The following is a 121,896-nucleotide window of genomic DNA, read 5'->3' as shown; positions in this document are numbered from 1 at the left end:
AGAATGATTATGATCATTCATGTCATAACTTGTCATGAACTCTTTCAAGATAATCCCATTATTTTAAGTTCACCACTGATTAGCTGAGCAGGGTTCATGATTGAACCAATTGAGATAAATACGTGAAGACATTTTTTTTAACTGTAAAGTGTTATACCACGTAATGATTATTTTAATTAATAACTCTAATTTCAGTAGTTTCACTTGCCTTCTCTGCCAGTCCTCTATATGGTTCCTTTTTAAAAGGTACGGTTTTACAAAATTGTTAGCGTGGAGTTAAGATTTCAGTACTTAATGTGGCTCGTTAACTGGTGGTGAAAAATTCTAAAAGAGCAAATCTTACAACGTTTGAGCCATGACAGTATTATTAAATGGAAACCCTGATCTGGATGGATACTAAATTCTGAGGTATTTGTTTTAAGTAAATAAGCTTCTCTAACTCAAATCATTTTCTTAGGTGAACAGCTTTGAGAAGCTAAATTTTATTTAGTGTAAAAATACACTTACGATTATGGTTAAAAAACAAACAATGAGATCACATGGAAAACAATGATTCGTCCGCACAATTGGTTCAACTGAGTTAGCGCCCTACAAGGCCACTTCAGCGGCAGGTGGCAGGTCTTGGGCTGGTTTCCGCTCCCACCCCACCCCCCAGAGGTATAGCATTTCTTAAATTACAATTGTGTAGTGTTGGCTATAACAGGATGGAAAAATTCGTCATGGGAGTTAACAAGCTTGTTGGCCTCAGTTATAAAGGGATAATGGGCTAATCAGACCAGAGAAAACGGAGTATTAGCGCAGAAAGGACGGCGCTCCCACACAGGTTACTCCTCCCCACCCTTTCTTTCCTAAATAACGGTCAGTGAAAAACGATCCCTGGGTTCACATAGAAGCAGAGGAACAACCACCATGAATCTCCACGAGGAATAGAGAGAGGAACGAGCTTGGGGTAAAAAGTCGGCTCCTAAGACTGCGCGTGCGCCCCAGGCAAGGCTGACAAAGGCGCCCTCGTTGACGCTCATTGCTTGCGTAATAAGCATGCGTCAGCGGGCAGGGCACGGAGCGCAGGCGCAGAGGGGCGGCACCCGACGGATTCGCGAAGGCGACAGGTTGTAGTTTTTTGTTTTGGCCGGAAAGGCTTACCTGAGGTTTCCTTTGCTGAGAGAAATTAAGAACGATTCACGGGGTGACTAAGATGAATTCCTCATTTTCATTATAGACTTGGAGGTGGAAAATCTTCTCAGCGTTGGGACCCCGAGGTTGGGGGATAGGAGGTTCGGAGCCAGTCCTGCCCCACTTTGTGCCCGCTGGTATTAGGGATGGTAGGGCTGCAAAGGTGAGCACCTCACTCGTCTAAGAGGTTCCTCCTTTCTTCTCTTTTCCCCCTGCCTACATCTCCTCACCCAGGTGACTTGTCCTTATGTGAATGGGAGCCAGAAAACCTTGAGAACTTCGAACCAAGCAGTGGTTTCTTCCTCGACGTGGACATGGCACAAGAGAAAATGGAACTAGACTTGGAGCTGCTGCCGAGTTCAGCTACCACAGATGACATGCTGAGAAGATCCAACAGCGCCCCTTTGATCAATGGGCTTGGGTGAGCAAGCAGGGGGTGGGTGGCAAGAGGTGGGGAAAGTGACTTCGATAGCATTCCCATGACTCTCTCCATCGAGGTTCTACAGGTATCTCCCTTGTTCCTGCTGTCCGGAGATCTCACCCTCAGCCTTGGGGGGAGTGGGATGGGCAGGCCGGAGGGAGAGCGCACACCTACCCTGAGGTTGACACACATGTGAACCTGGACGTCCTCTTCTGACAGTCCACCTCAGGACCCAAAAGCAGCAACCTATTGGTGTGGAGCATGACTTTTTTTTAACTTCACCCCACCTCTTACCCACTCCTTTGAAGAAACTGAGCATTCCCCACCCTCACCTCCAGATCTTCTGTGATGACTGTAATTTTCTGTCATTCTCTCAGCTGCTTTGTCACCTCTGGCCTTCACCTCTAGCAAATGGAAATGGTTGCCAAGCGAAAAAACTTGGGCCTTTTTTACACCTAGTTTTTATTTGAGCAAAAAGTTTGTTAGGTACCACAGAAACTTGATCTCCTAAATTTTGCATTCTCAATGGCCAGTACTGCCCCAAACTTGGTTCTTGGGGGTGTGTGAAAAAAATCTTGCTCTTTTTATGTATAAGCCACAGCTATAAATACAAAAATTTCGTGAGAATTTTCAAGAGGGAGTAATGGGGGGGGGGATGTCAAAAACAGCTCCTTAGAGGGCTGATAATGAAAAGCATAAGATTTAGAAACACTGTCCTAACTGATGGTTCACTATTTCCGGCACATATCCAAAAGTCTGGCATGACACATGCTTATAATTTCTTAAAATAGAATTTGAAAGTAAGATCTTGGATCTCACATCCCAGTATCATAAAGTTTTATCAATATTGTGAAAATGTTTGAAAAATGTATTCACTCCCTGTGTTAGTAATTTTGCTCCTCCCTTTTCCTAGCATCATTCTAATTGATAGTTGTAAATCACAACTGTTAGAAGTGAACTCAGAGACCAGATCTACCCTCCTTACTTAACATATGAGGAAACTGAGGCCCATAAGTCTCTAAAATGACATAGTAATAGAGCCAGTATGTCCTGGCTGTGTCTCCTGATTCCTAAGCTAGTGATTTGTCCCCTACTAATCAACTTCTAAGCTTTTTTTTTTTAAAGATTTGTTTATTTTCGTGAAAGTGCAAGTGTTGGGGGGAGGAGCAGAGGAAGAGAGAGAGAGAGAAACTCAAGCAGATTCCGTGCTGAGCATGGAGCCCGACTCGGAGCTTGATCCCACGACCTGAGCCGAAACCAAGAGTCAGACGCTTAGCCGACTGCCCAGCCAGTGCCCCTCAACTTCTAAGTTTATTAACTCTAACCAAATTCAGCTTTCTGGTCATTTGAGATAAGGAAGAATATAGTGTACAAAAGGAAAAGCTAACTAAGATTAACCAAAAGAAAAAATACGTGATCTTTTCTAATAGGCAGAGAAATAAAGGGGCAGCAGCTGTGCATGTTGGGCTGAAAACAAGAACATTCTATAAATTCAGGATTGACTCTAATCCTGTTGTATGAGAACATGAATTGTTATGAACCCACTCTGCTAGAAGAAAACACTTGGGGAGAATGTGGGTTTTATTGGAAGCCTTTATGAAATGAAAAAAAACAAGTTGCGAACAGTCTTAGAAGCAAGGAGAGTGATGGCAGTTATCCCTTCATGCTTTGTTTTGTTCTGCAGGACTTAAAATTTTTTATTTTTTATCATATTAGAGCATAGTTACAGTGTCAAATTCTGTAGCTTAAGCTCCTGATGGATGCAGTGAAATCGGTACAGAAAGGTAAGAGGCGACTGCATATTTACCTAATAGGAGTTAAAGATAAAGAAACTGCAAGGTGGACCAAGTCCAGGGACTCTTGTCTATCAAAGAAAGGTAGCATAAAGATGATACATGACATGCCTGAGGTCAGGGAACTTGGCCAAATGATCTCCTGAGGGCAGATTTTGTGCCATTGTGGCCAGTTTAGGATGTGGTCAGGGAAGCAAGAACAATTTAGAGTAGAATTACACAAGGCCTCTGTTGAATTCATGTTCACCTCCATTCTTTTCAGTTGCATGTGTACACTGCTCACTTCCCTCACTTTCACTTAACTGAGCCTCTAATACTTGTAGCCTTGCCTCTTTCACCGCTCACTAAGTAATTGTTGCACTTCTTTCAAGTAATTTTCCAGTTTTGCTTGATGCTTCCTGTATATAAACACAGTCTCTCTTGCACCAGCATTTGCAGAAATTTGTTCCTTAAATATAAGCTCTTTAATACAAGTATTACTGTTTTTAAAGAAGTTCCTGCACTGTTTTGTGTACATCTTGTATTAATAAAAATACCAGTGTCAAAAGTTTTGAACCTCTTGGTTCTTTATCCTCTTTAGCCCTCTACTTAACTGACTTCACTACTGGTGTCAATAACTTTGTTTAAAGGTAATAGGTTTGTTTTTTTTTTTCACTTCTCTAGCCCTAATGAGAATTAGAGAGTAAGTTCTGGGATTTCTGCCAGTGCCTTCCCCCTGTAAATACCTCTAGCCTGATCCTGCATTTAAACTGTTTAAAGTCAAACTACTGCCTGTAGGCCAAATCCAGCCTGCCGCTTGATTTTTGTAAATAAAGTTTTATTGGAAGATAGCCATGCCCATTTGCTTACTTATTGTCCACGGCCACTTTCCCACTATAGTAACCGAGCTGAGTAGTTGCCACAGAGATTGGATGTCCCACAAAGCCCAAAATACTTACTGTCTGACCCTTTGCAGAAGTTTGCCAACCATCTGTTTTATTAAATTCTTACAAACCTGGAAAGAGAATAGTGACCATAGAGAATGATTGCTTTGAGAATATAACTGGCATAAACATATTGCAGTTTAGATATTTAGACATAAATAAGCATATTTATGCTTATTGATCATTTGATGTGGAGCATTGAACATGTATCTAGTTATCACTTTTTCTAAGTTGTAGCACTTAGTTGTAGATATCACCTAGGATTTTTATGAATTCATGTTGAATGATTCCCACCAATTGAAATATATGCTTCCTCAATGATTTTTTTCAGTTATAGTCTTATTAAATTGACAGACAAAAATTTAGGGGAGAATATAATTGCCAGCCTTAAGAATTACCCCCCACATACAAAAAAGTGGAAATATGTAACTCATTAGTGACCCTCCAACTTTCTTATAAATGATTGCTAGAATCCATTCCTATTCTTATAGGGGAAAATTCCTGGAAAATGAAGTAAAACTTAGACCCATGTATACACCCATCCTCTCATAAAATATTGAATTACTGCCTGTTATATACAAATTACCATGCTGAAAAGATGTATCTCGACCCAATAAGCTTTTAATTTAGTAGGGCAAATATATAATCAAAGGACTTAAATATGTGATGGAGTAAGATCTATGCATAGGGAGGGAAAGAAAGTGCTAGGGAGATTCGAAGAATGGAGTGAGAAATGACAGCAGGATTGATGAGGGATAAGGAAAATGTTCTTGGAGAGGAGGCATATGAGATGGGTCCTGATGGATTGATGGGAAGCAGAGGGGAAGAGGGGACCCAGAGAGCTGGGACAGCATTCTAAGTATATGGAACAAGCTTGGAGACAGGAAAACATAGGTGTATTCCAGAGAGCTTGTCAACTCCGCCTGGATCACTGGCTCCCAGATACTCATCTGCTGACCAGTGCTGATCCTAGGTGACTTTTTCACTAACCCATGTTTTTAAAAAAAAGTTAAGTGCAGAGTACTTAAATACATTGTGTATAGTTGGCCAAATGTCCTTTCCTGGGCAGGACTGTACTTTATCCTGAGGTTGTTATAATTTTTTTTAATACCAAAATGTCCTTTTATAAATGAAATGATTGTGTTGGTAGATGGTGGGATTTTTTTACTTGGCAGAAGAAAGATGGTTCGCAACTGTATGTTTGTGCCAAGATTTTGTTTTGAAATTTTACTAGTCCATGAAATCCAAAAGGCTAGAGCTAAATGGTGGCGAGCTTTGAATGTCATTGTAAAGAATGTAACTGAATTCAGCTCACGATGAAGAGTTACTGAAAGTTGTGAGCAGGTAGACTGCCGTAGGGACGAAAGTGAGATGAAGGGACAAGTTAGACTATTGCAGAGTCCGTAAGAAAGTACAAAGGCTTTGAATTGGTTTTTGGCCAGGAGCCTGAAAAGAATAAGGCGGCTATAAGAGAGACCTAGCACCTGATTGGATGTGGCAAAAAAAAAAAAAGTAAGTGTTAACGTTGACTTCTTACGTCATCAGGGAAACCTAGGTGTAAGGTACATGGGAACCCTCTATATTTTTGCAATGTCTTGTGAGTCTTAAACTCCTTCAAAATAAAAAAGTTAAAAAGAAGACATGAAAAAAAAAGACTTGTTCAGGGTCCCAAGCTCAAATAGGGCCGAGGCACCTTGGAAGCTGAGGAAGACAAGCCCCTGCGTAAGCAGGGAACAGCTGCTTAGCTCCAGTCTCTTGTTGCCATGTGGGAATGTGGCCCAGTGTGGACCCAGCTTGCAGATTTTCAACAGAAGCTAGAAATCTGGAATCTGGATTATTTATGTGAAACCTCTCAGCATTTCAAGTGTGTGTGACTAACTTAAAAACGTTTTGATACCGAGTAGGTCAAACAAAACACATCTGTGAAAATCTCCGTTTTGTTAACTCCTGCTATTGATTATCCCTCTTGTTCATGTGAAAACTTCAGAGTTGAGAGGGAATTGGGACTGCACATGGTAGCTGCAATCATAAATTTAAATCAGTTACAGGTTTACACAGAAAATGATGCATTTCCAGGGTCACAATAAATTATACTTATTCTTGGTAGCATGATTAGCGGTAAAGTGGCATGCTTGAGAATTCCTTCCCTTACATGGAGATTTGTTTAGGCTCAGCCAACTAAGGCTTTGTGTGCGTGTGTGTGTGTGTGCATGCGCGTGTTCTAATTTCTCCATCTGCACAGCTGTCTCCACAAAGAACCTATTTACATTAATGGCATTGCTGTTTAAGTATTTGAGATCTTATTTCTTTAAAAAAATTTTTTGTAATGGATTTCAAATGTTTTCTTTTTCTTCATAGTGATAACTCACAGGTGTTCCAAGCTGACACGTTAACAACTCCAAGAAATAACACAACGTTTATGGCACAACATTGTCTGGTAAGAAAATGCTTGTAGCAGCCTCACTGGCCGAGACTTGTGCTATTGGTCTTAACTAGTGGTCCTCAAACTTGAGTGTGCACCTGGAAGGCTTGTTAAAACAGACTACTGGCCCTCAACCCCAGAGTTTCTGATTCTGGGGGTGTGGGGCAGGGCCTGAGAATTTGCATTTCCAACAAGTTCCCAATTTGAGAAACAGTGCTCTAAACATCACTGAAGGAAAAATAAATACGTTGACTACAGTTATGATTGCTTGGCTGCAGCTGCAGCAGAATTAACTTTTAAATCCCATCTGGATTTAACATTGAGATTTGTTTTTATGTATAAGACCATCTGGCTTCCAATTTTTAAAAGAACATTCTAATTTTGAGAGGAAAATTTGCAAGCTCTTCTAAGAGTAGTTTTTAGGCTTTTCTTCAACTTTTATCTCTCATTTATCTTGAATTGAAAATAAGGTTTGTTTTTCATGGTGTTCTAATGTAATCTCTAAATTATAACTCTTATCTACTAATTATCATGTAAACATAGGAAATATGCTTGTAGATCAGTAAACCAAAATGAACAAATGATTCACTATATGAATCTTTTTATTGATGTGAAATTCATATAAGATACAGTTAACTATTTTAAAGTATACAATTCAGGGGCATTTAGTGCATTTACAAGGTTGTTCAGCTACCACCTCTCTTTTCTTTCAGAAAGCATACATTCTGGGGTGCCTGGGTGGCTCAGTCTGTTGAGCATCCGATTCTTGATTTTGGCTCAGGTCATGATCTCAGGGTCATGAGATCCAGCCCCATGTCAGCTTCGTGCTGGGCGTGGAGCCTGCTTGAGATTCTCTCTCTGCCCCTCCCCCATCCTCCCCTCTCAAAAAAAAAAAAAGGCACACATCCTTGTCTTGTTCCCTAGGTGGAAAGCTTTCAGTCTTTCATCATTGAATATGATATTAGGTATAGGTTTTGGTAAATGCCCCTTATTGTGTTAGGGAAATTCCTTTCTGTTCCTACTTGCTGAGTATTTTTATCATGAAAACATGGTGAATTGTTTCAAATGCTTTCTGCATCTATTGAGATGATCATGTGTTTTTCCCCCTCTGTTCTGTTAATGCATTACATTGATTTTCTTATATTGAACCACCTTCGCGTTCCTGGGATAAATCCCACTTCGTTCTGTTATATAATCCTCTTAATGTACTGTTAGATTTGGCTTGCTATTATTTTGTTGAGAATTTTTCCATCTGTATTCATAAGGGATGTTTGTCTGTAGTTTTCTTATAGTATCTTTTCTGGCTTTGGTATCAGGGTAATGCTGATCTCATAGAATATGTTAGGAAATGTTCCTCTTCTTCTATTTTTGGAAGAGTTTGAGTAGGACTGGTATTAATTCTTCTTTAAATGTTTGGTAAAATTCACCAGTGAAGCCATATCTGGTCCTAGACTTCTTTGTTGGGAGGATTTTGAAACAGATTGTATCTCTGTACTTGTTTACAGATCTGTTTAGATTTTCTCTTTTCTCTTGAGTCGGTTTGGTAATTTGTGTGTTTTTTAGGAATTTGTCCATTTCTTCTAGATTATCTAATTTGTTGACATATAATTGTTCATAGATTTATCTTACATGATTTTTTAGTGAAATGTTACAGCTTGGAACCCATTTTAAAATATTGCCTCCTAATCTTGAAACTGGATATTTTCCAGGGTGCCTAGGTGGTGTAGTCAGTTAAGCATCCAACTCGGTTTCAGCTCACGTTGTGATCATATGCGTCGTGGGATCAAGCCCCACGCTAGGATCTGCGCTCAGCATGGAGTCTGCTTGAGGCTTTTTTTCCCTCTCCCTCTGCCCCTCCCCCGTATGCATGCACACTCTCTCTAAAAAAATCTTTTTAAAAATTATTTTAAAAAGAAACTGGATATTTTCTTCTTTGTAGAATGATATCCAGTATTATTTCCACAAATGCAATATTATACTGGGGAAAAAATAGAATTATTTATTAAACAAATCTTCCTTCTTCCGTTCACTCACTCATTTACTCATTCATTTAATGGTATTTATTGAGCACTTGCTTGTATGTCGAAGACCTCCATACCTAGTCGTTCTTCTTTACTCAGCCAAGTCTACAAATTTTTTTAGGAATCTCCTATGTATTAAGCCCTGATCTAGTTGCCAGAGAGATCTAACCTAGTATGAGGGGCTGAGGTAGGAAATGACCTCCTTCAGTTGAGCTCTTACTGATGTGTAGGAGTTAGCCAGCTTGGGATATGGATCATAGGGGCAGACAAGATTCGAGGTTAAAAAATGGCATGTGTGAAGGCCTGGAAACGAAAGGGAATGTAGTGCGTCAAGAATAGAGTGTGTAGAGAATTTGAAAGAAGTGCATTGTAGCCAGTGTGGATGTAAAGATGAAGTGGTGAGAAATGAGATCAAAGATGTGGATTAGTACAAAGATCTCATAGGGCCTTCCAAGTCATGTTAAAGATTTTTCACTTTGTCCTCCTGAGGTCAGTGTGAAGCCATTGAAGAATTCTAAGTCTATGATTGACAGACTTTTAAAGATTTGAATCTTTAAAAGATTACCCTGGCTGCAGAGTGGTAAGTAGATTGGAAGTGGGCAAAAGGAGATGCAGGATGATCACATAGGAGGCAAGTGCAGTGACCTTGGCTACTGTGATGGCTGTGGACGTGGAGAAGAGTGAGATTCATGAGATATTTGAAAGGTAGAATCAATTGCTGAGAGATTTGATGGAAGGTGGTCGATGCTTGTGGCAAAGATGACTACTAGGCCTCTCACTTGGGCAAGTGATGGGTCTAGTGGGGCCACAGAAGAGGGGAAACTTTGGCAAAAGCGTGGATTTAGAGGGGAAGATAAGTTTATTGTTGGACATGTTCCGTTTGAAGTTCTCTGGGATCTCCCAGTAGAGATGTTAGTTGTACTAGTTTGAAGCTCAGGATAGAGATCTGGGCTAGAGACACACATTTAGGCATCATCAGTAGATCCTATTTAAAGCTATGGGAATGAAGGATGTGACCTATGGAGAGAGTATAAAAGGAAAAAAGAGGCTATAGGAAACAGCTTTAAAGATCACTAGTAGTACCATGAAAATACAAGGAAAAGTATTAAGTCATATGCTATCAAGTGGTCAAACATGATAAAAACTGAAAGGTGTCCTTTGAGTTACCAAAATGGAGATTATTAATGAATTTCTTGTATTCGAAAGCAAGTTCCATGGAGAGAGGGGTGGGGTGTGATGAAGCCAGATTGGATTGGGTTGAAGAATGCCTGAGAAGTGAGGGCCTGTAAGTGGCATCATACAGACTAGCTTGGTTATTTGTGTGCACGTTACCCTTTCTGCGCCTTGATTTCCTCTTCCGCAAGATGGGAATGTGACAGTATCTGCCTCATAGGTTTGTTCAAGTGAGTACATTAATCAGTGTAAAATATCTCAGAAAAACTGGAAGAAAAAGAAAAAGAGAAAAACTTAGAGCACATAGCACAACAATGTGAATATACTTGACACTACTGCACTGCTACAATTAAACATGGTTAACATGATAAATTTTATGTTATGTGTATTTTACCACAGTCTAAAGAAAAAAAATGCAGGGTGCCTGGGTGGCTCAGTCAGTTAAGTGTCTGCCTTCGACTCAGGTCATGATCCTGGGGTCCTGGGATCGAGCCCCACATTGGGCTCCCTGCTCAGCAGGGAGTCTGCTTTTCCCTCTCCCTCTGCCCCTCCCCCCATTCATGCACGCTCTCTCTCTCTCTCAAAAAAAAATAAAAAACATGCTTATAGCATATAAAAAAATCAGCGTAAAGCACTCAGCACAGCACTGATACATACTAAGTGCTCAATAAGTACTAGATGTTTTATTAGCAGTAGTACATATAGAGAGCAAACATGTACCTGGCAGTTTTTTAAATGCATAATTTTCCTTAGGAATTCTAGGCTCTTAATTTGCGTAAGTTTCAATTTAATATAATACATGTTCCAAACAAACCATCTTACAGAACGGTTGTGTTTGGCAGAACTGACGTCATTCACACGGACTTGTTGATGGGAATTTCAAGACTTATTGGTTTGGCTTGCTCTAACAGCATAATGCATAGGCTTTTATTTTGCTCGAAGTATCACTTTGTTATTATTGTAAGACTTATGTAGGTTGATACTTGCTTTCAGGATAAATAGGCTGAATTGTCTGGGAGAATGACATGATAATTAGAATGCTTTCGGCAGAAGTAACAAAATCCTGATATACCACATTACAAGATAGAAACATCGTTTTTGAAAAAATACACGTATTGTTGAGTGATAACATAAATCCCAAGTGTAAGGGTCCTTTCCCATACTAGACTGTCCTTAAAATTGGTGCTGCAGGAACCTAGAGTTCACAGAGACAGAAAGTAGAATGGTGGTTGCCAGGGGCTGGGGTGGGGGTGGAATGAGAGGGGTTTAATGGGTATAGAGTTTTGGTTTTGCAAGATGAAAAGAGTTCTGGAGATTGGTTGCACAGCAACATGAATATACTTAACACTACTGAACTATACACTTAAAATGATTAAGATGGCAAATTTTATGTATATTTTATCACAGTTAAATTTTTTCAAAATCAGGACTACTTTTCATGTATTTCACTGTAGGTAAAAATGTTTTAGAAAAAATTGTAGTGGTACAGGGCACTGAGGAACCATGGGTGCCATGCAGATAAAGATGCACATTTCCAATCCTTGTAAAAATCTGTTCTCTCACAATTATTTTCTTAATTAAGCTCCAGTATTTTCCTCCGCACTCTCAGAAAATCACTCCATCCCACTTCTGATGAGCAGAAACCCGAGGCCCTCTTCTGACTGTGGGGACCGTGCCTTCTCCCTGATTATCCCTTCGCTGTATCTCCCAAAAACCCCAGGGTTGGCATGCCTGTTCCCCACTCTTCCACTGGGAATTCTCTTCCTGGCACCTCTGTTGAATTTGGGGCAGCCACATCTCTTCTCCATCTCCACCCCCTCCTACTCCAAGAAAAGCAGGAGAAATTTTTCATCTTCCTGTCAGAAATGATTGTGCTCTTCTTGAGCAGTTTGTCCCTTTTAATTTTATGGCTACTGATATTTATCTGATTAGGTTTTGCTTTTCATGTGGCAACTACAAACTAATTTAATTTATGGCCCACCCAGTAGTGAGTGTATAATACATTCCTGGCCCTGCTTTATTCTCTGTCTTGCTAGCCTACATTCAATTCATGTTCAGGATCAGTCATTGCAGGAACTAGGAAGAGGCATTGATAAACATAGCATACAGCTCCTGTTCAGGATTTTCCAAGTACTTTAGTAACTACAGAAGGAATGGGTTAAAAGTAGCAAACGTAGTAAAGTTAAAAATTCTTTTCAAAGAATTTAATGTCTTTACAATATTAGTTTTCTGTGGTTTCTCTTTTAAATGGACCTAAGCTTGATCTTTCCTATCTTAATTCCTTCACTGAAGATAATGCTTGGAAATCTGCTTCACCCAGCACGCTTCCTCAACTCCCCCTACTCCTCCCCACCCCCATGACCCCATTCCTTGGTGCTGGTACTCTTGCTTCCTCCCAAGGACTCCTCTCCCCTCCCAGAGTGTGAGAAACAGGCACAATGAGAAATTTACATAAAAGACACCAGTGAGGTTTATTGACATCTCAGAAAGTGCTTTGTTTCTATTTTAATACTTTGTTTCATGTAGAAAAATTATCTGGGGACGCCTGGGTGGCTCAGTCGGTTAAGCGTCTGCCTTCGTCTCAGGTCATGATCCCAGGGTCCTGGGATCAAGTCCCGCATCGGGGCTCCTTGCTCAGCCAGGAGCCTGCTTCTCCCTTGCCTGCTCTGCCTGCTGCTCCCCCTGCTTGTGCTCTCTCTTTAAAATCTTTAAAAAATTATCTAAGGTAATTCCCTTGCAAACACCACCTGTAGTGCTTAATTTGTGGGAGATTGCCTTCTAGAAGCCTATTCTCCAATTAATTTTCCGTGTTATTCCCAAAAAATCAGCCAAGTCCAATATTTAATCTACATTTTGTGGCTTATGATTCTATAGCTCAAGTTCAAATCCTACCTCCCCCAGACATTTCACACTACATTCCTGTTGATCTCATTAATTTTAGTCAGGTAGTCTTCTCAGGATTTCCTAGATAAAGTTTTCCAGTAGGAAATTCTAACCCTTTACCTGAAACTAACCAGTTCCTTCCCATCCCTTAGATTTCAATTAAAAATAATCTCTTCCAGGAAGTCTTTCATAGTTTGGGACAGTTTACCACACCATGCAATTCTCGTCTTTTGTTTTTTATAACATGATACCATAATACAGCTAAAGTACCACAATTTCTTTATATAGAGCATATGTATATATTTAAGTTTAGGTTAGCATGTCTTTCCAATTAGACTGTTTCACATTTTATATTGTGAACTTTCTGGGCATTTGAATGATAACAATATGAGCATCAGTTGCATGAATTAAATATATTAAAATTCTGTTTGTTCAAAAGATGTGTGTGGGTATTTGATGGGGCTTTTTTAAAGGAAAAACCTATATTCAGATTTGGTTCATGTCACTGTATAACAGTTTCTCAGTGAGCAATGCTAATAAAGGGAAGCATTGGGGGAGAATATCCCAAACTGGATAAATCACAATACTTTCTACTTGCTTTGGAAAGTAGATTATTTTTATAGCATGCTTTAAGAATGGCCATACAGTTTTTTAAAATTAGTAATAATATCTAATGTTGGAGAGATAGAAGAAAATCGATATTCTCATACACTGCTAGAAAGTAAATTTGTATAAGCTTTCTGGAGGACAATTTGGCAATGCGTATCAATAGCATTGTGACCCAGAAATTCCATCTCTATGAATTCTCCTAAAGAATTCTTTAAGGATATGTGCAAAGATTAGCTTAAAGGTTGTTATCACAGCATTATTTATGAGTGAGCAGAAAAAATGTGGCAAAAATATGAATGGTTAGGGAATAGGTTAAATGAATGAGCTTTCATTATCTGTGTTTGAATCCTAGTTCGAGCAATTACTAGCTGTATGAACTTGAACAAGTTGCCTAATTTCTCTGGCCCTCAGTTTTCTAATCTTTAAAATGGAGACAATAATAATGTCTACGTCATGGGGTTGTGAGAATTGAGTGAGATAAGACACGCCTGGCACATAATGAGTGTTTCTTATATTGGTACGTTCATATGATATAATATTCAGCCTTTAAAAATGCTCTTGCAGGTGGGGTGCCTGCCTGGCTCAGCTGGTAGAGCATGTGACTCTTAATCTCAGGGTCATGAGTTCAAGCCCCACAATGGGTGTAGAGCCTACTTAAAATAAAAATTAAAAAAAAAGAAACAAAAATAAAAATGGTGTTGCAGGTGAATTTTAACATGGAAAGATATGTGGAATGTATTAAGTTATTTTTGTTTTGTTTCTACAGTAAAATTTCAGTTTATCCATCTGTTTATACCACAATACACAAGAAGCAAAGTGTTTCACATCATAGATTTCACTTCCAACTCCTTGAACTGTTCATTTCTTTGGCTGAAAGGGGATACTAGTGGGGAATGCCAAACAATGCCTAGGCAACTAAAATAAAGTTGGGGTGGGGGGCAACGCTAATGTCATCCTCACAGGGATGGGCACAAGGGGCTGTTCGTCGCAAGCTGATTTTCTAGAACTGGTAGCTGGAAGCACAGGAGCACCACCTGGACATTTGCGCTTCATTCTGCTCCGCCCCACAGGCACAGCAACACCTTCTGGTAGTTGTCCTTACTGTCTTCCTGGATGTGGTAGTGCAGGGACATGCCATACTTTCTCTTGAATTCAGACCTAATTTTTAACATGTCCCCTTCCTTCACTGTGGGTGACCATGATTCTAATCAGGACCTTATCATGAGTTCCCATACCCTTCATGGAATCAGTCAAGTCATCAAAATAGGGGAGCTTGTTCTGAATACACTAGACCAGTTTCTGAAAAGCATTTTCTTTTTTTTTTAACATTTTTTATTTATTTATTTGACAGAGAGAGAGAGACAGCAAGAGAGGGAACACAAGCAGAAGGAGTGGGAGAGGGAGAAGCAGGCTTCCTTCCTGAGCAGGGATCCTGATGCGGGGCTTGATCCCAGGACCCTGGGATCATGACCTGAGCCGAAGGCAGACATTTAACGACTAAGCCAGCCAGGTGCCTCTGAAAAGCATTTTCCAACTCTCTTTTGACCTCCTCCTTGATCATAAGGGCTGTAGCTCTTGTACCTTTCAAATTCTTTCTGGATGTGATACACACTTGCTCGGTCATGATGCTGATCCCCTTGGGAACATCAGTTCCTTTCCTCTTCACTCCAGCATTAGAGATCATAGACATCTAGGGTCAAACAGTTCATAATCAATGACAGAGCCATCCTCTGCTCTTCTACCCTTTGCAAGGGCAACCATCAGCTTGCAGAAGTCACCAGATGTGTTGGAAACAATGTCCTTCTCCAGATCAGTCTTGTACATATCCTTGTAGACTGTTAATTTCCTCTAGCATCTAATTGGTCCTTGAGCAGATGATCTCAGTGAGGGAGTCCTCATCAGTCTTCAGCACCTTCATGGGAGAGGCTTTCAGCTTGGAAGCCTCATACTGAGCAGGTGTTTTCAGTAGGTCCCAGATCACCTCTGGGTGGCCAGGTGGCCAGGCAAGGCTGAGTTCAGTGCTGATGCAAATTCCTTTTTGGTCCTTGTCCGGTTGGTGAAGGCAATATCCTGTCTCTCCTCATTGCTGTCGTTGGTCAACAGCAACTGTTGATGACAGTGAGCTCATCCACACCTTTAGCCTTGATGCCATTTCAATGTTCAAAGCATTACACTTGACGTCAAAGTTGGTGTATGTTTTAACTGACCTGTATGCATTTGGGGGTGTAGAGTGGTCACCCTCCAAGTGGAGTTTGCACAGAATTCGTGAACAGTGGACATTTTGATAGATGCTGGCCCATAAGCTGAAAGCTGTGAGCATCCTCAGATGCAGAGCCAGAATGTTTTAAATTATAAAGAAAAAAAAATGGGGCACCCAGGTGGCTCAGTTGGTTGAGCATCCAACTCTTGGTTTCGGCTCAGGTCATGATCTCAAGGTCATGAGAGCAAGCTTTGTGTCAGGCTCTACGCTCAGCATGGAGTCTGCTTGAGAGATTCTCTCTCCCTTGCCCTCCCCCTCTGCTCTTCCCCACACTCATGCACTCTCTCTCAAAGAAATAAATCTCAAAAAAATTATAAAGAAAAAAATACCTAAACTGCAAAATAGTATTGTGCAGTAGGATCCAGGTCTGGAAAAAGAAACACTGAGATCTTTACTATGGTCATCTCTGGATGGTGGGTGCTGCTGTTTTTTTTTTCCCCATTAATTATGTTTTATACTGTGCATGTATTGCTTTATAATGAGAAAAAAGTAAGTCAGTTTCTATTTAAAAAAAAGATCAGGATGAATAGGTGGAGCACAGAGGGTTTTTTAGGGCAGTGGAACTACTCAGTATGATACTATAATGATGGATATGGGTCATTATACATATGTCCAAACCTGTAGGATGCATAACATGAAGAGTGAACTCCAATGTAAACTATGAACTTCGGGTAGTAATGACATGTCAATGTAGGTTCATCTATTATAACAATTTACCACTTTTGTTCGGCTTTTGATAGTGGGAGAGGCTCTGCTTATGTGAGAGCAGAGGAAATCTTTGTACCGTCCACTCAGTTTTGCTGTGAATGGAAAACTGATCTAAAAAATAAAGTCTAGGGGTGCCTGGGTGGCTCAGTCGTTAAGCGTCTGCCTTCAGCTCAGGTCATGATCCCAGGGTCCTGGGATCGAGCCCCGCATCGGGCTCCCTGCTCAGCGGGGAGTCTGCTTCTCCCTCTCCCACTCTCCCTGCTTGTGTTCCCTCTCTCTCTGTGTCTGTCTCTGTCAAATAAATAAATAAAATCTTTAAAAATAATAATAAGGTCTATTAAAAGTAAATTAAAAGATCAGATGGGAAAAAGAATAAAGAATGCTGGGTAGCAAGGAATAGATATCTAAGTCTTATAAAGCTACCATATATAATTCTAGTTGTTGTTTTTATGTCATTAAACATTGATTCTAGAAATATTTGATGATGGTGGTAGTGGTAGTAATAGTTACCCTTTACTGAGCACATACTATGTGCCAGGCACTATGTGAAGCATATTACATGCATTATCACCATTACCATATTTCATACAAATAGATGCTTGAAAGAGAAACTCTTGTTACATCTTTCATAGCACTATTCCATATAGCAACAAATCATATGTCCAATATATCCTTTTTATGCAAGTTTTATGGAGAAAAATGCTGACTTTTGTGAAAAGGGTCAGCTAATAGCCTTATTGATTTGAATTAGGAATTTTCTTTTTTTTAAACTATATATTATATATATATATATTTTTTTTTTTTGAGAGAGAGAGAGAGAGAGAGTGTGAGCGGGGAAAAGGGCAGAGGCAGAGGGAGAGAGAATCCCAAGCCGGCTCCCCACTCAGCACAGAGCCTGACATGAGGCCCAATCTCACAACCCTGAGATCGTGACCCGAGCCAAAGTCAAGAGTTTGATGCTTAACCAGCTGAACCACCCAGGTGCCCCGAATTAGGAATTTTCTTGAACTATCAACCCTGGAACATGATTAGTACAGGCTAGTCTGAATTTCTGGCCAGTCAGCAGTCATTAGCTGTCTAATACTCCTTCTTCATACCCATCCTGGATAGAGCTTGAACCAGGTTCAGGGCCGATGAATACGTGAGTGTGTCTCTTCCAAGGTTAAATAGACAGTGCTGTTAGGTATAATCTGCTCATCTGTGTATACCAAAGTAGATCATTTTGCCACAGTTCAATTTTTTTTTTTAGTGTGGCATTCAGGGCTTTCCAGCATCTTCACTCTCTTGGCCTCAGAATCTTCTATCCCTCCAGAGACAGCTTGCATTGCACTCACACAGGACTAACAACCTTTCCTAAAACATGTTTCCTAAAACATGCCTAGCGCTTTTCCTTTTCTCTTGCTTATGCTGTCAAACTCTTCGCCCTAGGAGGCCCAAATCATACCACCACCTTGTGCCTTAATTGTCTCCTATCTTCCATTCCCTGTGCCCATTCACTTAATCTTTGCTTTTCATCCCCACCCTACTTTGCCTCCATTTGACACTCATTTCCTTGTCTCTTATATAATAATTAGCTCTTGTGTCTGGACTGTAAGGTGTCTGTGGGTAATAACTATGGCTTATTTTTCTTTTAATCTCTCCTTCCCCTCTGTAAGAAAAACAGTTCCTTAAACATAATAAGGGCCCAGTAAATACTGAAATAAAGAGTTAGCCCTATTTTTCTGACAGTGACTTGTTATGATGAAGTAATTATGGCTCATTGTCCAGTATAATTTAGATGTAGAGAATTTTCAGTGATCCTCATATGAATTTTCTTTTTTTTTAAGGACTTTATTTAATTATTTGACAGAGAGAAACACAGCGAGAGAGGGAACACAAGCAGGGGGAGCGGGAGAGGGAAAAGCAGGGAGAAGCAGGCTTCCCGCCGAGCAGGGAGGCCGATGCGGGGCTTGATCCCAGGACCCTAGGATCATGACCTGAGCCGAAGGCAGACACTTAACGACTGAACCACCCAGGCACCCCCCTCATATGAATTTTCTATTGTTACTTCTATACCTTGGCTGTTTCCTCCACCCTCTAGCAAATGATTAGAAAAAACAAACTGGTTTTAACACTTTCTTTCTATTTATTTATTTGTTTATTTATTTATTTTAAATTTTATTTTATTATGTTAATCACCATACATTACATCATTAGTTTTTGATGTAGTGTTCCATGATTCATTGTTTGCGTATAACACCCAGTGCTCCATGCAATACGTGCCCTCTTTAACACCCATCACCGGGCTAACCCATCCCCCCACCCTCCTCCCCTCTAGAACCCTCAGTTTGTTTCTCAGAGTCCATAGTCTCTCATGTGGTTTTAACATTTTCTTAAGCAAAATATAACTAGTGAGAGAAAATGCTCCTTAAAGAGCCACATGATACATTTTAAAATCTAATAAAAATTCAGACTAGCTACTTCGTAAAAATACTTGTATATCCAACACACCTTTTTGAACAGTCATCTTCTCCCCACACACCAACTCATTCCTCTTACTGCCTTTCCTGGCTACCACCCACGCATGGGTTTCAGCTAGGAACTTCAGACCAATCTTGAGCTCTTTTCACTTTCTTTTTTTTTAAGATTTTATTTATTTTTTAATTTTTTATTGTTTTAGAGAGAGAGCATGTGTTGAGTGCTGGGCGGGAGGGCCAGAGGGAGAGGGTGAGAGAGAATCTTAAGTAGGCTCCATGCTCAGCTAGGAGCCCCACTCAGGGCTTAATCCCACGACCTGAGATCATGACCTGAGCCAAAATCAAGAGTTGAACGCTCAACTGACTGAGCCACCCAGGCACCCCTAAGGATTTTATTTTTAAATAATCTCTACTCCCAACATGGGGCTCAAACTCACAACCCTGAGATTAAGAGTCACGTGCTCTACTAACTGAGCCAGCCAGGCACCCCTCTTTTCACTTTCTCATCATTTCTCCAGTCTGCCTCCTTCTCTTCATCCCAGCCTTTTTCATTCAGACTCTCATTATCTTTTAATAAAATATTTTTTTAAGATTTTTTTATTTGCGAGAGAGAGAATGGGAGACAGAGAGCATGAAAGGGAGGAGGGTCAGAGGGAGAAGCAGACTCCCTGCCGAGCAGGGAGCCCAATGTGGGACTCATTCCCGGGACTCCAGGATCATGACCTGAGCCGAAGGCAGCCGCCCAACCAACTGAGCCACCCAGGCACCCATTATCTTTTACCTGGACTTTGATCCTGCTTCTAGTCCCTCTTCCCTCCACCCTCAGTTTGTTCTGTATATGCTGCTAGGGTTGCCTTTCTAAAACAGATACAATCTTGTTTAAAATGCTTTGAGTTTTTTTTAAAGATTTTATTTATTTATTTGACAGAGAGAGACAGTGAGAGAGGGAACACAAGCAGGGGGAGTGGGAGAGGGAGAAGCAGACTTCCTGCCGAAGCAGGGAGCCCAATGTGGGGCTCGATCCCAGGACCCTGGGATCATGACCCGAGCCAAAGGCAGACGCTTAATGACTGAGCCACCCAGGCACCCCTAAAATACTTTGAGTTTTAAGAACTCAGAAGGATCTATGCTTTAGGTTTCCTGTTGGGCTCAAAAGGCTAAAGTCCAAAATCCATAATCTGATTTCAGCCAAATTTCCCTAGATTTGCTTCCTTTCGTGCCCTATCATGTACCAAATTTCAGCCACCCTGAATCTCTCTGTTCCCCAAACATGCCTCTGCCTGAGCATCTCTTCTCACTCCCTGAAATACCCTGCTTCCTCTTACCTGTCTATTGAATTCCTACCCTCCTCTATGAAGCCTTCCCCAGGACCCCAGGCAGAAATATAGTCTCTGTGCTTTGACTTCCCACGAATCATAACTTGTTCTGGCACACTGACCTATGGCCTAATTTTTCCTACCTACACTTTGAATTTCTCAAGGACAGGAAAATGTTTTATTTCTCTTTGGATCCTCAGGGTCTAGCACAGTGGTTTACCTCATTAAATATTTCCGAATGCACAACTCAGTGTGCTCTTAAGATATAATGTAAAAGTAAGATATGGTAGATTCATTATCTGGCATTTCAGGAACTAACCAGGATACAGGTAGAATGGATAAATGAATTCTAAAGGTACTTTTCAAGGCCTCATTTTCACACTTAGCTTTAAATCCCTCCATTCTTTCATTCCCCCCTTGTGTGGGTTCTCATAAGCTTTGAGATAAGACAGAACAGGAGAAAGTAGTCTAAATGACAAGTATCTGAACAAGCAAGAGAAAATGTGCTGAGCTACTTGGAAGTGACTGCCTTAAGTCATTTCATATTATAAAAATGTGGTTTCTTCAGCTGGGTTCTGAGATACGTGATGGGGTTATTTTGTTTGTTTTTTGCAAGATAAAACTGGCAAGAAAAAGTGAGGTGATTTTAAGATCCAGTGCCTTGGGAAAGGGAAAGTAGAGATAAACAAAATGTTCTGTTGATGTTCTGCCCGGTATCTTTTATGTTAACTCAGTTATTTTGTTCTGTTCGGTTATATATATGTACTTTTGATTAGTATAATTTTCAGTCGAGTCAGTTGGATCTTTTATTATTTCTTTAATTTTAAGCTTAACTAATACTGTTGCTAACATGCATTAGGCACTCAGACATTTTAGGTAATTCAACACTGACTTAATTAACGTTTAGAAATAATTAATCAGAAACATTAAAGCCAGCTTGACTTCTGTTTATTTTTTTATTGAAGTATGATTAATATTCAATGTTATGTTAGTTTCAGGTATTTACTTTAGGTTGTAAATTTCAGTTTTTGCCACCCTCTCCCATCCCCATCCGTGCTTCCTCTAGTCACCTTCATCAAATCAAACAGGTAAGAAGACTTTCAAAACTGATAGCTGTTCAATAAAAAAAAAACTTTATTTTTCTTTAAAAAAAATACCTGTGGTTCAGTAATTCCAAATTAGGTCACATGTGATTCTGTTTCTAATTCTAGTCATGGTTCCTCTAAAACAAAAACAACTAAGGAGTCCTATATTTCTTTGAGTTATTACCTATTTTAATAAACTGATAGTTTCCAGAAAGACAGTATACTCTTCTGCCTTGAATCTGACCTCTTTCAGAGATCGCAAAGAAAAAAGAAAATTAATTTTTAGGTTCATAATGACCATAGTTATCATGATTTTTTTAAACTGTCAGGTGAGGAAATTTTTTTGACAGATGAAACGGCCTTTATGCTATCATTTTGTGTTCATTTCTTAGTGATCTGAGTTCAGGGACACACTGTACCTCACTGGCTTATGTTCTGTGCAGGCGCGTATGTGTGCATGCATGCGTGTGCGTGCGTGTGTGTGTGTGTGTGTGTGTGTGTGTTTAATAGCAAATGCCTAATACACAGTTAAACCTTTTAATTATCCAAAGATTAGCCACAGAACTCAAAAGATCAAATCACCACTCCGCCACAGGTGGTAGGATTTTTCTGACCCAACTACAAGCAGACTTTTGTTCAAGGGCGGCTTAACTGTTATGAAGCACTTATTACTTACTTAGCGCTAAAATAGGTACTTTACATCTGTGCTCTCATTTTATCTCACAACATAAGATCAGAAACTCATGACAGGAGAAATTTAGTAATTTACCCAGTGTTCAAAGTTAGTGAATGTCAGAGCCAGAACTAGCCCCAAATTACTGGATTCCTTTCCAGCTACCTTTTCCCAGCGTCAGTGGCACAGAAGCCATAGTATCTCATGAGTCTGGTGTTTAGGACTCTTAATTCCTGCTTCCTTTCCCTCTCTCCCTCTCACACCATGGCTTCCCTGAAGTCCAGCCTGTCATCCAGTAGCAAACAAGTATGGCAAAAAGATTCTTTTACTTTTTAGTAGATAAAACATTCTTTGTCTTTGCGAGTATGGAGCTCTTTTAGACGTTCTTAAGGAAAGAACCTAAAATCAGTAGGTAAGATGACCTCTGGTTTATCTGCGCCATTTGTTTTGTTGCTTCCCCTAAATGAGATCAATACTTTAAAATTGATTACATGTTGCTATTTGATTATGAAGCTTGAAATCAAGGTAAATTTTTGAAAATTGATTACATGTTGCTATTTGACTATGAAGCTTGAAATCAAGAAAAATTTAACTGGTCAGTAAATTGTAAAGCAGTCTATTTCCATAGTGACAGAATATGTGTTATAAACATTTAAAATGAAACACAAGTAGTCCTTTCTCTTCAACGAGGTGGCCGAGTGGTTTGGTGGCGGCGGCCTTGCGGATTCGCGCCAGCAGACGCAGAGATGCAGATCTTTGTGAAGACCCTGACGGGCAAGACCATCACCCTCGAGGTCGAGCCCAGTGACACTATTGAGAATGTCAAAGCCAAAATCTAAGACGAGGGCATCCTGCCTGACCAGCAGCATCTGATTTTTGCGGGCAAACAGCTGGAAGATGACCGTACTCTGTCAGACTATAATATCCAGAAAGAGTCCACCCTGCACTTGGTGCTTCACCTCCGGGATGGCATCATCGAGCCTTCCCTCCACCAGCTGGCCCAGAAATACAACTGCGACAAGATGATCTGCTGCAAGTGTTACGCTCACCTGCACCCCCGTGCTGTCAACTGCCGCAAGAAGTGCGGCCACACCAACAACCTGCGCCCCAAAAAGAAGGTCAAATAAGGCCCCTCCACTGGCTCTTCCTTTGCCCGCAGGGCAGCCTCCTGCCGAGCCCCAAGGGCCTGAGGCCTCAATAAAGTTTCCCTTTCATTGACTGGAGCAGTTAAAAAAAAAAAAAAAGAAACACAAGTAGAAAGTGAATTAAATGAGAAAATAGAAATAATATTAGCTTTCAATCTGGGTACTGATTGAATGGAAAATCAAGACATTTTCAGCAGCTTAATGGTCTGATAGATACCTTAAATTGCATATTTCTTTATATGCTTTTTTTTTTTAAGAAAGAGCACGTGAGCCGGGGAGGGGGTGAGGGGCAGAGGAAAGAGGGAGAGAAAGAGTCTAAGGCAGGCTCCATGCCCAGGGCAGAGCCCAACACAGGGCTCAATTTCATGACCCTGAGATCGTGACCTGAGCTGAAATCAAGAGTCAGACGCTTAACAGACTGAGCCACCCAGGCACCCCTCTTTATATGCATTCTTTGACCGTGATCTCTTTTTAGCTGTTGAACTTATTAACCTCTTGGGGAGGAGGATGCCTGAAAGTAAATCCCTGATCTCTTTTTACACACAAACACTCAGTATGAGTCTCTGAGAAGGACTTTTTTCTTACATAATCACAATGCCATCATTACATCTAGCAAAATTAAGTTATTCTTTAATGTCATCTAATAACCAGTCCATGTTAAAATTCTCACTGTTCTCAAAAATGTCTGTTTTACTGATTCAAACATGTTCCAACCATGATCTCTCAGATGTCTCTCTTTTTTTAAGATTTTATTTATTTATTAGAGAGAGAGCACGAGGCAGGGGAGGCTCAGAGGGAGAAGCCAACTCCCCACTGAGTAGGGAGCCCCATGTGGGGCTGGATCCCAGGACCCTGAGATCATGACCTGAGCTAAAGGTAGTCCCTTAACTGACTGAGCCACCCAGGCACCCCTCAGGTCTCTTTTACTTAAAACATTCCCTTTCCCTCCTGGTTTTTGTTCCATGCCACTTATTTATTGAAGAAACCAGGCCATTTGTCCTATAGACTGCCCCACATTCTGATTCTGCTTCCATGTGGTGTTTAATATGTTCTTTTGTTCCCTGCGTTTCCTATAAGCTGATTTGATTACATTTTCTTTTACTTTTAAATAAGCACACAGCCCAAGTCAATATTAGGTTCTGGGTCAGCATTTAAGTCAATGTATGATTTAAGTTACCCCTTTCCTAACAGGCAGTTAGTGCATAATTTTTTCTCAACTGGGGCTACTAGCTGTTTTCTAGGTATTAGGGAGCTTGAGAAAATGAAGCTGGAAGTTAATGTTCTGTTTTCCCCCCAGCTTTATTGATATGTAATTGACATATAACATTGTCTAAGTTTAAGGTGCACAACATGATGATTTATGTATATGTCGTGAGGTGATGACCATGGAAGTTAATTTTCTAAACACATAGTACTTCCTAAGTGTTCAGGAACTATTCTTTTTATGTAATTTTCCTTTCCTAGTAACAATCAAGTTTATGTTTCAAGAGGTTTGGAAGCACTCAGCTTTTAGTTCCCTATCCCAAAACCCTAAACATAATTAACCACCCTGCTGAAATAGTTTGTGTATTAGTTTGCTAGGGCTGCCACAACAAAGTACCACAAACAGGGGGACTCAAACAACAGAGATTCAGTTTCTCACAGCTCTGGAGGCTGGAAGTCCGAAATCAAGGTGTTGGCAGGATTGGTTTCTTCTGAGGGCTGTGAGAGAAGCGTCTGTTCCAGGCCTCTGTCCTTGGCTTGTAAATAGCCATCTTCATGTTCAGCTGGTGTTTTCCCTACACATATGTCTGTTTCCAAATTTCTCCTTTTTTATAAGGACATATTGGATTAGGGCCCACCCTCATCACCTTATCCTAATTTGATTACCTCTGCAAGTACCCTATCTCGAAGTAAAGTCATATTCTGAGGCGCTACGGGTTAGGACTTCAACATACTAGATTTTAGGGGGACACAATTCTACCCGTAACAGTTTGTTCACAGTATATGGTTCTATAACTTTACCTTTATTTCCTGCCTTGTTCAATAGGATATAAAAATCACTGAGACCCAGTAAGAACATGACTTTTTCCTGCAGTGCCTTAAGTAAAATCAGTCAAATTATCTACTTGCATGTCACCTCTGCATTTTTGGCATCTCTTCCTTTTATATCTTCCCAAATGTAAACTTTAGCAACACATATTACAGTCTTTGTTTTATCTTAACCTGGTTTGGATAAATCAAACTGGGTTTAGACACAAATGTAAGGGAACTTTATGAAATGAAGCTTTTGAAACAGATGGTGCCAGCTGGAGTGCAGGGTGTGATTCTGAAAGGGACCGTCTAGATACCACAGTTTAGTTTCCACAGTCTAGGAAAGCGGCAGCATTAGATTTTGTTGATACATTTTTCAGTCTTCCAGTCTTCCTTGAAACCTATGAAGTACCCAGTCTTTTTTATGAAGAGATGTTTAATTTGATCTTAGTGTACAAATCGTTTCATTCTTTCAGCAAGCATTTGTTAAGCACTGTGCCAGCACTGGGCAACTAAAATCTTTCAGGCATACTCACCTTCAGAGAGCACAAGTGGCTAACTTACTATTTCCATTTTTACCTTGGATCCTAAAAACCTGAAAGCTAATTTTAGTGCCCAAGTGCAGCAACTCCCCTTCACCTGGGTTTCTAGCATATAGTACTCTTTGCCCTTGACAGTTGCATGGCTCTTGACTTATTTTAACAATGGTATTTCATTATAAGCACCTCATAGCCGTTTTGGAAATAGGCAAGATATAAACCATTGAAGACTCAACCTGCTTTTACTAACAACCCTCAAAATGGCTGATGTTGGCTAATACTCTGACTTTCAGTGGGAGGAACCACAGGCAAAATCCTGTCCTACTTTGGGAAAAATTGCTCTTATTGGTTGAATAAATTACAAAATACGGTGAACTTCTCACTACAGGAAAATACCTACATAAAATATTAAATGGAAGGACTATACTAACCTTACATTGTGTTGAAAAGATTTACTGTTATTCCATTGTTTTAAAAGACTAACTTCTTAAACTTCCTTTCCCAATTTCCCTCATTTTGCATAATGACATCAAAATAACTCAAAGCTCTAGGTTCATCTTCAGTTCTTCCTTATTTTCTCCTGTATCTAAGTAGGCATCTAATCCTATTAATTCTTCCTTGACAACATCCTCTCTGTTCCCACTTCCTTCTGTCCCTTGGGTCCAGATTACCGTAATAATATTCTAAGAGATTTCCTATCTCTGCCAGTACAATCCAACTTCCACAACCAACACCAAGATAACTTCTCGAAGACATCATTTTCACCTTTTCCTCCCCTGTGCAAAAAGGTATAATGGCTTCCCATTACCTGCTGAAGAGGAGTAAGAATAAGAATAGCTAGGTTGTAGTGAGTGCTTACTTAACATAGGTTTCCAGGCACTGTGGAAAAGAGCTGTACACCCGCCTCATTATCCTCAGTTCTTATCATCATCTTCATGTGGATGAGGAGACTGAGGCTCAAGTTCGGTCACTTGCCTAGGGTTGCACAGGTAATAAGTTACAGAGCTGAGATTCAACCCAGTTCTATTTGGCTCCAAAGCCTGTGGTCCTAACAACTATGCTATTCTGCCCAAACTCTTTAAGCTCAAACCCTTCAGTTATTTAAGATCCTGGAAGTCTGGCCCTATTTTACCTCTCTAGTTTTATCTCTCATTACTTCATAGTACAAACTCTGTTTTAGTCAAGCTAGTCTCACTACCCTGAAGCCTGCTGTGTCTTTCCCTCTAAGCTTTTGTTCACATGGTTCCTTCTGCTTGGAATACCTTCCCCTTCACCCTGTGTTTGTCCAGACTTTAAACCACTTTCAAGGCCTAGGTCACATTTTATTTATTTTTTAAAATTTTATTTATTTGTCAGAGAAAGAATACAAGCAGGGGGAGTGTGGCAGGCAGAGGGAGAAGTAGGCTCCCCACTGAGCAAGGAGCCTGATACGGGACTCGATCCCAGGACCCTGGGATCATGACCTGAGCCGAAGGCAGACACTTAACCGACTAAGCCACCCAGGCACCCCTAGATCACATTTTAATTCACACAACTCAACCCACTTTTCTATTCCAGACTGCCCATAACGTGTATTGTTTATATTGACAATAATATTCAAACTCTTGATCATACACTGCATCAATACAAAATGTTTTAGCACATCCTTCCAATATATGTAAATAATGTATCCTTCCAATACATGATGGACATATACTACCAAGCTAGTATATAATATGAATCATTGAATATATGCAAAATACAAATACAAAAATGATGAGCTAAAGATGAAATGATGTTTTAAGAACATTTTAAATTGTATTTTATTAACTATAGGTCATTATTGAGAGTGAATATGAGTTCATATTTCCATTAGTCTTCATGATTTAAAATTATTTTAGCCAGCGCCTTGATAGAGATTAGCTCAGCATTGTGTTTTCACAAGAAGGTGGCAGATGATGTGTGCTTTGCTAGGTAGGAGCTTCACCTTTGTCATTTCCCTGTCATTCGCTTAGACTTGTATTACAAATCTTCTGTCCAACATTTCTTTATAGAAATCTTGTTAAGATACTTGTCTATTTTGTGGAACTTGGTTTAATTAAAACTAGATAATATATCCAAATGACCACCTAACTTGCCATTAGTTATAATTAGCTAAAGGCCAAAAACATGCTGGTGTTTTGCAAGATCTTTGGACCCTCTGGGCTGAGTGAGGGCACCTGTGTCAAGATGTATACGCAAACCTTCCTTTCTTACTATCTTAGATTTTAAAATATATAAATTGAATTTCTGTGTTTTTCTTTTTGCTTCCCAGTGGATCATCTTGTATACTTCCTGGGCTATGATCATGCTTACTTTGGAGAGCACCAACTTAATGTATATAAAACTTGTCTCTCAAATGTGATTCTAGGCCATTTTAGGGAAAGCTCATCTGCTTATTTCATGTTCCCCATAATTAGCACCATATTTGCCCAGCACTATCCTAGGTACTTTATTATGTGTGAAATATGTTTTTTAAAATACCAGAATGAGGGCGCCTGGGTGGCTCAGTTGGTTAAGCGACTGCCTTCGGCTCAGGTCATGATCCTGGAGTCCCGGGATCGAGTCCCTCATCGGGCTCCCTGCTCAGCAGGGAGTCTGCTTCTCCCTCTGACCCTCTTCCCTCTCGTGCTCTCTATCTCTCATTCTCTCCCTCTCAAATAAATAAATAAAATCTTTAAAAAATAAAATAAAATACCAGGGTGAATTTAGACTGTGCAACTTCTTAAAGCCATTTCAGCCATTTTTAAGAGTACAATTCAGTGTTATTAAGCACATTCACAATGTTGAGCAACCATCATCACTTTTCGTTTCCAGAAATTTTTCATCATGCCAAACAGAAACTCCATACCCATTCAGCAGCAACTTCCTATTTAACCTCAATCTCTTGTAACCTCTGTTCTACTTTTTGTTTCTATGAAGATTTGACTATTCTAGGTACCTCATAAAAGTGGCATCATATAATATTTGTTCTTTTGTGTTTGTTATTTCACTTAACATGTTTGCAATATTCATCCATGTTGTAGCATGTGTCAGAACTTCATTCCCTTTCATGGCTAAATGATAACTCCATTGTATGTTTGTATCACATTTTTTAATCCATTCATCTGGTGATGAACACTTGGGTTGTTTCCACCTTTTGGCTATTGTGAATAGTGCTACTAATGAACACTGGTGTACAAGTACCTGTTTGAGTCCCTTTTTTAATACTTTTGGGTATATACATAGGAAAAGGATTGGTGGATCATATGGTAATTAAACGTTGAACTTTTTGAGAAACCATCGAATTGTCTTCCACAGAGTCTGCACCATTTTACATTCCCACCAACAATGTGTAAGAGTTCCAGTTTCTCCACATTCTCGCCAACACTTGTTATTTTCTGCATTTTAAAATAATAGCTATCCTAGGGGCACCTGGGTGTCTTAGTTGGTTAAGCGTCTGCCTTTGGCTCAGGTCATGATCCCGGAGTCCTGGGATCGAGCCCCGCATTGGGCTCCCTGCTCAGCAGGGAGTCTGCTTCTCCCTCTCTGTCTGCCCTTCACCCTGCTTGTGCTCTCTCTCTCTCTCTCAAATAAATAAATAAAGCCTTTAAAATAAATAAATAAAAAATAATAGCTATCCTAATAAGTATGAAGTGTTGGCTCATTGTGGTTTTGAATTGCATTTCCCTAATGACAAATGTTAAACATCTTTTCACGTGCTTATTAACCATTTGTATATCTTCCTCGGAAAAATGTCCATTCAAGTCCTTTGCCCTTATTTTAATTAGGTTCTTTATCTTCTTGTTGTATTATAGGAGTTCTTTATATATTCTGGATATATAAAATATAAGATTTGCAAATATCTTCTCTAGTTCTTTTTTCAAAAGATTTTTTAAATTAATTTTATTTTTTTAAAAGATTTTATTTATTTAAAAGAGAGCGAGAGAGCATAAGCAGGGGGAGTGGCAGAGTAAGAGGGAGAAGCAAACTCCCCACTGAGTAGGGAGCCCAACACGGGGCTTGATCCCAGGACTCCAAGATCATGACCTGAGCCAAAGGCAGATGCTCAACCAATGAGCCACCCAGGCGCCCAATTAGTTTATTTATTTTAGAGAGAGAGAGCACCAGCATGGTGAGGAGGGGCAGAGGGAGAGAATCTTCAAGCGACTCCACACGGAGTGCCAAGCCAGACGTGGAGCTTGATCCCACAACCCTGAGATTGTGATGTGAGCCGAAATCAAGAGTCAGACGCTTTTAACTGACTGAGCCACCCAGGAGCCCCTATCTTCTCCAATTTTGTAATTGTCTTTTCACTCTCTTGATAGTGTCTTTTGATGCACAAAAATTTTAAATTTTATGAAGTCTAATTTATCTGTTTTTTTCTTATGTTACCTGTGCTTTTGTATTATATCCAAGAAATCATTACCAAATCCAATTCATGAGGTCTTTGCCCTATGTTTTTATAAGAGTTTTATAGTTTTAGGTCTTACATTTAGGTCTTTCATCCATTTCAAGTTAATTTTTATACATGGTGTAAGGAAAGGATTCAACTTCATTCTTTTGCATGTGGATGTTCAGTTTTTCCAGCACCATTTGTTGAAAAGACCATCCTTTCCCCATTGAATGGTTTGGCACCCTTATGGAAAATCAATTGACTGTATGTGTGGGTGTTCATTTCTGGGCTCTCTGTTCTATTCCATTGATCTATATGTCTGTCCTTATGCCAGTACTGCACTATTTTGATTACTGTTGCTTTATAGTAAGTTTTGAAAGCAGGAAGTGTGAGTCCTCCAAATTTATCCTTCTTTTTCAAGACTGTTTTGGTTATTCGGGGCTCCTTGAGATTCCATGTGAATTTTATTTTTTCTTCCATGTGAATTTCAGGGTGAGTTGTTCTATTTCTGCAAAAAATGCCACTGGGATTTTGATAAGCATTGCATTGCATCTGTTGATCACTTTGGGTAGTATTGCCATCTTAAAAATACTACGTTTTCCGGGCGCCTGGGTGGCTCAGTCGTTAAGCGTCTGCCTTCAGCTCAGGTCATGATCCCAGGACCCTGGGATCGAGTCCCACATCGGGCTCCCTGCTCAGCAGGAAGCCTGCTTCTCCCTCTCCCACTCCCCCTGCTTGTGTTCCTGTTCTCGCTGTCTCTCTCTGTCAAATAAATAAATAAAATCTTTAAAAAAAAATACTACATTTTCCAATTCATGAACACAGGATATCTTTCCATATGTGGGTTATTTTTTAAATAACTATTTATGTGCAAAATGATACTTGTGTTTATTAAAAAAATAAAGGCCAAACAATATGGTAAAGTACAAAGAAAGAAAGAACAAATTACCCTAAATCTCACTACTCATTGATAAGTACTGTGAACTTTTTGGTGAACATCCTTCGGAACATCTCTTGTTTATAATTTTACATAAATAGCCTCTGAGGTTTTTTTTTCCTACTTAATATGTAATACATGTTTTTCAATGTCAATTACTAGATTTAAATCATGTTTGCACATAGGGGTGCCTGGGTGGCTGAGTCGGTTAAGCGTCTGCCTTTAGCTCAGGTCATGATCCCAGGGTCCTGGGATTGAGCCCCGAGTCAGGTTCCCTGCTCAGCGGGGAGTCTGCTTGTCCCTCTCCCTCTGCCCCATCCCCTTCTCATATACGCTCTCTCTCTCTCAAATAAATAAATAAAATCTTTAAAAATAAATAAATCATGTTTGCACCCTCATTTAGTTAAACCAATACTGATAAACATTTAGTTTGCTTTGGACTGTGAGTAATATTTATTAATATCATAGTATTAATGGTAGGAAAAATAGTATAATAATGTTTGATGTTTGCTCTTTTGAATGAAGAAAGCTACAAAGTTTTTCATCTAAAAAGTTTCTACAATTTGATGTACTGTGATGCATTAGTAATAGATCTTTGGTGTAGTAGGTGCAACAATTAAAAGTAGAGAACTAGACACTTGTTTAGAGATTTGTTTATACTCTAGCTCTTCTATAGCCCAGTGAATAATAATAAAGGTACAACCAAATGAAATAAGTTTGTAAAACCATAAGATCTGGTATTCATTTATTCTCACGTTCTGCCTTTCAGGAAGAAGGCATGAATTTAGTAACTAGAGAAGCAATGCATGAATGGTGAGTAGTGTACTTTGAATTACTAGTCTGATCATCTCTATATTCAGTTACATCTTTTCTTTTAGTTAGGCCAACTCCAGTACTGATATCTCTTCTTTTGCAGGGAGGTACAAACCGCAATACGGAAAAGTCGGTCTTGGGAAGAAAGTTTGAACCTGGTATGGTATTAACACTTCAATTTTATACAAAATTTGAAATTTTTACCGATTTTCAGTATTGGCACTACCTAGTTTTGCTGTAATTTCTAGAAATCTAAGCTCTCATTTGAAATTGAAATTTATATGCTGCATAAATAATTTTTGATTGCTCCTAAGAAACAGTTGATGACTTACTCATAAAAATAACTGATATCATTTGAAAGTGGGGTTCAAAGTAAATAGTTGTCTGATACAAAACCATTATTGTTGTGGACCAGCTTCCTGTCTGTCCTAGTGAGTCTAAGAAAAGTTCAGTTCTGCTGGTCAAATTGCTTAGATGACAAAACAATAAATGATTTCACTCCTTCCTACATAATTTATTAACTAGGTATTAGAGTTTCAACCCACAGACAATGGGTTTCCTGGATAAATACTACATTTCTATGCCTGTAACACATATACTCCCACTAACATTTTAACATGCGACCTTTAGTTTGAACATATTTGGAATTTAGTTACACATTATGATTACTTGGTTGTGGAAGTTGAGCAATGTTTAGGGTTCTTTTCCATGGACATTTCAGATAATGATAGAGAATTGAGCTGAAAATTGGGTAGAATAGATTCTGGCTAGATGTCAGTGTCCAGATTTGGGAGTCACTAGATTAGGAAATGGGTCATCAACAGAAACAGTGACATCTTATTTTCCTTTGGCCCTGAGTGCCTTAGATGGACATCTGTTCCTGATTTAGGAGTAGGTCCTGAAGATTGAGTAGATAACCTCTGAAGCCTGCCCCTTTTCATGTTTGGTGCTAATACAATTTATAGATGCTGTTGAATTCCCTTAACTGACCCAGTTCTGGTTACTTCAGGGGTTGGCACGAGTGAGTGAATCTGTGAATGTGTTAGGAAGAAGAAGGGAACATGTAACATAACTGTACTGTGTCTTAGAAAAGAAAGCACATTTTAAAGTCCTGAATTATGCAGTACTGATTTTGTCCACATAAAATCTATAAACATTTTTTAATAACTGTCATTATTTTTGCTGTCCCATTTGTATCTGAGTTCTAACCAAATCCTTTTTTATTGTTTCCCGGACATAGCATTGTAGTTTTCAACAACAAACACAGGTCAGACACCAAGAGAAACAGTTTAATTTAGGGTTTGTGTATATACTAGTAAGTATTGCTCGGTATCAAGTGCTCACATTCTAGGCCTTTTGGGGACACTAGGGAAGCCCCTCAACTTGCCATGACCTCTCTTTCCCAAAAGGAAAGAGTGAAGTGAATCTTGGCTTCCCTGCTTGCTTTAGGATGATATGAGCTCCTCACCATGGTACAGCCACTGATTCAGTAAGGATTCCCTTGCCCATGTAGCAGCTGTCTCCCTAAGTATGTGCTAGGTAAGCAATTGGTGCTCCAATGGTACACTGCTTTCTGCTTACACAGAGTGACAATGATTTAGAGAAACCATCTTCAAAGCACATCGATTTAATTCCAGTATCCCCAGCAGCTCCTCCCACCAGGGGGATTGGGAAGGTAAGAAAGGAGAGCCTAAGAATCTGTGTCCCTTGAAATTTTTATAAAATATTAATGTTTCACCACCCACATTTTGGGGGGATATATTTTGCCATAGGACATCTGATTCTAAATGACATTTTTCCCTTCCTTTTCATCTCTTGAACTGTTATTAACATATAACAAAAGTCACCAACTTTTAAGCATATGATTTGATTTTCATAACTGTGTACAATCCTGTAACCATAACCATAATCAAGATATAGAACAGTTCCCACACTCTACACAATGTGCTCGTGATCTTTTGCACTTGATATCCTCTTCCCCCACCCCCCGCCCACCCTAGAAAACCACTGATCTGCTTTCTGAGAAGAGTGGTGGTTTTAAAACCTCTGTTCTAATTTGGTTTTAGCAGTGTTTTCCTCCATCGTTACAAACCCGTGTGAGTTGCACCACTTTGCCTCCAAGCCCTATTCCTAGTCCTACGCAACAATTTACAATGTAAGTTCATGTTGTATAAAAATATACCAAATTCCTCATAAAATAAGAATTTTAGAAACTTACAAGAAATAATAGCTCCAGGTTCTATGACAACCAAAGAAGTCGTGTGTTTTTAGCTAAATTAAAATGTCATTGTTTTGATTTATTATTTTGTATATTGAAAAGAATCGAGTGACTAAGAACATGTGAGAACATGCGAACACACGAAGAATCAGTAATTCATTAGCCCTGTTGAACGTAGGCTTCCTCTCCAAGCTTGATGATAAGGATCAGAGCTAATTCTTAAACTGTAAACAACTGTACCTGGTCATTTACCCATGACTTTCACCCTGATTCAAGGCAAGTCACAGCTAGAACTGTAGGTCTTTCCAGCTTTTCTCCCCACCCCCACCCCCGCAATTTCAGAGAATCCTGAATCCTTATAAATTACAAGACAGTTTGCTATCCTGAAGCATTCCTGTTTTTAACCCAGATTTAGAGAAGAGCAATAAAACAATGTGATACTACACAGTCCTTTTTTAGTGTATGTCCTTAGATCTATTATACTGAAATAGTCATAGCTGATTTTGTTCAAATTTTTTCTTGTAATGATTGTCATAATTTTATTTTAGAAGAAGTCAAAACCCCACCAACATTATTAGACCAAGTATCTGTGGACCATTTAAAAGAAAAGGTACTTTTATCTATCAGCAAAAATAAATATAACTTCAAATTATTTTCATAAAATATATAAAATCAAGTGTTACAAGAAATTAATTTTAAAGGATTTATTTTAAATATATTTGATAAGTTACTAGAGGCCTTTCGTTTTACCCAAACAAACGTATGTAAAGATAATTTTAAAAGCTGTAAAGTGCCATATAAATGTGAATTGAGAAATTTAATTCCAGTTTAGTCAACTACTATGATTTTCATTATATAATTCACCAAGCTAGCTGCCGTAAATACTTTCTGAAACAAGGTGGGGGATGAATGAATGAACAAACAGAATGAATCGGCCCTAGTAGTCCACTGAATTTCGACCCCTGCCCTGACTGCCGCTCTACCTCCTTGTTGACTTCATCTGAATAAGTCGACACAAATCAGATCCACTTATGACACTAAAAATAGATGCTATGTTTCATGCTATGCTAATTTGGGTTAAATATATGGAAAATGACCCACCCGGTAATAAAAAGGCACAAGAAAAAAACAGAAGTTGGTTGCTTTGTTGTTGTTTTTTGGGTTTTTTTTTTTAACTCCCACAGCCCTGGATCCCACTTCTCAACCCTGCCTCATAAGCTAGGTTGTTCTTCCTTTTTTGTTAATACCACTACTGAGTTTATAATAGGGAGGGAAAATGGATAAATAGGAAAGGAGGTTAAACTTTTAAAATGTGTACTTGTGAAAAATCCATTAAGATAGGGAAGAAGAAGGAGAAGAAAAAAAGAGGAGGAAAAGGGGGAAGAAAAGGAGAAGGGGAAGGAGGAGAGCAAAACTATAGGGAAAGAAATTGAAATTTAAATGTACTTCAGTCTTGCGTGTATTTTGGATTACTTAATGGCAGTTGTCCTAACAACACATCTAACTCAGCATGTACTTATTATATTCTAAGACTAAGACTAGATCAATTCCGGAAAACACTCCTTCAAACTAAGCACTTTGTTTTATGATGATGGATCAATGACCTAGCTTAGGGGTCTTTTGCCTGTGCTGTGAAGTTAGGGGCTGGTGTTGACAAGACATTTAAATATATTAAGTTTAAGAGCTGTTAGAAAGTTGGGGTCATTTGAGTATTTAAAATAAAATATGCTGGGGCGCCTGGGTGGCTCAGTCGTTAAGCGTCTGCCTTCGGCGCAGGTCATGGTCCCAGGGTCCTGGCATTGAGCCCCGCATCAGGCTCCCTGCTCCGCGGGAAGCCTGCTTCTCCCTCTCCCCCTCCCCTTGCTTGTGTTCCTGCTCTCGCTGTCTCTGTCTCTGTCAAATAAATAAATAAAATCTTCAAAAAAGAAAAGAAAAGAAATAAAATATGCTTAGGGGCACCTGGCCGGCTCAGTTAGTGGAGCGTGTGACTGATCTCAGGGTTGTGAGTTCAAGCCCCATGTTGGGTATAGAGATTACTTAAAAATAAAATCTTAAAAAAAAATAATAAAATAAAATATGCTTAAATTGAAGACAGCGTTTTACTAAATTAAAATAATTCTCCTTTTGGGGAGCCTGGGTGGCTCAGTCACTTGAGCGTCCAACTCTTGATTTTGGCTCAGGTCACAATCTCAGGGTCATGAGATCGAACACCTCGTTGGGCTCCACACTCAGCACAGAGTCTGCTTCTCTCTCTCTTTCCCTCTCCCCCTCCCCCCATTCACATGCTTTCTCTCTCTAAAATAAATAAATCTTGGGACACCTGGGAGGCTCAGTCGGTTAGGCATCTACCTTTGGCTTGGGTTGTGATCCCAGGGTCCTGGGATTGAGTCCCACATCCAGTTCCTCACTCAGCGGGGAGCCTGCTTCTCCCTTTCCCTTTGCCTACCACTCCCCCTGCTTGTGCTCTCTCTGACAAATAAATAGATAAAATCTTTTAAAAAATAAAATAAATAAATAAATAAGTCTTTTAAAAAAATAAATAAAAATAATTCTCCAAGACATTTACACATAAAATGTTTTATGACATTGAAAATTCCTGGAATTTTCTTAGAATTTATGATTTAAAAAATTGTTTTTATATTATAATTTTCACACAATATGTTTGGTTTCTGCCCAGTACCTTGGTGGATGTGGCATGTCTCACACAAGCCTCTCATACCTGGTTTCCAGTTGCTCTGGAGGATGACTGCCTCCTTTCTTTGAGGTATCCCTAAGAACTCCAAAGCAAATTCTATATGCACTGCATAGTCTGTATTTTAAGTCAGACCCTTCCAAACACAGCCTATACAAGTTTGGTCAAAATTCTTGTGGAATTTTAGATATAGTAACAGATTAAATAGAAATATAATTTTATTTATCTATTTGGGAATATGAATATCCATTTGGGAAACAACAAATGATGTCTTATTTGGAGCCTATTAATACAAATAAAATGTGGGGAAAGAAGGCATAAAAAAATCCAAAGAGGTCTTGGGTAGGGGAGAAAAAAGAATGAGGACTGTATAAAATGGGAGAGAGTATGAGATAGCAGTTAAAATCTCCAAGCCTATGAAGGCGCATTGTATGGTGATAAGCTACACCTCCTTCCACTAGAAATAAGCAAGAGCAAATAAGACTTCAAGTGGGAATTCTGAGAAATCTGCAGGAATCAGATAGCTATAAAGAGTGTTTTACAAGTAATAATGGTTTCAGCAAAGATAATTTTTATATGATGAATTTATCTTGGTACGTCTGGCTTTTAATTTAAACCCAAAAGGAAAGGTGAATAGTTTTTCCATAATGATGTAATTGTAATCTGGCATGGGACAGGATGCCCAGACCTCTTTTGAGCTTTATGAGCCATGATTATACTCCTAAGGAAGGTTTGTGGAATCTCTATTTCTAGCGATATTTATATCACTTATTATATTATATTATATTATGTATATATCTCTAGAAATAGAGATTATATTTAATTTAAAGATTTTATTTATTTCTTTAAGAGAGAGAGTGTGTGAGCAGGGGAGGAGCAGAGGGAGAGGGAGACAATCTCCAGCAGACTCTGTGCCTAGCACAGAGCCCCTCGCGGGGCTCAATCCCAGGACCCCAAAGTCACGACCTGAGCCGAAACCAAGAGTCCAACACTTAACTGACTAAGCCACCCAGGTGCCCCAGGAGATAGATAGATAGATAGATAGATAGATAGATATAAATTATTATATATAAATATATAAAATCTTTTTAAAAATGAAAATTTTTTTAATTTTAAAAAAGATTTTATTTATTTATTTATTTATTTATTTGAGAGAGAGAGAGAGAGAGAGCGCAGCAGAGGGAGAAGGAGAAGCAGGCACGGAGCCAGACTCAGGGCTCTATCCCAGGACCCTGGGATCATGACCTGAGTTGAAGGCAGACGCTTAACCAACTGAGCTACCCAAGTGCCCCATTTCATTTTTTAAAGATTTTTTAAATTTATTTATTTTATTTTATTTATTTATTTGAGAGAGGGAGAGAGCTCAAGCAGGAGCCCGACACGGGGCTTGATCTCAGGACCCCCAAGATCATGACCTGAGCTGAAGGCAGACACTTAATCGACTGAGCCACCCAAATAGGTGCCCCTATTTTATTTTATTTTTAAGTAAACTCTACACCCAACATTGGGCTTAAACTCATGACCAAGAGCCACATGCTCGACTGACTGAGCCAGCCAGGGGCCCTTATTCCTAGGGATATTTTTTGATGAGTAGATGGCCTTAGTGTTTTACCATTCAAATTCTACCCTATGAGTTATGGGCTTGAACATCAGTTTTCTCTCATCCAGACATGGTTATCACATCATGGTGTAATAATGTACAGATTTGAGCATTTACTTTGATGTAAAGATTACAGCAATGTAGTTTTTTGAGATTAGATGTGTCTCCTTAATCTTTAAAAATATATTTATTTTATTCATTGTATGCTATAAAAGAATTGATCTATTTAGTTCGTTGTATATGTTTGGCAAAATAAAGATAGCAACAACCTAAACATTTAAAATAAGGAATGAGATTAAATTATGGTATGGCCATACTACATAGCTCTATAAAATCACGTTGTAGAATTTAGTTAATAATATGAGAAAATTATAATAATTAAAAACAAAAAGTGGGGCGCCTGGGTGGCTCAGTTGGTTGGGCGACTGCCTTCGGCTCAGGTCATGATCCCGGAGTCCTGGGATCGAGTCCCGTGTTGGGCTCCCTGCTGAGCGGGGAGTCTGCTTCTCCCACTGACCCTGCCCCCTCTTGGGCTGTCTCTCTCTCTCTCTCTCTCTGTCAAATAAATGAATAAAATCTTTAAAAATAAATAAATAAAAACAAAAAGTAGGTTACATGTTGGTATTATATATGATACAAATCAAATTTTGTTTAAAAATAATCATGTGTACACACACATATTTAGGAATTACTGAAAAGTTATCTCTGGGTAATGGGGACATAAAACTTTTTCCTTTGTTTTTACGTATCTTATAAATTATTTGCAATGAACAAGTTTTACAATTAAAAGCAAAAGCATGTTAGATATTAGATAAAACATATCTACTTTGATCTGCTTTTTTGTCATAGGTGAAATGACATTTGAAGATAAGCCAAAGAAACTTTTCCAAGGCACAACCAACATGCTTTCTTCTGATACTACTCAACAGTCTGATATGAATGTGTGGTGAGTATTAACATGAGGTTTTAAACATTCATTGGCCATTTTTCACTTGCTTTTTAAATCTATTCTTACAATTGTATATATTCAGAAGTATTATTAAATATTTTTAGAAGTTATAAAACTTCTAAATGAATGCTATTAGCTTTAGTTCTTCTCCCTAACATTTATGTGTGACATTAATATATGCTGGATACATTTTTAGAAGTGGGGTCTTGGCATTTGATTAAGAGGTATTAGAGAAGGGGCTCCTGGACAGCTCAGTCAGTTAAGCAGCCAGCTCTTGGTTTCAGCTCAGGGCATGATCTCAGGGTCATGATCTCAGGGTTGTGAGATCGAGCCCCTTGTTGCAGGGGGTTGATGGTTGCTCTGAGCTCGGCACGGAGTCTGCTTGAGATTTCCCCCTCCCTCTGCCTCCCCTTCTGCTCCTCCTCTCTCTCTCAAATAAATAAAATCTTAAAAAAAGAGGTATTAGAGAAATATATAAAAATGCAGGCTTGGAAAAAAGTCATCTTCTGCCCATCTTTTCTTCCTTGGATTTTTGTGTGCTTTGTTAGGCTGAGCGTATTATTGAAAGGCGGGCCAAGAAAGCATGTTTTAATAATCAAGATGGGAAATGCATTGAATGGGTTTTTATTTAATGTTACTGTTGGCTTTGTTTTACTGCTCTTGTGAAATTGCTCTTGTAACTAGTGCCAGTTCTTTGCTTCATATATTTTGTGTTCATTTGTAGACAAAGCAGAGTGCACAGAGATCTTTTGGAATTCTGTTATCAACGAATGGCATTTTCTTCTCCTAGTCTATCTTTAGATATTCTTGATGGAAACAATAGTGGTACAGGATCTTCTTGAATTCATCAGTTAGAATCAGCACTGTCACATTCTCCCATATCATCTTCTGATTCTCGTTCTCCATGTATTGTAGTAGATGAACTTTGAACCAAGTGATTCACCCATCCCAAGACTTTTTCACCAGTGGAGAAACACATGTTTGCTTCTCTCTCCCTGCCCCCGCACACACACAAGTTAGAGCAACTGTTTCTTATTACCTTATTTTCTCAATTTCCTAAAATTCTGTTTACGGAATTTGCATATCTAATTGCTGTTTATGCCCTTAAAACCAATGTAGTGATACTTTCAAAGATGTTTTCCAAATAAGAACTATATTGAAGATACAATCATGTCTTCAAGCTGCTAAAGTGTAGAAACATGCTGTACCTTGGTTTTTTAAAAACATAATTGAGAGCTCTATTTATTAATATGAATAAGTAGATAAAATTATAAGTCCTAACGAAATATAATTGTTCCATTAATCAGGTAAAATAATTTTTTAGGTTATACGCTGAATGCCCATGCTAGTTCTTAATGATATTTTCAATAATTGCTAGTTTCCTCTTGGTAAGGAAAAATCACCTATCTTAGAGCAGTTTTTAAAACTAAGCTAGTTATACTGTGCTGATACAAGGATTGCCTATTTTGCACATGAATCCTTGGATGTTTAATTTGTTGGGAAGGAATAGGTAGGGGGAACAAGATGAAGAAAGGTAATTGAATAGCATGAAAATAATATGTAATTGGGCTTCACTCAATTTGTCTTTAACCTGATTATCCCTGATCAATTTTGTATCCTAATTAAGTGTGTGTTGATAAATTGTGGTCTTTTACATTTCTATGAAGTACTTTTTATTCATCATCATGACTACTGATTTGATTAAATAAGGCTTAATGTGTTAGAGTTTTTCTGCAAGAATCATATACTTCCAGTTGTTCCCTAAGGACTACAAATGTTTGTTTAAACCTCAATTTTCTATTCAAAAGTCTTAAGGGTTTTCTGAATAAGAAAAATTATTTGTTAAAAATTTAAAATCTAAAGTGAATGCTTTAAGTAATTGAGGATGGCATTAGCATTTTGAAAAATAGAAATGTATCCTCATGAAGTTCAGAATTGGTTTAAATTTCCTCAACTAATGAAATAGGAATGGTTATCTAAAATATTTATAAAAAGTTTTTCCTTTTCATTAGAAATCATCAGAATGACGAAAATCAGATGTAGGTATGCCCCACATGGGAAAAAGACTGTTACATCAAGAATTCTTTGCCAGGGGCGCCTGGGGGGCTCAGTCGGTTAAGCGTCTGCCTTCGGCTCAGGTCATGATCCCAGGGTCCTGGGATCGAGCCCCGCGTCGGGCTCCCTGCTCCTGGTGAAGCTCCCTCTCTCTCAAATAAGTAAATAAAATCTTAAAAAAAAAAAAAGAATTGTTTGACAGTGGCTCCAATGAAATTGATTAGCATGGCTAGATATGTGGGAGAAGATTTTGTTCACCTATGAATAAATTAATATTTATGAGATGACTGGGATCATGATAGTCCCTGGAAACTGGGACAGGAGTCTACAAATTGGTCAAGGACAAGTGAACTATCAATATTGCCTTTGTAACTCAGCTTCTATACTTGCCAGACCCTTAGTGGACCAATTGTGAACATATACGGGGGCCGTCATGGGCTGAGGTGTAACTGCAGTGCTGTTCCTTGCTGAGATTGTACATCGTTGACAGACAGTGTCCTCATGTATTATTGACACTTGAGCAAAAGAAAAAAAAAAAGGTTTGCAAAATATTCGGGTACAAAGACCAAGGACGGAGAAAGTGAACAGTGGGAGGAGGACTACTATTCAGTTGTATAAAGAGCTTTTATTTTATTTATTTTTCTATTTTTTAAAGGTTTTACTTAGTTATAGTCATAGAGATGACTCTCTATAGTCATAGAGAGAGAGAGCACAAGCAGGGGGAGCAGCAGGCAGAGGGAGAAGCGGGCTCCCTGCCGAGCCAGGAGCCCGACGCGGGGCTCAATCGCAGGACCCTGGGATCATGACCTGAGCCAAAGGCAGACGCTTAATGACTGAGCCACCCAGGTGCCCCATAAAGAGCTTTTAATCAATAAATCTTGGTAATACTGACAATCTGAACACACGTCTTTCAACTCAGACAATTCCTTTCATTCTATTCAGTTAGTTTTTATTGTTTTAGTTGTACTCCAGGATGCCGCACTTACTATAATATGCTCAGAATCAAGGGCTTTGTAGTTGGTGTTCCGGTCTGTTGCCTTTTGAGCTTTTGTATTGGGAAGATCTGTTTCTTATATGATTTTTCATTTCTTTTTTTTTTTTGATTTTTCATTTCTTCAGTGGTTTTCAGACCATAGTAGTTCTAACTTTTACATGATATTTTTTGTGGTTGATTTTTTTCTTTGTTGTTGTCGTTTCAAGTTTTTATTTAAATTCTAGTAACATACAGTGTAATATTAATTTCAGGAGTAGAATTTAGTGATTCATCACTTATATATAACACCCAGTGCTCATCACGACACCTGCCCTCCTTAATGCCCATCACCCATTTAGCCCATCCCCCACCCACCTCCCCTCCATCAACCCTCAGTTTGTTCTCTATAGTTAAGAGTCTGTTTTATGGTTTGTCTCTCTCTCTCTCTCTTTCCCTTAATGTTCATCTGTTTTGTTTCTTAAATTCCACATATGAGTGAAATCATATGGTATTTGTCTTTCTCTGATTAACTTATTTCACTTAGCATAATATACTCAAGCTCCATCCATGTCACTGCAAATGGCTGAGTAATATTCCATTATACACACACACGCGCACACACACACACACACTCACACACACACACACACACACACTACATCTCCTTTATCCGTCTGGCTCTTCCTATAGTTTGGCTATTATTGATAATGCTGCTATAAACATCGGGGTGCATGTGTGTCCCTTTGAATCAGTATTTTTGTATCCTTTGGGTAAATACCTAGTAGTGCAATTGCTGGGCAGGGAAATACAAATCAAAACTACAGTGAGAGTGGCTGATTATTTTTAGTTATGGTAAGACTATATTTTGTCATCCTAAACATGCCAAGGAATTGTCATGTCAGTTTTCATAGTAAAAGACATGTATTAGTTTCCTAGGGCTGCCATAACAAAGTACCACAAACTGGGTAGCCTAAACAAAATAGATTATCTCACAGTTCTGGGGGCCAACAGTCCAAGACCAAGGTGTCATCAGAGTTGGTTCCTTCTGGAGGCTCTGAGGGAGAATTTGTTAATGTCTCTCTCTAGCTTCTCGTAGATGCCAGAAATCCTTACCTTGCAGACATATCACTCCAGTCTCTGTCTCTCTCGTTGTATGGGTTTCTCCCTGTGCTCCTGTGTTTTTATGTGGTTATTATAAAGACACCAGTCACTGGATTTAGGGCCCAAGCTAATCCAGTATGACTTCATCTTAGCTTGACTACATCTGCAAAGACCCCATTTCCATCTAAGGTCTCATTTGCAGATACTGGGCATTAGGACTTCAGCATCATCTTTTGGGGTACACATTTTAAGCCACAACAGAATACTTTTGGGATTTTTATTTTGCTTGTTTCATTTTTCTTAAGTTAGTTTTTGAAATCATCTATCTTATAACCCATTTTAAACAAGAGGTGACCATATGAAACATAGCATTGTTATATCTCCTTATATATTATACATATATGCTTATTTATATATATATGTATGCTTATGTACAGATATACTAGTTTTCACGTTGTCAATAAAAGGATAAATGAAAGTATGGTTTTAAAATATTTTCAAAGCATCATTTTTAAGCCTTAATATGTATTCATGTTCCATCAAATAGTCCTGTTTTATTTATAATGTTATAAAAGATCAGCACTCCGTGGGACGCCTGAGTGGCTCATTCAGTTAAGCGTCTGCCTTCAGCTCAGGTTATGATCCCAGGGTCCTGAGATCGAGCTCCACCTAGGGGCTCCCTGCTCAGTAGGGGGTCTGCTTCTCCCTCTGCCTGCCGCTCCTGCTGCTTGTGCTCTCTCTCTCTCGCTCTCTTATTCTCTCTCCCTGACAAAGAAATAAATAAAATCTTTGGAAAAAAAAAAAAAGAGCAGCACTACAGGTTCGTCCTAACATGAAGACTCACTGCAGTAATAAGTAAGATTCTCAGGTCAGGGAAAAAAAATATGGTTCTGAAGATTTATAATGACTAAATCAACCAAGCAAGCTTGTAATTTCAAGTATATTCAATTAAGTATCTAATGAATACTTTCTCTGTACAGGAAACTATACTTAAAATTGTAGGATATAGGAAGATGAGGGAAATACCATCTCTCTCTTCAAGCAGGATAAGTACAAAAATAATACTGATAGTAGCAGTCTAAGATGACTACAGATACACATATGAAAGTACCTCTGAACTATGAAAGTAGGAGAGAAAGACGATGTTGGAATGATAGGATTTTAGAAGCCTTTTAGTCTACCTTTCTTTTTTTTTAATTTTTTTAAATTTTATTTTATTATGTTATGTTAATCACCATACATTGCATCATTAGTTTTTGATGTAGTGTTCCATGATTCATTGTTTGCGTATAACACCCAGTGCTCCATTCAGTACGTGCCCTCCTTAATACCCATCACTGGGCTAACCCATCCCCCCACCCCACCCCCCGCAAAACCCTCAGTTTGTTTCTCAGAGTCCATAGTCTCTCATGGTTCATCTCCCCCTCCGATTCCCCCTCTTAATTTTTCCCTTCCTACTATCTTCTTTTTTTAAAAAACATATAATGTATTATTTGTTTCAGAGAGTCTACCTTTCAATGCAGAAATCCTTTTAAGAATTGCAGACAAATGATCTTTTAGCCTTAGTTTGAAATCTTGTAGTAATGAACTGACTTTTGTCACACAACAGTTCATTCTGCTGTTGGACAACTCCCACTATCAGAAAGCTCTTACGTTAACAGAGGGGATGGGGTGAGAATTTGTATCTAGGTGGCCTGTTTCATTGGCTCTTTAGAACTGAGGCAAATCAAATGAGCTATTAAAAGCAGATGAGTTAATATTCTAATTCTGCATTAATCTTTGTCCCTGCTCCTTGAATTATTACTACTCCCACTACAGGATATATTTAATCTCATCTCCTAAATGAATTTTTAAAATTCACCTAGAAGCAACTATATATAAATATCCATGATGAAAATGCATGTATGATACTTTGGATATCTATGGAGAAAACTAATTACAATTTGCCTCAAGTGTTTTTAAATATTTTAGATCTTTAAAAGTTGAGCTTGAAAAATCTATCATATAGGTAGACTTCACTGTCAGATAGTTGAAACTGTGCATTTAGAAAAGGCCAAAGAACAATAAGTACTCCGGCAAAAATGTAGCTTTGTTTCCCTTAAGTTCCATGATATCTCGGATTTCTTCCAATGTGGTTCTTAACCCAAGAGTAAATGAGATTGCTTTTTATAAATGTCTATAATGTATGGGTGGAGAGAATCATCTGTCATATTGGAATCTTGGAAACTTGCTCAACTTTCTTTTTTTTTTTTTAAAGATTTTATTTATTTATTTGAGACAGAATGAGAGAGAGAGAGCACATGAGAGGGGGGACGGTCAAAGGGAGAAGCAGACTCCCCGCCGAGCAGGGAGCCCGATGCGGGACTCGATCCCGGGACTCCAGGATCATGACCTGAGCCGAAGGCAGTCGCTTAACCAACTGAGCCACCCAGGCGCCCCGCTCAACTTTCTTAATAGTGGGAGACTTAATGACCATGGCCTCTCAGAAGAAATGCATTAAATTAATGCAGTTATTAATTGAATCCTATAAATTGACCAATAAGATAGATAGATATATATGTATATATATATGAATATGATTGGAGATCTCTGTGGCATCAGTGACAGCAAACTGGTAACATAACTTCTTATATCAGCCTTTTACGGGAATGACCAGACTACATTATGTGTGCAGGAGTCAGGAGACCTGACTTAGGGCTCCAGCTCTGTCACTCGCTCTCTGTGACTTCCGACAGGTCACTTCACCAATCTGGGCTTCAGATTTCCAATATGTAAAAGAGTTGAACTAGGTATTTATAAGATCCTTTCTGTCCCTTAAAATTTTATTGATTCTGTAAAAGCATCTGCCTTCATCTTTGCTCCTGTAACAGTGAAAGTCACGATAGCATTAAACTTTAGAAGGCTTTAAGAAAATATTTAGGAAATTAGAGAGCTTTATGCCTAATATTTTTATTCTTTCTGGCAACAAGAAACTCATTTTGTTCAGCCTCATCAATAGTTTCCTCTCTTCTATGAATTATGCATGCTTTATGATGAAATGTAGAAAGCTAATTTCCCCCTGGTTTCTTGTTTTGTGTGGATAAATGATCCTCTCAGGATTTCCATATTAATAACAAGTTCCCACTGACAAAGCACTCACCATAAAATTTTCTTTCTAGTAACTACAGCTTGAGACAAAACAAAATAAAGATACACTTGGTATTTTTGCTTCAGAGAAGCAAAAGAGACAGGGCAAAAAAATCTACATCAACTACAAAAACTCATGCACAATTCACATTCGGAAGTGCTTAACTAGTACTAAAACACAGACTACCAGCAAAGTAGTTTTTCTTTTTCCTTGATAATCCTTATATGGCTCTAAGAAAAACCCTCTAACTTCAGTTGAGTTGATTTCATGGCCTGGCTCTTGTGCTTGGTAACTCTCCACTGAACACAAAAAAGGACACACTTGAAAGTCGCAAACAGCTGGTTTGTGACTTTGTGCTGAGGAAGGAAATATTTTGAAATTACATTATCCCGTGGAGGAACCTAATTATACTTTCTGTTTCTAGCCCCACTCTTATGGGAGGGGGGGTTTAGTTTGCTTACTTAACTAGACTTATATTAAACTCTGCAGTGGTTTACATCGAGTCCTATTCTTAGATAATCTTTTCATAAGTGTGAAGCCTTTGGAAAGGAAGGTGCTGGGCGCCTGGGTGGCTCAGTTGGTTAAGCAACTACCTTCGGCTCAGGTCATGATTCTGGGCTCCTGGGATGGAGTCCCAAATCGGGCTTCCGTCGCTCAGCGGGGAGCCTGTTTCTCCCTCTCCCTCTGCCTGCCACTCTCCCTGCTTGTGCTCTCTCTCTCTCAAATAAATAAATAAAATCTTTAAAAAAAAAAAAAAAGGCTAGCATGTTGGGGCTATCAAGGCAAGTTCAGCTAAAACTCTCTTAAACTTTAATTGGAATACATTCCCATGCCACATTGATTAGCAGAGATTTAAAATTTGATTGTAGTATACATGGCTTGTTGAGAGTTTGGTGAAACTGGTGTTTGAATTCTCTGTGGTGGGTTCTTAATGTTCTTTCTGGAGGAAGTTTGGTAGTATGTATCACAGGCCTTCAAAATGTGCACATCTTTCGTTACAGCAATTCTTCTAGAAATTTTTCTTAGGTAAAAATATGGGACAGGTTGAAAAGGATGTTTACTGTAATGTTATTTGTAGTTGTGAAAAATGTAATGTTTTCAACAGATGGTGCTGGAGCAACTGAATATCCACATGCCAGATGATGAGGTTGGACTCTTACCTCACACTGTATACAAAAATTAACTCAAAATAGATCAATGACCTAAATATTAAGAGCTAAAACCATTAAATTCTTAGGGGAAGAACAGGGGTAAATCTTTATGACTTTGGAGTTGGCAATGGATTCTTAGATATATCACTAAAAACATGAGCAACAAAAGAAAACAGATAAGTGGAACTTTATCAAAATTAAGAACTTTTGTGCATGAAAGGACATTAACAAGACAGTGAAAAAACCTGTAGAGTGACAAAAAATATTTGTAAATCATATCTGATGAGTTTAATCTAGAATATGTAAAGAAGTCTTATAACTCAGCCACAAAAAGACAAACAACCCAACTAAAATATGGGCAAACGACTTTATGAATTTAGACATATCTCCAAAGAAGATATACATATGGCCAATAAGCACATGAAAAGATGTTCCACACCGTTAGTCATTACAGAAATGCAAATCAAAACCACAGAGAGAGAGAACTTCATACCCACTAGGTTGGCTAGAATCAAAAAGATAGTAACAAGTATTGGTGCAGATGTGGAGAAATAGAGGACTCTTGTACGTTGCTGTTTGGAATGTAAAATAATGCAGTGACTGTGGAAAGCATTTTGGCAGTTCCTCAAAATATTAAACATTAAACATATAAAACATATTAAACGTCCATAAAATATTAAACTCTATGATAACATAGAGTTGTCATAAGATCCAGCAATTCCACTCCTTGAAAACTAGCCCTCAGACACATACTTGTATGCTAGTATTCCTTTATTTAGTAATCCTTTATTTATTTATTTATCCCTAGCATTATTCACAATAGCCAAAAGGTGACAACAACCCAAGCATCCATCACCAGATGAATGGATGAAAATGTATTCAATACATACAAGGGGATGTTGTTGAGCTATAAAAAGGAATGACATTCTGGTACATACTATCACATGGATGAAATTTGAAAACATTATGCTAGGTGAAATAAGCCAGACACAAAAGGACAAATATTGCATGACTCTGCTTACATGAGATATTTAAAATAGACAAATTCATAGAGCTGGAAAGTAGATTACAGGTTACCAGGGGCTGGTGGGAGGGGGAATGGAGAGTTACTCTTAATGCGTATTAAGTTTCTGCTTGGGATGATGAAAAAGTTTTGGAACTAGATAGTGGGAATGGTTGCACATCGTTAATATAATCAATGCCACAGAATCGCATACTTAAAAGTGGTTAAAATGGCAAGTTCTATGTAAAAAACAAAAAAACCTAGTATTTAACACTAACGGATCAGTTCAGCCATCATTTCTCAGGGTGTTTTATAAAATGTGAATAAATAAGTGTCCTGAAGAATGAAAGAAGGGGAAGGCCATGGGGAGTCTATGGTCAAGTAAGTTTGGGAAAATTATTTAAAATCATTTCTTTACCATTGTGAAAGCCCAACGAAAGAGATATGGTATGAAGCATTTTTAAACTGTTTAAGTTCTTGTTTTTGAGGGTCACCTTATGAGATTTATGTTATGTAGACCCTTTGGAAAACATTGGGTTAAACAAATTACAGTACCTTCATTCCATGGAAATCTGTGCACCCATTAAGAATGATGACATGGTCATATATCACTTGACATGGAAGGATGTTTATACTATATTGTAAAGTAAAAAAGCAGTGTGATTAATGGGATTTCATTTTTGTTTTAAAAAAGTATATGTATATATTTTGTATGGATATATAACAGAAAAAAGTTTGTAAGGCTGTATGCCAAAATGCTTAAGTCTCTGGGTGGTGGGAAGATGGATGATTCTGTTTTCATTTGTTTTTCTCTTTACTTGTCTGTATTTTCATATTTTTCCACATGGAATATTGGTTACTTGTATAATCGAGAAATGACAGAAGTTAAAGTAAATATATTTTAGAAACCTCTCTGCAATTATTAATTATACGAGGGAGGGGCTGAGAGGATCAGGGTTCCCTCACCGCTTATTGGACTATTCACTTACTTCTATTTGAACTTTCACTGAAGGAGAGTCAAGGGGCCTTTCAACTATTAGAAAGTTCTACTCATTCAAAAATGCTTCCTGATAATGAACTGAAAGCTACCTTCCATCATTTGGTCCTAATTTGTCATAGGGAATACTACAAAATAAACTAGTAACAAGCTAGTAACAAGGATTGGTGAGGGTGTGGAGAAATAGGACCCGTGTACATTGCTGCTTAGAAGGTAAAATAATGCAGTGACTGTGGAAAACATTTTGGCAGTTCCTCAAAATATTAAACATAGAATTATTATATGATCCATGAATTCCACTGCTTGAAAACCAGGACTCAAACAGGCACTTGTATGCTAATATTCCTCGCAGCATTATTCACAATAGCCAAAAGGTGGCAACAACCCAAGTGTCCATCACCAGATATTTGGCAAGAGCGACCATCTTTCTCCTCTAGGTTTCCATTCTAGTCTTTATGAGATGGTTTCTAGACCTTGTTACCATCCTAGCCCTTGGCCTCTGAATGTTTTCCAGTTTGTCAATATCCTTCAAGTGTGGTACCCAGAAATGACCACAACACTCCACACGTTTCTTTTCCCATCTCATTATCAGTTCCTTAAAAACTGTGATATTCAATTTCTCTAATTAAAAAAGTAGTTTCGGAATGCTTCCCAGTTCAGTGTGACTGTACTTGAAATCCTATCACAAGATTATATATGAGAGATACTCAATTAGCTATTTTCTCATCTTTTAATTGCTAAGCTATATAGATGAATAAAATATTCCAGATCAGTTCCTTATCCAGTCTTCTGCATTTATTAAAAAGTTTAGTAGGACTTTTTATCAAGCACTAAAAGGAGCATGAGAAGAGCTTTCATACTGATGGGGAGGGCAAGAGAGTCCCTGAAGTCTGGCCAAGGAATGTGAAGAACCTCTTATCCTGTACCATTTTCTACTCTTTCCCAATCATTGGTCCCAGTTTTCGGACAAGGTCCAGCATCCAGAGTGACTGGCCTCTCTCTCAGGAGGCACCTAACAAGATGACAGTGGTATGCCGGGGTTCATGGTGATGTAGAATATCATTTCTTGTCCTTAATCTGATCCCAGTTCCCCTGACCAACCTAGTCTATACATTGGTCTTCTTTCCGGCCTAATGACTCCTTTGCCCTTTATCCCTTTTGCCATGCCTCCCACATGGTAGGCACTATTTAAAAGATCCTAGTAAACTGTATATACCAGCTCCAGATAGCATCAGCCCAATGCCTTCCACCATGCATCTGTGCCTGTGTGCTCAGTCGTTTTGTTGGTTGGTTGGTTTTTTTTTTTTTTCCACTGCTCCAATCAGTGGAAGGCAAGCTTTACTGAGGCCACAGGGCCTTGAGGCTTGGGCAAGAGGCTGCCCTGCAGGCAAAGTAAGCCAGTGGAGGGGCCTTATTTGATCTTCATGTGACACAGCTTGTTGATGCAGCCTCACTTTTTCTTGGCAGCAGGTGACAGCACCGGGGTGCAGATAAGAATAACACTTACGGCAGATCACCTTGTCACGGCTGTATTTCTGAGCCAGCCGGTGGAGGGAAGGCCCGATGATGCCACCCCACAGGCGAAGTACCAAGTGCAGGGTGGACTCTTTCTGGATATTATAGCCCGAGGGAGTGTGGCCATCTGCAGCTGTTTGCCTGCAGCAATCAGACACTGCTGGTCAGGCGGGGATGCCCTCCTTGTCTAGGATTTTGGCTTTGACATTCTTAATGACGTCACGGGGCTCGACCTCAAGGGTGATCGTCTTGCCCATCAGAGTCTTCACAAAGATCTGCATCTCTGTGTCCACAAGGCTTCCGCCATCACCCCACTATGGCCACCTCATTCTGTGTGCTTTGTTTTTTAGTTTCCCCATTGTAGGGACTGCATCTTGGTGCATCGTTTACACAGGATGTTGAATACATATACTTGCTAAGCAGAAGTAACTTTTTTTTTTAAAGATTTTATTTATTTATTTGACAGAGAGACACAGCCAGAGAGGGAACACAAGCAGGGGGAGTGGGAGAGGGAGAAGCAGGCTTCCTGTGGAGCAGGGAGCCTGATGCGGGGCTCGATCCCAGGACTCTGGGATCATGACGTGAGCCAAAGGCAGACGCTTAATGACAGAGCCACCCAGTCGTCGCTAAGCAGAAGTAACTCTAAATCTTCAACTTTTGGGGGTACCTGGCTGGCTCAGTTCAGTAGAGATGTGACTCTTGATCTTGGTGTTGTGAGTTTGATCCCCACATTGGGCATAGAGATTACGTAAAAAAACATAAAAAATAAAAATCATAAAAATATTTTTAAAAGTCTTCAACTTTTGAAGAGTTTTCCATTTACACTAATTCTTAAAATCAACTTTATTGAGCTATAATTGACGTACTTATCACAGATTACACCCATTTTAAGCTTGCAGTCAAGGTATAGACCACTTCCATTGCCACGGAAAATGCCCCTTTGTAGTTACTGTCCACCGCCGCTGCTGGCTTCAGGTCCTCACTGATCTCCTTTTCTTTATCACTATGGATTAGATTCTCTTTTATAAAATTTCATGTACATATATAATCATATAGTATGTACTCTTTTGTGTCTGGCTGGTTTTGCTTAGAATGTCCTTAGACCATCCATGCTGCTTCCTATATCAGAAGTCATATTTCATTGTATGCATAAGGCACAATTTGTCCGTTCACCTTTTGATGCACATTTGGGTTGTTTCCAGTTGGGAGCCATTATGAATAAAGCTGCTATGGATAATTGTGTTTTAACTTTTGTGTGGATGTATATTTTAATTTCTCTTGAGTAAATAGCTAGTAGAATTGCTATATTATAATATATTAAGTGAACACAGTGCCTAAAACAGCGTATGGCCTATTGAAGATGGTCACTAGATACTTGATGACTGACTGAATGAATGACCGTGGCCTTGGCCATCCATTATAATCTGGTCCCGCTCTGTTTTCCAGGCTCACCTCTTGTCATTCTGTGTGTGTGTGTGTGTGTCCCTGATGCCAGCGGTGTCCTGGGTACACCATTTGCCCCACCATCTCTGTGCATTTACTTATACTCTTTCCTCCGCCTTGAATAAATAATCATGGATCTATGCAAAGATTTGGTTATAAAAATGTCCATCGCAGTCTGAGTTTGTATCCATGAAAAATTTGAAACAGCCTCAATATCCATCAATCAGAGTTAAGTTCGAGAAATCACAGTAACTCCCACTTGATGGAGGACAATTTGGTACCATCTATCAAAATTACAAATGCGCCTAGCCTTTGAATGAGCAACTCTGCTTTTCGGAGTTTATGCCACAGATGTACTTGCTCATATACCAAATGAATGTGTGTTGGTGACTCAGTGCAGTGCTTTTGTCACTCCTATTAGACACAGCAGTGACAGAACTCATTAAATTATTATGTGGAGCTATATTGATTGACATGGGAAGATCATAATAGCTAGCATTAATTCAGGCACTGTGATAAGTGTTTTTATATATTTTTATCTCATTTAATCCTCGTTACAGCCCTGTGAGGTAGTTACTATAATAGTCCTCATTTTACACAGGAGGAAATGGACTTAGGGAAGTGAATTTATTTATCCAGGGTCAGACAACTAATAAGTAGCAAAGCTGAGGTGTCTGAAATATACTATGACAAAACAGTATGTACACTATGATCCACTTTTGTAAGAAAAAGTACATATAGGGGATGCCCGGGTGGCTCAGTCGGTGAAGCAGCTGCCTTTGGCTCAGGTCATGATCCCAGGGTCCTGGGATCGAGCTCCGCAGTGGGCTCCTTGCTCAGCGAGGAGTCTGCTTCTCCCTCTGCCTGCCACACCCCCTCCTCTTGCTCTCTCTCTCTGACAAATAAATATAATCTTTAAAAAAAATACATATAGATATATAAATGTATAGATGTGCACATAAAAAACTTGGAAAGAAATATATCAAAATATTAACAGTAGGCTGATGTGATTGTGGGTGGTTTCTCTTTTCTTCTTTTTGCTTATAGTTTTCTGATTTTTCTGTTAAATTTGGGGGCTGACTCGGAAGGAGGATGTGCCACCAGGGGAGGCATGAATTACTTGTGTAATTTTAAAGATGACTACATTTTAAAAGTTTGGTGGTAGCGTGCCGCAGTGACACAGATTTGTGGGAAGTGTTTCTAGACCGAGAGGAGAAACCAGCAGGGAGGGAGAGCTTGCCCAAAGGGAAAGAGGATGGCTCCTGGGACCAAGTGCAGGAGAGAGCACGGGTGGGAGAGGCAACCTGGAGGAGGAAGTCCCTCGTCCCCGTGAGGCTGGTTGTGGGGGAGGGGGAGGCAGAGAAATGGGGGAGGGCAAGGAAAAGAGGGAGAAGTGGGAGAGTTCCTGCCCAAAGATCTGAAATCCCAAGCTGGCCCCCTACTGAGGGGTCCGGTGGAGGGGGCTGGGTAGGGGATCTGAGGAGAGGGAGAGGATTTGGAACAATCACTGAGAGCCATTTGATCCAGATATATAAAAGGACTGCCTTGCAGCCCTTGGGGCCCCGCTGAGGCTGGCTGGCCTGGCTTTGTAGCGGAGCCAACTTCATGACCTTCTCCAGCAATAGCTAGCAGCCTGGGAGTGGGGTGTGGAGAGAGTGGATGGTGGGGTTTTCATAGGGCTGGGGATCGGCAGAGCAGGTGCTGCTGAAGGTCACTGGGAGAGTGAGGCCAGGGGTCAGTGCTAGCATGGCTAAATGGCTGGTCACGGGCCCAACTTGGAAGGAGGGAAGGGTGCCAACAGGCCACTGACGGCATCTGGGAAAGGAGAAGGGAGGAAGGACAGGCTGGTGGCCGCGGGGGCCCGGCAGGGTAGAGGGAGACCAGTAGGAAGCTGAGGTCAGGGGGCTGTTTCTGAGTCTGAGATGTTGAAGCCTCTAGTATGGAGCCCTGGGTGGCAGCGAGAAAGCATGCAGATAAAAAGGGTGAAGAGAGCATTAAAATACCGCCTAGCTGACGGAGGACAGCTTGGCAGTACCCATCAAAATTGCAAATGCAACTTCCCTCTCATCCAGCAGTTCAGCTTTGAGGAGTTTCTCATCCAGATATACTTACTTGCTTTTGTGCGAGATGAATTTGTAAAAGGAGTCATTGCAGCGTTTGTCTGTCATGGCCCCAGGTTGGAAGCAGCCTAAAAGTCCAGCCATAGCGCACTCGTTAAACAAATTGTGGTTCATAAAATGGAATGCTAGGCAGCTGAAAAAAAGGAGGACGTTTCTCTTATTAAGTGTTAGAAGCGAGGTACAGAGATCAGTGGGAATAGTTCGCAGTCTCTTTGCTAACGCATGCTTTATAAAACACCTCCAGAAGGACACAAAAAACTGTTCACATAGGTTGTGTCTGAGGAGGGAGAGCCGTTGGCTGGGTGACTGGATTTGTTTGGAAAGCAACTTTTCACTTGTCCTTTTGTTTTGTAGCTTTTTTCTTTTGCTTTATGGAAGTATAATTGACAAATAAAAATTGTATATATTCAAGGTATACAAAGTGATGTGCCTTTTGAATTTTGAGCCGTGTAAATATATTACTTACTGAGGGAATAAAGTAATTAAAAATATTATATATAGATATACATATATCTATGTATAATTTGGAGCTCTTTTCTAGATAGTAAATCATTCAAATAAAAGCACAACAAAAACTCCCACCGGAGAGTTTGCTCCAAACCAGTCAGTTTGCCAGGGTAACAGGTGGGAATTTGGCCGCGATGAAATTGACTGTGTGTCTAAAATAATTACTGAGCCTGGGTGACGGTATACGGGGGTCCGTTTTCATCTGAAACATGAATTCACCAGTTTAGTAAGGCAAAAATGGTCACGTCGCAGCCATTTCTTGCAGTTTAAGCTAATGGTGTCCTCATTATTTTTGTAAAATTTCCATAATAGAAAAGTTTTCAAAGAAAGGAAAACGAGCTACCACCAGGCTCTTGCTAGGAATATTCAGGTTCTTTCCCATTCCGGCTCTTGTATCCTGTAATTGAGCGGAAATTCCCAATCCCCCATCACCCTCTGAAACAGCAGTACTGCCTCCTGATTCCCTTTATTCTAGGACCTGGTACTATTCTCAGGATTTTTCCTGCTAACAGCAACCTCTCCCCACCCTGTTGTGTGTTAATTGGGTACCACCTTATCCTTATTGCTGGTGAAGCTCATCGTGTTCTCAAAAAAAAAAAATCACTTCTTTAGTTTCTTATGATCACTTGACGTTCTCTTCCTGCCTTGCAGCCTATTATTAGCCATCCTAACTAATTTGGGGCCATGCCCTTATCCAGGTTATGTATAGTGATCAATCTGGGGGCTGATGTCTCCAGGACATTCAATATACAGCCCCGCCAAGTTCATCCTATGCCATCAGTAACCACACTTGTGTTCAACTTTTCAGCCTTAAGTTGTTTTGCTTATGTCTGCGCTTTTCCTATTACCTCAGAAGCTATGGTGACTTTGGCCTGGCCCCCAACACCTGCTAATCCATGCCTTGTTGTCTGTCCTCAGGGGGGCAGATGGCTTCCCCTTGCCTGCAGGCCGGGGCATCTTCCCTATGTCCCACAGTCTGTCAGCCAGCCCTGCTTGCATAGCCCACCAGCACCCCAAACTGAATGAGTTCCCCCAACTTGAAGCCTCCCCTTTACCTCCTCTGCAAACAGCCTCCTCTGGCCCCCTTCCCCAGGCAGCCTGGGTTTAGTGTACCTTCCCTGTGCTCTTGCAGCTTCCTTTATCACACTGAAATGTGCTGGCCTCTTTTTTTGTCCTGTCCATCCTAGACTATGAGCTCCTGGGTTAAGGATCAAGGCCGTGTCTTATGCTCCTTTGAGTATCTCACACTGAGCACAGCATCGGGCACATGGTTAAATGCTCAAAATAATCTTGTTTACAATTTTAATTTGAAATACTTTCAAGGTCCAGAAAATCGTATGCAAAAATAGTAAAAAGAACTTTCACATGCCCTTTATCAAGATTCATCTGTTGTTAGCATCTTGTTATATTGACCATTCTCCCTACACACACACACATACACACACACATTTTTGTGTCTGACGCACTTGAGAGTGAGTTGCAGACATCATATTCCTTTGCCCCCAGTACTTCAATATGTATTTCCTAAGAACAAGGACATTCTGTTAGATAAACACAGTAAAGTTGGCAAATTCAAGAAGTATAACACTGATATACCATACCACTATATAATCTACAGGTCATATTCCAGTTGTGCTAATTGTCCCAAGAATGTCCTTCATAGCTTTTTTTTTTTTTCCTGGTCCATGGTGCAGTCTAGGATCACACATTGTATTTAGTTGTCATGTCTCTTGATTCTCTCAAGTGTCCTTCAATCTGGAACAGCCCCCAGCCTTTCTTTGTCTTTCATGACATCAACCTTTTAGAAGAGTACAGGCCAGTTACTTTGTAGAATGTTCCCCAGTTGGGGTTTGTCTGATGTGTCCTCGTGATGAGAGGTTATACATTTCTGGCATGAGTAAAACATAAAAAGGCATATGATGATTGTTGATGATGTTAACTTTGATTAATTGGTTAAATGCCCACCATGTTTTTCCACCATAAAGATACAATTTTTCATGGGGCGCCTGGGTGGCTCAGTCGGTTAAGAGTCCAACTCTTGATTTTGGCTCAGGTCATGATCTCAGGGTCTTGAGATCAAGCCCTGCATGGGGCTCCGTGCTGGGCGTGGAATCTGCTTGATTCTCTCTCTCCCTCTGCTCCTCCACCCCACTCCCTCTCTTAAAAAAAAAAAAGATACGACTTTTCTTTTCGTACTTAATAACTAATGTATGAGGAGATACTTTGAGACTACGCTAAATAACATGTTTCTCATAAAATTTTCACTCTCTAGCTTTAGGATCCATTGATGACTCTTGCCTGAATCAGTTCTTACTATGGTGGCTGCCAAATAGTAATTTTCAAAATAACACCTATGCATTGATTAAATGAATTGCTCATCTGTCCTCCTTTGCTAGGACAGCAGCCTCTGGTTGGCTGCAAGAGTGAGGTCTAGGTGGAGACAAGCTGGCAGGGCTTGGAAACCTTGAATGAGGTCAGTTCTCCTCCAAGCCCCGCTGGCCTTTAGCAGGACCCAAAATGGACTCCATGGCCTTCCCAAGATGGTCTCCATGCTGAGGGCCCACGGCAGCCACTTGCTTAGTCGGCCCCATGCCTATAGGACCCGTGCCTACCTACTCTTACTATTTTCCATCAAACTTGGGAGCAGAGAAGGTAAGGGTGGTGGGGGGCATTCTTGCCTTCCATTTTGACTTATTTGAAAAACATAAAACAGAACTAAGGATTCCACCCAACCTCTTCTGCCATTCTGGAGACCCACATTTTTAGGCACTGGGATCAAGGCATCATTTTCACATGGGTTCCTGACAGAAAAGGAGAGTCACCATGACTACATGGAGGGCAGAGGGAAGTCCACAGTGGAGCTATTTTTGTTTGGGGACTGTATTTGTTTCCTAGGGCATCCATAACAAATTACCACCGACAGGGTGGCTTAACACACTAGAAATTCATTCTCTCACAGTTCCAGAAGCTAGAGTTTGAAATCAAGGTGTGGCAGGGGCATGCTCCCTCCAAAGCCTCTAGGGTAGGATCCTTCCTTGCCTCTTCCAGCTTCTGGTAGCCCCAGGTGTTTCCGGCTTGTGGCTGCACGGCTTCAGTCTCGGCCTCCATCTTCCCTCTGTGTCTGTGTGTGTCTTCACATGACATTCTGTGTCGGTGTCTGTTCACATTTCCCTCCGCTTATAAGGACATCAGTCATATTGGATTAGAGCCCACCCTAACGACCTCATCTTGATTACATCTGCAAAGACCCTATTTCCATAAGGTCACATTCACAAGTACACAGGGTTAGGGCTTCAACATATCTTTTTGGAAGGGGACCTGATTCGACCCATCACAAGGACCATGTCTGAAAATCCAACCCATTTGAGAACAGGAAGTGGAGTGCTAGTCACTATAACGCTTCAGCCTAGTATCGTAGAGCTCTCTGTCCCTCCTGCTCACTCTGGTCTTGGTTGGCTTGCCCACATGTAAGGAAGGAAAATGAGATAGGCAGAACATCCTCAGCCCCCCTGAAATAGAGTTTGGACATAATTTTCAAATGAGCACAAGCTAGTCACATGACCATTACATAGAGGACAACAGTAGAGAACAATAACAGTCTGCAAGGCTCTGGCCCCTGCACTTCTTTCTAGAATTCTCGTAATTGCAATAGAAATAGATTTGTTACCATTTGACAGATGGGGAGCATGAGACCCAGAGAGATGAAGTGACTGATAGTAAATTTCACACAGGGCAGTTTCGTGTCTATGAAGCATAGAGCCTAGCCCCGTGGCAGGCACTCGGTAAATATTTGTTGCCTGAATGAGTGAATGAATGACTAAATCTGAGACAGTATCTCTGGTCTTCATTTTCTGATCCATTCCTCTTTCCACTGTCCCTCACAAATGACTGCAGACTGAGGTGTGGTCCCAAGACAATGGAGTATAGAAGGGTCAATTCTTTTGCTATCTTTAATAACCTTCTGAATTCTGTGGTAATGAGCATGTCAGTCTAGTTGATTTCTTCTCCTGCTCCACTTCTGATAAACTGATCAAGATGCCATTTTGTCAAGGTACTTAGGCATTGGCTTTAATTTTACTCGAGCTATGTAATTGTCTAAAAATTATTTTAAAAATTTTATATTTTAAAATATAAATTATAAAATTATATTTGCACTAAAGGCAGGCCTTAGCACGTAGACTGTTTTACTGTAACAGTGTATCAAGGAAGTAAAGAATTCAGCATGTTACTTTCATATCTTTGAAACAGAATATTGGGGCGCTTGGGTGGCTCAGTCGGTTAAGCGTCTGCCTTTGGCTCAGGTCATGATCCCAGGGTCCTCGGATCGAGCCCCACATTGGACTCCCTACTCAGCGGGGAGTCTTTAAAAAAAAAGAGAGAGAATATTGGTATTCCCTTACACCCATTTCTGGGTCTCCGTCGGCATCACTGAGGTACCCAGGAAAGGCCCATTCAGCCTAGCCAACAAGGACTCATTTACAGTGTGCTGTGTGCCCAACCATATGCTAGGTGCTGGGCTGGGGGAGCAGGGAGAAGAGAAGGAAGCTCTCTCAAGGAGCTTCCAGTCTAGTGAACCATGTGGCATCCACATGGGAAGCAGTGAGCAAAGAGAAGTTGACACTTGCTAAGCACCTATTAGGTGCCAGTCACTGGACAAACCCTGTAAGGCAGGTATGACCCCTATTTAACAGATGAGCAAACTGAGGAGCAGAGAGGTGAAGATGACTTGCCCAAGATCACATCGCTAGTAAGTGGTAGAACTATGATTTGAACCCAGCAGGCCTGGGACTCACCATAAGAGAATAAGATGAGACAGCTTATAGTCAAGTATTTGGTTGAATGCGCCAGATGAGATGCACTCAAGAAGGTTCAGTGAGATGGGTGGAATCTAAGAAGGCCAAGATGGGGCCTCTGGGAGATAGAGTGTGTCAGGAAACTGACAGCCTGCAGCAAGTGCCCCCACGCCAAATTCCTGCAGAACCTGGCCATTACAACCAACCACCTGTTCCCGCTGAAGGGCCCAGGCTCGGTCCATCTCCTTTTCTGCTGTATTTGGGAAGGTGGGAAGGAGAAGCTGGATCACATTTCTCCCTTCAACTCAAACTGGCCCCCTCTGAGGCTAGCTGAGCTGTTTCTCTTCCAAGTGCCTGACCTCCTGGGGCAGTTTCTCAACCCAGAAGCACAGCTCCCTTTGAGCTGAGAGGAGCCTCTCATTCAAGAACCACAAGACCCCACACCCCCCCTGGCCTGCCCTCTCCCTCCTTTCCTACCCTTATGCTTCTGTTCATGTAGAAGGCACGAAAGGAATTTAACGTGTTTCTGCTTTTTTTTCCATGGCAGGGAGAAGAGCTGGCCTAGTCAGATATAGAATCTTCCCAGTCTGCTCAAGGCATTACCAATCAAATAGCCTCCGTCTGACACATCAGATTTGCAGAGTAAAATAAAAGGGCACGTTCATTCTCTTCTTTACCCCCAATGAAGAAAAGGATAAGTTTCTTCTTAAGTTTGTAGTTCTAATTCTCAACAGTTATGGTGTTTGGGGGTGGGGAGGTGGGGGTAGGTTTCTCTCAAAAGAAAAAATGGGATAAATGAAAGGTTTTGTAGGTCACTTAAAAGAAATGCAGAGGGATGCCTGGGTGGCTCAGTCGTTAAGCGTCTGCCTTCAGCTCAGGTCACGATCCCGGGGTCCTGGGATCAAGTCCCGCATCGGGCTCCATGCTCGGGCGGGGAGGGGGGCCTGCTTCTCCCTCTGCCTGCCGCTCTCTCTACTTGTTCTCTCTCCCTGACAAATAAATTTTTTTAAAAGTCTTTTAAAAAAATAAAAAGAAATAAAAAATAAAAGAAATGCAGAATTGTGCTCGGATCTTTTAGACTTTTTATTTTGAAATAAGGATAGATTCACAGGAAGTTGCCCTTCGCCCAATCTCCCGCACTGATTATATCACACATAATTGTAGTACCATATAAAGCCCAGAAAATTGACATAGGTACAATGTGTGTGTATACTTGTATTTTTTATTACATGTATAGATTTGTGTGACCACCACCACAATCAAGATAAAAAACTATTCCGTCACCACAAAGATCTCCCTGGTGTATCCCTCTGTAGTCACACCCACCCTGCCCCCCACCACCATCCCTAACCTCTGGCAACCATTAATTTGTTCTCCCATCTCTATAATCTTGTACTTTAAAAACTACAGTTCCCGGGCGCCTGGGTGGCTCAGTTGGTTAATCGACTGCCTTCGGCTCAGGTCATGATCCTGGAGTCCCGGGATCGAGTCCCACGTCGGGCTCCCTGCTGAGCAGGGACTCTGCTTCTCCCTCTGAACCTCTTGCCTCTCATGCTCTCTATCTCTCATTCTCTCTCTCTCTCAAATAAATAAATAAAATCTTAAAAAAAAAAATAAAAATAAAAACTACAGTTCCCTTATCAAAATGAATTGGCACCTCCAGCTTTCACAGAATCTCAGGCTCGAAGGAGTGACTTCTCCAGCCCAATTCCGCACCCCCCCACCGCCCCTGTGCCCAAATTCCCTCTCTAGTCCTTCCAAGCGTCCATCCAGCCACTACAACGTGCAAACCAGAACCTTCTCCAGGATCCTGAGGTATGTGATATAAATATTTAGAGCAAGGACATTGTTTCCTCCTACAAAATTATAATTACCAAAACTCTTACCCTTAGATTAAATATTACAAAAACCTCACTCGTGTGCTGATTTTCCCATCACAAGCTGTTCTATCCCAAACGAGCATCTCCTTTTTCCATTCTTTGACCTAGTGAGAGGGAGGAGGTGCAGGAGGCCTGGAAGGCTCACAGAAAATTCCAGAAATCCCTTCCTTACCGATAGGTTAAATCGTCTGGCCTCCAGCAGTTGGGGCCTTTCAGATGTAAGTGGCGCATGTGTGGAATTCATTTCTCATCTGATGGTGACTGTGTTATCTCCATCATATCTACAAGTCATCCTCGGGGAGATAATCTGAACTGGAGCCCAACTGCCCTGGAGCCCAACTCCCCAGGACTCACCTGTGGTGGGTCAGAGAGCTTCGCAGGGCGCTCGGTAGCCTGGAACATGAGAAACTCATGACTCAAAATCATGCTAAGACCAGAAGGGGCTAGCAGAAGTCAAGCCATGGGGCTTCAATGGCTAGGATTAACTTGGATCCCCCACCTCCTCTCCCCTGGACTGTTTTGAAATCTTTCCACTTTGCACAAACTGAACTTGCTCTTCACAAAGAGCACCTTCTTCTCCTCCCCCAGAGAGCAGCGCATACTCAAATCCAGACTCCGACCCATTAGGATGTGCCCTTTAGAAGAGATGACTTCAAAAAGGTAGAGGTGGGGAGGGCACCTGATCGGGGGGCCAGGAAACACTGCAAGCTCATGAATACCTTCCTCCTTCTTGAAGTATGGCCAACAGTACCTTAGCTCCCCGCTTTCTGAGTGGGGGGGCTCCTGCCTTCCAGAGCATTCCGCACTTCCCCTTAGGTGCGGAGAGTATGAGTAGCGAGGGAGGGAAGGAGAGACGACAGCTAGCGGCGGGCCCCACCCCAAGTGCCATTGCTCTGGGTCCCCGTTGCAAGGCTGGCGGCCTGCAGTATGCATGGTGACTGCAGCTACTCACGGCTCAGTGTTTGCCCCTTTGCCAAATAACCTGCGTGTGTGATTTGTCATTTCCAGAGTGAAAACACATCTCCAACTGCTTTAATAATCCTGACATGTGCTGAGCTGCTTTGGTGTTTAGGGGGTAATTTCTATGGTTCCTCTTGGGCTATTTCTTCAACCTGTGGTAGCTGGATAGACCACAGGGCCAGTTCCTGGTTGGGAAGCTGCTCACGGCTCTGCCCCTTGCTCACTGGGAGGCCTCCTGCTGGGAGGAAGGTAACTTCAACCCTCCTGGCCTCAGTTTCCTTGTTGACAAAAGAGGAATAAATAACAACTGCCCTCCTAATCTGACAAAGGTCATTTAGATAAACAGAGTAGCAGCATCTTTGTGCAAGTTCCAGAGGGAAAATGCAGTGGTCAAAACATTCAAATACAGTGTTAAAAATATTGTTTAAGATGCCTGGGTGGCTCAGTCGTTGAGCATCTGCCTTCGGCTCAGGTCATGATCCCAGGGTCCTGGGATCGAGCCCCGCGTCGGGCTTCGGGCTCCGGGCTCCCTGCTCGGCGGGAAGCCTGCTTCTCCCTCCCCTGCTCCCCCTGCTTGTGTTCCCTCTCTGGCTGTGTCTCTCTCTGTCAAATAAATAAATACAATCTTTAAAAAAAAAAAAAAACCTTGTTTTAAAATGCTCTTCAATGTTTAGAAAAACATTCTTTTTTTTGTAATACAAATGGTTACTTTTATTTATTTTTTACTAAGTTTTTTTCTTTTAATTCCAGTATAGTTAACATACGGTGTTATATGAGTTTCAGGTGTACAAGATAGTGATTCAACAAGTCTATACATGACTCAGTGCTCATCATGATAAGTGTGCTCTTAGTCTCCATCACGTAGTCCACCCAGCCCTCCCCCCACCTCCCCGCTGCTAACCATCAGTTTGTTCTCTATAGTTAAGAGTCTGTTTCTTGACTTCTCTCTCTCTCTTTTTTTCCTTTGCTCATTTGTTTCTTAGATTCCTCATATGAGTGAAATCCCATGGTATTTGTCCTTCTCTGACTGACTTATTTCACTTAGCATTACACTCTCTAGCTCCATCCATGTTGTTACAAGTGGCAAGATTTCATTCTTTTTATGGCTGAAGAATATTCCATTGTGTATATATATATATACCACATCTTTATCCATTCATCTGTTGATGAGTATTTGGGCTGCTTCCATAATGTAGCTATTGTAAATAATGCTGCCATAAACATAGGGGTGCACGGATCCCTTTGAATGAGTGTTTTTGTATTTTGGGAGGAAATACCCAGGAGTGCAACTACTATATTATAGGGTAGTTCTATTTTTAATTTTTTGAGGAACCTCCATATACTCTTTTCCAGAGTGGCTGCACCAGTTTGTATTCCCACCAACAGTGCACAAGGGTTCCTTTTTCTCCACATCCTCGCCAACACTTGTTTCTTGTGTTTTTGATTTTAGCCATTCTGACCTGTGTGAGGTGATACTTCGTTGTAGTTATGATTTGCATTTCCCTGATGATGAGTGATGTTTAGCATCTTTTCATGTGTCTGTTGACCATCTGTAGGTCTTCTTCAGAGAAATATCTGTTCATGTCTTCTGCCCATTTTTTAATTGGATTATTTGTTTCTTGGGGTGTTAAGTTGTGTAAGTTCTTTATATAGTTTGGATACTAACCCTTCATCAGATATGTCATTTGCAAATATTTTCTCCGATTCAATAGGTTGTCTTTTAGTTTTGACTGTTTCCTTTGCTGAGCAGAAGCTTTTTATTTTGATGCAATCCCAATCCTTTATTTTTGTTTTTGTTTCCCTTGCCTCAGGAGACATATCTAGAAGGATGTTGCTACAACCAATGTCGGAGAAATTATTGCTCGTGCTCTCTTCTAGGATTTTTATGATTTCATGTCTCACATTTAGGTCCTTAATCAAGTTTGAGTTTATTTTTGTGTATGGTGGAAGAAAGTGGTCCAGTTTCATTCTTTTGCATGTAGCTGTTTGTATTCACCAGTTTGTATTCAACACCATTTGTTGAAGAGACTATCTTTCCCCCATTGCATATTCTCTCCTTTCTCAAAGATTAATTGACCTTATAATTAATTATGGGCTTATTTCTGGGTTTTCTATTCTGTTCCATTGATCTGTGTGCCTGTTTTTGTGTCAGTACCATACTATTTCGATTACTACAGCTTTGTAATTTAACTTGAAATCTGGAATTGTGATACCTCCAGTTTTCTCTTTTTCCAAGATTACTTTGGCTGTTTGAGGTGGTGGGAGCTTTTCCCCTAAGGTCAGGAACACGGCAGGGATGTCCACTTTCACCACTTTTATTCAACATAGTACTGGAAGTCCCAGCTACAGAAATCAAACAACAAAAAGAAATAAAACGTATCCAAATTGGTAAGGAAGAAGTAAAACATTCACTATTTGCAGATGACGTGATACTATATATAGAAAACCCTAAAGACTTCACCAAATACTAGAACTGACAAATGAATTCACTAATGTCACAAGATACAAAACCAATGTACAAAATCTGTGGCATTTCTATATGCTAATAATGAAGCAGCAGAAAGAGAAATTAAGAAAACAATCCCACTTACAATTGCACCAAAAATAATAAAATACCCAGGGATAAACTTAACCAAAGAGGTGAAAGACCTATGCTCTGAAAACTATAAAACACTGATGAAAGAAATTGAAGAGGATACAAAGAAATGGAAAGACATTCCATGCTCATGGACTGGAAGAACAAATATTGTTAAAATGTCTCTACCACCCAAAGCAGCCTACAGATTTAATGCAATCCCTATCAAAATGCCAACAACATTTCTCACAGAGCTAGAACAAACAATCCTAAGTTTTCTATGGAACCACAAAAGACCCGAATAGCCAAAGCAATCTTGAAATAGAAAAACACTCTTAAGGGACACCTGGGTGTCTCAGTCGGTGAAGCATCTGCCTTCGGCTCAGGTCATGCTCCCGGGGTCCTGGGATCGAGCCCCACATTGGGCCCCCTGCTCAGCGGGAAGCCTGCTTCTCCCTCTCCCTGCCGCTCCCCCTGCTTGTGCTCTCTCTCTCTGACAAATAAATAAAACCCTAAAAAAAAGAAACACATTCTTAAAATAACTCTTAGTCTTATCTATTTTACCTTAGGCCTGGTTTTTTGGCCTATTTGGACTCAATTCTCAACTATTCATTATATTTTTTAGCATGAGGGTGAGGTTAGCTATAAAATATTATGAAATCGTTAGAATGTGGGATTTAAAAAAAAAGAGCATGGGCTAAAGTGATCCTAATACTAGGAATTTGATCTCATGCATAAAGACAGTTGGCTTTGTTAAGCCTGTATGCTTACCACTTTTCAGTAAGATTTACTGTTGCACAACAGCGAGATGTGCCCAGGTCATTGGGTTGTAAAGTGCAAAGTCAGTCAGAATCACCCCTGTGGCGTCTATCAGCAGGCCAATTGGCATGCCTCTTCACCTGGTCTTCTTTTGTGAGAGCGGATTGCCCTGAACTGGATCCCGGGGGCTTTGAGCTGAGAACTTCATCAGGTTCCTGCTAATTAATCATCAAATCAACTCATTGCAAAACCAAGTAGCCATGCTGATCCATTAATGCAGGTCCCCAGAGTCATTAGGACAGCTGAAAGAGGAGGAAATGGCCTGATCTCCTCCCAGGATTACAGGGGAGAAGCTCCTAAAAATCTGATGAGTCCCTGCTAACCTGGGGGTATAATCCAGGAATGATGCTTTTTCTACCTTTTCCTGTAATATTCCTTTGAAAAAGCTACTCAGCAAACAAAAGGGCCTGTGGCCTTGCCCAGCAGTGCTCAGCCACTGAGAGGTTCCCCCCTCCGTGTAAGCCACGCTCTTGCACAGAGCTAAAGGCTCAGACCACCCAGCTGGTTGGAAAGTGAAAACGCAGTCAGTCAATTATCTACCCTTTCCGGCCATGCGATGTCAAACCGGTCTGGCTGATAAACTGCGTTGCCCAGCTGTTCAGGTCTGTAACCTATCTTCCCTTCATTCTGGGACAGCTTGTGGTTGCAGTTTGGTTCATATTTGGGTCAAAGGTCACCGTCAAGAGGGAGGAACTTTGATAATTGCTCCAGTTTTTTTTTTTCCCTGAAATATTGAGCTGTCTACATGATGCCATAATAATGGATGGAAAAGTGAAAAGGTCTTTCAGTGGAGTAAGCGATCACTTGCGTGATAGCAGCCAGTTTGGTTTTCTGTTGCTGTTGTTGTTGCCAAGATGGCTGGTTGGTTTGTGTTGTGTAAACACGTACTCGCTCCTTTTTTTTTTTTTTTTTTTACTGAGTTGCCCCAAAAGTGAACTCCCTAGTGGGGAGGCTGCATGATATTAAGTGGTAAAATCATCAACCGTAAAGCCAGATGGACCGAAATGTATTTGCTGTGAGATCTTGGGAAGGCTGAATAATATCTCTGAGCCTCAGTTATCTCATCCGTAAATTGGGCAAGATAATATCTGCCTTGAAGTGTTGTTGCAGGATGGTTAGGAGGCTATTTTAAGTGTCTACCTTGGGTCAGGCAGTCAGTATTTCTTAACTTTTAATGCACATACAGATCACGCGGGGATCTCGTTAAACTGCTGACTCTGATTCAGTAGGTCAGGAGTGGGGCAGGAGGTTCTTCATTGCCAATTCTCTCCCAGCTGATACCCATGCTGCTGGTCCACAGACCATACTTGGAGTAGCAAGTAGGTCATTTGCGAAGTGCCTAGCACAGTCAGTGATTAATACATGCTCACCCCACAATAATTCAACCAACTCACTTAAAAATTACAGAGAAGAAATTTCCTCAAAGTTTTTTTTGTCCCCCCCCCCTGGGGCGCCTGGGTGGCTCAGTTGGTGAAGCGTCTGCCTTCGGCTCAGGTCGTGATCTCAGGGTCCTGGGATCGAGCCCTGCATAGGGCTCCCTGCTCAGCAGGGAGTCTGCTTCTCCCTCTCCCTCTGCCCTCCCCTGTGCGTGCTCTGTCTCAAATAAAATAAAGTTTTTTTTTCAAAAAATTCCTTTTTCCTCAAATGTAATACCTGTCTGCCTACAGCTATGTTTCCATAGCCTTTGCAAAATGGCTCTTTGAGATTGGCCACGGTTGGTAATTTCTGAAGGCAGGTAATGGGTACGTGGGAGGGGCTCGTTATACTAGTCTCTCTTTGTACATGTTTAACATTTTCCAAAATACATTTGTTAAGTTAAAAAAGAAAACTCCAACAGAAGATTTTTAGGGCAGTAATACTCTTCTGTATGATACTGTAATGGTGGGTCATGTCACTATACATCTGTCCAAACCCACAGAAAATACACCAAGAGTGAACCCTAATATAAACAGTGGACTTTGGGTGATAATGACCCGTCAGCGTAGGTTCATCCATTGTAACAAATGCACAGCTGGGGGATACGGTTAGTAGAGAGGCTATGGGTGTGTTGGGGGGGAGGCAGGGGATATGTGGGAACTCTCGGTACTTTCTGTTCAAGTTTGCTGTGCACCCAGAACTGTTCTAAACAGTAGAGTCTATTAAGAAAAACCACACAAACAAACAAAAAACACCTGTTTCCTAACAGCCTGAGAACAGCGGGAGATACAGGTTACCTGGTAGAGTGATTACCTCCAAAAACATGTTCATTAGACGAGAGAAAGCTTTCATTTCGATTCTGCAAATAAATCCATTCCTAACCTTGCCTTCTGTGACCTATGATTACATAAAAGTAATTGACCCAACCACCCCAGGATGTAGCACATTTTTTCCCGTACCATTAGCACAGTTCACACTTCATTTTATCACAACGCTTGGTGCATTGTTTTTCTCTGCCGTGGTGGACTAAAAGCCGTCCACATCCTCATAAAATCACTTATTCTTTTCACTTTGTTGAATCAGGGCTTCCCTCCACCTACCTGGATCACGTCCTGAGCTGCGCAGCTTGTGTGTTCATTAAGCTAGTGATTCACAAAGCAAGGGCCAAGCTAATTGGAAAATGCATTTGGTGAGCTGGACATTGCCCATTGAACTGGGCCCAGTTTTTCTTAGGCACTGAGCTGACATAGCTCAGGATAGGTGTCATTAAATCTTTGGACATCTTTTGATTAACCAAGTGACAGGGAGGCAAATCAGAAAGAAAGAAAATGAACAAAATAAGGAAAGGGCCAGCTTGAGCTTGGTCTATTTGCCGTTCTTTTTTCTCTTGGTTCTATAAAGCCTCTCTAAACCAGTGTCCTAATTGATTCCTCTCTTTTCTGCCTATGACTTTACTTAAAGGGTCTTTGATGTGGTAACTGGACGAGGCCTCATCCCAGTGGCCTGTAGCTGGGTCAACACTTTGTTACTCTGTTTGGTATTTAATCCTGGAGAGTAATGTTCCACTCTGGTATGTTGTTTATCACTTCCAGATTATAGGTGTAGCAAATATTTTCCTAATGAAATAATCACGAACTTGGCATTCTCCTGCTGACATAACACAGCCAGGCTCTGCGGGGCTCTCCATCCGAATCTTCTAGTGGAACTGCAGGGTCCCACCTCCACCGCACGCCCTCCGATGTCCTTTGGGTCCGTTTTGAATTGTTCCCTTTGTGTTCTCTCAAAATGTCAGGGCTTTCGGTGCTACTGGCAGTCTTCAGTCTTTTTCATAATAACAGAGTTTTGAAATGTCAGCGTTCTGTTTCCGTGTGCGTGTCGAAACCCGTGGGTGTCTCCTGGGCGGCTGCCCTGTCGCCGCTCCGCTCAAGTGTTCCCCGAGTGAAAATATCCAGGAGAGACGCTCGTCTCCAGAATCCCTTCTAGAAACCTGAAACTTGACAGGCTGCCTTTGTCCAGCTCCTTTTTGAAGTTAACTTGGGTGGCAGAATTGTGCAGGCCTCACGATTTCTCGAGGGGACAGAAACACCTGCAGCGACAGATAATTACAGTGCCTGCCATGCGTCTTGCCGTGCATTTCCTGTTTGCTGGCTGCTTTCGCGATGAATCATATTTGCTTGCACGGTGACAACTATTTCTCTGCCCTGTTCCTGATAACTTTGCCATACCCGGGGCCCCTTGGGGAGGCTAGTTCTTCCCTGAGCAGCCCACGTTCAGCCCCTGGAATCACGGCAGCGGAAAGGGCTTTCTTCGTGGCACACAGGAAATAATGGCCCATCCCTCGTCCCTCGGAGTCTCGACTGTCTCCCTGGAAAGTGCTTTAAAGCCACCTGTCTCACCTCGCGGCACCTTCACCCTTGCCTTTGCTTGCGAGCCCAGCCCTTCTCTGGGTGGGACTCCAGCGCAGCCTTGAAGGGTGGACCGCAAATCCACGCGGCGCCGACACGCACTGGACCTGTGATCGCTTGCCGGTCACCCAGCTCTTGAGGGTGAGAGCCTGTCCCCACGTGACAGGGTTCAAATGAAAGGGAAGGCCTTAAGTGAGTTGAATTAAGTAATCTCTAATAGGGAAGATCCAACTGCTTGATGATTCTGGGAATCTACTTGAGAAACTCTTGGGGGGGGGTGTCCTTTTACAAAACGGGGAAATTAGACACTTCAGAGAGGAGGAAAGCTGCCTAGGAGAGACACTGGTTACAAATTTAGTCTTTGATATGAAATACTGCTACTGAGTCATCGACAATAAACCCCTTCCAAGATTATAAGGGGATAAATTTTCCCATGCTGTTATCTAGCACCTTTATGGTTTCTTTTTTTTTTTTTTTTTACATTTAAGTTGTTGATCCATTTAGAGTTTATCCTGGTAGCATGCATCAGTCCAACTTCAATTTGTTCTAGATGGCTATTCAGTTGTTTTCATGCCATTTACTGACCAGTATATTGTTTTTCTGAGAGGACACCTCTAGCATTTACTAAATTCCCAGATACCTTTGGGTCTATTTCTGTACTTCCAATTCTTTTCCATTGGTCTATCCATGGGCCAAGGCCACAGTTAGAATTATTGGGGTTATATAAATGTTTTAATTTCTGGAAGAATTTCGCCCATTAATCTTCTTTTGAAGAGTTTTCCTAGCTATGCTTATTTCTCCATATGAATCTAGAATCAACATGTCTAGGTTAAGAAAAGACACCAAAACTCTTGGTATTCTTATTGGAACCATATTAAATTTATATAACTTAGAAACAATGGAGGGGCCCCTGGAGGGCGCTCAGTTGGTTGAGTGTCTGACTTGATCTCAGCTCAGTTTTTTGGTTTTTTTTTTAAGATTTTATTTGTCAAAGAGAGAGAGCACAAGCAGGGGATGCGGAAGGCAGAGGGAGAGGCAGGCTCCCCGTGGAGCAAGGAACCTGATGCGGGACTCGATCCCAGGACCCCGAGATCATGACCTGAGCCGAAGGCAGAAGCTTAACTGATTGAGCCACCCAGGCATCCCTCAGCTCAGGTCCTGACCTCAGGGTCATTTGAGTTCAAGCCCCATGTTGGGTTCCACACTCGGTGTGGAGCCTACCCTAAAAAAAAAAAAAAAAACCATTAGGGGCGCCTGGATGGCTCAGTCGTTAAGCGTGTGCCTTCGGCTCAGGTCATGCTCCCGGGGTCCTGGGATCGAGCCCCACATCAGGCCCCCTGCCCAGCGGGGAGCCTGCCTCTCCCTCCCCCGCTCCCCCTGCTTGTGTTCCCTCTCTCGCTGTGTCTCTGTCAAATAAATAAAATCTTTAAAAAAAAACTGTTAAAAAAGAAACAAGGGAAATTTTAATGATGTCAAGGCTGTATGTCCAAGAACGGTAAGATGTCTTTCCATTTGCTCAAGTCTAGTTTTCTGTTTACCAAAAGTGTCTTGTAGTTTCCCTCATAAAAAATTTTGAACTTTAAATTTAAACCTAGGGTTTTTGAATTTTAACTTTTTTGCTACCACAAATGGATTATCCTTCAAACTGGTGTCTGTGTGTATGTATGTATGTAAATATGATCTGTAACCTTGGAAGGATCTGGGGTTTTCTAGGGTTCAAAATCCAGAAGTCATCAAAGATTCATAAATTCGACTACCCCCAGATTAAGTTTTCCATGGTAAACATACCATAAGCAGAGTCAAGAGAAAAATGAGAAGCTAGAAGGAAGTCTTTGCAACTCATTATCACAAAATGCTCCTACAAGCCAAGAAGAAAACAACCCACCTACCAGAGAGCAGGGGGTGGGGGAACAGAGGATATGAGCAAATAGTCTATGAAGAGGTGGCCCACCTCACTTTGGAGTTAATAAAGTACGCTGAGATGCCACTTCTCATCCATCAGATGAGCGAAACACACGGCTGCTGGGACGGCGGGAGAACAGACACTTCTCGGGCAGTGCTGGTAAAACTGGTCAGGAGGGAACTGGCTAAGTGAATTATGCTACACGCCACACAAGAAAACACTCGGCAGCTATTAGGAAAAAGAATGAGGATCCTCTTTAGCTACTGATCTAGAAAATTCTCCCGGATATAGTGTGAAGTGAAAACAAGCTAGGTGTTTGCAACGATGTGGATGGAACTGGAGGGTATGATGCTAAGCGAAATAAGTCCATCAGAGAAAGACAAGTATCATATGATCTCACTGATACGAGGAATTTGAGAAACAAGACAGAGGATCCTAGGGGAAGAGAGGAAAAAATGAAACAAGATGAAACCAGAGAGGGAGACAAACCACAAGAGACTCTTAATCACAGGACACAAAACTGAGGGTTGCTGGAGGGGAGGGGGGTGGGGGGATGGGGTAACTGGGGGATGGGCATTAAAGAGGGCACGGGAGGTAATGAGCACTGGGTGTTACGTAAGACTGATGAATCACTGACCTCTACCTGAAGCCAATAATACATTATATGTTAATTAAAAAAAAAGAAAAAGCTGGGTACAGTATAGTATACAGAACAAGCTACCATTTACATATAAAACCATAAAAATGAAAATATGTATTTAGATAAAGAAACAATGGAACCATATTTAAACCAACAACAGTGGTCACTTGAAAGGACCTGAGTGGACAGGGAAGGCAAACTGATTTTTCTACTGTACACCTTATTTTTTTTTAAGATTTATTTATTTATTTATTTATTTATTTATTTGAGAGAGAGAGAGAGAGAGAGAATGAGAGAGAGCATGAGAGGGAAGAGGGTCAGAGGGAGAAGCAGACTCCCCGCCGAGCAGGGAGCCCGATGCGGGACTCAATCCAGGGACTCCAGGATCATGACCTGAGTCGAAGGCAGTCGCTTAACCAACTGAGCCACCCAGGCGCCCCCACCTTTTTATTTTTTAAAAAAGTCATCTCTACGCCCAACGTGGGGCTCAAACTCAGGCGCCCCGGTATACCTTTTTATAGTTGACTTTGGAAGCACGTGACTATTACCTATTCAAAAATTTAATTCCCCTGGTAAATTAAGACACTTAGACATTTTAGCTCATATATTTCACTTCTTATTTTTCCTGTTTAACTCACAGGGATAGGAGACAGCTCTAGGAAACAGGAGACTAAAACGGAGTTCCTCAGAGGTAACCAGAATAAAATGTGTACGTCAGTGTGAAACTCAGGCCTCCATTTTCATTTATTTTTTTAAAGTAATTTGTCCTTTACAATATGTCATCTCATACACACGCATGCGCGTGCACTCACACATATGCACGCATGCACACGCACACATACACAGAGGACTTGAAAGGGACAGAGAAACAAGAATAGCCTCCAAACATAATTTTTTTTTTACAAAGTTTAAAATAGATTACATTTCTGTGCTTTTCAGTCACTACATAATGTACAGACATGATCCATTTAATGATTTATCGTTCCCAAATTGTTAAACAATGAGGATTTTCTATTAAAGAGTATATGTAAAAGCTTTCACTTTAGAAGCAAAGTACTATTTCCTGCAAAAACCAACCTCAGGCATACATTTTGTGGTTATGTATATTCCTTGGGAAGACTACAGTAGCAGTGCATAAGTTCATTCTATAAAAAGATCTGAAAGATGATTTTCAAGAGACTCAATGCATTGTGCTCTCAGATAAAAATCCTAAGTCAAAAGATCAGTTATTAGGACAATAACAGTTAAAACTGCATATATATGTTAAAGATCAGAAGAAGCTATAAAGAAATGTAAATATTTGTGCTTTGGGGACTTTTTTTTTTTGGTAAAGTTGTTTTAATAAATAGAAACTTAAAAAAAAAAGTCTCAGTGACGGATATAAAATAGACACATATCGAGGATTTCCTATACTTGGCTTAAGAGTTTAAAGGTGAAAAACATCGCTACATACAACACCTGGCATCTGGTAATCCCAGTCTGGGCTTAGTTGCTGACAGTCAGGCAAGGGGTTAGGAAGAAATGATAAAGTGATTTTTCTCCTCCTATTAACATAAAGCATGATCCAGAGGTAAAGCCAGGGTGAACCAAATAACTAAACAAATGCTACCTTCCTTTCAAATTCTTAGACCAAACAGAGAAGTCATGCTACTTCTAGGAGTGTTAAAGAAAACCCCAGAACTACCTACCCTGTAGTTCAGCATATGAATTAAATATGTCTGGTCTTCTGGGAGATCCCAAGCGTGCTCCCTCCATACTTTATGCTTTTCCTTCCCTTTTTTTTTTTTTTTACCCTCCACGCATTAACTGTAACACTTATTTTTAAAAACACCATGGCAACTGCTGATAATGACAGAGGACAAGGTATTGTTGACATAGTAACATTGCTGTTTGTAGTTAGGGAAATAAATGTCATTTCATGTTTAGGCTGGTCAGTTCGCTCTTTCAGGCCTTTCACTTGGAAGGACATATGACCTTAAGAATCAAAGTGAATTAGAAAAAAAAAATGAGAAAATAGGTGTTTTAGTTAAAGTCTTTTGCACAATAGCTTTAGATATAAAAAGATTCTTCAAATAATTTCCTAGGCGTCACTCAGAAGCATCCTTGCTGTCTGTAACATAATGTATTGGAGTCCTTCCAATAAAATTATAGAGTAATTTAAAATATATATTATACTTTTGCAATTACTGTAAATCATTCAATAGTTTGTAGCATGTTAATGGAGTGAAAGAGAGATAAAAGGCAGTCCACATTCATATTTGCGAGATAAATTTACTTCAGAAGTCAACTGAATTCCTTGCTCATGTTCTAAGTATAGCCACTGTGATGAGACCTGAAAGAAAAAAAAGTGGAGAACAGTTAAAGCCATGCATTTTACAAAGTCTTCCATTCAATAAGCCATTGTTTAGATCTCAAGGAGCAAATAAAATACAGCACAGAGACAGGCACTCCACCAAGAATCCAAAGTCAGTTTGAATTTAGTTGATATTATACAGAAGAAATCCAATTTACAGCAATGGGCAGTCACTGGATAGATTTAATTAAATCACTAATGTCTGGCCATAGCTAATTTTTTAACTATTAAATATCCCTCCCACTTTATCCAGTCCCATCAGCTATAAGAACAGCAGACGTGGCATTTTAAAGTGTCAGGAAAGCCGGCCAACTTCATCAACAAAAACGTGTCGAGCCTATTTGTATCCCAGGACTCTAGGACCACAAAGACACAGAAGCATAGTATTCCTGCTGGGCTTGTCTCTTTTGAAGAGACTGCACACATGAAACCATAAAAATTTAATAATGTAAGAATATGCTCGGTCCTAAATAAGTGGTTAAAAAAAAAAAAGTGGTGAGGGACAAAGCACAGAGAGGGGAGAACAATCCCGTAGGACCAGGGCAGGTCAGAAAAGATGCCCCAGAGGTAAAGCTGAAATAAGCCTAAGAGGTGGACAGGAATGGTAAGGAACAAGGAGATCAGCAGGCATTTCAGGTGCAGGGACGGCAAAGTGGGGACAAGGGGGCTGACCAGACTCTTCGATAAGCTTTTCGGGACTAACCTCACAGGCTGGGATCAAGGACTTAGACAGGCAATCAGCTGGACGAGACTGGCTCAAAGAGGTCTCAGGGTGGAGAGCCTCGGAGGCCCAACTACGGAGTCCTACTTCTTTCTGTGGGCTCTGGGGGGTCCTTGATGGCTCCCGGGCAGGGAGTGGCGGGGGTGAAACCAAACCAGAATGGAAATCCATCTGACAGCAAGGCAATGGGGCATTTGGCGGGTTAAAATAACGGGTTGCGGGGGGGGGGGGGGGGACAGGGATGGGAAGAGAAGGGGCACAGATAGAAGGCAGGAAGCCGAACCGAGAGGACAATTTTGAAACTTAAAGGGAGCACAGGGGCACCTGGGTGGCTCAGTCGGTGAAGCGTCTGCCTTCCGCTCAGGCCATGATCCCGGGGTCCTGGGATCGAGCCCCGCGTCGGCCTCCCTGCTCGGCGGGGAGCCTGCTTCTCCCTCTCCCTCTGCCCGTCCCCCCTGCTCGTGCGCGCTCTCTGTCAAATAAATAAGATCTTTAAAAAAATAAAGATCAAAAAAGAGAGCATACCAAGGAGTACTGAGAGAGTACTGAAAAGAGTTGGCCTCTCGGAAGAGGTGCCAGGAGACTATGAAGACAGTTGTGACTGGATCCCTAATCCCTGACACATGGCAGGGACTGAGGAACAGTTTGTTCAGTTAAACTAATTATAAGATTTCAAGCCAGGGTGACTGAAAGAATGACTTAACAGGAAATCTGGGAACTGGTTTAAAGAGAAAGGTTCACAGTGTTAAACAAGGCTGCATTGTTCACCTTTATCACTGTATGCACTTTGTCTAAGGGTTTCCCTGGGATCAGTTCCTAGAAGTAGAAATGCTGGATGGGGCAATATACACATCTTACATTTTAGACCTGTTTTATACCATCGCAAGTCAGCAAAATGAAAACAACTGAATATAGCATTAGGTGCTGGATCAATCAGCTACAAAGAACTCATCGTCGGGGCACCTGGCTAGCTTAGTCAGTAAAGCATGGGACTGTCGATTTTGGGGTCGTGAGTTTGAGCCCCCACGCATGTAAAGAGGACTTACATAAACTTAAAAAGGGAAAAAAAAAAAAAGAACAAAATGTAAGCCAAAACATTAAATCTTAAAATGCACTTTACCTCAACACATGCTTTTGAAGCAATCTTACCTGTTTTTCTATCAAAAAAAAAAAAAATTAAAGCAGCACGAGCACCATGGCCCCTTACACATCTAAGGCCACAACCACCACCTCCGCACACACACACACCCCACGCGCAGCTTTGGAGCACTTACCCAAGATATAAGCGGCCACTAACTTCTGATTCACACTTAAGTGGAGGTAGAGGGGCACCAGCGATCCCGCATCCCCCAGTGTGGGAAGCATCAAAGCTGCAATGCACACCACTCCCAGGAAGACAGTTAGGAAGCTAGGTCCCGAGGACACAGCTCTGTTCTCTGTAAAAAGACAACAATTCCTGAGCTTGCTTCTAAAAATGCCCCAAGACCAAAGTTCATTCGCACAGACGGTCTACCACTCACCAGGATGCTGGTTTTGTCTTACTTCTGACTCTTTGCCCATCATTTCCATGCCATAGGGACGTATCTGCTGGACTTATCTGGAAGCCCATAATGTCTCTGAGTCGTTACAGAAATGGAATGTTGAAACGGCATTGTGAGGTAGTAAGTTCCTACTGAAAGGTCACCATCCTTACCCACCCCCGCCTCACCCTAATGAGTAGAAAGTGGTCAAGCATGCATCGTCTGTATGTGTTTATAAAATATACCAACAGAATTTTTAAAGAATGGGCTAGAAATAGAAATTGAAGTTCTGATATTTTCTTCCTGTACCCCAATGGATGGCTTGTGTCTCTCACTCCATTCTGGAGCCCACTGCCTTCTGAGAGTATCTTAGGTAGACAGGTTTGGTCCTCATAACTGTAGCATCCTGCTACCATTTTTGAAAACAGTAAAAGCAGCAGCAAAGCACTACATGAGTGTTTTAAAGCTACCTGTGGGGGCGCCTGGGGGGGCTCAGCTCAAGTCGGTGAAGCGTCTACCTTTGGCTCAGGTCATGATCCCGGGGCCCTAGGATCGAACCCCGCGTCGGGCTCCCTGCTCAGCAGGCAGTCTGCTTCTGCTCCTCCCTCTTCCTCTGCCCCTCTCCCCCCCTGCTCGTGCTCTCTCCCTCTCGCTCTCTCAATAAAATCTTTTTAAAAAGCTACCTGTGAAAATTCTTGTCCTCTGCTCTATCCCATTTACAGCCAAGGAAGCAGAAACAATACCTAGCAAGTATTATGCTACATGAAATAAACCAGTCACAGCAGGACAAATACCGCATGATTGCACTTACATGAGGTATCTAAAACACAGTCCAACTCAGAATCAGAGAGTAGAACGGTGGTAACTAGGGATTGGGGGTGTGTTTAAAATGGGAGTTACTGGGGTGCCTGGGTGGCTCAGTCAGTTAAGCGTCTGCCTTCGGCTCGGGTCATGATCCCGGGGTCCTGGGATCGAGCCCCGTGTCAGGCTCCCTGCTCAGCGGAGAGCCTGCTTCTCCCTCTGCCTCTGCCCCGCTCCTCCCTGCTCATGTTCTCTAATAACTGGAATCTTAAAAAAATAAAATAAAATCTTCCAAAAAAAATAAATGGGAGTTACTAATCATGGGCATAATGTCTCAATTAAGCAAGATGAGTAAGTTCTAGAGCTCTACTGTACAACACTGTGCCTACAGCGAATACTGTATTGTACACTTAAACATTTGTGAGTTAAGTGTTCTTACTACAATAAAAGAAAATCTAAAAAACATTAGCAGTGCTTTGCTGTATGTGTGTAATATTCATACCCATATTTTTAAGAAACCTGGTAACAGTATCTTCTGTCATAGAGCTTTTCCCACCACCCTTCTTTCATTAAAAGGAATAGCCAACAGCAACACAATCTTGTGTTTTATTAATGAAATAACACTGTTCATTTTATTATTAAATGCAGCTTTTCTAAATTATTAATACCTTAGCTGTTGTGCGAAGTTTAATTGAGCCTTGCCAAAGCCAGATGGGTGAAAACAAATTCAAATTTTATAGTGATTATTGCTTGAGACGAAACAACAGCATAAATACCTAAAAACAAGTCTTATTTTTAGTTAGTAAATGAAGTATCTTTGTATTTATATTTGCTGCAGAGATAAGCTTTCAAGGCAAACATTTATTTATGACCTACTACACCGCTGGCTGAAACCCACAATAAAGATAATTTCAAGGAATTTTTAGTATTTAGAGAAATTCCAAAGACATTTGCATAGATGCTTGCAATTTTTCAAAGTGGAAATGGCTTTTCTTCTGATACTACAAGATTGTTGTAAAAATTTTATAGAGCTATAGAAAACATAGAGGTTCCTGATCAGTCTCACCCTCCTAGAGAGAACACTGTTAACAGCTTGGTACAGATCCTTTCAGAGTTTATAAATACCCACATAAACATGTAAAAAAAAATTTTTTAACATAAATGAGACCATAATATGCATACCGTTCTGTAACTGTTCTTTCCTCTCTGAAATATATATATGAGCCTCTTTCTATGTCAATGTATAAGCATCTGTCATTCTATCAGATCCTTGGAAATAAATGGCTACCTGGCATCCCATCTTATGAATATTCATAATTTAATCCAATCCCCAGTTGATGGACTTTTAGGTCATTTTCAATCTTTTATTATTATAAACAATAATAAAGAGTGTAATTTTCTTAAGCCAGAGGGCACGGACTCAAAACATTGCATAGACGTAGCAGTTCATTAGCAATGTAATTAAGACAAACCCACCAAGATGCAGCTGCATCTTTTCAAAACATCTTTTTAATAACCTGGGCTTTGGTATTTTGTTAAAGTATGCTTTGTGGGTTTCTCTTAAATTTCTGTTAAATGAAAAAAAAATATATATATATATGAATGTACTTATGCACATAGACAAGGTCTGGAAAATAACACAGAACACTTATGTAAGTAGATTTGTTAAGTGTGTGGGATTGTAGGTGCTGTTTTCCTTTATGAATTTGTTACTGCTATGTCTTTTAAAGGTACAATCAACTTGAGAAGAAATTTCTCATTTTCCTGCCTTTTGATACACTTATAAAAACACATTTATAAAATCTGCATCTTTCATGATCTAGCCTCTGACCATTTTCTGGCTGGTTCACAGAGCCTCACGACACTGTTGCACTTGGAATATGTCTAATAATCATTTCTCTAAGCTAAAGATGTGCAAAAATAATGACATTTTAAAACCTCCCCCCAAACAATCTCGATTCGTTTCAACATTTGAGGTCAGAGACACTTAATGAAAAGCCATAGAATTTTACATACTGGAAACCACACGTAATTTACTATTCATTTAATAAACAAGTGAAAAATATCACTTTGTCCACATGGACTAAATCAGGCACCATTATACACTATTAAAGAAGAAAACTTTCCTCAGTTTCCTACCACGTTATTAGGAACGTGGGGGGAACTGCTTGCAAACTGGACCTGTCGGCCAGGACTTCATACGGGGCTCTACTGTGGTGTTGCTCCTTGCTCTGAAGAGTGGCAATAGCCATGGAAACCTTGTGAGACAAAGCAAACCAATCCAACACACCCCACTGGATGAGAAGTCCAGCCCTCCTAGTGAAACCCATGCACACACTACTCTGTGCTGGGCATTCTGCTCGTGGCCAAGGACATGAGAGTTAACTAGACAAATAAGGTGCTTGTCTTCATTGGGCTTCCTGACATGGATGGCTTAGAGTTTTTTTTTTTTTCCCCCAAAACAGAAATCACCTCCTTCATTTATCTACTTTGGGATTTTACAATTAGAAGAATTCTCTAATATGCTTCAGATACCAAAGGTTCACTGTCCAAGGAAAATAAGAATGAAATGCACAATTAATACACACTGTAATTATTTAGGCTTTTAGGATGATTTTCACCTGAATTCTAATAAGTTTTAAAATAAAGGGGAAAAAAAGAAAACTTTTAATCCTTATTATTTGGGGGGGGCTATTAAACTGGTCTGTTAAATACAGAAATGAGCCGATGGCCGTTTTCCTTTAAATTATGAATTGAACATCAAAAACCAAAGAGTCATTATGTGACTTTTCTTATTCTAGAGGAGGTATCTCCAAGGGAGAAATCCTGCATTTCCATAAACATGTGTAAGCCAACTCCACAATGCTGATTGGAGATCAAAGTGACATTTACCAGAGGCTCTCTTTCAGCTTCAAAAGATGAAAAATCTAGTCCTATTGGTCAGTAACAGTTGCTGAGAAGAAGCAATCTACTGGCTTCTACCTAGTCCCTAGTCTCGGTGTCACCAGAAAACCTGGGCACTCCATACATGGATGGAGAAGACTCCTGCCTGCAGTAAATCAAAGAGGCATTACTCCCTGTGTTATCCAAATAAACACTCTAAGCTCTAAGATGAACAAACTGATAGGGACCTGTGAATTAATGTAATGACAAGTAGATTTGTTTTTAATTCCTCATAGATAATGCTGCAATTTCAAGGAGAGCTGCTATCACATTCATATATCACTATCAAAAAGTTTCCATGTTTTTCTGTGGAAAATTTTATCTTCCTCCTCTTATAATGGGGTTGGAAGGAGATAATGAGACTTTAAGAGGGAGGAGGAATGACGTCCAGAGAGTTGAATATGAGGACAGTGTCAATGTTGAAAGAATATATCATAACACTTCTGAATATCTAAGCTGAAAGGAAATGAGGAATGGAGAGGGATTCAATTAATAGCCCACAGGGGATATTATAATCTACTTAGTTTAATTAACTTCAACTTTAATGAGATTTTTTTTTTCCAAAATAATATGAACAGCGCACCAAGCTTGGCCTATTGCCAAACACAATCTCTCTCCTTCTTCGAACTCATTAAATGAGAAAGGATACGGGAAAGTCACAGAAACAAAAGTATATAATTGCCAAATTGTGCTAGCCTTCGAAAGTACAGGGGGGCTGCACTGTCGGGTCGAAACATTTCAGAGGCGATAGCAACACTTGGCCTTCTCCTTACAGCCTCGGCGGCCGAGAGCTTCTCTCCTCATTTCGAGTCCAGCTCTAGGCCTCTTGCTCGGTTTTTCGGTACCTGATCTCTAGTTCGGTTCCGTTCTGAAGTAGTTAATTAGGTGGAAAGTGGCAGATCATTTTTCTAGTCATGATTCTTAGCTCCCTGATGACTTTTTTCCAGTTAGAAATGCGTTAAGAGCGCCAACGGGCTTTAAAAGCAACCCCAAAACTACCTGGTTGAAAGGACTGCTCAAAAAATAAACTTTCGGTTAAATGTTCCTTTATCCTTTTTTCGTCTTCTTCCTTTTGTTGTTCTTTGGCAGATGGGAGAAGAAGAGCCACAACCTCTTTCCTTCCTAAAGCCTTCCTCTGGCTTTGCTCGGAAACTTGAAGGCGGAACTTGTCTTTTACGCCATAGTGACAGGATTGAACATCTCTATGACGAATCACACTGAAAACATTAAAAAATAAATGCTATTTAGGTTTCTGGGGGCCTGTCAAACAGAAGTCAGCCCGAGATTTCATACAGGAGACCATTAACTAACTGTAACCAAATGTTCAAATACAGAAAGTTGCTAATGATGCTTAAAAAAAAAAAAAAGTCACAGCATAACCGAAAAGGAAATGGGTGATTCTAAAATATTTGATGAAAACACATACTCTACAATGCAGAATAAAAGTCTGAAGTAAAAGAACGATAGGTAAAGAAAATTCCTTTTAGCAAGGACATTATTCCCCCCTTGAGCTCTGCGGGCAGCCATAGTTACTGAATAGGATATATGAAATTCTTCCTCACCAAAGTCTCGTGGGTTTCTACTGCCACTTATTTATTGTGCAAGCAACAAACCTCACCTAGACTCAAAACTGAAAGTCCGTGCACACAGGTAAAAACAAGCAACTGAATAAGTAACCAGTATGACCAATGCAACAGAAGGCTAACAATACACTTCTGTCTTCCTCTGAAAAGAGTATAAAGCACTTGCAATTTTACAAGAGCGATCTACAATTCCATTTATCTTACCTCATTCTTAATAGAGAACACAAACCAATTAGGTCAAAGATAACACATTTATTTGGCAAGAGACTACATTTCTTTGGAACAGTCCTTGCTTACTGTGTATTGAATGAAAATCAAACGAAACCTGTGAAAACACGTCCTCAAAAGATACATCATTTTATGGATATGGAGGGATGAAAACGTATTCAGAAGAAAAAACTTCTGCTTCTCACTCTCATGGAAGGTTTAAACAAATACAGTTTACTCGGTAGCTTAAATTAAGAGCTGGTCAATGGCTCCATCCGGTCTCCACTAGCTCTAAAGTGAAAATTACATATGAACAGCTTGAACAAACAATCATCTATCTGACACTTAATTTCTGACAAAATTATCTGGAAGAACTCAGATAACCTTTTACAGATGAGTAGCTACACACTTGCTTCCTGTTTGTAGAGATTAACTTCCAGGCTTATTAGCTGAATCATTTCAGATGAACTTATATTACCATTGTTCCGTGAATGTAGTATGACTAGTTTCCCAAATGTCACTATAATAGGATGTTCCAAAGAAAGCTAAATTCCATTATAGCTAGGGAAATTTAAAGGAATGAGTTAGAACTTGACCTTCATAAGCGACCCCGCGATAACTACAAGCACAACAATTGAGGAGATGTTCATGGAAATATTAACACACACATCAGCTCCAGCATCGTGAAATATTACTAAGGATTTGGTCGACCTGTTTAGAATCTTAGGGGCTTCTTAAGAATTGTGAGGGATTGGGACGCCTGGGTGGCTCAGTCGGCTAATCATCTGCCTTCCGCTCAGGTCATGATCTATCGCGGGGTCTGCTTCTCCCTCTGCTCCCGCCGCACCCCCCCACCATGTGCGCTCACTCTCACTCTCAAATAAATAACCTTTAAAAAACAACAAATAAAATTTAAAAAAGAATTGTAAGAGACTACAACTCCCAGTAAAAATTCAAAATGTAATAAATGCCTAAGTGGGAATGGCTTCAAGATGAGATCCTTTTCAAGTTAAACACATAAATATTAACACACTAAAAACATGTTACCAGGAAGGGATTTTGACTTACATATCCACACAACACTGAGGCTTTACTGCACCTGCAGCATCAGCGACAACATACTTATTTGGAGTAGTACACAAAACTGAAAGAAAAAGTCACAATGGCCATTAGTGTTTTTTAAAAATTAGTTTCTACAAGTAAACAATTAGTAGGGACTAGTTACAATCCATAAAAGAGACCTAGGAGACTCACCTTTGAACTTTAAGGCAAACTCATAGGGATTATACAGAGTCAACACTTGCTTATGTGTTGACTGGTCATCTGCATAAAATATTAGCTCCGTGGGAAACACAAAAACAGGAAGATTTCCTTCCACTAACTCTGGCTGTCTTTTTTGTTGATGCATTGGCACTGAATCCCCCTTGCTGCAGCTTCTGTTTTTACAGTCTCAAATCTATTTTGGACTTTTCTTAAGTCAGTTAGTTAAAAACTCCAAAGCATTTTGGCAATCTAGAAAGAGAAGAAGAGAGAAGGAAATCGAATGATACCTGTTTTCATTTGCTGTCCCTCCAACAAAAAGCAATGTTCAGCTTGCATTAAAACAGGTCCCCAAACCATTTAAAGATGCCCTTGGACTTTTCCTCGTGGCTTACTTACACAGCTTGTTCCAAACTATGCAAAGAAATTTACACACGCTCCTTTCACACTCAAGATTTCAACCTATGATAAATTACATAAATACTAGAATAAAGTCTTGCTACCTCAAATTAATCACCCTCTTTCAAGGAGGTGAGATCAAAGGGCCATCACTCTTTAACACCTCGGATTTCTTGGGGCGCCTGGGTGGCTCAGTCATTAAGCATCTGCCTTCAGCTCAGGTCATGATCCCAGCGTCCTGGGATCGAGCCCAGCATCGGGCTCCCTGCTCCTCGGGAAGCCTGCTTCTCCCTCTCCCACTCCCCCCTGCTTGTGTTCCCTCTCTCTGTCAAATACATAAAATCTTTAAAAATAAATTAAAAAAATAAAACCTCGGATTTCTTAAGAAGTAGAGCAAATTAAGTATTGTCACAACTGATTTTATGTGACCTAATCAGAATTCTCAAAGGCGAAAAAATAAAAAAATTAAGTTTCCATGCGTTATGGGAGAAAAACACGAGACTTACTTTTACACTCGTTTCAACAATGCCTTAGTTAGTGCCTTCTGGCAGCATGGGTGAGAGAGTTCATCTTTTTTTTTTTTTTTTTTTTTTTTTTTACCAAAAACCCAAGACAAGCAAAAAGGTCTTGAAAGGAAGCCGAAAATCCAAACTCGTTAAGGAGTCCTTGGGAGTTTTCTATGAAAGTTCAAAGTCAGTCCGTAGGCTCTGGCATTCAAGTGGCTCTGTCAAGTACACAGACTTCAGGAGAGCCCTTTTCGTCCAATTTAGAGACCTTTTGGATTCCTTGTGGGGTTCCTGAATATGTCCTGAATAGTTGTAGCTAGCAGAAGTCTGTCTGATAGGTGTGATGTTGCTGTTTATTTCCTAATCTCATTTTAATCAACAACATTTATTTAGCTAGCATCCTAAGAATGTGGCTTCTGAAAATGCAAAAACTAAAACAATACGATCACAGAAAATGTCTGATTTTCACTCTGTAGACGACACCTTTAAAAGAGCCCATAAACCATTTCATACTTTGTGTTCAAGTTCCCACACCTTCAAAGAGCAATATAACACAAGATTAAACTGTTTGGTTTTACCAGCTATCGGGCTGGTGTGCCGACTCTGCTTGAGGCCCTTCCAACTTTTATCAAATGAGATACTGTATAATCACGTATGCAAATTTTTATTTTCTTTCAGCTGAACACCTGTTATAAGCCAGGAACTATGTCAGGAGCTGTGCAGAGATACAAAGATGAATAATGCACAGGCCCTGCCCTCAAAAGACTCAAATTGCGGGGCACCTGGGTGGCAGAGTCAGTTGAGTAACCAACTCTTGGTTTTGGCTCAGGTCAAGATCTCATGGTCATGGGATCGAGCCCTGCGTCGGGCTCCGTGCTCAGTATAGAGCCCGCTTGAGATGCTCTCTCTCCCTCTCCCCCTGCTTGTGCTCTCTAAATAATAAAATCTTAAAAAAAAAAAAAAAAAGACTCGGGCACCTGGGTGGCTCAGTTGGTTGAGTGACTGCCTGCGGCCCAGGTCATGATCCTGGAGTCCCGGGATCGAGTCCCGCATCGGGCTCCCCGCTCAGCAGGGAGTCTGCTTCTCCCCCTGAAACGCCCCCCTCTCATGCTCTCTCATTCTCTCTCTCAAATAAAAAGACTCAAATCTAACGGACAAAACAGTATTTAAGCTACCTCTATTATAATGCATACTACTATATATAAAGTGCTAGGGAATTAGATTACATGAATAATTCTACCTGGAAGAGGGGCAAGGAGAGGGCATTTGAGGTAGTCTCTAAAGAAAACAAAAAAGGCAGGAGCGCCCGGGTGGCTCAGATGGTTAAGCATCTGCCCTCGGCTCGGGACATGATCCCAGGGTCCTGGGATCGAGGCCGAGGACCGCATCAGGCTCCCTGCTCAGCGGGGGGTCTGCTTCTCCCCACCGCCCATTCCACCCCCCCCTTGCTCATGCTCGCTCACGCTGTCTCTCTCAAATAAAATCTTAAAAAAAAAAAAGGCATATACTTTTGTGTTGGGGGGACCCCAGTAGGAAGGGCATTCTGACCTAGGGGACAGCATATGCCAAGGCACAGAAATGTGAAGGTGAGGGACAACGCTGGGAAGATCATAATCCACAAGCTGTCCCAGATCATCATACTACTTCCTATTACAGCATGCATGTAGCTCATGACAGGGTTGGGTTTGGGGTTTTGTTTTTGTTTTTTCCCAAAGGGCCTATTTTTTTGAAAGGACCTACTGACATTTTTATTAGTAATACCATGTAATATGTGTATCATTCATAACCAATTACAAACTTTTTATTAATTACATATACTGAATTAATTAAGACATGCAACGCTTTTAGCACTTACTGTAGGCCAGGCAATGTTCTAAGTGTTTGCTGTTGTTATTCAATTAGGAAGAGACAGAGACAGATACTGTCGGCAGGCCTCCTGCCTACAGTTCAGCATTTCCACTCCAGCTAACTAACTCTCCACTGTAATACAATAAAACTAAGATTATTCTGAACAGCATCCGATGAAATCATTCTAATTTTGAGTTTTTATTTGCCACATATTTCTTTCTTTTGCTAAGGGCCATACACATTTCTATTTGGATAATGTGCTCTCAGAAGTTTGGTATATTTTTTCCAACAGAAAATAATTAGCTCTATTACTTTCTTAGTGAGCTTGGCTATCAGAAACACAACATCCGAGTTTGCCATCACTAAATAGTATTCAACATCTCATTCTAAAACGTTGTTAGGATGAGAATTTAGGGGCGCCTGGGTGGCTCAGTCGGTTAAGCGTCTGCCTTCGGCTCAGGTCATGATCCCAGGGTCCTGGGATTGAGCCCCAAGTCAGGCTCCCTGCTCAGTGGGGGGCCTGCTTCTCCCCCTGCTCACATTCTCTCTCTCTGTATCTCTGTGTCTTGAATGAATAAATTAAAATATCTTAAAAAACAATAATAATAAAAATGTGGCATAGCATCTCTGATTTCTGGAAAACGGTTTAGTCAATAAATGTTGGTAAAACCGGGTATCTATCCACCTAGGGGGGAAAAAAAGTTGAATTTATCCCTTATTCCTTACAAAATTCCAAAACTTTATCAGGGTAAATTCAAATGGATCCAAGTTTTAAATGTAGAAAAAGAAAACCGTAAAACACTAGAAACCATGGGAAATCTTTTTTTCTTTTCTAATCTGAGGCTTTCTAGCAACCAGAAACCAAAAAATATGGATAAATTCAACTATTGAAAAACTCTTAAAACGCTACATGGCAAAAAAAAAAAAAAAAAAAGTCTACGCAAAGCCAAAGGAACTTTTTCAGTCATAGGCCAGGTCTGATTTCCCTACTAGATGTAGAGGAAATACCAATTATTATGAAAAAGCACTCACCATAAAAATGAGCAAATGCTACAATATTTTACAGAAAAGGACCAACTGTTTTTAAACTTCCCAGGGGAGGTAGAACCTCACTCACAAGAGAAATACAAACTAAAGCTACACCGAAATACACGTTATTACTTGCCAGACTGGCGAAAGGCAACAAGTTTGATAGCATGGAGCATCCAGGCATGTTCCTAATGTTGCTGACAGGGATATAAACTGGCACACGGACTCTACCTGCCACAAGTAAACACACACGTCCTCCGATCTAGAGATTCTACTTCTAGGAATTCAGCCGGCATAAATATTCCTCTTGTGCGAAACCACATACGTGGAAGTATTTTAATCCTCAGTACTGAGGAGTAAATAAAATGATTTATGGGAGGCACACAGAACAAAGCTTGGCACTCAACAAGGGTTAGCTGTTGTTGTCAATAGTCAAAGATGGAAACAGCCCAACTGTCCCTTAAGGGGGGGGGGGTGGTCATGAGATAAAGTATGATACAGCCATTTGCTGGGAGGCCCAGAAGCCGCCAAGAAGAAAGAGGAAGCCCTCTGTGTCGTGGAGGTACGGACTGACCGTCAAGTGCAGTGTTAAGTGAGAAAAGCAAGGTACAATGCAGAGTAGAGAGTGTGCCACCATCTGTGTAGGAGAGGGAGGTTTCCCCACTCTGGGTAAAAGATCTTTGGAAGGATAGCCAGGGCTGCCCCTGGAGAAACTACCCGAGCAGCTAGGGACAGGGGTGAAAGGGCAGTTTCCTCTGGATACCTTTTCCCATCTTCTATCTTTTGAATTCTGAACCCTATGAACACCTCTTCAAAAGTTTGCGTGCGTGCGTGTGTGTGGGGGGGGGGGGTGTGTGTTTAAGTCAAATTAAACAACAACTCCTCCAGGGCCTAATTTGGAAAAGGTGCCAGTTTTGAAACTAAAGAAGGAATTTAGAAACAATGTGTGAAAAATCTGTTAATTGCACTTTCCAATTCATGATCCTTTAATAAGATGGAGAGCCTTAAACAATGTGTTAAATGTCATGATTTCAATTCTTTAAAATCATTTTAGACGCAACAGAAGCTCATTCCAGTGAGAAAAAAGGTTTAAGAGGGCTTGCAAACTGAGGGAAATGTGCAACTTTTTGTTATAAAGGAGTATGACACGGTTTATAAATCTGACTGGGAAGTCAAAAGTAACCACACAGAACAAGCACTAAACTCTTCCAACCTTAAGGGGAAGTTCGTTGGCACAACAAGTCAGAGTAGAAATTTCGCTAGCTTTACATAATGGTTTAGTAGAATTCTTATTCTTTTCATTTTGAAGCTTTCTCTTGACGAGTTGAATATGAACGCTTTTCCCCAGGAACTGTCAATAAATAGGCTTGTCTATCTCCCGATCAGTGTTTAAGAAGTGTTTCATCGGTTTTTAGCAGTTTATTCTTTCTCTTTGTATCCCTGTTCCCATTTCTCACTTATCTTGGCTAAGATATAAATTGCCTCCTGAACTCCGACCAATGGAAATTAGGGGGGAATTAGCACCAGGTCACCAGAGCAGTATCAGAGATTCTGCCAACCAACATAATGAAGTGGAACACCTGCCTCTAATTGATGGTTTTCCAGCGACTAACACTTTCTCTTTCCTCCCGTCCACACTGCAAAATGATAAAGTGAAAAAATTCTGGGGAAAGATTATATACTAAGCCGGTAAAACCTGACTCCAAATCGGTTTATGAGGTTGCTTTCCAAAAGTCAAACACACACAAAGTCAAAGAATGTGAGCTCCCAGCCCTTCTCATTTTACCTCTGAGGAAAGCAGGCCCAGCATAGTTAAAGGACTTACCCAAGGTCACACAAGGTGCTGGTGGCAGATCTCTGGTCTCCAGACTCACACTTTCCTAAATGGTTCCGTCTCCTCTGTGTCTCATTTCAAAAGTCCTGCCTCTGATGCTCACTGTCACATTGTCACACATGCCCTCATCTCTAGAAAGTTCCCTGCTTCTCCAGAAGAGTTCTCAAAGGATGATCCAAAATTCAAGTCTTGATACATGTGTTTCCTTTTCAGTTTTATAAAGAAAAACAATTGAGAGACAGTTTCACTTAACTAAGTTGGGCATGCTTTCTTTTCCTGATTATGAACCAGGACCTATGGCTGTCGTTGGTAACTATCCATGAGAGCATTAGTAACCAAGGTTTATTCTGTAGTCTACCTCTCTGGACACCAAAATGTTCCTCATTCTTCAAAGCTGCCTTCAAATTTCCCCTCCTTGTGGTCTTCCTCTACTTCTCTGATCTACATGATCTCACTGACTTTATTACATTACCTTTTAATGTACTTACTGTATTGATTGAATATTCTGACATTTGTTTTGTGTGGGTTAATTTGGACTCCCCAAACTTCAAGCATAATGCCATATTGTTTTTCCGTAGGGTTTTTTTTTTCCCCCTCATCCTACATAGACCCAAGCTCAGTATTAGGCACTTAGCAGATACTGAACTTACCAGCTTGCCTACAGGTGTTTACTAATAACGGTTTCCTCCATCAAGGGACATTCCTCTTCCTCATGGCCGAACACACTTTGTCCATAAAAGACAGGGAAAGGATCCCACTTAAAAGAACAGCCAATCTATGGCAGCTGCTTACCGTGGGTTGGGGTAAGTGGAGGACAGAGAATCCGCACTCCCGGCTGCCTCTCCCCACCCCTCCCCGTTTCCCTCTCATCATTAGCCCTGGCTCCTCAGTGCCCAACTAGGCTCCAAGATAGCCCCGACGTCACAGGGAAGCAGTGCGGCTGGTGACTCGGGAGCTGCCTTGTCCTTTCCCTCTGTACCAAAGGCACAGAAATGCAATCGTGAATGAAATTTGGAAAGAAAACCTTATGTGTGTACACCACCTTGTGACCAGTTTGCAAACTACTCTCTCTCACACGCGTGCGCGCGCACGCGCGCGCACACACACACACACACACACTCGCCTAAACACATGAAGTCCTCACGCTTCCACCATCAGTCCAGGGACACCAGTACCCTAAAGTGTGATCATTTTCTGTTTTCCTCACTTTAGACTGACAAGAAGGGAAAGATCAGACTCTGAGATAAATGAGAGTTTCAATACCTTTGCTCACCACAGATTCAAAATGGAGATTTAAAACAGAAACCACTTTAAAAGCATATTGTCATTTACCCTCCCCCCCCTTTTTTTTTTTGGAAAGAGGAGGCTGCGAGAAAAATCAAATGAAATAAGTGGTCCTTAGGGATTCCTGTGCTGAAGTGGTTTCAAGCTTGAAACAGCTAAGGATTATCCCAAGTCCAGATTCCCCAGAAACCCATCTGCTGGGCCACAGTGCACCCGCTCCTTACCGCCTCTCCCTGCTTCTTGTCTTTACTCCGATTAGGGTTCCCAGCTCCACCTCCGGGCCAGCTCCCTTTTATCTGGGCACAAAGACTATCTATCTCCTTCCTCCATACTTGGTGTGGTCTGCCAATGGCCAGTGAAATACTAAACAGTTAAGAGCAATTAAGTTCTTCTGCTTTAGTCTGTTATTCAAACCTCTTCTTTCCTTCCCATTTCATCAGCTCTGCTCTCTTCCTCTTTAAATCTCCAGTATTGTCTCTCAGGATTTTTAATGGCTGGTATATTCCTAAAGTCAAGTGTTTCGGGGACACCTGGGTGGCTCAGTCGGTTAAGCGTCTGCCTTTGGCTCAGGTCATGATCCCGGGGTCCTGGGATCGAGCCCCACGTCGGCTCCCTGCTCAGCGCGAAGCCTGCTTCTCCCTCTCCCACTCCCCCTGCTTGTGTTCCCTCTGTCTCTGTCAAATAAATAAATAAAATCTTAAAAAAAAAAATAAAGTCAAGTCTTTCACAAGCCATGTTCTAATGTCCACTTTATAGGTTCAATCATTCATTGTGCAGTATTAGGCCATTTGGTTTCCACACATTTTCTAGGTTTTTCGTGTAATGTGATGTCTTACCAATGGGACTGAACGGCTATAAATAATGTGATGACAGGCTATTTTCTATTCAAGATGGAAAAGTTGAGTACATTTTAAGATTTAAAAAAAATAAGGATGCCCTCCAGCAGCATCAGTTTTAAAAGCATTTTTCTTAAAACTAGTTATTTCCCATCTTTGTTTTACAATATCTCAATGTATTTCAAGGTATTTGAAGGTATTTCGAGATGTGCGATTCTCAAAGCAAAATCCGTATGAATTCATTATATGAAATACATATATTGTGGGGCGCCTGGGTGGCTCAGTCGGTTAACCATCTGCCTTCGGCTCAGGTCATGATCCCAGGGTCCTGGGATCGAGCCCCATGTCAGTCTCCCTGCTCAGCGGGTAGCCTGCTTCTCCCTCTGCCTGCTGCTCCCCCTGCTTGTGCTCTCTGACAAATAAAATCTTTAAAAAAATAAATACATATGTTGCTACCTATGGCCCTCTCCAGAGTTTTAGAATCACAAGTTCATTCATGGAACATTAACTGAGCACCTATTATGTGCTAGGCCCGGTGCTGAGGAATATGGAGAAAAGATGAAAACACTGTCTCAGCCCTTGAAAAATTCAGTCTAGCAGGAAAAACAGATATACATGGTAATTAGGATATGATGTGACAAGTGTTAAAATGCTGGTAGATAAAAAAGCTCTAGGAGCATAAAGAAAGTGCCAGGCTGCCTTAAATAGGAGTTTGCAGTAGGAGTGGAGAGGGGGGTGAATTCCAGGAAGATGTGTAGAAGCATGAAAGGGATTCTTAAGATGAGCTTTGGCACAGCACATGGTTAAAAAATAGCCTGTATGGAGGAGTGGCGGGAGATGGTGAAAAATCCTGTAAGCCAAGTTCGGGGGTGGAGACTTGCTTCTGGGTGCCAGTGGTTCTCAAAATGTGGTACCGGACCAGCAGCAGCAGCTTCACCTGGGAACTTGCTAGAAAAGCCAATTCTTGGGTCCCAGGCCAGACCTGCTGCCCCAGAAATCCTGGGGTTGGGGCCCAGTCACCTCTGTTTTCATACGCCCTCCAGATGATTCAAATGCATACTGCACTTTGAGAACCACTACTTCGGGTGATGGGCAACCTCTGAAGGGTTTTTTTTTTTTTTTTAAGATTTTTATTTATTTACTTGACACAGAGAGAGAGACAGCTAGAGAGAGAACACAAGCAGGGGGAGCAGGAGAGGGAGAAGCAGGCTCCTGGCTGAGCAGGGAGCCCGATGCGGGGCTCGATCCCAGGACTCTGGGATCATGACCCAAGCCGAAGGCAGACGCCTTAACGACTGAGCCACCCAGGCACCCCCTCTCAAGGGTCTTAAGCGGAGAACGGACTGGATAAGATCTGGAGTAGGAATCGGGTTGCCGCTGACCAGTTAAGCACAACAGCGGGCTCCAGAGGAGTTACAGGAAAAACCAAGTCACCCTTGAATCAATGTGGCATGAAGTGAGGGCCTAGATGAAGGCAGGAGGAATGGAGAGGAAACCGATTTTAGAGATGTTTTACAGGTGGCCCAGATTCAATCAGGTGACTAGGATATATCCATACGAAGGTGTGACTGCAAGGGTTTTCACATAAAAGCTGTAACCTTGTCGAAGGTTATCAACCACTAGGTGTTTTAAGAAAGGAGTGTTCCACACAGTCCCTAGAAAAAAGGGGGGAGATGGAGCACAATGTCTGTGTTTCCATAGCATCAAAAGCAAAGGGTACCCGGGCTTATCCACGAGTCGTCTTGGTCAGCTTGGCAGTTCGACTTCTCACGGGAAGTTAGTCAACTGGTGTTCATATATTAACATAAAAATCTTTTGTAAGTTTGGTTAGCGTGAATCAATCCTTGAGACTGCCAATTTTGGGATGTGCTGGCAAAATTAAATCTCAAACGCTGCAAAGCTGAAAAAGGCCATTGGTTCTGGGGATCTATGTAACCAAGGCACTGCCAAGGTGAGACCCTGCTAGAGCCTTCTTTTCATCCTAACTTCATCACTGATCACACAGCCCACTTAATTCTGGAAGAAGCTGGGATGAAGAACCACGCTGTACAATGCCCTAAAGGTCAAGAAAGTCGGGTGTGAACTGTTCTTTCTAATTTTGGAGGCAGGATTTAGCTGAGGCAATCTTCAATTTCCTGACTGAGAGGAGAGAGGGGTCCAGGTCAACCCATATGGCTAATTTACCTAATGAGAATTTTGCAGAGCACAATCCCTATTTCTTTAGGACTCTGGATAGCTCTTGTTATGGACTGCATGTTCTTCCAGCTGATACCAATAACTTGGCTTATTTGACCATCTTATTTTGTCCAAGAGTAGTTCCCAATCAAAAACTGCACTATTTTATGGAATTTGAGAGCCATAAGGGACCCTGGAGATTAAACAAAACTTTCGTATTACAGATGAGGAAACAGAAGGCCTCAAAGAGTAAATCACTTCATCTATTTATTGTAGGGCAAGATTCTCTACAATACTACAAGATGGCAAAACAAGATTCAGAGCAACACTGATCATCTGCCCATTTAAAGTTTAGATGATATGTAAAATTCCTCTATTTTTCATCTTAAACATTTTTAAAAACAGAAAAAAGTAGCAAATTACTTACTTTATTGGGCTATTATAGGATGGGGAAGCTTTTCTTGTAGTTTCTTAATTGTTTTTCAGAAATTAGAGTTAAGGGGCACCTGGGTGGCTCAGGTGGCTAAGCATCTCTTGATTTTCGGCTCAGGTCATGATCTCAGGGTCCTGAGATCAAGCCCCACCTCGGGCTCCATGCTGGGTGTGGAGCCTGCTTAAGATTTTCTCTCCCTCTGCCTCCGCCCCCACCCTCTCAAAAAAAAAAAAAAAAAGAATTAAATGTCAAAGCTTCAGGAGAAAACCGTTAAAAATAAAAAATTGGGGAAGAAAATGTGCATGAACGATTCAGGGGGAGAAACATGCATTATTTTATAAGCCATTTGTTCTGTTTTCGGTCTTCACCTACAAAGGGGTAACTTTATACTGAATATTGCCCATTACATCTAATTATATATTACATGTAAAGGGAATCTATCACCACTACCCCTTACAGATTTGAGAAACTCCATATTTTCAAATATCCTGGTATTTGAGTAAACCTTGTAATTGAGAGTTGCAGAAATGCTTCAGAAACTAGTTTAATCTTGTACCCTACCCTGTTCGGGTATGTAGAGGTGAACAACTTGAAAGGCACATTTGGCCCCGCTTCCTGTTTTCCAAACGTCCCACTGCTTTCTACCACATATATATGTAATCTAGAAGTTGGTGTCCCCTCCCTGGTCAATATCCTGTATATAGCATTTTATAGGCAGATTTCCAAGCACTTAAAGGAAACATGGACAAGATTTCCATCAGCAAGAATATATTAAATTCCAGGTGTGCCCTGGCTGAAACAGGAGACTTTCCTCCTTCTCTCTGGAATTCACATTAAGAACGCAATGCATTCCGATAGAACAGGACTGCTTTTTAGGCAAGATCCAAAGGATCCCATTTTCCAGGTCTGCGTCCATCTCTTTATTTCCCTCAACGGTCAAAAAAAAGGGGGGGGGGACCGCTTTCATTTAGTATTTTGCCCTCTCATTCCCCGAGGTGAGGTCTCTTGGCTTCTACTGGGGCAGAAAAGCAACTTTAGTCCCGAGAGGGCAGATTGTCAGTTACTTTACCCAGAGGGGAAACCGCAGAACACTGAATAAGGGCTGGAGGGCAGGAGAGGGAGTCTGAAACGGTCTGTCCTAGGACTGAAGCTCCACCTGATTGGGGCCCAGCCTTTCCAGCCTTCATCCCCACACCGGCCGGCTCCATGTGAAACCGGTCATGTGAGCCTGTTTACAGCCGAGCAGCTGGTGCAACCATCAGGATCCGTGCGGAGGTCCAGGAAGGGGGACGGATGCAGGCCACGTACCCCCGCCACCCCCCGCCACTACCCCGCGAGGGCGTTCGCTCTCCCTCTCTGCCTCGCCACCCCACTTTCACCTCCCTCCAGCCATCCCGGGACGCCTCGCTCCAGCCCCGCCGATTTCCTTCCAGTTGCTCGCCGAGGGGGGGGGGGGGGGACCGGCTGGGTTGGGGGAAGGAGGAGGAGTTAGGGAGAGGACGGTGTCACCCCGAATGGGGAGTCAGCCTCCCTTCCCTAGCCCTCCTCGCCACATCCGCCAAAGAGTTGTCCCTGGAGTCTCATCCCCGGGGCGACCGAACTCTGCCGGGCGGGCACCGGGAGGATCCCGAGCCTGCTGCCGCCGCCCGGGCACGGGAAAGGCACGCACGGGCCGGCCGGACCCTGGGGCCGGGCTCCGCGGGCGGCGGGGCAGCTGACAGTCAGAGATGGGGCAGAAAGGGCTCCATCTGCCCGCTCCCCACCTCCCACCCGCAGCCCGGCGCCGCCGAGCCCCGCCGTCAGTCACAGAGCCGAGCTCGGGGGCTGGGGACGGCTCATTCTGCGCGCGGGGTCTCTCGGCAACGTAACTTCCACGTCTTCCCGAAGTCGGAGGAAGTGGGTGACGGGACGGCGGGGGGGACTCTCACCTCGGCAACCCCGGCTCCTCGGAAAGCAGCTGCGACTGCCCCTCCGCTCCTTTGTCAGCGTCTCTAGGCTGCACTGCCTGCTGGGATACCGGAGGACTCAAATGCCACCTCTCTCCGCCCTCGAGGATGAGCTGCGGTTGGGGGTGGGTGGGAAGAGGGGGAGGAGGTGGAGCCGGGGGCGGGCCCGGAGCCGGGGGCGGAGCCTCCTTACCGCCACCTGGCCTCTCGGGTTTGTTCCTTCCCCGTGCTCCCAACTTCTTCCTGCTGTCCCGCACCTCTCCCTTCCCTCCCCTCCCCTCCCGCGCCCCTTGAGGAGACCGGAGACCCTTCGTGAGGGTCATCTCCCTTTGCACTTGTCGGGCGGTCACCCTTGATTCCCCAGGCGCGCACAGACACGCACGCCCATACACACAGTGAGTACCCGAGGCTAGTTGATTTCTACCGCCCATCTCATCAACCCCCTTTCTCCACCCCGTCCTCGGTGCTACAGGCTCTGTGTAGACCCCATGACCTTTTTTGCTTGGAGCTCCGCAGTAGCCTCCTGGTTGGGCTCTCTGCTTCCACGCTTGCCTTTGCCCACACCATCTCCCAGACGGCAACCAGAGGGAGTTATCTAAGATGTACAGGGGACCTGTTACTTTTCTGCTTAAAACCTTTCAGTGTCTCAGAAGGTGCCCACAATCCCTGGGCATGGGATAGGAGGTCCTCCGTAATCCTTTTCTGATGCACCCCCATACCCCAACGCAATAAACCAGGCCTCCCTGGAAGACAGTGGGGCCAGGGAGCACGCTGCCTGCCCTAAATACTCCCCCTTGAAAGGAAGCCGCACTGTCGGTAATGGTCATAGGCCCCTTAAAATATCATCAGAGATGGAATACTCAGAATTAAATGTTAATGCTGTTCAGAAAGGCAGAGGAAGATGCAGCCTGCTTCATGTTCCCTCCCTACAAGTAGAAGGCCCCAAGAATTCTCCTCGATTGTCCCACACCAGCAATGGGCTGCCAGGCGTCCCTTGGGCTCAGGCTTCCGATGCCTTTGCTCATCGATTCCCTTCTCTGTCTTTGGAATACCTACCTGTCTTTCAAGGTCCAGTGGAAATGCTACTTCCTCCAACAAACCTTCTAGGATCTTCCATGAGGACTATTAACTCCAGCTCCATCGCCATAGAGCGTTGCTTATACTGCTTTGCAATTCTTCCTGACTTAGGTAATCACTAGTTGTGTATTATGTCTTCCTTTCTCTCCTACCTAAACTATGAATTCCTCAAAGTGACCCACAGCTGCCAGCACAATGCCTAATCCAGAAAAGGCATCAGTATAGTTGGATGAAATGAAATCCTTCAACTCCACTGTATCTGAAGCCCTAAGCAGGCCCAGAAAGGAGCCCAGGCCAGGCTTCACTAGGACCTCTTCATTTTGTCCCAGCCACATGTCATTTTGCAAACACAAACTGGTTAGACAGCAGAGCATTGCGATTGCAAAAGGTGTACTTCCAAAGCGTGTACTTCCCTTGCAGGTCAGACTGGTTTGTGGTATAATATGTGCTTGTGGAAAATGTAACTGGTACAGTTCACATGAGAATCCAATGTAGACAAATTTCATGGTGACAGAGAAAACAACTGAGTCTCTGAAGGCAGAAATACGTCCAAAGCCAAAAAGGAGGCGTTGGACTCCTATTTGCTTCAGGCTACCCTTGGGCTCCATATCCCTTCAGGCCCTGTATATCGTGTTATAAAGTATTCTTTTGCAAAAGTAGGCATCTTGCTTTGTGTTGTTCTTGCATCATTTAATGTGTATTTGTTTTTTTTTCTCCAATTATATTACAAGCTACACTCTGGCAGGTTTCCTCGTCCCTAAAATAGGGACAAGAATCTTTGGCCTACCCAGTTTCCTAGGCTTTTAGGAGGTTCTAATGTGGTGATATTTATAGTATATGTGATAATGTAACTATAGGATGCTCTTCAAACGTAAGGTCTGTTTTATTATTAAAAGCCTTTATACTCTACTACTTAGGTATGTGTGTTTGAGATTCCTCATTTGGAATCAAAGCCTTCATTGCAAATTCCTGGGGTAATGCTTTACATCATGGTTTCCCAATTGGCCTGAAGGGAAGAATCACCTGGAGTCCTTGTTAGAAACATTCTTAGAACCTCCCCAGACTTACTGAATAGAAATTTCCAGGTAAGATTCTGCTCCAACATTTCTAAAGTATAGGCTTTTCTATGCCACCAAAACAATTCTCTGACACCGTCCTACATTTCCTCTCAATTCTGACACTATTGTGAAAATGAATACAGGGAAACCTCACTAAAATGGAGTCAGGGGGTTTGGCAGGGGCAGCTCTCACACCCTACCCCCGTTGTCGATTACTGAACCGACGTGAAGAGAAGGACCTTGCAGGTGGATACTGCTTTACTAGCCCAGCCGGAGGAAGGAAGCCTTCCTCCTCACCCAGCAACAGCCCAGCCAATGAGAAGCCACTATACTTCCAACTCCCAGTTTACTCCAATGGGCTTCTTGTTTACAACTGCCCCCCCTTCCCTCGATAAAAGAGCCTTCCTGTCCTTCCACCTCTCTAGGCTTGCCTATGGTTTTGCCAGAGCTTGCTTGTCCCAGGTTGCAATTCTCTGCTATTCTTGAATAAGCTCCCTTTTTGCTGGTAAAAAAATGGGTAGGTTTTTTTTTTAAGGGTAACACTATCTACCTGGAGATAGCATCAGATCGCCCAGGGTGAGGGCTCAGTCCTACAAGCCTGCCCTCTGCATCAGATACCAATCGCGAGTACAGGTTGTTACCTATACCTCTTACTAACTGGCTATAAATCAAAGGTGCCTATGCCCCCAACCCCCCCCCCCCCGCCTAGGGTTCAGTTAATTTGCTGGAGCAGCTCACAGGACTCAGGAAACCAGTTTACTCCCTCGATTACCAGTTTCTTACAAAGGATGTGAAAGGATATGTAAGGAGAGGTCCCAAACAAAGGAGCTTCTGTCCCCGTGGAGCTGGGGGCCCAGCATGGTGACATATGGAAGTGTTCTGGTTCACCAACCTGGAAATTCCCCGAACGCTCTCCTTTTGGGTTTTTATGGAGCCTTCATTACGTAGGCATAGTTGATTAAATCATTGGCCATTGGTGATTGATTCAACCTCCCGCCCCTCTCCCAACCTGAGAGGTCAGCGGGGTGGGACTGCCAGGTTCAACCTTCCAATCATGTGGTTGGTTGCATCTAGTCTCCACCCTCCTGCTTTCCAAAAATTACCTCATTAACATAAGCTCATGTGTGATTGAAGGGGGTTTGTTATAAGCATCAAGACACGTGTATCACCCTCATCACTTATGAAATTCCGAGGGTTTTAGGAGCTCTGTGCCAGAATCGGGGAGGAAAACCAAATAGGCATTTCATATCCTAACACAGTGTCACACCAGGAGAAAAACAAGGTCAACAGTACACATTCCTAATTGGATGCTTCTCTTCAGGCAAGTCTGGGAGACACTGCTATTACCAGGGAGTATCTGATAGGTGACTATCAGAATGAAGTAGTTTAGGATTCTTTCTGGGAAAGGCCTTCACAGAGATCACAAAGGAGCAGAACTTTGGAGGAGGCTCCAGGAGGAGGAATCTCAGTCTGCGTCACAATTGTGTCAGCAACTCCTTCAGGCAAAACCTTCCCCTTGAAGGTCCTTGTCCTGGCCCCAAGCTCTAAGAAACTGGCCTGAGGCTATATAGCTCACAGGGAATCTGATTTACCAGCCGAAGACAAAGAGTTCATCGTTTCATTTTGAGGCCTTTGCTGCCTCAGTCCAGCTGGTGTCTTCCCAGGATTTTCTCAGCGGCGCGGCACAATCGTTTCGTGACCAACCCTCCCTTTGGATCCCTCTCTTCAGAGTTTCCTCAACTCCTAAGCGGACCTCTTGTGCGGCAGTTAAACACTGTTATTGTCATTGTTCTCCTGTTTGTCCCTGAGGTGATGAGGGCTGGATTTGGTCTTGTCCATGCTTGCAGCCCCAGGATGTAGCATTGGTGCCTCATGTGTTATAGCCAAGTGCTTATGGTGGGCTGATCTGTGAAGTTGTTGAAGGTTTGCTTCCCCTACTTGACTGGGAGCTCATTGAGGGCAGGCACGGGTCAATTTTCTGTATCCTCATGGCCTCGCCTCACGCCGTGCAGGGTCGTGGGTCAGCAGTTGTTTATTGAAAAGCAAATGATCTCCCTTTCTGGTAGAGCCCGTGTTAGCTACTTCAGGAGAGAGGTGGTCTGCTAGGCATCAGCATGGACAGTCTTGGGATTAGGACTCAGGGAGAACTGATTGCTCATAGCCTTTATAAAGGTGAGCAACTTTGGATCCCCAGGTCAGTTTGAGAAGGGCCTTCTGAGAGGAGTGGGGGATATTGCTCAGCTCTCCCGTTACCTTGAGACAGGGGCTGGGACTGGAAGATGTAGCTAAAACAGGGGGGAGCATCAACACGGCTTCAACTGCATTCTCCTTGGCTGACAACCCAGACACATGGCAAATCCAGGCATACAAAGGCATTGGAGGCCATGCCTTTAATTCTAGACTGTTCAGACATAATTGCCTTGCTATTCCTTTTGGAAGCCTTTGCCCAGAGCTCCTGTCCTCTTCATTCTTGCCATGGCTCATTTTGGGGGGGGGGGGGAAGTAAGTAATAGGAATCATAATAGCAGGCATTTGGTGGCAGAGAAGAGAGACAGTTTGAATTGCCTAGAGTACTTTTTGCAAAAGAAGGAACTGATTTCCACTGTCCCACCAATTAGCTGTATGACCTTGGGCAAATCCTTTCTTCATCCCAGGCCTCAAAATTCACCCATCTGTACAATGAGGTTGCTGGACCACGACAAGTCTGTGGCAGGCCTGGCCAGAAATATCTATTCAAGGTCCTGGAAATAGACTTTCTCCTGCCATGATTCCTCACCCAAACTTACAGAATCAACCACAGAAACATGGTTCTGTAGTTCTCGTCCCCTTCACCCAATGACCCATATTAGAAAAATAAAAATTACGAAATGACCAATTAGTCAAGAACATTTACTGAATTGCCTGCTAGATGTCAACACTATGTATGAATGGTTTTGTTTTATTCTTTAGATGGTGGGAGCATTTTTCATGCTCCAGGAGCTTGAGGTGGCCTCAGGGACACCAAGAGGAGACTGTGACATAGTGAGCCTGTGGGCAGAGCTAAGGATGGTTGTTGTCTTCTGTTGTGGCAACCAGGACACCTGTACTCTTTGCACCTGTGGGGTTACAACACATTTACACAAGGCTCTCTATTCACCACACTAGACAACGTTGACCAAGACAGGGACATGGTCTTGGGCATAGTGTTCAGGGCGAAGAAGCAAAGGTCAGGAATTCCTTTTGACTATAGAAGATGACTGTGGAACAGGGCGTATGAGACAGTGTGGTTTATGGGAAGAAGCATGGAGTCATGGGCTGTGGAAACTGGGGTAAGTTGCTTCACTTCCCTGGGCTCAGAGCCTTCATTTGCCAAGCCTTCCTTCAGATGATGGCCTGAAGAGAAGAAATAATGCCATGCTTGTAAAGAGACTACAACATCGAAGGCACTCGGGACAAGAAAATGATTATTATGAAGAATCTGAGAACTGATGAAGAACGAAAAAAAGACGATGGGCCACTGAGACTGGTCAACTTGATCACAAAAACTCAAGGGCAGTCCCTACTATCTATTGGTGGTGTAGGCCAGACACTGGCTTGGGTCACCCCTGATCCCAGATTATATGACAGTGCTCTCCAGGGGATTTTCATGCGTCTGTGTCCTCATACATCAGCGGCTCTATGCTCTCTGACATTTGTGAGTGCCATTTTGGTTCTGTCCCACATTAAACCCAGATGAGTCTCACCAGTTCCCACGAGAAATCCTGACACACAGCATTTTCTAAATTTGATAACTTTCCTAGAAATTCTTTTTTAAGGTTTTATTTATTTTTTGACATTGAGAGAGACAGAGAGAGAGGGAACACAAGCAGGGGGAGTGGGAGAGGGTAGAAGCAGGCTTCCCGCTGAGCAGGGAGCCCGATGTGGGGCTCGATCCCAGGACGCTGGGATCATGACCTGAGCCGAGGGCAGACGCTTAACGACTGAGCCACCCAGGCGCCCCTTGCCTGGAAATTTTAACGGTTGTCAGGAAGATCCCACATCGTACCCTAAGTAGCTTCCTGCTATCCTCCTGTCTTCATCCTTGGTCTGTGTTCCTTTCCAACGCCTGCACTTCCCATGACCCAACCCTTCGTGCTTCACTCCTTGGCTTCTCTCATAAATGACACACACCAATCTGGGATTTTCTATCTGGGAATCTGGTAGGTGCTCCATAAAATGTATTTCTATTTTTTTAAACTTAAATATTTAAGTTTAAGAAATACTTTTAAAAATACTTCTGTTGGGTGCCTGGGTGGCTCAGTCATTAAGCGTCTGCCTTCGGCTCAGGTCATGATCCCAGGGTCCTGGGATCGAGCCCCGCATCGGGCTCCCTGCTCCGAGGGAAGCCTGCTTCTCCCTCTCCCACTCCCCCTGCTTGTGTTCCCTCTCTAGCTGTGTCTCTCTCTGTCAATAAATAAATAAAATCTTTGGGGACACGCTGTTGAAGGAATGTGCCAAAGGGCAGGACTAAAATTTCATTAAGCGTCCAGGGTGTATCTCGTCACACTCACCCACTTATCTACTCACTTCATGGGCAAACTTGGAAGGCAGACCAAACTTAATATACCTGAAAACAATGTTGTTAAGGTAAGCATGCACGCCACAGCCCATCTGGGAACATTTCATCACAGAGGCACAGATGATTTTAATGATTGGGATGAGTAAAACCATGGCAGGGAGATCTTGCAATAACAACTACTTAAGATGTAGCTTGTATATAATTAGACTTCACTTCAGCCCATGTGATTTCATACTTCAGAAGTGACAGCCCTGTAATCCAGTTTTTTTTTTTATTTATTTGAGAGAGAGAATGAGAGAGAGAGAGAGCACAAGAGGGAAGAGGGTCAGAGGGGGAAGCAGACTCCCCGCTGAGCAGGGAGCCTGATGTGGGACTCGATCCCGGGACTCCGGGATCATGACCTGAGCCGAAGGCAGTCGCTCAACCAGCTGAGCCACCCAGGCGCCCCGCCCTGTAATCCAGTTTTAAATATTTTTCCAAAGGTCCACTGCAGAAGGCAGGTACACCCTACTGCAGTGCGGGGCTTAAGAGCATTGACGAGAGAAGCATTCAGATCTGGGTTAAAACCTGATCTTTGGCACTTACTAGCTGTATGGGACCTTGGGCAAGTTTGCTTCTTATAACCTCAGTTTTCCTATCTGTAAAATGGGAGTGATTATATAAATGCTGAGGTTCTTTATATAATTATGCTACAAAAGTCATTTTTAATGTTGGTATTTGGAGTAAAATCAGAGGTTAGACATATATTGAGATCAGTAACTTTACTAAATAAATGAAATCTGGGGCACCTGGGTGGCTCAGTCGTTAGGCATCTGCCTTCGGCTCAGGTCATGATCCCAGGGTCCTGGGATAGAGTCCCACGTCGGGCTCCCTGCTCCGCGGGAGGCCTGCTTCTCCCTCTCACACTCCCCCTGCTTGTGTTCCCTCTCTCGCTGTGTCTCGCTCTGTCAAATAAATAAATAAAATCTTTAAAAAAATAAAATAAAAAATAAATAAATGAATTCCAACATTCAAAATACCTAAACTCCATGTTTAAGAAGCCAATTCTGGTTTAATCTGGTTACACACACCCAAATGAGCTCCTCGTCTTTGAAGCAAAACCTCCCAATAAAACCGTATTGAACCTATAAAAACTAAATTACAAATGATTATGTCATCAAAGGACACTTTGGCCAGTGGTATTTGAGCTTGCGTAAGCTTGTGTAACTGTATATTCTTGGCAGTGATGGAGAGCCCATGATTGCCTGTCCCTTTGTGATCGTAAAGGACCAAGGAGTTTTTGGTCCAGTGCTACTCATCTGTGGCCACACTAGCAAGCCTCTGAAAATAGGCAAGAATACACCGCTATGGTAATTTACTCATCAGCAACTCTAACCACTTCCTTGCCTTTAGTCATTTACCAGCGCAGCAGCATTTTAGGTAAAATTGACCACGATGGAAGTAATTAGTTGTAGTCATGTTACCTTAAAAACATCATGACAGGGGCACCTGGGTGGTTCAGTCGGTTGGGTGTCTGCCTTTGGTCATGATTCCCAGGGTCCTGGGATTGCGTCCTGCATCAGGCTCTTTCCTCAGAGGGCAGCCTGCTTCTCCCTCTGCCGGCTGCCCCCCGCCCCCCGTGCTCTCTCTCTCTCCTCTCTCTCTCGCTCTGTCAAATAAATAAATAAAAGTCTTTAAAAAAAATCATGACATACCAAGTGACTTTATTCAGGTTAAAACTGTGGAGATTATTTAGGTATAGGTAACAAATCCTATTTTTTGGTTTCGTTGGAGTAGTATCTTAAAATATTTAAACCAGGAACAATCCTGGCTCTTTTTGGTCCCATTGATAATAACTTCATAGTCTTTTTAAAAAATATTATTTTATAGCACTTAATGGCGGTTTGTTATAAGTGAATAGGTGCTCTGGTAGACACTCCTGTAATTTTATTTTTTTTTTAAGATTTTATTTATTTATTTGAGAGAGAATGAGAGACAGAGAGCCTGAGAGGGAAGAGGGTCAGAGGGAGAAGCAGACTCTCTGCTGAGTGGGGAGCCTGATGTGGGACTCGATCCCGGGACTCCAGGATCATAACCTGAGCCGAAAGCAGTCACTTAACCAACTGAGCCACCCAGGCGCCCCAACACTCCTATAATTTTAAATAACTCGAATGAGATCGTTAGAAACTGGAGTTCATTTCAAAGCTGGAGTCATTTCCATCTCTTAAGAGGTATGGATTTGCATACTTCGAGGCATTTACTCCTTGGTTCTGAAAAACAAACAAACAAACAAACAAACCAAGTGAAGTGTCCTTTAGTCTAACAAAATACAAGATGGTCAGTTCCCATCCACCCCACTCCATCCTGCCCCAGTATCCTTAGAACTTGATAACCTCCTGGCCTTTTTTTTTTCCAAATCTAGGCTGAATCCTGGAGGTCTGTCTTGTTAACCTTAAAAAAAAATAAACTGCCAGGGCCCCTGGGTGGCTCAGTCGGTCAAGCGTCGGCCTTTGGCTCAGATCACAATCCCAGGGTCCTGGGATCCGGCTCCACGGAAGGCTCCCTGCTCAGCTGGGAGTCCGCTTCTCCCTCTCCCACTCTGCTCCTGCTCTCTCTCTCTCTCTCAAATAAATAAAAATCTTTAAAAATAAAATAAAAATAAATAAACTGGCAGCTACTTAGCAAAAACTGTGTTTATTCAGGAATTGCAGAGGACTGCAATCTAGGACAAGCAAACTGCGGCAAGTCCAGGGGACAAAGCAGAGGAAGGCTCTTTTATTGGGGGGGGAAGACAGTCGTAAAACAAGAAGTTCATTGGAGGAAACTGGGAGTTCTAAGTATAGTGGCTTCTCATTGGCTGAGCTGTGACTGCCTCTCATTGGCTGGGCTGTTGCCAGGGGGAAGAGGAAAGCCTTTCTTCCTCCTGCTGGGACCGTAAAATAGTATCTGGGTGCCAGGTCCTTCTCTTCCTGTTGGGTTTGCAACTGAGGGGAATGGTAGGGTGTGAGAGCTCCCCCTGTCCAACCTCCAGGCTCTATTTCCCTTTATTAATTTTTATAGCCTGGTCCTCCCAGAGACTATCAGGGCTAAATCTAGGGTAGTTACAGGCTTATTTTCAGAGGTGTTTTCCCAGCTCTTAAGTCCCTCTAGTCATACATTCCTGCTCCCCCAGCTCCCAAGTATATTTCTCACCATAATACTCAGTTTCTTCTCATTACACCAAGTTCTACTCTTCTCTCAGCAACCAAAAACTTCCATCGTGCCTGTTTTGGAATGGCCACTACACAACTATCATACTTCTTTTCATCCTCAACATGTTTTCTGAACAATTTTTTCCACCTCCTTATATTAATGGAAATCTGATTTTCCTCTGAGGACACCGTTTCCTTTGCAGCCTTCTCAGATAGTGTTTACTTCATCTCTCAACACCCCACATTCCATAGGCTGGGGGCGGATGGTTAGTGTCCTCCACATTGGGGAACACCACTTTCAAACCATTACTCCCTCCTTTGAAGTCCATTCTGTTCAGCTGTGCTAATGCTTCTTCATCTTAGTCCCTGTTTTGACTGAACTTCTAGCCTCTCTTCTCTATCCACTGGAGACTTTAACAACTGGTTCTTAGTCTTCCTTTCTACTAAGCTCTGCTGCCTTTATCCTGGGGGCCTTCGAAGTCCACATGGTCAACCCACCCATTATCCTTGATCTCCCGGTTTCCAAAGACCCTCCCCTCCACTCAGCCACCCACTCCAACAGTTATACACTAGATAAGCCCTGTAATCAGCAAAAATTTATCTTAATTCAAACCTTTCATTATGCCATTTCCCCCCTTAATTATCCCACTAAACCTGTTTTGTTTTGTGAGTAAACAGACATTTGACTGGCTATTGTTTTTTTTTTTTAAGATTTTATTTATTTATTTATTTGAGAGAGAGAATGAGAGACAGAGAGCACGAGAGGGAAGAGGGTCAGAGGGAGACGCAGACTCCCTGCCGAGCAGGGAGCCCGATGCGGGACCCGATCCCGGGACTCCAGGATCATGACCTGAGCCGAAGGCAGTCGCTTAACCAACTGAGCCACCCAGGCGCCCATTTGACTGGCTATTGTTAAATAGAAACAAAAGCCCAAAGGTCCAAACTGGAGTCACTTATGTTAAGCCCCACCAAGACTTAACTCCTAGTTTCAGCCTCTCCCAAGGAGTGGAGTTTTAAACCAATGAGTCTGGAATTTCCTGATCGGCCCTAGTGAGGTAATGTGCACCGATTAGCCCCCCTGCCCTTCCCTTTAGGGGAAGGTGACCGTGCCTGAAAATAATTTTTTTTCTTTTGCTATTAACTTCCTTGTCCCACCACATTCCTGCCTATAAAAGCCTTTCATTTTTGTATAACTACTCAGCATGCTTCTCTCTGCTAGAAGGGATGCTGTCTCCTTCATGAATCACTGAAGAAATCCAATTACGTCTTTGAATTTACTCAGTTGAATTTTTGTTCTTTTACACTGTCAAGATGATCCTGTTCCTCTTCCATATTAACAGAACCCTGCTTTTTTCCACTATCCACCTCTCAGGGAATGTGATTCATCAGGTTAGGGGTAAATCTTGACAAATCTGAAAGGATGATTTTCAAATCGTTGTCCGCCCCCCCCCAGGTCATTTTCCAAGGCCCCCCAAGGTCAAAACTATTTCCATAATAATAGGGGTTTTTTTGTTCCTGTGTGGACATTTTCACTGACGGTGCAAAAGCAATGGTGGGTGAACCATGAATCAAGGCAGTTAGGCTGTACTAATAGTCATTGTACTTTTTGTCACCACACACTTGAAGAAAAAAGACAAATTCACTTACACCTGAAGAAGCAGTGAGACAGGCCGCCTGGCTGACTCAGTCAGTTGAGCACGTGACTCTTGATCTTGGGGGTTGTAAGTTTGAGCCCCATGTTGGGTATGGAGATTACTTTTTAAAAAAAATTAAAAATCTTTAAAAAAAAAGCAGTGAGAAGTATTAATCTTATTAAATCTCAACCCTTGAGTACAGGTCTTTTTAATATTCTGTGTGACGAAACAGGAAGTATGCCTAGAGCACTTCTGTGTAAAAAAGTATTGAGTAAGGGACAGGCGGGGCTAGGCAGGGAGGACTAAGGTAGGGGACTACGTGAGGAAGCTCCCCCCAAAAATCCCAGAAATGCTGAGGCAGAACAAAACCAGAGATAAGGGAACAAACCAGACCACCTTGCCCTGGACATCAGAGGTGGGGTCTTTTTATGGCAATCACATTGTAACCACAAAGAATGACCAGACCCCAAAGAAGTAAGCCATTAAAGATGTTATCACCAGTCCTTACTCAAATCAAGACGTCACAAGAATGTTAAGGCCACAAGCTCCCTGGTCAGTTTTAAATAAAAGACTGTTGGTGGAGATTTACACTGGCAACTCGGTCGGAACCCCTCTCACTCCTGAGAGCTTTTTCTGTATCCTTGCTTCATAAAATTCTACCGCTTTGCTCACTCTACATTGTCCGCCAGATTCGTTCTTTGACTCTGTGAGACAAGAACCTCGCTCTCCTGCTGCAGTATGATGGTAGAGGTGATGTGGGGAACAAAGGCAAAAGAAAAAATTAGAGGCGCCTGGGTGGCTCAGTCGGTTAAGCCGTTAAGCGTCTGCCTTTGGCTCAGGTCATGATCTCAGGATCCTGCTCTCCCTCTGCCATTACCCCCACTTGTGCTCTCTGGCTCTCCCTATCTCTCTGTCAAATAAATAAATAAAATCTTTAAGAAAAAGAAAGAAAAAATTAAATTTCCTTACTATTCACAGCCCACTGAAAGTCCTTGAAACAGGCAGAGTGACCTTCCTCTAGGAGCTCAGCTGCCTCCATGTTGACACTTTGCTAAGGGCAAAAGGCAATCTTAGCCTGACTCCCCAGGATCCTGTGAGTCTACTTTAAACATATAGAAATTCCTTTGGAAACTTCCTTTATCTCTACCCCCACTCCCAAATATGTGTTGGCAATCATCCCCCAAGCATATGACCCACCGAAATACATCTGAAGGGTCTCCTGGCTGAGATGACTGAGTTGTTACTAAGAAGTAATAAACGACCTTTTCCTAACAATAGCTGACCCCCTCAAGGTCCTGGAAACCTTGTTTCCAAAATGCCTTGGAAGGTTGCGCTGTCCCTCACCCCTCCCAACTTGAAAGAATATAATGGGCCACTCCTCCTGACCCCAGAGCAGCTCTTTCTGCCCATGGGTCCTGTGCCCGTGCTTTAATACAGCCACCTTTTTTTTTTTTTAAATAAAGATTTTATTTATTTATTTGAAAGAGTGAGAGAGCACAAGCAGGGGGAGCGGCAGGCAGAGGGAGAGGGAGAAGCAGACTCCCCACTGAGCAGGGAGCCTGACACGGGGCTCGATCCCAGGACCCCGGGATCATGACCGGAGCCAAAGGCAGACGCTTAACCATCTGAGCCACCCAGGCGCCCCGTAAAGCCACCTTTTTGCACCAAAGACGTCTCAAGAATTCTTTCTTGGCCTTTGGCCCCGAATCCTAACCAATTTCCTACATCAGAGGCGCCTGGCCGGCTCCATCGGGGGAGCGTGTGACTCCCAATCTCGGGGTTGTTGGTTTGGGCCCCACGTTGGGTGTAGAGATGACTTAAAAATAAAATCTTAAAAAAAAAAGTATGATGGTAGTCTCAAAAAAAATAGTAACTTGCCCAGTGGAGTTACACACTGAGCCAGCTGCTTTCTCATGGAACTCCACTTTCACCTGAGAGAACAACAGACAAGCTGTGGTCATTTAGACTTGAGTATTTGTCAGATGCTTTGTTCATAAATGACTGACGTGAGCCTGGAACTTTAAGAGAACAATGCTTGCTCTCAACTGCTGTTAACTGTCACAAATGCTCCTGAGATATCAAGGAAGATCAGAATGAAAAGATGCCCATTAGATTTAGGATCACGGAGGTCCTGCCAACCTTCTTGAAAAATTTCATTGGATGGGGGGTTGGAATACAGGTTCAAGTAGGTCGAGAAGTGAGTGGGAAAGAAAAGGGAGGCCGTGAGAATAGACCCCGCTTGGGAGAAGTTTAACAAACGAAGGGAAAAACATAGAATAGGGGTGCCTGGGTGGCTCGGTCGGTTAAGCGTCTGCCTTTGGCTCAGGTCATGATCCCAGGGTCCTGGAGCAGTCTTCTCCCTCTGTCCCTCCCCCTGCTCATGCTTGCGCTCTGTCTCTCTCTCAAATAAATCAATAAAATCTTTTAAAAAATTAACGTGTGAAAAGCGTGAGTGTGTATAAACGACGATGGAATGGAGAAAATCCAGAGGGATGGACTGAAGATACGGAAGAGAGAGGGAAATCGTGGGCAAGATTCAGGAGAAGAGGTTGGGATCTGGGACCCAGCTGGTGATGGGGGTTGTGTGTTTGTGTGTTGGTTGAGCAGGGGTACTAGAAGTCTTGAAGAAGGTGGAGGAAGTGTGACGTCACTGCAGAGAGTGGGAGAGCAAATGGAGTAGAGAAACAAAGTCGGCTTGCTGGGCATGGTCGATCTCATCCGTTCCCATGGCCTTTACCATTTCTATGTTGCTGGTTCCCAGACCTGTGCCTCCAGCCCATGTGGGCCTTGACCTCCAGGCCCACCTACCTCACCGACCAGTGGGTATCTCCGCTTGGGTATCATACAGGCATTTCACTCAGCACATCCAAAATCAAAGTCATGATTCCTCTCTCCCAAACCAGGTCCTCTGTTAGTGCTCCTGATCCCAGTGAATGATGCCATCATCCAGCTTGTTACGTGAGACACAATCCTAGAAATCATCCTTGTTTTGTCCATTTTCCTCACCCTCCACATTCAGTCACCAAATCCTATTGATTGCATTTTCTTAACGTATCTTGAATCTGTTCACCTCTTCCTGTCCCCTATTACCGCCCTAGTTCGGGGTGGTATGACCCCGGACTGTTGCCATATCCTCCTACCTGCCTCCCCTACTCTTTATTCTATTTTCCATAAACAGAGTGATTTTCTTTTTTAAGATTTATTTATTTGAGAGACAGCGAGCACACACAGAAGGAGAAGCAGAGGGAGAAGCAGACTCCCCGCTGAGCAGGGAGCCCGACGTGGGACTCGATCCCGGGACTCCAAGACCATGACCCGAGCCGAAGGCAGATGCTCAACTGGCTGAGCCACCCAGGCGCCCCCAGAGTGATCTTTTTCAAAAACAAATTTCATGTCATGCCGCTGTTGAAAACCCTTCGATAGCTTTCCATTTTCCTCCAGGATGGAAAACAAAACTTGTAACTCTCCTTCTTTACTTTCACACCCCGCCTCCACCTGCTGTCACACGGCTCCTATTCCCAAACCCTCATCCCGCCCTACTTTTTTTTTCCCCATGGTACTTACCACTTTCCAACCATCTGTATACTTTATTATCGCTATTGTTTATTCTCCGTCTCCCGCCTCTCGAATGAGACCCCTCCATGAGGCCATGTGTCTTTGTTTTGTACACAGCTATATCCCTGTTATGGTCTGAAGTGTGCCCTGCCTAAGATTCATATGTTGAAATCCTAATCCCCCAGTATCCGAGAATATGATGGTATTGGAGATAGGGCCTTCAAAGAAGCAATTATGGGGATGCCTGGGTGGCTCAGTCAGTGAAGTCTCTGCCTTCAGCTCAGGTCATGATCTCGGGGACCCGGGATCGAGCCCCACATTAGGCTCCCTGCTCAGTGGGGAGTCTGCTTCTCCCTCTGCCTGCCGGTCCCCCTGCTTGTGCTCTTTCTCTCTCTCTCTGACAAATAAATAAAATCTTAAAAAAAAAAAATAAAGAGGCAATTACTATAAAATGAGGTCACGTGTGTGGGCCCTAATCCAGTATGACTTGTACACTTACAAGAAGAGGAAATTGGGGAAATGTGAGGACATGGGGAGAAGACAGCTTTCTACAAGCCAAGGAGAGAGGCCTCAGGAGAAACCAGCCCTGCTGACGCCCCGACTTCCAACTTTGAGCCTCCCGAAATCTGAGAAATTAAATTTCTGTGGTTTAAGCCCTCCAGTGGGGGGTACTTCGTTATGGCAGCCCTAGCAAACTAAAACAATCCCTAACAGAAGAGCTCCTGGCACATAGAAAGCACTCAGCAAATATCTGCTCAAAGAATAGGTGTGCGTGAGGCCCTACATGATTTGATCTCCCCTGCTTTCTCTACCTCATTTCCCGCCACTTACCCCTCGGATCTCTCAACTCTTTCCAAATAGGGCTGTTTTTTAAAGATTGTATTTATTTAATTGACAGAGAGAACGAGCACAAGCAGGGGGAGTGGGAGAGAGAGAAGCAGGCGTCCCACGGAGCCGGGAGCCCGATGTGGGGCTCGATCCCAGGACCCTGGGATCATGACCTGAGCCGAAGGCAGACGCGTAACGACTGAGCCACCCAGGCACCCCCAAATAGGACTCTTCTGAACTCCTCAAACATGTCATACCCTTTCCCCCCACTCAGAAACTTCGCATCTCCTTCCCCCTACCTGCAGTGCTCTCCTCCCCGAGCCACCCCCTGCCCCACATCAGCACCATGATTTCACACTATTCATCTTCCGGGTATCAAATTCAATTTTAAAAATATTCTTCAGGGTGCCTGAGTGGCTCAGTCAAGGACGTAGTTAACTTCGGGTCCGGTCATGATCTCAGGGTCCTGGGATCGAGTCTCCCCTCAAGCCCCACGTTGAGCCCCGAGTTGAGCCCCACGTCAGGCTTCACCCTCAGAGGGGAGTGTCTTTCTCCCTCTCCTTCTGCCCCCTACCCCACTCCTGCTTTCTTTCTCTCGCTAGTAAATAAATAACATCTTTAAAAAAATTATTCAAATAGGGCACCTGGGTGGCTCAGTCGGTTAAGCATCCGACTCTTGGTGTCGGCTCAGGTCGTGATCCCGGGGTCCTGGGATCGAGTCCCACATCAGGCTCCCTGCTCCGCGGGGAGCCTGCTTCTCCCTCTCCCTCTGCCTGCTGCTCCCCCTGCTTGTGCTCTCTCACTCTTTCAAATAAATAAAATCTTTTAAAAAAAATTCTTCAAATAGTTTAATTGAAGTATATGGATATGCAACAAACCGGACTTAAAGTGTACAGTTTGGTAAGTTTGGACATATGAAACCATATGTACCACTCATGAAACCATCACCACAGTCAAGATAGTGGACATATATATCAATCGCCCCCCCAAATTTCCTCATGACCCTGTTTAGTCACTGCCTCCCCCTTACCCCACTCTCAGTCGACCACTGATCTGCCTTTTGTCACTACAGATTAGTTCGCATTTTAGAAAAATGACTTTATTGATAGCATACACCTGAAACTAATATAACACTGGGTACTGGAATTCCACGATACTGGAATTAAACTTTTTAAAAATGACTTTATTGAGGTATAACTGTCATACAAAGTACTGTATGTATTTAATATATAGAGATTGCCTTTTTTGGAGTTTTACAGACATGGGATCATAGGGTATGCTGTGTTTGTTTTGGTCTGGCTTCTTTGACAACATAATTATTTTGAGATTCATCTGTGTTGTTGTGTGTATCAGTAGTTCATTCCCTTTTATTACTGAGTAATATTTCATTGTATGTACATACCACAGCTTGTTTACCCCTTCACCAGTTGATGGTGATTATAGTTTGCAGCTATTGCAAACAAAGCTGCGGTGAACGTTCGTGCACAGTTAACTTTAATCGTATTATTTTCTTGGAAGTGTTTTTGGGCTCCCAGATTAAGTGAGGTCCTCCTGGTCCGCTCTCTCATTTAGTCATCTCTTCTCTTTTTGTAAGGGTCTGTTTGCTTAGGAGGAATATGTTGGTTTGGAAGAATGACTTTGCTAAATCACTAAGGAGGGAGAGAGTGAGACCCACAGTGAGACAAGGAGTATTCATTTCTCTCTCTCTTTTTTTAAAGATTGTATTTATTTATTTGACAGAGAGAGCGAGCACAAGCAGGGGGAGTGGGAGAGAGAGAAGCAGGCTTCCCGCGGAGCCGGGAGCCCGATGCGGGGCTCGATCCCAGGACCCCGGGATCATGACCTGAGCCGAAGGTGGATGCTTAACGACTGAGCCACCCAGGCGCCCCTGTTTTTTATTTTTTTTAATTTTCGTAGATTTATTTATTTATTTGAGAGAGAGTGAGAGCATGAGCACAGAGGGAGAGGGAGAAGCAGGCTTCCCGCGGAGCCGGGAGCCCGATGCGGGGCTCGATCCCAGGACCCTGGGACCATGACCTGAGCCGAAGGCAGACGCTTCACCGACTGAGCCACCCAGGCGCCCCAACATTTTTCCTTTGAGTGAGATGGAGATAAGAGGAAATGGAGAACAAGATCTTTGGATCTGTCTGTTATAATTTGGATAATTTCAAAGGTATTGGGCTTTTTGTTTGAGAGATTAGTGAAAGACAGTAAGATCAATTTTAACTATCCTTTTTTAAACAAAGGAAGTGTCTAGCGTTGTGAATTTTGCTTGTTATGCAGTCCTCCGCTTTACACAACTTTCCTACATCCTTTATCCAAATGCCCACCGGGCAAGGGTGTCCGCTCACCCTCTTCTCCCTGTATTCTCCCCCCTAAAATGAACAAACCTCACCTGCTTTCACTCCTCCGATCTGCTCCTCTCAGAGCTCCCTCTCCTCCTCAGGGACTGGCTGCTGCTGGATTTGATCCAACAGCTCGGGACCTAGCAACCCCCCTGGAGGTGAGGGACCCACCCAGTGGCCTGGCTCAAGTTCCAGGCATCCAGAGCCCTGTTTCCAATCCTGCTGGTCCTAAAAATATACCGACCCTTGGCAGGTGGCTAGGCTATTTTCAACCTTGGGGGCCTCAGGAATCAGGGGATTCATGCCAGGCCAGGAAGCCAAAAAGCAAGCCCTTATTGGTGGGCTGCAGATAAAAACAGCCGTCCTGTGGCCTGGCTTCAACCGATTCTCAGTTGTCTGTTCACTGACATTGCCGCTATTTCCCTTTTTAGGCCCAATCATAGCTTCCACTCCCTCTGTAAGCGGGAACCTGGGACAGTAAATGCTGTTATGGGGCGGGGGGTGGGGGGAGGCCAGAGAACCTTTTTTTTTTCAACTTGCCCAACTCCATGTGGTTCTCAGGTTACAGAGGAGTTCTGAAATAAGTAAGAGAGCTCCGGAGCGTCTCTCCAGGTCCAGGCTTCCACATCCCGCATGCTTGGAAAGTGGGTCATGGCGTCTGTCTCCGCTGGTGAAATTAAAGAACTATTATTATCATCTGCATTTTATAGAGGAGGAGTGCTGAGGAACAGAGGGGTTAAATAACATGTCCACCTGGAAAGGAACAACTGGAAAGCACCAAAGGCAGAGCCGGGATACAAACTCAGATCTGGGGATCTGACGCTCCTAATCGCTACTGTTTCCAAACCTGTGGTTCTCAAGTCATCTGCCAGAATTGTGTTAAGTGGGTGGTCACCTTATAACCAAGTACAGGGGACCCTTGAACAACACGGGCTTGAACAACGCGGGGTCCCCTCATACGCAGCTGTGCGGTGTGCGGTGCTGGAAATGTATTTTCTCTTTCTTAGGACTTTCTTCGTGACATTTTCTTTTCCCTAGCTTACTTTATTGTAAGAATACATACAGCATACAAGAGATGTGTTAACGGACTGTTCCTGTTATCAGGAAGGCTTCCCGTCAATAGTAGGATATTAGCAGTTACATTTGGGGGCATCAAAAGTTATATGTGGATTTTTTTTTAAAAGATTTTATTTATTTATTTGACAGAGAGAGACACAGTGAGAGAGGGAACACAAGTAGGGGGAGTGGGAGAAGCAGGCTTCCTGTGGAGCAGGGAGCCCGATGCGGGGCTCGATCCCAGGACCCTGGGATCATGACCTGAGCTGAAGGCAGACGCTTAATGACTGAGCCACCCAGGTGCCCCTATATGTGGATTTTTTGACTGTGCAAGGAATTGGTGCCCCTAAGCCCTGTGTTGTTCAAGGGCTAACTGTACTGTCATGCAATTTCAGCCTCAGACTTTGCATTTCTATTTACAATACAAAGAGTACTGTTTTGGGGCACCTGGGTGGCTCAGTGGGTTAAGCGTCTGCCTTCAGCGCAGGTCATGATCCCAGGGTCCTGGGATCGAGCCCTGCGTGGGGCTCCCTGCTCAGCGGGGAATCTGGTTCTCCCTCTCCCTCTACTCCTCCCCCCAACCCCCCGCTTGTGCTCTCTCTCTGACTCACTCTCTCTCTCAAATAAATAAATAAAATCGTTTAAAAAACACCCAAAACCCCCCAAAACCAGAGAGTACTGTTTTGTTTTGGATCCAAGCGAAAAGAACAGAAATCTAATGCGTAAGTGATGTATTTGCTCCAAACCAAGGCAGATAATACCATAGTTAATTCAGAGGCAGTGTTTTAATAACGTGCGTACCAATATTCACTCGGGGAAGGTGATTTAGTTTCGGCAAAACAACGTTATCCATCAAGTTAATGTTAGTGATTTTGAATTTTGTAGATTTTGTGGTTTTGTTGGCCTGTAATATGCAAAGCCATTCTGATTTTATAGTTGTTTAACTATTATAAGGAGGATGTCTCATTGTATGTTAGCATATATTTAAGTAATATTATACTAAAAGCAATTTTTTTTCCCCAATAGGAAGCATCCACACATTGTTCATATTTGAGAAAGTGCCGTCCAGGTGTTGAAGGCTGGAAAGAGCTGCATGACTGGCCAGGGATTCCTGTTATTGGAATTTTGTTTTTGTTGCTGTTATTACCTCGGAGATATCTCCAGAGTTCAAGGTGACCCTGGCCTCTTTTCAACCACTGGGACTTACGCACATGCAGTGCAGCTGTGAGTCTCGGGCATGCCTGGACTACAGAGTCGAGTTACCCTATCTTAGCAATTCGTGTTTTGTGCCACTGCTAAGAGATTGTGCTATTTTCTCCTTTGTTTCTCCCAACCAAAATGAGGCGCTGGCAAGGTTTGAGGTTAAGCAAAGAGAAAAAGAAAGGAAGAGTTACTATTTTCTTTCACTTCTAACTTGCATGTGACTGCCTCTCTCTCTCTACTGCTATCTCCTTTCAGACCTGGAAGCAGTTACGGAATTGAGCAAAAGATGATGCAAAGGGGTTTTCCACTCCCTACCCTCCTCAGAAACAGAGAAATGGAACCAAATCAAAGCTCCTTAAGGAAGAACTGGAAGGCAGACCCATGGAAAAAAATGCGTACGATATAATGTGCAGCCCCGCCCCCCATGGCCCGGGAAAGGTGGCGGGAAGCAAAGGCACATGGATGCGGGGCTGCCGGGCTGGGACTTTGTCATACTCACTGCTGCATATTCAGTTCCTAGAGCAGTGAGTGCCTGGTACATGATACGGCCTCATAAATACCTGTGGAAGGACTGAATGAACGCTGGAAAAGTCTTGAAGCAGCTGAACAAGGACTGAAGGAGGCATCTGGGAGTGAAAAATATTGGAAATGTGTCACAGCAGAGGGGCTCTGTCTCTCTCTCTCCTCTCTCTCTCTCCTCGCCCTCCTTCCTTCCTTCCCTTCTGTCTCTGTCTCTGAAAAATCTTAATGTTACATTTGTAATTAAAACACGGGAAAATAAATGCGTCCTGTTGGTCTTATGGAAAAATACACATTAAGTATTTCAGGAAGGCACGCCAAAGGAGCCAAGGATGTATTATTCAAGTATCATCTGGCACTAAGCAGGATTTACTGGGAATGTTCCTTGGTCCTTTTATTATGCTCGAAGGAGAAAACATGCAGAACATTTCGAAGCATTCATGCTTGTCAATTAAACATAAAGGAAAGGGGCTCTTTGGCAATGCGTGAGATGCTTCAACACGTGAACCGAACAGACCTGCTGTAGAGACTTGGACCAGTGACCTTATTACGATCTGGTCTTGAATAATTTACTTTACGGTATATAGGTAGTAGGCCTCACTCTGAGCTTTTGTATTTAGGCCCTTGAAGTTTTCGATGGACCTTGAAAGAGTTTAACCCTCCTATTCTACCGATAAGAAGACTAGGCCCAGTTTGGGGATAAGACTTGCCCAAGTTCGCGTTTCTATCTCTGTCCCTAGCGTCTTCATCCCAATCATCATCCCCTACATTTGCAGAACACGTTCAAGTTTTCCAAGTGCCGGGACACACCTCTGGTGTCTCAGGCTCTCCATGTGTAAATTGCAGATAATTATGGGAACTACCACATTCAAGAGTATTGTAAGAATTTGGGGTGCCTGGCTGGCTCAGTCGGGAGAGCATGCGACTCTTGATCTCCGGGTCATGAGTTTGAGCCCCACGTTGGGCATCGAGCTTACTTTAAAAAAAGAAACAATAAATAAATCAAGAGCATTGTCAGAATTAAATGAGATAACTTAGCCTTTGCGAAGTGTTAGCCATTACTGGTCTCAAGAGAACAAGAAGCCAAGCGTAGGGCTGTCAAGTAGATGACACTGGAGGGAGCCAGCTTCCTAATAGTACTAAACCACTGGTGTCTCGTCCTACCGCATTTAATTTATGCTCACAAAACTGTGTGTGCCTGCCGCCCCCTCCGTGCCCACCCCTCGCCGGAAAAAAAAAAGACATACAAAGAGCAATTTCACTTGCCCTTCCCTCCAGTAAGGGTATGCCGCACGATGAGCATGAGACCGAAAAGCATGCATAGTGCACTCTATGGGAAATTTGCAGGACTTTTCAGGAACAGTTTTTTTATTTTATTTTATTTTATTTTGTTATGTTAATCACCATACAGTACATCATTAGTTTTGGATGTAGTGTTCCGTGGTTCCTTGTTTGTGCATAACACCCAGTGCTCCACGCAGAACGTGCCCCCTTGAATACCCATCACCAGGCTAACCCATCCCCCCACCCCCTCCCCTCTAGAACCCTCAGTTTGTTTCTCAGAGTCCACAGTCTCTCATGGTTCGTCTCCCCCTCCGATTGCCCCCTCTTCATTTTTCCCTTCCTGCTATCTTCTTTTTTTTTTTAACATATAATGTATTATTTGTTTCAGAGGTACAGGTCTGGGATTCATCAGTCTTACACAATTCACAGCGCTAGTTTTAATGTGTTTTTGAGCTGACAGGCTGACTTTGAAACTCCACTTTCACATTAGCGGTAACTGCTACTGGGCTAAGAGCGCCTACCATTCACTGAGCAATTCCTACCTGCCAAAGAGCCAAGCGCATTATCTCATTTAATTACCAGAACGATCCTTGGACGTAGGTCCTTAATTATCCTCTTTAAGTGGGAGTCTATAATAATAGTCATAATAATCTAACTATAACTTCGTGACTGTCTAATAGCTCAGAGAGGTCATTTGTCCAAAGTCTTTTTTTTAAGATTTTACTTATTTATTTGACAGAGAGAGACACAGCGAGAGAGGGAACACGAGCAGGGGGAGTGGGAGAGGGAGAAGCAGGCTCTCCGCCGAGCAGGGAGCCTGATGTGGGGCTCGATCCCAGGACCCTGGGACCATGACCTGAGCCGAAGGCAGACGCTTAATGACTAAGCCACCCAGGCGCCCCCTGACAAGCGATTTCTTACAGGCCATCATATCTCTATGGGAACTTGTGTCTAAAAGCCCTAGAATGTCATTTGGAACAGGCACCTTTGAATCCTGGTCTGGACTACGGCCTCTCCGTTACCCTGACAGCAGTTGAGCTGAATTGTTTGTGTTTCTCTAAAACTATTTGTATGGGTCCTTTTTAAAAGTTATTTTGTGAGGTAGCTATTGTTTTCCTATCACTAAAAGTCTGTTCAAATGAAGCAATGCCCGAAGTTTCGGAAAGCATGTAACTTTAGAAACTCTGAGAAGAGTTTTAAGCTGACCTTAAACTGACTTCCAGTCCGCAGTGGGCTAGAAATTTGAAGGCACTAAGGCTCTGGGTAACCTCGAGCAGCCCACCTACTCTCTGTGGTCCTCAGCTTTCTTTTCCTAACATTGAGATAAGACTCTGTCCAGCTCTAATGCTATAAATTGAAATATTCCTGGATTCCCTTAAATATATGGATTATTCTACTCTTTATGAAGGGCTAATTTTTATTTTGTCAGTTACTAATTTTAAATATTGCCTATGAAAAAAATAGATAAATATTGCCTATGATATGAAGAGCAAAACTTTCAAAAAGACCTTCTAGATTTAGGGGCGCCCGGGTGGCTTAGTCAGTGAAGCGTCTGCCTTCGGCTCAGGTCATGATCCCGGGGATCGAGCCCCGCGTGGGGCTCCCTGCTCGGTGGGGAGTCTGCTTCTCCCTCTCCCACTCCCCCTGCTTGTGTTCCCTCTCTCAAATAAATAAATAAAATCTTAAAAAAAAAAAAAAAGACCTTCCAGATTTAAGGGATCCTGGTCTTCACGGCAACGTGTTTGTTTCACCAAATGTGGGAACAAGTTGTAGGCCTAAAAAATGAACTGCAAGAGGCGGTCAGCACTGAGTGCAGAAGTGAGGATTTTCTGAACAATTATGGCAGTGGCTTGGAAATATTCTTCCCTTTTATGAGCTTGATGTTACAGGTGAAATCTATCTCATACCTTCTATGTCTCCCTGAGAATATAACCTGGCTCTTGTGCTATTTCCTTCATATTCGTTTTGTTGGGTTTTTTTGTTTTGTTTTGTTTTGTTTTGTTTTTTTGAGAGAGAGAGAGCGTGAGTGTAAGGGTGGCGTGGAAGGAGCAGAGGGCGAGGGAGAGAGAGAGAATCTCAAGCAGACTCCCTGCCGAGCATGGAACCCAACGCAGGGCTCGACCAAGGACCGTGAGATCACGACTTGAGCCAAAATCAAGAGTCGGACACTTAACCGACTGAGCCACCCAGGCGCCCTGTTACTTGAATTGTACTTTCTAATCATATCTTTATTTATCTAAGAACTTTCTCATTTTATTCTTTTTTTTTCTTAAGAACTTTCTCATTTCCTAATTGCTCTTTTTGGTTTTATGTATGTGATATATTTTCTAATCTTTCTGGGAGTGCTAAATAAAGGATCTTTTTTAAAGATCATTTTTGATCCTTTGGAGCCTTTGTTCTACTTCCTTCAGGGTATTTCCTTGTTCATCTTGGACTTCTCTTATGTTGCTGTTTCTTTCAAATACTTGGTGTTCTTTGGTTGGCCATTTATGACGGGAGGACTTTGATGAATAGGAGATATAGCTTTGCCTTTGAATAGAACTATTTACCCCAAAATCATCTTCCTTGAAAGGACCACCTGACTGCAGCCTCTGTATCAGTAAACGGGTCCCCCAGTAAGCAGGCTTCCCTTTGGGTAATGGGCAGAGAAGCCAGCTCAGGTCATGCTCCCAACACCCCCATTGCCGATGCAAGGTGAACTTTATTCTTAGTGCAGTTTATCCCTGGTCATGGCTTTCTTTTCTTCTTTAATTTTGGGGCTGCTGTGGAGGTCAAAAGTGAACCCCGGGCTCTATTCTGCCTCCCTCTCTGAGTCCCAGTACTCATTCTTGGGCCCCCCTGCCAAGGTAAATTTTCCACTCTGTTAAGAAAGCAGTCACTGGGGTAGTCTCTGGTTACAAATGCTGCTTCTTACACCTTCTGTCCCGCTGTTCCACTCCCACTTCCATTGCTCAATCCATTCGGTTTCCTGGACCTGTCAATTTCAGGACCTATGAGCTAGTCATATGAGCTCTCTGTCACATTGACTATTATGCCTCCAGAATCTAGAAAGGCATCTGGCATTGAGGGGCTGCTCATGAACTGCTTGTTTCATGATCAAATGACAAGTGGACAGGGACCAAATTATGGAGAGCCTCAGTGCCAAGTTTTTGATTAGATGTGCCATTTATTTTGCTTTTTTAGAGAGAGAGGGAGAGACAGCAAGTGGGGGGGGGGCAGAGGGAGAGGGAGGGAGAGAGAATCTCAAGCAGGCTCCACACCCAGCGCAGAGCCTGATACGGGGCTTGATCTCACGACCCTGAGATCATGACCTGAGCCAGAATCAAGGGTCGGACGCTTAACAGACTCAGCCAC

At 42.1% G+C, this 121,896-nt stretch overlaps 2 protein-coding genes and 2 pseudogenes across 7 annotated transcripts; 2 read left to right on the top strand and 2 right to left on the bottom strand.

The window, feature by feature from the left end:
- Positions 1–1,060: 1,060 nt before the first annotated feature.
- Positions 1,061–61,035, top strand: LOC114201638 (P2R1A-PPP2R2A-interacting phosphatase regulator 1-like). 5 transcript variants are annotated; one of them, XM_028094412.2, is made up of 11 exons: positions 1,092–1,109; positions 1,220–1,274; positions 1,408–1,594; positions 6,669–6,747; positions 31,713–31,756; positions 31,860–31,914; positions 33,342–33,431; positions 33,823–33,911; positions 34,523–34,584; positions 39,116–39,212; positions 60,548–61,035. In XM_028094412.2, exons 3-11 carry the CDS (start codon positions 1,488–1,490, stop codon positions 60,573–60,575), a joined length of 651 nt encoding a protein of 216 aa, XP_027950213.1. In that variant the 5' UTR covers positions 1,092–1,109; positions 1,220–1,274; positions 1,408–1,487; the 3' UTR covers positions 60,576–61,035. The 5 variants fall into 5 exon arrangements, with proteins under 5 accessions (XP_027950215.1, XP_027950213.1, XP_027950210.1 ...); XM_028094414.2 differs by lacking the exon at positions 1,220–1,274 and having other exon boundaries at positions 1,061–1,109; XM_028094409.2 differs by lacking the exon at positions 1,092–1,109 and having other exon boundaries at positions 1,119–1,274; positions 33,826–33,911.
- LOC114201636 (annexin A2-like) lies at positions 14,468–15,713 on the bottom strand (annotated as a pseudogene).
- Positions 22,581–23,064, top strand: LOC114201642 (ubiquitin-ribosomal protein eL40 fusion protein pseudogene; annotated as a pseudogene).
- A 12,283-nt stretch (positions 61,036–73,318) lies between the features above and the next one.
- MOSPD1 (motile sperm domain containing 1) lies at positions 73,319–96,364 on the bottom strand. 2 transcript variants are annotated; one of them, XM_028094416.2, is made up of 7 exons: positions 96,259–96,364; positions 89,594–89,807; positions 83,981–84,238; positions 83,795–83,870; positions 81,936–82,153; positions 76,947–77,108; positions 73,319–74,930 (listed from the first exon to the last, which is right to left on the bottom strand). In XM_028094416.2, exons 3-7 carry the CDS (start codon positions 84,132–84,134, stop codon positions 74,899–74,901), a joined length of 642 nt encoding a protein of 213 aa, XP_027950217.1. In that variant the 5' UTR covers positions 84,135–84,238; positions 89,594–89,807; positions 96,259–96,364; the 3' UTR covers positions 73,319–74,898. The 2 variants fall into 2 exon arrangements, with proteins under 2 accessions (XP_027950217.1, XP_027950216.1); XM_028094415.2 differs by lacking the exon at positions 89,594–89,807.
- Between the last annotated feature and the right edge of the window lie 25,532 nt (positions 96,365–121,896).

The sequence above is a fragment of the Eumetopias jubatus genome, unplaced genomic scaffold (genome assembly GCF_037043125.1).
Source record: "Eumetopias jubatus isolate StellerSeaLion01/CBP00866 unplaced genomic scaffold, mEumJub1_p1.0 scaffold_11, whole genome shotgun sequence".
Lineage (NCBI taxonomy): Eukaryota > Metazoa > Chordata > Mammalia > Carnivora > Otariidae > Eumetopias > Eumetopias jubatus.
Note: the sequence above shows the minus strand (reverse complement) of the source record. Positions and strands in the feature narration are given on the sequence as shown.

Coding starts and splice junctions, on each gene's coding strand:
- LOC114201638 (XM_028094414.2), top strand. CDS start 1,488: ATGGCACAAGAGAAAATGGAACTAGACTTGGAGCTGCTGCCGAGTTCA. Junction 31,757..31,859: donor AGAGAAGCAATGCATGAATG/GTGAGTAGTGTA, acceptor CTTCTTTTGCAG/GGAGGTACAAACCGCAATAC. Junction 34,585..39,115: donor TGGACCATTTAAAAGAAAAG/GTACTTTTATCT, acceptor TTTTTGTCATAG/GTGAAATGACATTTGAAGAT.
- MOSPD1 (XM_028094416.2), bottom strand. CDS start 84,134: ATGCATCAACAAAAAAGACAGCCAGAGTTAGTGGAAGGAAATCTTCCT. Junction 83,871..83,980: donor GTTTGCCTTAAAGTTCAAAG/GTGAGTCTCCTA, acceptor TTTTTCTTTCAG/TTTTGTGTACTACTCCAAAT. Junction 77,109..81,935: donor TGAGCAGTCCTTTCAACCAG/GTAGTTTTGGGG, acceptor GTCTTTTTACAG/AGAACAGAGCTGTGTCCTCG.